At 50.8% G+C, this 122,262-nt stretch overlaps 3 protein-coding genes across 8 annotated transcripts; 2 read left to right on the top strand and 1 right to left on the bottom strand.

The window, feature by feature from the left end:
• The first annotated feature begins 2,715 nt into the window (after nucleotides 1-2,715).
• LOC117099186 (ficolin-2-like) lies at nucleotides 2,716-10,431 on the top strand. The gene is given in 9 exon segments (XM_033238611.1): nucleotides 2,716-3,097; nucleotides 3,100-3,189; nucleotides 4,878-4,991; nucleotides 5,694-5,747; nucleotides 6,923-6,955; nucleotides 7,459-7,586; nucleotides 8,003-8,132; nucleotides 9,010-9,144; nucleotides 9,712-10,431. Coding segments are annotated over 9 exon segments (1,011 nt in total). The 5' UTR covers nucleotides 2,716-3,018; the 3' UTR covers nucleotides 9,960-10,431.
• Nucleotides 10,432-20,737: 10,306 nt separating this feature from the next.
• On the bottom strand, nucleotides 20,738-59,025 carry FCN1 (ficolin 1). 5 transcript variants are annotated; one of them, XM_033238612.1, is made up of 13 exons: nucleotides 58,796-59,025; nucleotides 57,375-57,488; nucleotides 55,779-55,832; nucleotides 55,411-55,446; nucleotides 54,597-54,629; nucleotides 54,042-54,169; nucleotides 53,490-53,619; nucleotides 52,153-52,287; nucleotides 50,837-51,054; nucleotides 45,946-45,952; nucleotides 25,641-25,652; nucleotides 24,825-24,829; nucleotides 20,738-20,769 (listed from the first exon to the last, which is right to left on the bottom strand). In XM_033238612.1, the coding sequence occupies exons 1-13, from the start codon at nucleotides 58,896-58,898 to the stop codon at nucleotides 20,755-20,757; spliced, it is 990 nt and encodes a 329-aa protein (XP_033094503.1). In that variant the 5' UTR covers nucleotides 58,899-59,025; the 3' UTR covers nucleotides 20,738-20,754. The 5 variants fall into 5 exon arrangements, with proteins under 5 accessions (XP_033094503.1, XP_033094506.1, XP_033094507.1 ...); XM_033238615.1 differs by having other exon boundaries at nucleotides 50,837-51,009; XM_033238616.1 differs by lacking the exon at nucleotides 57,375-57,488 and having other exon boundaries at nucleotides 58,796-58,988.
• FCN2 (ficolin 2) lies at nucleotides 23,437-32,532 on the top strand. 2 transcript variants are annotated; one of them, XM_033238617.1, is made up of 8 exons: nucleotides 23,445-23,626; nucleotides 25,186-25,299; nucleotides 25,985-26,038; nucleotides 27,697-27,729; nucleotides 28,196-28,323; nucleotides 28,740-28,869; nucleotides 29,404-29,538; nucleotides 30,141-32,532. In XM_033238617.1, the coding sequence occupies exons 1-8, from the start codon at nucleotides 23,527-23,529 to the stop codon at nucleotides 30,386-30,388; spliced, it is 942 nt and encodes a 313-aa protein (XP_033094508.1). In that variant the 5' UTR covers nucleotides 23,445-23,526; the 3' UTR covers nucleotides 30,389-32,532. The 2 variants fall into 2 exon arrangements, with proteins under 2 accessions (XP_033094509.1, XP_033094508.1); XM_033238618.1 differs by lacking the exon at nucleotides 25,985-26,038 and having other exon boundaries at nucleotides 23,437-23,626.
• Nucleotides 59,026-122,262: the final 63,237 nt, after the last annotated feature.

Here is a 122,262-nt window from a genome sequence, read left to right as displayed (position 1 = left end):
AAAACATGCTTGACCAGCTCAAGGCAATATAGGTAAGACAGAACAAAAGTAGGATATAAAATAAATAGCAAGATGGTAGCCCTAACAGAACCATATCGATAATTACATAAAATGTAAATCAACTAAACACTCAGGAGGCACAGGTTGTTAGGATGGATTTTTTTTTTTTTTTAAAGAAGGATCCAGTGATACGCTGTTTACAAGAAGACACTTGGAGGGACAAACAGGATGAAAGCAAATGAATAGAGAAACATACACCACACAAACAGTGACCTTGAAACACACCCTCCAGATAACCTCAGTTCGTTTTCCTGCGTGCTTGGCAACCCTTGTTTCCTGTTCCCAGTCACACAACCAGGCTGTGTTCCCTAGTGTTCCTTGCAGTCACCCAGCGGTGGTGCAGGTCGGGCCAAGGGACAATGAGTGGAAGGGAGGAGCATCATCACCATTAGGCACCAGGAAGCCACCAGAAGCCCCTGCCACAGACTCCCCCATGCTCTCTTCCAGTTCCAAGTGGCTGGAATGGAGACCACCCTCAGGACAGGAGCCACATATGGAAGGGGGAAGAGCCACATGCTGGAAGAAGCTGGGGACCTGGAATGACTGTGGAAGGAGAAGTGTCTGGCCAGGGGCACTCACCCTGTACTTTTATGACAGCAACAAATAAATGTGTGTGTGTGCGTGCGTGTGTGTGTGTGTGTGTGTGTGTGAGTGTGTATGTGCATGTGTGTGTAGCCACTGAGATAGCTGTTTCATTTGGCTTTACTTTAATAATACTCTCTACTCATATTTACTTTGCAGCCCACATTGCTTTCTTGAGATATATGATCTGATATTATAATGATGCCTTCGTTTGATTGTTTGTCTAGTTGGTTATTTTCTGTTTGCCCTCAATAGAACAGGTGTCTAGAGCACAAGGACTGGTCTTTCTGTTCCTTATTGCACCACAGGGCATAAAACAGTACCTGGCACATAGTAGGTGTTTATTAATCACAAGCCCTTTTTCTCTCATACTTATGAGACCACAACAGTTGGAAGCCAAATCCTTGTGTGCTGACGCAAGGAATGATGCTATGGAGCACCCATAGGGAGGCCGAGGGTGGGGCAGGAGCATCTGTGGACCCATAGGGAGCGCCGTGGACCCCGTTTTCTCATCCTTAGCAAAAATGCCCTCAGAGGCCCAGCAGCCGACCTGTGCCCGGTCCTGGTGATGTGGCTGGTTCCTTCCATGGTATTTTATTGCTTACTTTTATTTCTCGCACAGAGATTACTCTGTGGATTACTTCGTTTTTTAAAAAGTTCGAGTCAAATGTAATTTGTTCAATGTATTGAAATCCCAATTTCAAAAGTCCAGGGCTTCCTTGAGACTCCAAATTTGGCGGATAAACCTGGTTCTACCCGTAACAGGCAAATGTTAATAACGTCCTTGATGAGGCCTGTGAATGATTCTTGGTCCATCACCGACTTCGTTCATTTAATAGTGTTGAACATTTTGATTGCACTTCCAAAATTAATATGTTTAAATTTATGTCTTAGTACTTCAGCTTTCTACCTTTAGCAAAGCCTTCTGAGTATAAACTAGTTCTTCAAAATCTAATAATTTAAACATATGACTGTGATGAACTTAGGGGAGGTCTCTTAAATGTTCCAAAACTGTACACACTAACTCGTTCAATTCCTCGATTTCACATTTTCAATGGGATTATCAAGGTGTCACTGACATAGGCCAAATTCTCCACTACTCAAAATACCAAATTGGCATAGATTGCTTTATGCTAAAATATTCATACTATGAAATTCAATGTCTCGATCCTGTCTAGACTTTAGAAGAAACACACACCTACCCAGGAGACCGTCTCCACTCAGGGAGCCCAGGTGACTAACGGCCAGGGAATCTGGGCAGCCTGCCGTGGGCTTTTAGCTCCCTGTTCTGAGGGGCTCACCGTTTCTGTGTGAGTCTTGCCCACGGCACTTTGGTGAGAAGGGAAGGTGCCAGGAGGGAGGCCACATCTCTGGGTTCCGTTTTCACACACCCCTGGGAGCCTGCCCTTCCCAGCCACGTTCTGCTCACACTGGGTCTGGCACGGTCAGAGTCGAGGTCTTTGAGTGGCTTTGTGTTTTCAGGCCCATATGATGCCAGGGACATGGAGCTGGTCTGCCATGGAGGAACCTCACAGGGCTTTTTCCACTTGGGGTCATGATTCTAACCCTTTTGGCACCTGCACAGGGACCTTTGGTGGTGCAACTGGGGCCACAGCCTGCCGCCTCTCCCTAATGGGACTGAACCCGAGGCCAGCGTTTGCTTCAGGATTTTGCTCTCCGTTAAGAGGTGCGGATAACCTCACTTTGAAGCTGGGGCCAATTCACCAATTCCCCTGTTCAGGGGGCAGGTGTCCAATGGCCCCTGCGAGCAATTTCATGCCACCCTTCCCCACCCCTGCCCCCGCTCCCAGCTGAAGCTGCTTGTGTGTCATTCACAGTCCTGCATCTTTGCAGCACTGGCTTGGACGGGAGCCTGATCCAGTGCCAGCGTGCCACCCCTTGGCAAGGCTCCTGGTCTGCTCATACCACTTTTCTCCAGCCAGTGTCCTTTAGGGTTGGAACCAACTCCCTGCACACTGGCCCAGGGAGGTCCCTGGTAATCGTTCTGCTTCCCTCTCCCTCCCCTGGGAACCACCTCAGACCGCAGTGGATGTTACTCAATTTCTGTGGACTCACAGCAGCTTCTCGGCCAGTGATCTCCTCGAGGGCTGGATTCCACAAGCCCTTCTGTCCTGCTGTGGGCCTCAGGCGGTGTTCCTGCTAAGCTTTCCCTAAAGACACAAACAGGCAGGCCCTTTCCACACCGGCCTCAGGGAGCCTTCTGCTGGGCAGAGCGTCCCTGCCAGGGGAAGCCAGGCTCGTTTAGTGGGAAGCCTGTGGGGCCTGTGGAAGACAGCCGCCCTGAGGCTGTCTCCACCGCCAGTTGGTGCCACCAAGCCGTCAGGAGGGAGTGGCCTTCCCCACTGTCGTTGGGAAATGGAGACAGAGGTGACAGTGGGTGGTTGCAGCCCTATAAGAACCACGGAGTTCCTTCAGTGGCAAAGACCAGAGCTCCAGGGCTGAGCCAAGCTGCCGTGGCAATGGGACCTGCTCTCCTCGCCCTCTCCTTCCTGTGGACCATGGCCTTGACTGAGAACACCTGTCCACGTGAGTCAGTCCCCCGGGGGGTTAGCACCTTAGAGGGATCACACTCCGGGAAGCTGACAGCGGCCACCTGCTGACCACTCACAGCACGCCAAGCCCGCTACTATGCCCTTTGTGAAGGTTCCTGCCTTATTTTCTCAACAGCTTGTTTTAAGCCTCACACTTTAAAGAGGAGACAGAGGCTCAAAGAAACAGATGCAGCCTAACACGGGGGTTAGGAACAGAGCCCTGGGGCCAAATGGGCCAGGTCTCAAATTCAGAGCATGCAGCAGGGGAGGCTCCCCGGGGCGAACCCTCCTCCACTGAAGGGCCGTCCTGAGAGTCCCACAAGCTGTGTGAGGAGGCGGTGGGCATACAGGGCGCTGGTGGGGGGTGGGCCTAGTTAGAGTCTATGCCACGATCATGTCACACTGGAAGACCACCCAGCTGGACGTGGCCAGCAAAGTCAAGCCCCAGCTCTGCGGGGAATTTGGCCTGAGATGTGCCCGGCACTGGGGACAGGTGGTCCCCACTGTGTCCCTGATGTAGTCTAGTGAGGCTGATGTGACCCCAGGGCTCCAGACCTCCTTCCCTGAGCTCCTGGGGGCACTCAGGTATTCCCAGCAGCTCCACCTGTAGCTCTGCCTTCTGGGGGAGGTTCTGGGTCCCCCTGCATCGTGGCCATGCTGGAGTACATTGCTCTGAACTCAGAACCCGGGATGACTTCCAAAAACCCTGGTGGGCCCCATGGCCTGAGCCTGCTCGTGGTGGACCAGGGGACCAGGGCAATGATGGGTCCCGTGGAGAAAGGCCCCGAGTGGGGCTAGGAAGAAAATGCACACCACAGAGGCCCTTCACTGGTTATGTTATGAGTGAGCTAACTTTTTCCCCCAAACATGTCTCATTTTCTAGATTATCCAACATTACTAAGTATTCTTTTTTAACAAGAAAAATTAAGCAAATAAAAAATGTGATCTACACTTGCTCTGACCAGTGAGCCAGGGGTGAGGACAGATTAAAAAAAAAAATCCACCAAGCAGTGGCAGCTGCCGTGTCTCCGGTGAGAGCGCTGCTCCGTTCCCCAGTCTCTAAGAGTGCCCTTAGCAGGGCGTATTGATTTCATAATCAACAAAATGAAAAATATTTTTTCAAAGAAGTAGACAACCTTGGTTTGGCTCCAGCTGTGCCACACCTGGCTCTGTGTCCTTGGACCCCACACTGCCCCTCTCCAGAGGACCTAGAAGGCCCCTTCCAGCCCAGTAATTCCACAACCACATTCCCAAGGTCTGGGAGGGAAAATGCTTTGTCAGCCTCAATTCCCCAAGTTTCTTAGAAACATTGATTGTCATTGGTTATTGCAAGTGCCCACTGTTTATTAAGCTCTTTCTAAATGCCACGAATTACACTAAGAGATTAAAATGCACATTCTCTAGTCCAGCCCTGGCCACAACCTCGTTATTATCCCCACGTGGCAGCCCAGGGCACAGAGCCCAGAGGAGTTAAGTGACTTGCCCCAGGACACACAGCACTGAGACGATGAGGCTCCCCTATGTCGGGGTGGCCTCCAACGCCAGGACTCTGCCCCCCATCACGTCTTCACCTCACCAGTACCCGAGGGGTGAGGACAGACCAAGGCCCCAGCAGAGCAGAAAACCTTACCTCCCAGCCACTGTTGGGCCAGGCACTGAGTGGGCGCCTGTGTTTCTCTGCAGAGGTGAAGGTGGTGGGCCTGGAGGGCTCTGACAAGCTCACCATTCTCCGAGGCTGCCCGGGGCTGCCCGGGGCCCCAGGGCCAAAGGGAGAGGCAGGCGCCGATGGAAAGAGAGGTAGGTGCGGGCCGGGTGGGGAGGCCAGGCACGGTCAGCAGAGCGGGGCACTGGCTCTTGCTCTTTTTGAAGCTAGATGCTGAGTTGGGCATCACCCCCACCGTGGTTCATAGATTGAGAGCTTGGGTCTGGCCCCTGTTAGAGCCAGGGACAGAGCTGACTCCCAGGGCCCATTGGGCATTCTGAAAAGGCCTTAGTGGGGTGCTCATCCTTTAATGACCTAATGAGTGCCCAGTGGGTGTTTTGGCAGAAAACTTGGTTTCAGTCCTGACCTACCATCTGCTCTGTGGCCCCCTGCAGGACTCTGATTCCCAGTCCCTTTTCTCACCTGGGCTGTGGGACTAAACGTCTCCCAGGGACCAGCTTCAGAGGAGGAACCTGCAGCTAAGGGAAGTGAGGAAACGTTTTCAGGTTCTCATGCCTGGAAGGGGAAGAGCCAGGACTTCACCTACGTTCTCTGGGAAGGGCTCCACATTTCCAGGTCCTGGCCCCTGAGTGGACAGGAGAGCCTCGTGAGGCCTGAGTCCTGGGTCTAGAACCTTCTGGTGCAAGGCAGGCAAGCTCAGGTGGGGCCACAGTCACATCGCAGCACAAACAGGATCCTGGTCATGACAGGAAGAATCATAGCCGCCAGCTCCAGGGTGGGTCCTTCGGATCCTGGGCCGGGAGCTCCGTTTAAGGTGGTGTCTTTGGAATTTGCAGGCGAACGTGGCCCCCCTGGACCTCCTGGGAAGGCAGGACCACCTGGGTCCAAGGGTAAGGAGATGAGAGTGAGGAGGGGCTGCGAGGCCCTTCCAGACTCAGCTGTAGAGGAGCGTGGATGAGACCTCTGGGGCTGCCACACTGTCCTCACCAGAGCCAACGCCTGTCCAGGAAGGACTCCCAGGGCTCAGTCCAGGGCAGAGGTCTCAGTGTGGGGGAGGGGTCTCAGTGTGGGGGAGGGGTCTCAGTCTGGGGGAGGGGTCTCAGTCTGGGGGCGGAGTCTCAGTCTGGGGGAGGTTCTCAGTGCCAAAGCATCCACCTGTGGGTGGGTCTGAGATCAAGCCTTCCCCCTCTAAGGTCAGCATCAGCTGGGGTGGGTGGGACAGGGTTGTCTGCTCACCTCTGCCAGCCCCTCTCATTCCATCTCACCTGTCATCTCACTAGGCAGGAGGCCCTGTGCTGCTGCCTCGTGTCTCCTGCCCCCTGCAGGTGTTGTCATTGGGGGTACTGTTTCAAAACCTAGGTTGGCCAGAGTGGGCAGGGAATATTAACGACAAGCTCTGATCAGAGAGAATGTGTAAACATACACTAGATACATTTAAATAGAAATCTATGCATCCGACGCAGATAGACATATTATGTATTGATCTGTTATGTGTGTATAATATATAAAATAGAACGCATTTTCTGAGGCACATGTTTACAGATTATTTAGAAAAACCAGAGCGACGTGTTGCAGGGAAAAAAGCAGCCCCGCATTCACCCCTCCGTTCACCCCCGAGCTGCTCTGCGCTGTCCTGGGTGCGCTGTGAGAGGAATATTTTCTCTCACTCACCTGGAGGCTCCGTCATACTTTGCCTCTAAATGTAAATACATGCCTATCTGCCCAGACCCCACCTCACCTCATCCTTCGTGCCGCATCTACAAACACAGGCCACTCTGGAGCCTCTGGGGGCTCAGGGGAGCCCTGAAGCACCAAGATCCTCTAGCTTAGACGTGTGGCAGGAGGAAGGGGTCAATGAATGCAGGCACAGTGACTCTGCTGCCTCCAGGGACAAGAAGGGCTAGTCACCCCAGATGGCCATGGGCACTGGCAGGTTTTCTGGAGGGCAGTGGCCACCTGCATGCCAGGAAAGTGAGGCAAGTGCCACCATCTTCTGCTCTGTGCTGGGGACAAGTTATCTGACTTCCAACTCTTTGTGTGTGTGTCTGTCTGTCCCCATCTCCAGGAGACGCTTGGGAATCTGATCAATGTAACACAGGTGGGTGGCAGGCCCCAGGATCCTCCAGCTCCACCTGTCCTACGGAACCCAGCCCAACCCACCCCGACTTGCACCCACCAGGAGCCGGGCAGCGTCGGGATGTTGTGCAGTCCCAGCCCGAGGCCTCTGCCCTTTCTTCCCTCTCTGCACTGGCCAGATTCATAGGATGGTGGTGTCTGGTTCCCTGGCAGATGCCCCTGTAAGGAGCAGGGCATGGCTTTCCTAGTTGTGTGCCACAAAGAAAATTGGAATGTACCCGAAAGGCCACATTCCCGGGAGGTGAAGATGGGGGAAGCAATAGGAGGTGGGAGGGTCAGGCCGACTGGGTGTAGCCATCACAGCTGCATGATGCTGGGGACCATGTCCCTGTCCAGGCCTGGGAGTCCTGCTCTGTCCACACAGAAGCCTGTGGCCCCACTCCTCCCTCCCGGGCCTCCCTCCCACTGCCCCTGCCCTGCCCAGGGGCTCCCGTCCTGCAGCCACTCCCTGGGTTCTCTTCCCAGGCCCACACACCTGTAAGGACCTGCTAGACCGTGGGCCTTCCCTGAGCGGCTGGCACACCATCTACCTGCCTGACTGCCGGCCCCTGACTGTGCTCTGTGACATGGACATGGACGGAGGGGGCTGGACCGTGAGTGTGGGGCTGAGGGACCCTGGGCAGAGGCGGTCAGCCTGGGAGACCCAGAGTCCAGACTGCACACCTGGCCGGAGAACACACTCTGGAATTCTCTATTCCCCTGGTCGAGGACAGAGATGATGGGGGAGGTGACCCGTGGGTAAACGTCCAGGCCGTGGGGGAGGCTGGGAGGGGCCAGGTGCTCTCCTGCTGTGTGGCTTGCGGCTTGTTGCCTCCCCTCTCTGAGCCCCCATTTCTTCCTTCATCCCGTGGGGTCTGTGAGGAGACCAGGTGGGCGTGCTGGGGACCCCAGTCTGTAATGCTCTGCCAACTACAAACGCTGCTCCTCTGGAGGGCGGGTCCCCCATGCTGTGGGATGTCTGCCTGCCCCCCTGGCTCCTGTCCCCTCCTGTCCCCTGGCTCCTCCACAGGTTTTCCAGCGGAGGGTGGATGGCTCCGTGGACTTCTACCGGGACTGGGCCGCGTACAAGCAGGGCTTTGGCAGTCGCCTTGGAGAGTTCTGGCTGGGGAACGACAACATCCACGCCCTGACTGCCCAGGGTAACGCCGCTGCTGGGGCTCAGGGGTCAGGGGGTCTTGAATGGGGTGCCCCTGCCCCTTAGGCCTGGGCTACCTGGAACATAAGCGCCTCTTAGCCCACAGGGGATCGGGCCCTGAGCACACTCAGGGTGGCACTGGGACCTCCGAGGGCTGCGTCCCCTGCCGCAGGCTGTGGCAGCATCAGGACCGGAGAGGGTTAGAGTTCTGGGCTGAAGGCCTCTTCAGGTCTTGGCCCTACTGGCATCTTAGACCCTGAGCATGCAGAGAAAGAGAGAGACCATCGGGGCCTGGCCCAACCCCTAGCCCTAACTTCACTCACCACTGTCTCCCCTTCCTAAAGCTGCTGTCTCAGGGGCAGAAGGAGGTTCCTCTCTGGGCCCCCTCTCATTCCTCCGGCCAGGCCACAGCCCTCAGCAGCAGTGAGGACAGCATCTTCATCCTCCTGCCACCAGCTCCAGCGTATCAGCTGGTCCCTGATCCTGGGGAAACTGGAAAACGGTCCCTTCCTCCCCAGGAGCCCATTCCGAGCTCCTAAGCCACCTCCTCATGTTTGCTGTGACCTTTCCACGTAAAGGAAGGAATGCAGTACTTTCCCACAGTGAGGATCGGTGACCTCACAGCCCATTCCAGGGAAATGCACGGTTCCTTGATGAAGTGAAGTAATAGTTGTAGGAGGGGGGAAACTCCAGGTTCAGCAGGTGGACCTGAGGGAGTAGGTCCTCCCAATCCCTCCTACCACAGAGGACTTTCTGCATAAACTCGAGGAAGCTTTCCGTGGATTCCAAGTTCAGACATCTGAAAACGCTCCAATTCCCACCTCCGGTTCCTGGAGGCAGAAGGGCCATTGAGCTGGGAGCTTAAAACCTTTCTCCCACAGGAACCAGTGAGCTCCGTGTAGACCTGGTGGATTTTGAGGGCAATCGCCAATTTGCTAAGTACAGATCATTCAAGGTGGCCAATGAGGCAGAGAAGTACAAGCTGGTCCTGGGGACCTTTGTGGAGGGCAGCGCGGGTGAGTGTCTGTGGGGGCTGAGTGGCCTGGGCCTCTGAGGGGGGTTGGGGAAGGGGAGACAGCGTGCTCAGCATCTGGCTGTGCCTCTGCTGTGTGACGTTGGGGGGTGACTTAACCTGTCCTACCCACAAACCCTCAATCTGTTCATCCATCAATTCACCCAGTTTATTGTACTTGTGAAAATTAGGATCCACATGTCACAAAAAGTACAATACATAGTGGCTATGATTATTTGCTACCATTATTGATGAAAAATGGGGAAGATGATAAGTCTATTTCTACAGAGACTGAATCCCTACACTCTGCCGGAAGTCACTCTTCCCCTCTGCTGCCCCACCCAGAGCCAGGCGGTCTCCAAGTGTAGGAATGCCTGTTAGCTGGCTGAGCAGACCAGGCAAGGAGAGGCCAAAGCTGCTGTCCCAGCAGAGTGCATGTTCACTGGGTGGTGCCCCTTGGAGTTGTGCAGTGCACAACGTGGGCTCCTGGCCATGGCAGCTCTGCACTGGACCTAGGATCCAGGCTCCCTGGCACTTCGTGGAAAATGCCCTATTTTTCCCCTCTGAGCAGGCGATTCTCTGACATACCACAATAACCACCCCTTCTCCACCAAAGACCGAGACAACGACCAAGATGCTAAAAACTGTGCTGTGCGCTATCAGGGAGCCTGGTGGTATGCCACCTGTCACCTGTCAAACCTGAATGGTGGCTACCTCGGGGGGGCCCATGACAGCTTTGCAAATGGCATCAACTGGAATTCGGGGAAAGGGTACAACTACAGCTACAAGGTGTCGGAGATGAAGGTGCGGCCCACCTAGCCCGGCAGTGAGGTTAGAGGGTCTCTCCATGCACCCTGGCTGGAGGAGCACATCCCTCAGTCCTCACCAAGAGGGCAACGTGGGGATCGTGGCCCCTATCCTCATGGAAAGAGGGAGTTCCCACCAGTCCCTTGTAGGCATGGCCCGCAGAGCTTTGCGCCCAGTGCCGGCGTCCAGCCGCCTGCCTCACGTCTGCAAGGTTAGGCGAAGCCCTAGCGTGCCTCCCTCACCGCAGCTGTCAGTGCTTGCTTGCCTTACAGGCGATCATGGAATGCCATGGCTATTTGCCCTGCCCTGACCACTGGCCATGCCACTGTGCTGCTCATCTGTCCTTGCTTCCCTGTGACTTGGCCCTGTGGGTGGATCAGATGCTCTAGGGCTGAGGGGGTTTCCCACTGGCTAAGACAAAGCAGGGCCACCATGCCTGTTTGTGATTAAAGTGTTATCGGCACAGCCATTCCCATGGCTTCCATATTGTCTCTGGTTGGTTTCTATCATCTCTGGCAGTTTCCAAACGCCAGGCAGAATAGAGTAGTTGGGACAGAGGCCATATGACTCACAACTCCTGAATTGTGTGTTAAACAGTCCCTTACAGAGAATGTTCGCTGACCCCTGCACTCACAGCCACCTGACCCCGGCTGCCTGGCCCCTGCTCTGCCCACTTGGCACCCCTGCTGGGGCTTCCTGCCACCTGCTTCCTGGGGTCCCCTGTTGTACCAAAGGTGATTGTGTGCGCATGAATCCCTCATCAAGAATGAAGCAAAGATTTGAAGGAGGCAAGTGGGTGGGACGGATCTGAGCCCACGGGAGAGGGAAAGGTCCTCCTCCCACAAGCATTTCCTCTTGGAAGTAGCCAGAAGGCTGAGCTCACAAAACTGTGGGTTGCATAAGGCCTGACAACACCTGTTTTCCTCCTAGTCAGCCAAGCAGGCCCTCTCCTGGGACCAGCTGCCCTACGCCCAGACCCAGCAGAGGATGGAGGGTTCTCCGCAGCCTCAGTCTGTCTCTCCTGGAGAGGGCTCAGACCCCTGCAGGCTCCCGTGAAGGGGTGGCCTGCCCCTCCACACTTGTGGGTGTTTCTCGTTAGGTGGAGACGAAAGACTTGAGAAAAGGAATAAAACACAGAGACAAAGTGTAGAGAAGGAAAAGCGGGACCCAGGGGACCGGCGCTCAACTTACAGAGGACCCACGCCGGCCCTGGTCTCTGAGTTCCCTTAGTATTTATTGACAATTATCTTTACCATCAAAAAGATAAGGGAGTGACTGGACAATAGGACTATGGTAGGGAGGAAATCAGCAGTAAGACATATGAACAAAAATCCCTGTGACATGAATAAGTTTAAAGGAAAATGCTGTGCCTTGAGATGCATATGCGAACATCTCCATAAACCTTTTAGCAGTATTGCTCCAGCAAGCCCCACCTTATTCCTAAAGGTGGTTTTCTCCTTGCTTAGTAAACAGAATGCACAATTGGTGTTACCCGGAGATGTTCCATTGCCCAGGGAGGGGCAGGAGACAAATGTTTTTCTCTTTCTTGAGATTTAAGAGAATGTTGATGACCTTTAACCATAAGCAGCCTTTAGGCACTTGTTTAACAAGGCACATTCTGCACCGCCCAAAATCCTTTTAACCTAAGTCACCTTTGCACATGTCTCTTGCAAGGACAAAGTTGAAGGTAAGGTCACAGATTAACAGCATCTCAAATACAGAACTAAATGGAGTTTTTTATGTCTACTTCCTTCTATATAGACATGGTAACCAACTGATCTCTCGTTCTTTTCCCCACACTCCCGTCCCCACCTCTGGAACTCAGAGCCGTCTCTGGGCCTCTGGCTTTGCTTTTGCTTCTGTTAGTCTCTCCGAGGCTTCCTTCTGCCTTTTCTCTGCTCCACTCAACTCGCCAGGTGGAAATGCTGGCAGGCCCAGTGCGGCTGCTGTACAGATGACTATTGTCAACCTGTGACCTACAGGGACCCATAAGCCTCTAGCAGAGGCCTCGAGGGGCTGAGGCCCGCAGGGGAGGGTATGCGGAGCATGGAGGAGCCTTGGCTCCTGCTCTCGGGTGCTCCTGGTGCAGGTGAGGGCTATGTGATCACGAAACAGGCCCCTCAGATGGACACCGCACTGTTCCTGAGCTCCCGCTATCTGTAAGCACCCATAGACTCCATAAGGGGGACAGACAGCTGCAGGAGGTGGGGGACCCATAAATTCCTATTGTTAGGGGCCTTCACATGGGGTGGGTTTGCCCCAGGCCTGGGAGGATGAATCGGATCTGACTCTGGTGATCCTTCTGCCTACTCTTAGACTCCCCTGCGGACAGCCCCTGGACTAGGTAGGGTTCCTCTGCCCAAGGGACATCCTGGCCTGAAGGAGTTAATGTGAAGGTGGCTGGTGGCACCTGGCAAACCCCCTGCCGTGGGACACCGGATGCTGGCTTCCCCGAGTTCTGCTGGCCGCAGCTCCGTGTGGGAGACAGCAGCCCCCAGCACATTGCCCCCGCTGAGGCAGCAGGTCTCGCAGCCCCACGGCTCTGACTCCACTGCCTGGAGCCTTGTCCACCCGGCCCTAGTGTGGGTGCAGGGGTCCGTGGGCTCACTGGGAGGGCTGAGTATAGACCTGGGAATGGCAAGGGCCAGGGGGTGCCCAGAAATTCCCAGTCCCAGCCTTCACCCCTGGGGGCCCTGACGCCTGCCACTCCCTGCACCTCCACCACCTGGCCTCTGAGTTCAGCTGCGCCCCTGGGGGGGCCAAGTCCATGTTACCTCCGTGGAGGGAGGCCGTGCCTGAGTGGCAGCAATGAGTGCTCTCGGGGGTGCCCTGGGTGCCTCCTGTACTGAGCCCCAAGCAGCCACTGTGAGCAAGGGGGACCCCACCCTGAGCACAGAGCCCGGCCCCGCGGGGGGGACAGCCAACCCACTGCTGACCGCACAGCTGCTGCACTGTGATAAAGGAAGGGGGACTCAGAGAGTATCGTGTGAGCCCCCAGACTCTGAGTCGTCACAGATGCTCCAAGGGGAGGGGAGATGACGCTGAGCCCCAGAGGAGGGAGAGGTATCAGGACGAAGGTGGGGTGGGAGGGAGGTGGGAGGGAAGCTGGCAGAAGGCAGCTTGTGCGCTTGGAGCCTCCTCCCTTAAGTGGATCAGAATCCTCACTGCACAGGTCTCCTCCAGCACCAGAACTGGGCTCAGTGTGCCCTCTCTCCATTCCCTACCCAAAGGCGCTGCCCTCTGACCCCGGAGCCAGGCGACCCTGTTCCCACTGCGGCCGACATGGTTTTTAGTTTCCTTGCCCAAAGTGTGTTTTCTTTCCTAATATGCCTTGTACTTTTTATTTATTTATCTGAGCACTACGAGAGACCCTGATTGGGCAGGCCTGGGTTTGATTACGGTTACCACTCTTCTATCATCTACTCGGAACGTGTGATCCGAATCAGGCAGGGCAATATTCCTTGTCCAGCCCAGTGTTCAGCGCTGAGGACTGGTGGAATGGCTTGTCTCTGCTGTGGATTCCCACAGCTTGGCCACTGAGTGTGGTTTTCATGGCTTGTGGTTTCTGGGATCACTGACCGCATCCTGGTCTGGGGGCCACTGTCTGGGCCATTCCTGTGTCCTCCTGCTCGGCAGTTTGATGGGGGGCACATGCCTGGCATCTCGAGGGTCCCACTCGCCAGGTCACCTTGTCATCCTGACCAAGAAAAGGGTGGGAAGTAGAGAGGAGTGGGGCTGGGCTGTGCTGCCGCTGCATGCTCACTCCCCTGTGACCGCACGCTGAGCCCACACCCTGTTCTTCGCCTTTCTCTGGCTCTGGGGCCCCAGACCCTCTGGGACCAGGGAGCTGTGCAGAGTGGGCACTGGGCTCCCTGCCCGGCCCCTCCTGAGCTCCTGCTGGAACCCAGTGCCAAGAGGGAGGATGTGGGTCTGTGGGGAGGTGGAGGACTGTGATGGGCAGGAGTCCTGGCTGCCCCTCACCCGAGAGGAAGGGCCCCCAAGAGCCATCAGAAAGCTTATGCTCTGGGTCCCGTAGGATTTTCTTTCCTAAGAGCCTACAGGGGTGTACTTGACATTGAATAAGCTACATGGCTTTCAAGTGTACAACTTGAGTAGCTTGACAGAGAATGCACCCGTGAAACCAGCACCACAGTAGAGACAAGGAACAGATCTGTCACCGCCAGAAGCTTCCTCATTGCAATCCCACCCCCATCTGGCCCCCCTCGTTGTGTCCCCAGGCAATGTCTGCGCTTGTCTCTGTCACTACAGCTTATTTTCCTAATACTTTTTATGAGTGAAAATCATATCCTATCCACTCTCTGCTGCCTGTCTTCCTCTCCTCGGCAGACCTATTTTAAGGGTCATGATGTTGTACTGTGCACAGCGGTTCGTTTCCTTTCACTGCAGAGTCATACTTTGTGTGTGGATGGACCACAGCTGTGTATCCGTTCAGCACAGTCATACTCCGTGTGTGGATGGACCACAGCTGTGTATCCGTTCAGCACAGTCATACTCCGTGTGTGGATGGACCACAGCTGTGTATCCATTCAGCACAGTCATACTCCGTGTGTGGATGGACCGCAGCTGTGTATCCGTTCAGCACAGTCATACTCCGTGTGTGGATGGACCGCAGCTGTGTATCCGTTCAGCACAGTCATACTCCGTGTGTGGATGGACCGCAGCTGTGTATCCGTTCAGCACAGTCATACTCCGTGTGTGGATGGACCGCAGCTGTGTATCCGTTCAGCACAGTCATACTCCGTGTGTGGATGGACCGCAGCTGTGTATCCGTTCCGGTGTTGATGGACATTTAGGTCGCTTCCAAATGGGGCCATGACAAACCAGGCTGCTATGAACCTCTGTGCACAGGTCTTTGTGTAGATATATGGTTTCATTTCTCCTGGGTTAATATCCAGGCTTGGAAATTGTTTGATTGTACGGTAGGTATATTAGTCCATTCTCACACTGCTCATAAAGACATACCCAAGACAGGGTAATTTATAAAGGAAAGAGGTTTAATGGACTCACAGTTCCCCATGGCTGGGGAGACCTCACAATCATGGCAGAAGGCAAAGGGGGAACAAAGTCACGTCTTGCCTGGCAGCAGGCAAGAGAGAGCATGTGCAGGGAAACTCCCCTTTATAAAACCATCAGATCTCGTGAGACTTGTTCACCATCACGAGAACAGCACAAGAAAGACCCGCCCTCGTGATTCAATGACCTCCCACCATGTCCTTCCCACATGGGAATTATGGGAGCTACAATTTGAGATTTGGGTGGGGACACAGCTAAACCATATCAGCAGGTATGTTTTTAGCTTTTTGTGAAATTGCAAAGCAGTTTTCCTGCCCTGCTGCGTCCAGCCATGCAAGAGAGGCTGGTCTTCCACATCCTTGTCAGCACTGGGTATCATCAGTCCTTTCTGGTTGCGCCATTTTCACAGGGGTGTGGTGACGTCTCATCATGTTTTGTTTCCATTTTCCTTATGACTAATGATGTCAAGCATCTTTTCATAGGCTTATTTGCTATATATCCATACATTTCTTCAGTGAAGCATCCTTTCACATCGTGTGCCTGTTTTCCTAATTCGAGGGTTAGTTTTGTTTTTACTGAGTTTGAAGAGTTCTCTCTGTGTTCTGAGTACTATCCCTTTATCAACTGTATGTGATCCATGAGAGTCTATTGCTGCTGTAAGATAATTACCACAAGTTTAGAGGCTTACAGTCACACGAAATTATTATTCTACGGTTGTGGAAGTTAGAAGCCTAAAATCAAGTTGTCGATAGGGCTGGGTTCCTTCTGGAGGCTTCTGGGGAGAATCTGCTTCATTGACTTTTCCAGCTTTTAGAGACTGCTGCATGATAACTCATGGCCCCTCCCTTCATCTGCAGAGTGTGACTCCAACCTTGGCTTCTGTCCTCATTGCCTCCTTTTCCTCCCCGACCCTAACTCTACTGTTCCTCATTTAGAAGGACCTTTGGGATTACATCAGGCCCACTCAGAGAAGCCAGGATCATCTCCCCGGGTCATGACCCTTCATCTCATCTGCATTTTGCCATGTATAGTCGATGGGCTTTGGGGCCATTCTTCAGCCTGCAACATACGATTTGCAAATATATTCTCTGAGTCTGTGGCTAGGAAGAGTCAATGATGTTAAGCTGCCTATTCTCCTGAAATTGATCTGCAGATGCAATGCAGTCTAAATGAAAATCCCAGCAGCTCTGTTTTTGTACAAATCGAAGTTGATTCTTCAATTTGTACAAAAGTAGGGCTGCTGGGATTTTCATTTGAACTATGGCTTTCTTTTTATTCCCTTAACACAGCCTTTCACATGGCAGAACTTTTTTTTTTTGAGATAGGGTCTTGCTCTGTCACCCAGGCTGGAGTGCTGTGGCTCAATCTTGGTTCACTGTAACCTCCACCTCCCAGGTTCAAGTGATGCCCATGCCTCCGCTTCCCAAGTAGCTGGCATTACAGGTGTATGCCACCACACTCAGTTAATTTTTTGTATTTTAAGTAGAGATGGGGTTTCACCATGTTGGCCAGGCTGGTCTCAAACTCTTCGCCTCAAGTGATCTGCCCACTTCGACCTCCCAAAGTCCTGGGAGTACAGTCAGGAGCCACTGTGCCCAGCCCAAACAACAGAATATTTTAATTTTGATATAATCCATTAATCAATATTTTGCTTTTGGAGATTATGCTTTTTAGTATCCTTTCCAAGAAATCATTGTCTAATTCCAATGTTTTCTTCTGGAAGTTTTGTCTTTTCTATTTCCCACTGAGGGCTGTGATCTATTTCAAATTCATTTTTCTACATAGTGTGAGGTAGGGATCAATGTTCTTTTTGTTATATATTCAATTAGTCCAGCACCACTTATTGAAAAGTCTAGCTTTTCTCCACTACATTTCCTTTGTGCTTTTATCAAATATCAATTTCCACATCCATGTAGGTCTATTTCTAAAATCTCTATTCTGTTTCATTGTTCTATTTGTCTGCCTTTACATCCAAACAACCATTTTCTTGATAGTGTTGCTTTATAATAATTCTTAAAATTAGGTAGTATTGACCCCTCAAAAAAATTTTTTTAAAGATGTTTTGGTATTCTACATCCTGTGTTTTTCCATATAAATTTTACAATCAACTTCAGTTTGCATTTAAAAAGCTGCTGGAATTTTTATTTGGCCTGTGTTGCATCTGCAGATCAATATGGGGAGATTAGGCAGCTAAACATTATTGAATCTTCCTATCCATGAACTAGGTATAATCTCTCATTTACTTATATCTTTAATTTTTTCCAACAATATCTTGTAGTTTTCTGAATGGGTCTTACACATATTTCGTTGGATTTATCCGTAAGTATTTTATATTTTCAATGCTATGGTAAATGGTGTTTTAATTAATTTCTGATTATTCATTGGTGATTTGAAAAAAACAATGGATTTTGTATGTTGAAGTTATATACTACAACCTTGCTAAACTCACTTTGTACTTCTACTAGAGTTTTCACAGATTTGATCAGATTTTCTACAGAATCATGTCATGTGTTAAATAGAAAAAGACAGTTTACTTCTTCCTTTCCTAACATTCATGACTTTTTTTTCTTGCCAGTGACACTGACCTCTAGTACTTTGCTGAGGACCTCAACACCTTGCTGAGTAGAAATGGTGGGAGTGGACGCCTTCTCTTGCTCCTGGTTGTTCTAATTGCATTCATTCAGTCTTATACCATTCAACATGATGTGAACTATGAGTTTTTTTGTGGATGCCCTTGAGCAAGCTTCCTTCCATGGTAGACAGTCCCCAGGGCATCCCCCAGGATCCTTGCATCTCATTGCTTACAGCCATGTCTGGTCCCCACCAGCCCCCACCCTCCTTGAGTGTAGAGAGAATCTGTGATTTGCTTCTAACCAACAGAGTATGGCAAAGAGGAAGCTGTGCATGTGATTATGTGCACGTGATTACTGCATAAGATAGTATCTCCCATCTTGTTGGTCTTACTGGAGTCTCTCACTCCCTTGTTGGTTTTGAGAGAGGAAGTGACCATTTGGGGAACCCCATGGGACAGGAATTGTGGGTAGTCTTTAGGAATAAAGGGCATCTTCCAACCAAAAACCAGCAAGAAAATGGATCCCTCAATTCCTATTAATACAATGACAAGGGTTTGCAGTCTGCCCCTAAACTGAACGAGCTTAAAAACACACCACTCCCCAGTTGAACCACAGATAAGACTATAGCCCTGTCTCATACCTTGATTGTTGCTTTTGAGACCTTAGCAGAGGACCCCACTAAACTGTACATGGACTCCTGACCCACAAAAACTATGAGATAATAAACAGGTGTTCTTTTAAGCTGCTAAGATGTGGTAATTCTTTACACAATGATAGAAAACGAATACTTTCTATTCTTTATTTTTGGAGAGCCTTTTTTCATCTAGAATTGATGAAAATGTTCAAATCTTTTTCTGTTTCTTTTGAGATTGTCATATATCATTTTTAATATGGTAAAATAGAGAATTACATTGATTTTCAAGTGGTAAACAGACATCCTATTCCTGGGTGAAACCTCACTTGCTCATGATACATTATTTTCATAGACAGGTTCAGTTTGCTAAAATTTTGCTTACAATTGTGGTATCTATGTTCATGAGGGCTATCAGTCTATAGTTACTTTTTTCTTGCAATGATTTCTATCTACTTTTGCTATTGGAGAAATGCTGGCCTCATAGAATGAGTGATGAAGTAGTTGCAACTTTCTGATTTTCAGAAAGAATGTGGGAAGGATTGTTATTATCTCTTCCTTAAATATTTGGTAGATTTCATCAGTGATGCTGTCTGGGCCTGGAGATTTTTTTGCTGGGCTCTCTATTCTGCAGACTCTCTATTTCTTCATGGACTCTCTTGTTTGTTCCATTGGTCTGTATGTCTACCTTCACATCAGTACCACATTATCCTGATAAACTTCTTTATAATAAAAATAAAGGCTTAACTACAATTTCAGTTTATTTTATATGTATAGTTTTGTTTTGTTTTGTTTTATTGTGAGATAGAGTTTTGCTCTTGTCACTTGGGCTGGAGTGCAATGGCACGATCTTGGCTCACCACAACCTCCACCTCCTGGGTTCAAGCGATTCTCCTGCCTCAGCCTCCTGAATAGCTGAGATTACAGGTGCCCACCACCACACAAGCTAATTTTTGTATTTTTAGTAGAGACAGGGTTTCGTCACGTTGGCCAGGCTGGTCTCAAACTCCTGACTTCAGGTGATCTACCCGCCTCAACCTCCCAAAGTGCTGGGATTACAGGCGTGAGCCACCACCCCAGTTGTTCGACTTATGTATTTCTTGAGTGACTTTGGTGGTTCAAAGAAATTGTCCATTTCATTTCTGCTGTTGAATATATTGGTGCTAAAGTGTTTTAATATCCCCTTATATTCCTAATAATTGTAGAAGATGTAGTGAGGTCATTGATCTCTTCCTAATAGTGATATTTTGCATTCTCTCTCTTTTTTCTCTTTTCTTCAGTCTGACTAAAGGTTTATAAATTTTATTTACCTTCTCAAAGAATTGGCTTCAGGTTGTATTGATTTTCTGCTCTTTTTCATTATTATTCATTCTCTTCTTTCTACTTCAGATTTAATTTGCTGTTTTTCTAGTCTTGAGAGGCAAGCAGAGGCTGTTGACCTGAGGCCTTTCTTCCTTTTTAGTGGGCATTTTACACTGTAATTTGCTTCCCAAGGAGTGCTTTAGGAACACCATGCAAACTGTATTTTACTGCCTTTTTGTTTTTATTCAATTCAAAAATTCTTTCTAATTTCTCCTTTGGCCTCTTCTGTTTCCTGTATCTTATTTAGAAGAATGTTATTTAGTATCCAAATATTTGGGAGGATTTTCTAGACACACTTCTTTTTTTGATTTCTAATTAATTCCATTGTTGTCAGAGAACATACTTTGCATGGCTTGAATCTGTAGAAAGTTGTTATTTCAGTGGCCACGTTAGAATTTGTAGTACATCTCTTTCCATTATCACAGTTGACCTTCTGGAAGCATGAAGCCACTGCTGTCTGCTACAAGAGTCTCATGGCCCCATTCTCCATTTCTCTCTCCTCCTGGCCTTTGTGAGAAGGTAGTCACGTTAAGAGACCTCACAGACGGAATCCATGCCTGCCTGGTCTGTCTCCTGTGCACAGCATCACCTGTCCTAGAACAGCTGGCAACCTGAGGGTGGAGACCTGAGCTCAGGCACAGAGGTAGCTTGTGTGGGAGGGAAACTTCTGGAAGGGGGATGTGATGGTTACTACTGAGTGTCAACTTGATTGGATTGAAAGATGCGAAGTACTGATCCTGGGTGTTTCTGAGAGGATGCTGCCAAAGGAGATGAACATTTGAGTTCCGTGGGCTGGGGAAGGCAGACCCACCCTGAGTCTGGTGGGCACCATCTCATCAGCTGCCAGTAATAAAAAGCAGGCAGGGCTGGGCGCGGTGGCTCAAGCCTGTAATCCCAGCACTTTGGGAGGCCGAGACGGGCGGATCACAAGGTCAGGAGATCGAGACCATCCTGGCTAACACGGTGAAACCCCGTCTCTACTAAAAAAATACAAAAAACTAGCCGGGCGAGGTGGCGAGCGCCTATAGTCCCAGCTACTCGGGAGGCTGAGGCAGGAGAATGGCGTGAACCCGAAAGGCGGAGCTCGCAGTGAGCTGAGATCCGGCCACTGCACTCCAGCCCGGGCGACAGAGCGAGACTCCGTCTCAAAAAAAAAAAAAAAAAAAGCAGGCAGAAAAACATGAAAAAGTGAGATGGGCCTAGCCTCTCAGCCTACATCTTTCTTCCGTGCTGGATGCTTCCTGCCCTCGAACATCAGACTCCGAGTTCTTCAGTTTTGAGACTCAGATTGGCTTTCCTTGCTCCTCAGCTTGCAGACAGCCTATTGTGATCCTGTGATTTAATACTTAGTAAACTCCCCTTTATATATATCTGTCCTATTAGTTCCATTCCTCTAAAAGAACCCTGATTAATACAGGGGGGTAGAAAAGGCCCTGGGGTGGGACCTGAGGAGCTGGGGCTGGATGCTGGCTCAGCCATGGACTGGCCATGTCCCTTGTAGGACCTTCTGCCTTTCCTCTGGGCCTCAGCCTCCTCACCCGTAACGAGTGACGTGACCCCTGGAAGCACCCCCCACCAACGTTTATACTGGTGCCTGTGAGGGCTTTGGTTTTTGTGTGTTATCATTTGTGGGCAATTTTGAGTTCACCACAGACTTTTCAGATCTTCCTTTGTTTCCTAAAACGAATTCAAATTTAATTATTTCCATTTATTAAAAATCATACTCTAGGGCTGGGCACGGTGGCTCACATCCGTAATCCCAACACTAGGGAGGCCGAGGTGGGTGGATCACCTGAGGTCGGGAGTTCAAGACCAGCCTGACCAACATGAAGAAACCCCGTCTCTATTAAAAATACAAAAAGTAGCCAGGCATGGTGGTGCATGCCTGTAATCCCAGCTACTTAGGAGGCTGAAGCAGGAGAATTGCTTGAACCTGGGAGGTGGAGGTTGTGGTGAGCCGAGATCAAATCATTGCACTCCAGCCTGAGCAACAAAAGCGAAACTCCATCTCAAAAAAAAAATAAAAATAAAAATAAAAAATTGCACTTTAAAAGCTGCATTCTGCCTTCATTTTTAAAGTGTGACTTATAAATCTTATTATTCTATCTTTTTAATAACCACGTATAAGGAACCTGTGAATAATTCTTGGTCCATTCCCTAACTTAGCTAACTAAACACCTTCAAACATTGTTACTGCATTTATACATTTAATATACCCACATTCATCCTTTAGTACCTTGTCTAACTTTAAAAAATCCTTCTGAATATGAACTGTTAGAAATGTAATCGTTTAAATTCACCATGTGATAAACTCAGAGTTCCAATAAACTGATTCAATAGTTTATATGAATTCAGTAAGGTTTCTGCATAAATGCATTCTGCCAAATCAATTACTCAAGTGGCCATTTTCTGTTGAAGTTACCCTGCACCTACTCCAATAGGCCAAATTCTCTTGATTATTACAAGTACTTTAAACAGCATATTTTTTAGATTTTTGAACACTAAAATATTAATATAATGTCTTTGAGCTTTTAAAGTCTTCTAGGCTTAATTATAAGTCATCCAGGCTTGAAAGATGCTTCTATTAAGAGTGACAAATAGCATGCAGTAAAGGAACTTGCCTAAGGACCTGAAATTTTGGCTGCTGGGGTTTCACTGGGCAGCTCCAGGGACCTGGCTCCTCTGCAGGTGACTTCAGGAGTTTGAGGAAGACGCTTCCAAGCCATCTTCCTTGGTTCTATATCTGCACCGCCATGGAGCCTGCGTCTTCCCCAGGTTCATCCCTGGACCTCATCTGCAGCTGACATAGCCTTAAGTCTTGAGAGGTCTGCCCTAAACACCATGGAACCCGAGGGGGATTCTTAACTAGTCATAATCTTAGGACTACACATCTCCATGGGCATTGAAGGAATATCCGACGGGATTTTGTTTCTTGTGTGACTTTGCTGGGCTGGGGTCACAGTTAAAAATCCTTCTACTGATCTTGCTAAGGAAGGAGGCACCCCGCATCCCGATGGCAGCAGGTAGCGGGTGGTAGTGGGAGGTGCAGTGCCAGTTCTGTCTCTGGGGGCTTTAAGTATACGGCCTCTGGGGCCCCACCTGCTACTGTCTCTAACCTGGTTCAGTCCCAGGTGAGAGTGCACCTTCCGGCCAGCTCTTCTCCAAAAGGCGAATACAACCACTGAAGTCCACAGCCATCCTACAGGTGGGATGCCTGGCCTCAGAGCTCAGGCGGTTTCCTGGGCCCTAGGAGTGAAATTCGCCTCCTCTCATCCTCCCTACAGGCTAAGCCCCTGCGTTCACCCTCAAGGTCTCCCCCTCAGATGTGCACCTGGGTCATAGTCCCCCAGGCTCCCCAGCCTTCTGTCCTTTTCCTCCTGTGTGTGTGCCACTGTGCTGTACATACTGCCCCAGGAAACGCTGAACACACGCGCATTTTCCTCTCCTTTTCACCCTGGCAGCCTGCCTGGACCTCATAGTGGCAGTTTCCAAGCCTCCTGAGGAACGTCCCAAGTCTGCTCATGGCGTGGTGAGGGTTACTATGTAAGGCCCACACCGGTGGCCCATGACCAGCTCTGGCCACGGGGACTCTAGGTATTCGGATAACAGAGAGACCTCTTTGAAGCAGAACGTCTTTAGCAAACCCTTCCTTGTTTCCCGTTCTCAGCTCATGGTGTCATCTGCTCACCGCCGAACAAAGGTGGGAGGATGGGCCTGGGCTTTACGCAAGGCCACAAGCAAGTCAGCCTGTTCCCCGGAAGGAGACCGTCCCCCTGCAGGGATGAGAGCCATGGTATCCCCAAGGGGCGGGGGGGAAGGGAGCAGCCCTGGAGATGATCTCGCACCTCCTGCTGACGTCACCAAGCCCACGGAGAGGAAACGGCTGTCACTCGGAAGATGAGAAATTGGAGTCTGAGGGAGGCTGGCTCCTCCAGCCCTATAAGAGCGCAGGGGCCTCTTGAAGCAAAGACCAGAAGAGATGGAGCTGGACAGAGCTGTGAGGGTCCTGGGACCTGCCACCCTGCTGCTCACTTTCCTGGGCTTGGCCTGGGCTGTCCAGGCGGCAGACACCTGTCCAGGTAAGGGCACTCCAGGGCTTCTTCTCGGAAACTTCTCGTCCCTGAAAGCTGGCAGCTTCGTGATTGGTGGCTTCCTGGCTTCCAGGCCTTGCACCAGGCCATGTGGTGCATCGTCTAGCAAAACAGCAGCTCTGCACACCTCATCTTATGTGAACAAATGCAGAGGCCCTGAATGGATGCGGCATGTCAGAGACGGGGCTTCTTCTGCTTGCCCTCCCATAATGGAAACCGAGGCAGGTTTCCAACCTCCCTGGGCCACATGTCCCCCTCTAAGCGTAAAAAGCGCAGTCATGGTGTTGTGTGGGGAGGTGGGGCTTGTGGTGCCAGCTGGACAGACACCAGTCAGATATTCTGCCATGATCACCATCACAGAGAGACAGGGTGTTAGGCGGGGATGAGCAACCAGCACTGTGGGATCTTTCCGTCCAGCACCTGCTGGGCTCTGGAGATGACATTTCCCATGGTGTCCCTGATGTGGCACGATAAGGGTGACATTGTCCCCATGAGTTCTGGACCTCCTTCGGAGCTCCCAAGAGGACACTTGGGTGCCAAACCATGGGCTTCAATGCATGGTAGGGCAGGTTGAAAATGCAGGTTCTGGAGTCAGGTCCTGATTACATCCACCTGAGGCTGGGATGGAGGGTCAGAAATTGTGATGCTCCCGATGCTTGCAGAGACCTGTGTCGGGATTTCTGGAATGCATGTGAGACACAGAGATCTGGGGTGTGCTGTGGCTGGCATCACATTCAAGAAGCCATCGGTGGAGTGAAGTGTGACACAGGCCAGCAACAGCAGAGATTCGCTTGGAAACTCCTAGTGGCTGGTTGTGGAGTGGTGGGGTTAGGGTGGCGTTATTTTCTTTCTTAAACACTTCTAGAGTTTCTAAATGATCAAATAATAGCACGTGTTATTTTCGTAACACACTAACTTGAATTTGAGTTATCTAATTAAAAACAACAAAGCTGCATTCCAGTTCTAGTTTTGCACCAACTTGTTATGTGTCCTTGAAGGACACCTCCCTGTGTGGAGGAACGAGGTGGACCCACAGGAGCCCATTCATTCTCAGATCTGTTCCAAAATCAGGCGTGGGAGTCGCGATGGTAGCCCTCTCTCCCTGTCCTTCTCACCGGATATTGATTACAGAACAGACGAGATTAGGATGCTATCCTAAATGGTAGGAGCTGAAATGAACCTGCACCCCTAGGTAGGTAAGAAAACAGAGACTCAGAGGGGTTAAGGGACTTGTTTCAGGACACACAGTACTGAGGAAGTAAGGTTTGCCTTCGGGCAGGGTAGCCTCCAAGGCCAGGGTTCTGCCCCAAATCACCTTCCTGCCTGACCAGTGCCCGAGAGGTGAGGACAGACCAAGTGGCTACCAGGGCAGGAAAACCTCCCTTCCAGGTGACCCTCCAGCTGAGGGAGGTGGCTGTGGCTATAGCCATCTGCCCAGTCCTGATGTCACCAAGGTGGCAGGCGCCTTTCCATTGAGTGGTGTGTCTGTGGCTCAGTGGAGTCTTCAGGCCCATGTGACACTAAGTGGCCACCTGTGTTTTTTGCAGAGGTGAAGGTGGTGGGCCTGGAGGGCTCTGACAAGCTCACCATTCTCCGAGGCTGCCCGGGGCTGCCCGGGGCCCCTGGGCCCAAGGGAGAGGCAGGCACCAATGGAAAGAGAGGTAGGTGCGGGCCGGATCAGGAGGCCAGGCATGGCAGCGGGCACTGGCTCTTGCTCTTTTTGAAATTAGATGCTGAGTTGGGTAACACCTCCCCACCTCGTGGTTCCTGGATCGAGAGCCTGGGTCGGGTCCTTGCTACAGCCAAGAGCAGAGCTGACTCCTAGGGCCCAACAGGGTTCTGAAATGGAGGAAGTGTCTTTCTTAACTATTTCATGAGTTCACATTTGGACACGCTTTTGTAGCTCTGTCTCCTAGTCCTTGATCCAATTCCAGCTTTGCTCGGCCACCAGCACGACTTCTAAGTTCTATTTCCTTCCGCCTTCCCACCTCAACATGGAGGCCACGACACTCTTCTCCACCTGTCTCAGATGAGGAAACTGGGGCTCAAAGAGTCCAGGGATTTCCCTCTGTTCTCACACTTGGAAGGAAAAGAGCCAGGATTCCACCCATGGTTTCCGGATTTCCAGCTCCCGGCCCCTGAGTGAACAGGAGAGCCCTGTGAGGCCTGGGTCCTGGGTCTAGAACCTTCTGGTGCAGGATGGGCAAGCCCGGGTGGGGCCACAGTCACATCGTAGCACGAGCAGGGTCATGGTCATGATTGTAAATGACAGCCACCAGCTCCAGGGTGGGCCTTTGAGCCTGGGCCGAGGAGTTTTGCTCAAGGCAGTGTCTTTGGAAATTGCAGGAGAACGCGGCCTCCCTGGACCTCCTGGGAAGGCAGGACCACCTGGGTCCAAGGGTAAGGAGGGGACAAGAGTGAGGAGGGACTTTGAGGCCCTTCCAGACCCAGCTGCAGAGGAATGTGGGCAGGTCTTCTGGGGCTGCCACGCTGTCCTCCGGCGGGAGCCCACGCCTGCCCAGGCAGCGCTCCTGGGGCTCAATCCAGAGCAGGGGTCTCAGTGTGACAGCTGGTTCTCGATGTGTGTGTGTGGGGGTCTCAGTTTGGGGGAGTGGGGTCCTCAGTGTGGGATCTGGTTCTTGATGTGTGTGTTGGGGGGTCTCATTTTGGGGGAGTGGGGTCCTCAGTGTGGGAGCTAGTTCTCAATGTATGTGGGGGGTCTCAGTTTGGGGGAGTGGGGTCCTCAGTGTGAGAGCTGGTTCTCGATGTGTGTGTGGGGGGGTCTCAGTTTGGGAGAGTGGGGTCCTCAGTGTGAGAGCTGGTTCTTGATGTGTGTGTTGGGGGATCTCAGTTTGGGGGAGTGGGGTCCTCAGTGTGGGAGCTGGTTCTCAATGTATGTGGGGGGGGTCTCAGTTTGGGGGAGTGGGGTCCTCAGTGTGGGAGGTGGGTTCTCAGTGTCAGAAGAGGGGTTCTTGGTGGTGTAGGGAGAGGTTCTTGGGGTGTGTGTTGGGGGAGGGGTTCCCAGTGGGCAGGTTGTGGGGAGGTGTTATCAGCATGGAGGGAGGAGCTGTCAGTATGGGCGAGAGATTCTGGGATGGGGGAGAGGTTCTGATTATTGGGGGAGGGACTTATAGTGTGGGGAGGGGTTCTTAGTAGGGGCTGTCTGTACGGGGGAAGAGGTTCTCAAGTAGGGGAAGGTTTTCAATGCAGGAGCATCTGCCCTGAGGGTGGGTCTGAGGCCAAATCCTGTTCCTCTAAGGTGGAAATGGTTTTGGGAGGGCAGGGTGGGAGTGTCTGCTCACTCCTCTAAGCCCCACTCAGTCCTGGCCTCTGTCCCCTGAGCACGAGGCCCTATCTTGTCCCCTCCTCCTGACTCTGCTCGAAAACCAGGATCAGCCCCAGATGGCTTGGAGAACCATGCTAACAAGCTCCAAATACAGAATTACTAGAAATTCTCTGCTTTAAAACAAAGAATTTTCTGATATATTTTCTTGAGGAATATTTTGAAGAATCAGAGAAATATGCAGTCGGAAATTGAAGCTCCCTTTACTCACTCACCTTTACCCACACACCTACTCAGAATAAGACCACCCTACACTCACCAAACCCCAGGCTCAGTCATGGGTTGTGTCTAAACGTAAAATATGCAGGGTTGGTGCCCAGACCCCAAACAACCTTACCCCCATCATTATTACCGTGTCCACCAAGATGGGCTGTTTGCAGGCCTTGGGTTCTCAGGAGAACCCTGAAGATCCAGGCTTCCCCTATTTGGCATGTGGAGGCCTTAGCAGTCTCTGGGACGGTGGCCTCTCCTTCCCCAGGGACCTCTGAAAGGGGTGCATGTGGTGGAGGGGCCAGTGTAGGCAACCCTCGAGGGAAAGAAAAATTTGGTCAACAGAAGCAGAGTCAGGGACTCCTTGACGGGACCCATACCATCTCCTCCTGGGGAGGCCCAGAAAATGGTCTCCACTTTCTACGCAGTGTCCATGGACCAGTGGGGGTTGAAGGGCTCTGATTTCCAAACTGTGACACGTGTGTCCTCTTTCATCCATGAACAGGAGCACCTGGGGAGCCCCAGCCATGCCTGACAGGTGACTGGCCATCCCCACTTTCCCCCACGGCTTGTGGCTGTTCTTGTCTGGACGTTCAGGGTCATACGACGCCATGGCCGGAATGAAATGACAAACAGGAACAAAAGAAAATGGTTGCTTGCCCGTTTCCTTGTCCTCTCAGTATTCAAGGAAGTGACAAATATTGTCCAGACAACGTACATACATTCTATGGCAATTTCCTCCTATCTTCTAATCTACCCCAGAAGGCTGGGTGCCCAGGAGCCGAAGGTGGGGGCGACCCCGGGAGGTGGGAGGGTCAGGCCGACTGGGTGTGGCCATCACAGCTGCGTGGCCCTGGGGGCCGTGTCCCTGTCTAGGCCTCAGAGTCCTGCTCTGTTCATATAGACGCCTAGGGCCCTGTTCCTCCCTCCTGGGCCTCCCTCCCACTGCCGCTGCCCTGCCCAAGGCCCCTGTCCTGCAGCCACTCCCTGGGTTCCCTTCCCAGGCCCACGCAACTGCAAGGACCTACTAGACCGAGGGCACTTCCTGAGCGGCTGGCACACCATCTACCTGCCTGACTGCCGGCCCCTGACTGTGCTCTGTGACATGGACACGGACGGAGGGGGCTGGACCGTGAGTGTGGGGCTGAGGGACCCTGGGCAGAGGTGGTCATCCTGGGAGACCCAGAGTCCAGGCTGCACACCTGGCTGGAGAACACACTCTGGAATTCTCTATTCCCCTGGTCGGGGACAGAGATGATGGGGGAGGTGACCCATTGGTAAAAGTCCAGGCCGTGGAGGAGGCTGGGAGGGGCCAGGTGCTCTCCTGCTGTGTGGCTTGCGGCTTGTTGCCTCCCCTCTCTGAGCCCCCATTTCTTCCTTCATCCCGTGGGGTCTGTGAGGAGACCAGGTGGGTGTGCTGGGGACCCCAGTCTGCGACGCTCTGCCAACTACAAACGCTGCTCCTCTGGAGGGCGGGTCCCCCGTGCTGTGGGACGTCTGCCTGCCCCCCTGGCTCCTGTCCCCTCCTGTCCCCTGGCTCCTCCATAGGTTTTCCAGCGGAGGATGGACGGCTCCGTGGACTTCTACCGGGACTGGGCCGCGTACAAGCAGGGCTTTGGCAGTCGGCTGGGGGAGTTCTGGCTGGGGAACGACAACATCCACGCCCTGACTGTCCAGGGTAACGCCGCTGCTGGGGCTCGGGGGTCAGGGGGTCCTCAGTGGGGGTGCCCCTGCCCCTTAGGTCTGGGCTACCTGGAACATAAGCGCCTCTTAGCCCACAGGGGATCGGGCCCTGAGCACACTCAGGGTGGCACTGGGACCTCCGAGGGCTGCGTCCCCTGCCGCAGGCTCTCGCAACATCAGGACAGAGAGGGTTAGAGCTCTGGGCTGAAGGCCTCTTCAGGTCTTGGCCCCACTGGCATCTCAGATCCTGAGAGTGGGAAGGAAGGACACAGCGGCCCCATAGTGGAGGTTGGGCCCAACCCCAGCTCAGCCTCTAATCCGCTAGGATTTGGGAGTCAAGAGTCTCGCCCTGTTGCTCAGCTCACCCTGCCGGGTCAGAGCTACACAGGCCCTGGGGAAGCCGCGGTGCTCTCCGCCCTCTGCCTCCGTGGAGTCCAGAGCTCCTTCCAGGCTCTGCCCCAGATCCCCAGCTCCTATGTCTAAAGGTAGAGGGCCCTTCTGCTGGGACCCTGAAACCTTCCTCCAACAGGAACCAGCGAGCTCCGTGTAGACCTGGTGGACTTTGAGGACAACCACCAGTTTGCTAAGTACAGATCGTTCAAGGTGGCCGACGAGGAGGAGAAGTACAATCTGGTCCTGGGGGCCTTTGTGGAGGGCAGTGCGGGTGAGTGTCTGCTTGGGGTTGTGCGGCCTGGGCTTCTGAGGGGGTTTTGGGAAGTGGAGAGAGCGTGCTCAGTGTCCTGGCAGCCTTATGGAAGAGGCCTCACCTCTCTGAGCCGATTTGTCCATCTGTACATGCAGACACTAATGTCTGTGCTCTGCGTAGCATGGGGGTCACGGGACACATCAGTGCATGACTGCAGAAACCCCAGCAAGGACATCCGGTAGGAAGGAAATCTCTGCAGAGCAGGGACCTATACACACTGACAGCAGCTGATATCTCTGTGGGGCGTGGCTGGAAGGGGTCTGCCATGGTGGAATCTGGAGTAGAGAATGATGATCCTGACCCCTGCCTCCTGTTCTTCTGTGAAATAAAATAGTACACATTCGGTGGCAGGGCTAGACCTAAAGACAAATTGCCAAGACCACTGCCAACAGCAGGGTAGTATTCACTGGAGTCATGGATTGCACTTCTTGGATTGTGCAGTGCACAACCTGCTTAACCATACATGGAGGACACACCAGGCCAGACCTCAGGTATAAAGACTTATACTGCCTATAATGATGTTACTGCCTGTAATGATGCTCACATTTCCTCCTGCACAGGTGATTCCCTGACATCCCACAACAACCACTCCTTCTCCACCAAAGACCAGGACAATGACCTTAACACCGGAAATTGTGCTGTGATATACCAGGGAGCTTGGTGGTACAGAACCTGCCATGTGTCAAACCTGAATGGTCGCTACCTCAGGGGCGCTCATGACAGCTTTGCAAATGGCATCAACTGGAAGTCGGGAAAAGGATACAATTACAGCTACAAGGTGTCAGAGATGAAGGTGCGACCTGCCTAACCCAGGCTGGCCTCAGGGTCAGGACACCTCCACACATAGTTGGTCGGGGGTAGGGTTGGGAGCTTGGCCCTAGGGTTTGTAAAAGAAACACATGTCGTGATTCTAAATTGCGTTTGTCTTGCTGTGCAGAAGAGGTTCAAATCTTGCTCTGTTTCCACAATCAGCCCTTCCAGATTTGTGACATTAACTCACCTCAAACCTCTGTCTTTCCTTGGCAACGAGTAAGAATGTGTTTCTGACCATGCCAGCAGCAACCTTCCTTAAGAACAAATACAAGACTTTGACGCTGTGATGGGCTCAGAGTGCAGCCGTGCTCGGGTCCCTGGGCAGGCTAAATGCCTTCCTGGGGCTCGACCATCTGGGCTTCTCTGTGAGCTGGATGGTGGGGAAGTGAGAAGGGGCATTGGAGAGGAAGTTTTTCCTGCACTCAGAGATGCTGTTGCCTGTCCAAGGCCCCCAGCCTCCCAGTTGCAGCTCTGCCCACTCACCCCCGTCACCCAGGTTTCCTGCTGCCTGCTCTGTTGGGTATTGGTGGGACCTGCTCACTACTTCCTCACAAGCCAAAGCAAGAGTGGCTGTGTGCCTGTGACTCCCTCTTCAAAACGGAGACAGCGGTTACATAAGGCAGGTGCGAGGGACCCAAGCACTCCTGAGGGGGTTAGAACCCTCCTTTTGGCCATGAGTGTCCAGCCCAAAGCTGCCCTGCAGCTGAGCCCAGTGCAGTTAGAATCAGAAAGCCAAGGCTCCTTCCACCCGCAAGCCGCCTGTAAGACAGCAAAGTGTATTAGCACAGGAGCTTGTGTCTGCTGAGGACGGCACCTGGCCTCTCCTCTCGCCACCTCCTGGTCCTCCTGAGGACCCATCCCCTGTCCCCAGTCCCCGGCCAGCTCAGCCTGATGAGGCTTTCGGAGGCTCCGCACCCCAGCATCTGCCAGTGCTGACCCTTGTACAGCTGTTTGGGTCCCTGATCCCTCTCATAACAGCCCTGCCCTTGTCCTCTACCCTCTACTCAGAGAGGATCCAGAAGGGTCCAAGGAGGCCATGATCCCTGAGCTTTTTAATGTGGGCCCCCTCCTTCCCCTACAAGGGTCCCTCCTGGGTCTTAGCTGGTCTAAGCTCCATGCAAGTCATGGGGAGGGCTGAGTGTCTGGGACTTCTGGGGGGATGTGCACCATTTCCTCTGAGTTCCTGGAGGGTGCTCACCATGAAGATCAGGGCTCACCCTCCGTGAGCCATCCCCACCTTCCCTCCTCACTCTGGGTTCAAGGCCTGGGATGAGCCAGGACAGGGGGAAGCAGGGAGAGCCCTGGGCATGGTCCTTCCTTCCTGGGCCCGCAGGAGGGGGCCACACCACCCACCCAGGGGGCTGACCCATCCTCAGGACAGAAACTAGCAAGTTGTCAAACCTGAGGGTTTATAACTAAATGATGGGGTGCTGCCCCAGGAAATTACACCCAGACATCTCTTTTCTCATAGACCTGGGTCCCTAGCTTTTAGACAGGATGACACATCATTGACAGGTACTGACTTTACATGCATTGCAGCCTCACACTTCAGCCATTCACTGCCAGGCAGTCTTCTAGGGCAGCAAAGAGCTCAGCCACACACCGCAGGCCACAGTCAGGATGAGATCTCCCCTCAGAGCAGGGGACTCCCCTCAGCGCCATCCACCCCCCATTCTGGGCATTTCAATCTCCAATAGGAGACTGAAATGAGGAAAACATGCACCTCACTCAACTGTAAAGGGAGGAACTGGGAATTGCTCTCAAATCTTGACCCTCGAGTTCTAGAAACGGGGTCCTCTCTGGAATCTATGATGGCCTTATTCTGAAAGGCAAAAATAAAGCTATGAAATAAAGAAATATGTTTAGCCTGACAAGCCAGAGATTTTTTAAAAGACTGTTTTTAAAATTTTCTTAATTGAGAGATGAGCTAAAAAGTAACTTTTTCTAAATATTTAAGGTAGCTTTGCTATGCTTTATAAATACTCTCAAACTTTGGGGTTTTGTTGGGATAAGAAAAAGTACTTGTAAAATTGCAGTCAGTATGTCAGGGGGCTTGTTTGGTTAACACAGCACAGAGAGGTCATGGAGGCGTGTGTAATTAACCTAATGTAACATAAACGTATTTGCATGACACGTGCATCACATGTGTATATGTGTGTATGTGTGCACCTGCGGGGCCTCTGGGAGGTGTAACTGAGGCGGGCATTGGAAGGGCTCTGTAGGACCAGTTGGCACTGGGCGGGCATCTGGAGCCGCAGGTGCCTGCTTCTCCCATCTCCCGAGAGACCTGGCTCCTGCAAGCCACCAGTGCTACCTCGGGGTGTCTGGCTCCCTCCAGAGCAGGGGGCTGAGCCAGGTTGGGGCCTGAGCCAAGGTCAAGAGTGTCCCCAGAGCTGGGCTGTCCCTGTCCCTCTGCTGGGGACCGCCGCCTCCCTTCCTGATTTTCAGAGGTCTCAGGCCTCTGCTGTCGGGAGGGCTGGAAGAAGGGACAGCACCTGGCAGCGGGCCTGTGCCCACTAGACCCTAGATTCTTAACTATAACTGTGGTTTCTGTGGTCAGGCTGGGGGTGACACAGGTGTTCAAGCCAGATTCCATCTTGAATAGGGGCTGAGTGAAATGAGGCTGAGACCTGCTGGGCTGCAGTCCTAGGAGGTTAGGCATTTTTAGTCACAGGAGGCTGGCAGGGTGGGTATCACAAGATACAGGTCATAAAGACCCTGTTGATAAAACAGGATGCGGGAAAGACAACAGCCAAATCCTACCAAAACCAAGATGGTGACAAAAGTGACCTTTGGTCGTCCCCACTGCTCACCATATGCTAATTATAACACCACGGCAACTTCCGGAACTTACCATGTATAGTCTAAAAAAGGGAGGGACCCTCTGTTCCCTGCCCCTTTCTTGGAAAACTCATGAAAGATCCACCCCTTGTTTAGTATGTAATCAAGAAATAACTATAAAAATAGCCAGTTGGCAGTCCTCAGCGCTTCTCTGCCTACGGAGCAGCCACTCTTTTTGTTTCTTCACTTCTCTAATAAACTTGCTTTTACTTTATGAACTTGCCCCAAATTATTTCTTGTGGGAGGTCCAGGAACCCTTTCTTGGGGTCTGGATGAGGATGCTTGTTTTCCCCAAAGCTGTGAAGCCTGGCTTTGTCTGGAGTAGCTGACATTGAAACCGCCACTGTAAATTATGACTGAGACGATGAAAGAGATCTGACTTAACCAACTCCATCTTACTTCTAACCTCCAAGCTATCCTTGTTCATTCCTAGGCATAGGCTGAACTAACTTTGTGAAGAACTTAGTTTATAGTTTAAAACAAAGATGGTAATAGCCCTTTCTCAAAACCTCCTTCTTGCCTGGGGACTCGACTGCTTTTGTAGGACTAACAAATTAGCCACAAGATTAGAAATTATGGTTTAGGCGTCATGCAGCTGGAGGCTACAAGATTCTGACCCTCCTTAAACTGCTTCTAAAGTCAGTGCTTGAGGTATTTTGCAGACCCTGCAGTTGATGGATCAGCTGGCATCACCCAGATTGATAAACTGGCTCATCTGATCTTGTGGCCCCACCCAGGATCTGACTCAGTGCAAGAAGAGAGTGGGGACTCCCTATGATTTCATCTCTGACCAGTTGGAACCCCCAGCTCATTGGCTTCCCCCTAACCCTGACCAATCAGCACTCCTGGCTCATTGGCTTCCCCCCAACCATGACTAATCATCACTCCTGGCTCATTGGCTTTCTCCCCACCTAGCAAGTAGTCCTTAAAAACTCTGATCCCTGAATGCTCGGGGAGACTGATTTGGTAATAATGAAACTCTAGTCCAGTATCCTGCACGGCCGCTCTGCGTGAATTACTCTTTCTCTATTCCAATTCCCCTGCCTTGATAAATTGGCTCTGTCTGGGCAGCAGGCAAGGCGAACCCATTGGGTGGTTGCAACATCAGGAAGGCCCCATCCTTAGGATGAGAAAGGAACCCGCCCTGCAGGGCTGGAACCCCATGGGCTGGAACCCTAGGAAGGTGAAGTGGTGTACCCAGAAATCTCCTCTGCAGGAGAGAGGGCCATTTAACAAATCCAGGCCCAGGGCAGTCCTCCACCTCCGAGGACTCTCTCCATGAAAGTGTGATGCTCTCTGGGAATGGGAGCACACCCTGACCCTTCCCTGGGATCCTCATTCTCCATGCTGCCCCTGCTACACTTGCTCCAGACCTCACTGTCACTTACCTTCGCCTCTCCAGAATCTGTGGTTTCTGGTTTTATCTTCCCTGTGCTTTGCCTCCCGAGCAGCAGTGGGTGCTCTGTGGAACTTAGGACCTTTCCATCCTGCACCCAGAGGCACTCAGCCCTCGGGCAAGGGATTTGCTGCAGCCTGACCCCCACCTTGCTTCCTGTCCAGTCTTCGGGAGGAATCGACCGAGTCTGGGGCTCTGTGAGGCCTCCTGGCCTTGGTGCTGGTGGCTCTGCCTGGTGCCCTTTGGTCCCTGGTTCTGTTCAGCTGCTAGTACATGTTTATGGAGACATTGGCCACATGGTATTATGAGTGGTTTGTGCTCCCAGGCAGGGTCTCAGAGTAGAACTTGCCTCATTCAAAAGCAAAGTCTCTTCATTTCAGCTGGTGAAGTGCAGCGGCATTTCGCCTTCACAGACTTGGGCTGTGTGGCCTTGATCAGTGACCTGACCTCTCTGAATCTTCCTTCTGGCGTGACATGGGATGACAGGGTGGATTTGAAGGACCCAGGGAGTAAGAAGAATGGGCTCCCACCCGGGATTTGCAATGTGCACAGCATCACCCACCTGGCCCAGCTGCCAGTCCTCCTCCTACGGGACTACCTGCCCAGCTGACAGCCCTTGCCCGTGAGCCCTAGCCACCAGGATGGTCGGTTGTCCTAAGAGGAATCTCAGTGACCCCAGTCAGATGCAACAGGTGAAAAATCCCCAAAACCCTAGATGCCCTATCCTCAAGGTCAAGGAAGACACAGAGTTCAGGACACCTGCCCGACTGACCTTCATCTTCTCTTTTCTTCACCAGAATGACACTAATCACTTAGTGAAGAAAGACTAAGCCAAGCCCTTCTCCCACTATCCCCATGGAACATCTGCTGGGTGCCCAGCCCTGTCTGGAGTACAGGGCAGTGAATTCCTGCTCGGAAGGAGGCTGTCCTCTCACCAGGAGCATGAGGCCTTTTCCAATAGCATCAGACAAACGGCCTAAATGGAAAACTCATAGCAGTGGCTCCAGTGAGTCCCGTCTGTTTCTTTCTTCCAGGCTCAGCCTGAAGTTCTCCTGAATCCTTAGAGGAGCCAGAACTTCCCAGTTACTTTCTCACTGCCTGTCTGACCTGAGAGACAGAGAGTTAGGAGGCAGGACGTGACTCTGGAGGCAGGGACTTGGACACTGGATCAGACTGAGGACTAGCTAAAACAGGGACGAGGGGAAAGCAGCTTTCCACAAGACACACCCACCAGCGTGCCACGTCAGTTTACCGTTGCCACAGCAACACCCAGAAGTTACCACCCCTTTCCATGGCAATGACTTGATGACCCGGAAGTTACCATCCTTTTCCTAGAAACTTCTGTATCAACCACCCTTAATTTGCATATAGGTAAAAGTGGGTATAAGTGTGTCTGCAGAACTGTCTCTGAGCTGCTGCTCTGAGCACACTGCCTACAGGGAGCCCTGCTCTGCAAGGAGAGTACCTCGGTTAATATGCTGTACATGGCCACTTCAATAGAAGTTGCTGTTTGATGCCACCAGCTTACCCTTGAATTCTTTCCTGGGCTAAGCCCCAATTTGGGGCTCACTTGCCCTGCATCAGATGGAGGTCCAAATTTAAGTGCAAATACAGACAGTTCACATTCCAATCCATACACAAATGGCAAACCCATGGGGAAGATGGCTGCATCACTACTGTACGTGCTCCCATCACTCCAGGAGAATTTCTCATTATTGTTGCTCATAAAAGGCATTTTATAAGCCTTTTGTGGTATTGAGACAGAGATGATGTTATATGTTCACCAAACCTGTTTTTCTCCCTCCTGAGGGTACAAGTCTGCTTTTCTAAACCTCTCTTGCAGTTAAATGAGACTAGATGATGGAGATTTAGTCAATGGGATGTTCACAGAGATTATGCAGACCCCTTTCTAAATTGGCCCCCCAAATCTTCAGTCCCACGTCCTGGTGGGGAACCCCAAAACCCTCTGTAAACCTGCCTTGCACCATATGGGCCCTGTATTGCAGCACAAGGGGAAATGATGGCACTGTGATCCTGAGGGGTTCTCTGTTATAGCAGCTATTGGTACTTATACTGACTCATGCAGAGATTGGTACTGGAAGTGCAACACCTAAAATCCAAGGCACTGGCCTAGCAGCCACATGGGTGGAGGGCTGCGGAGTTTTGTTTGATGAACATGTTGCCTTCAATAACTTGGGAGGCAGTTCCTTGAAACATCTCTTCTAGCTGCACAGGAGCAGCTTGAAAAACAGAATTTTCAGTGTGTGTTTATTTTTATTGACTGACTGACTAGGTGTTACAAGAGAAAGAAGAGCTTAGAAAAGAACTTAGCAAGCAGGAATAAAATGGATTAAAGAGTCTAGGAACTGGAAATCTCTCAGAGTTGGAAAATGCCTGAACGTTGTTAGACTCCAAACAGTAAGAGATGAGATTTTAAAAGCACTAGGGTAAGAAGGATCAATGGAATATGTTGTTTTGAACAGAGTGACTCAGAATTGTAGTAAAGATCCTTCCTGCTCAAGCCTGAAAACTTCAAGGAATACTTCCTTAAGATGAGAGATACAGGGAGGCATGGGGATAAATTAGCAAAGAAGTGCATCAAATCTGAGTCAAATATGAACCAAATTTCTATCTCAGAAAAGAAGATGCCCAGAAGAAATCTGGGGTTTTGAATCACTGCAGGAGTGATTCTTGTCACCATGTCCTGCCCTGGACTATGACCTGAGCAACAAACAAACTTGCATTGTATTTCAGCCCTGAGATATTAAGATTGCCTGTTAAAATAGCTGCTGTTTTTTATCTTTACAAAGAGGTGGCCCAGGCGAGGAGAGGAGAAACCTGCATTCTCCTTCTGGTTCGAAAACTTACTCTGGGCTTTGTGCCAAGTTGGCCTCCTACTGATTTCTTTAGCTGCTCTTGAGCTACTCAGTTTGGTTTTCATTGTCACTGTGGCTCATCAGCCTGAGGCCATATGGGTAGGGGGCGGCCAATTATCTGATTCCTGCAGCTTTACAGGAGGCTGGAAGCTCACACGCCCACCCCACGATGTGGCAGAAGTCCCAGTCGGGAAGCCGACAGAGCCAATGACAATCTGGAAATGTCCATCTGTCCCAAGGTAGAAAATGGGCCCTCCCAGAGCCCTGTGCTTTCCATGATGGGATGAGTGCTCTACAATTTAATTGGGGTTGAAACATAAATCATCAAATCTGAGAACTGGAAATTAAGGGGCAGCTGCTCTGGGTGATCTTGCCACCCAGAACTCGACTCAGTGTCGAGAAACTCACTACAAGAAACTCACTGCTGTCATGAGCAGCCACCAGATCGGTGTGGCCTGGGATGGTGGTGACTGACATCGGAAGGTCTTCCTCTTGTCAAATGTAGCTCTGCTTCTCCATAAAAGCTAATCTTTGGAGTGGGCCAAGCGACCTGTATGGTGGGAAGTCCACGATTGTTTACCCCATACCATCAGGAAGGGCCTCTACTGGGCTGATGGCCAAGACATGAGAGTCAAGGACAGAACGCACACCCAAAACCAAAAACAAAACCCGGAGTGGCCATTATGTATCCGGCATGCTTGGTTCTGATGAATATTTTTCTTGACTGATACCTACCTGGCTTCCTAGCTCCTGGTTCTCCAGGCTGTGCGAGCCTGGATTCTAATTGAAACCCATTTGCGTTAATTTATGTATCTCTTTTCCCTTCCAGGATTGCTGTCTTCTTTAATATGAGTTTGCTCTGATGAGCCAGAAGGTCTCCGGGTTTTGTTTACTTGCACGAAAATCATCAAGCCTTCTACTTGACTCTCTGAAACTAGCACACTAGTGGTTCCTCAACCTGACTGTCCATCGGAGCCACCTGGGGATGCTCTGGAAAGTACAGATTCAGGGGCCCCATCCCAGACTTTTAGAACCAAAATCTCAGTGGGTGTTGCCTAGAGCCATCCCTCTTCTCTGCTGATGAGCTGTGGTAGGAAGCCACACAACAGCACATCAAATGGAGATGACAAGTCAGCCTGCCTCCCACTCCGTCTCCAGCCTTTTGTGGGCCACGTGTCCCCAGGCCCCACACCCATCCCTCAGAATAAAGGCGAGAGTGATCCAAATCAACAGCAAGGTCAATTTTTTTAAAAACACAGATCAAATTAATGACGGTGAATATTTACCTGCCTTAAATAGATTGTTTTATGGGGATATGGTATTACGACTTGAGTCTGTTTCATAAGTTTCCCTTACGACACAATATGAGCTTAAAGAAAAGTTTGTACCCTTTGAATCAGTAAGCTCACCAGAGAACTTACTCTTGGGGAGAAAATGCAACATAAGGGAAAAAAGGATGTACATAAATGTGTAAATTACTGGCTAGGATATCAGTATTCAACAATAAGAGGAAACGCTGGATAGATTCTAAGTGTTCAACAATAAGAGGATGTCCTTTTCCTCCAGTGAGTATTAAGTGGCCATTTTAAAAAATGCTCAATGTGCAAGCTCTAGTGACCTGGAAACCTAAGTGTAAAATTAGAACATAGAAATGGAAGTGCAGACTTCTACTTCCAGTAATAATGGGTTAGAAAACAAGGCCAAACTTCCTTTTGAAATCGAAAAAGCTGGACAAAGTTCAGAGATACTCTTCTAAAGCACTAAAGATAATCAGAATAATGAGGAATGACCAGAATAAGATTCAGCAGAAACAGAAACCCAGAGTGGAGCATCTGTATCTTTGCCTGGGGTCATTCACCAATCAAAGAGAAGCTTTCAAGTCTGTGCAGGAGTTTTGTCAACTTAGCAGGCTGAAGGGGACCAGCGTACATGTTTAGAGCCTGCCAAGGATGGAGTTTCAGGTTAAGGAACTTGCACTTTAGCCTGACAACTATGTACGTGTGCATCCCAGAGGTAAGGATCACCTGCAAGTAAACCAGCTCTTCCCCAAAATTGCAAACTGGTTTTAAGTCATATGGGTGCATAGACCATCTCTGGCAATGGAACTGGATATTAACTTCCAGAACATGCCTGGAGAAGCAAATGAAACCTGTGTTGGAGGAAGACAAAGTATTGCTAGGTTTCAAGTGATCTACATCAACACTTAAAAAAGTTCACAATGTCTATGGCAGTCAAAGTGGCTGTGTTAGTATTCTACTCCTGCACAGCAAATTACCACAAACGGCACCCATTTATTAACTCACAGTTCTGTGTGTCAGGGGTCTGAGTGGGCTCAGCAAGCAAGGTCCTCTGGTTAGAGTCTCACAAAGCTGAAGTCAAGGTGTAAGCCAAGCTTATGCTCAGCTGGAGAATTTGGTGGGGGAAGCAGCTTCCAGAATCATTCAGGTTGTTGTCAGAATCCAGTTCTGTGTGGTTTCAGGAGTAAGGTTCCTATTTTCTTGCTGGCTGTCAGCTGGGAGCTGCTGTCAACTATTGGAGGCCACTCTCAGGTTCTTTCTAGATGAACCTCCATCTTCGAAGCCCACAAAATTGTGTCAAATCATCCTCATGCTGAAAATCTCTCTGACTCCTCTCTTGCTACCTGCCAGAGAAAACTCTCTGCATTTAAAGGCTGTCATGATTAGATTAGGCCCACCCTGGTAATCCCATTTTTAATTAACTCAATGTCAACTAATTAGCCATCTTAATAACATCTCAAAATCACTTTTGCAATGTAACATAACATGATCACTGGCATGACAGCCTGTATTTATAGCACTGGGAATTACAACAGAAAATCTTTGGGGTTGAGTTGCATTTTTGAATGATGCTTCCCACAATGGAGTGAGCTCACTGCAGCACATCAGACACTGGACAAAACGCAAATACCTGATGATTTGAAAAGTAACAAAGACAGATTGGAGAGAGAACACAACATTTGTGTAAATAACCCATACAGGGAAAGCAAAACAAAAGTTGCAGTCTAAGCTAAATTAGGTGCATTGCCTGCTGAAACAACAGCAAAGTCAACATTTTCCCAGAATATTTTTAAAGAATCTCATAATATTCAACATGTCCTGGGCACATCCAAAGTTGCACAAGGAATGTAAAGAACCAGGAAAATGTAAGCAACTCTGAAGGGAAAAGGCAGTCAACATTCACCAATCCTGATATGACCAAGTGCTAGAAGTATTAAAGACTTTAAGACAGCTATTACAATCATGCTTTAAGGAGTAAGGACAAACACTCTTGAAATGAATGGAAAGCTAGACAGTCTCATCAAAGAACTAGAAGCTACAAAATCAATCAAATGAAAGTTTTAGAACTGAAAAATGTAACAATAGAAATAACATTTCCCCAGAGAGAATCAGTACAAGAATAGAGATAACAGAGGAGCCAGGGAACTTGAAGACAAGTCAATAAAAGTCTTCCATTTTGAACAATGGAGAGAAAACCCATTGGGAAAAATAGAGGCTTCTGGTTTTGGTAATATAGAGTTGACATACTTTTACCCTATTCCACTCAATAAATATAACAGATATCCCTGACCTGAAGAAGCTAATAACCTCAAAATAGCAATAGTCACAGATGGAAAAAAAAAAAAAAAAAAAAAGAAAGGCTGGTAAAAAAAAAAAAAAAACTGCTCTCTGTATCCAATGGCTCAAGAAGAAGGCAGCCCAGCAAGACAGAAAACTTTAGACAATAATTGCTCTATTCCAGTCAAACGCTGGAGGTGACCCGTCTCCTCCCCTACAAGCAAAGGCTACGTAGACAGCCTAGATTTCCACATTCATCGAACTGTAATGAGGCATCCCAGCACCCTCTAGTGCTGAATGGGTTGGTATCAGAGAAGGCACTTTCATCTCCTCTGTGCACAAGCAGTAACAAGTCCCCTCTACCCCTGCAGTGTCAGTGGCGTCTACATGGGGAAACTAGACTTCCACCCCAACAAAGCAGTTATGAGTTGCTCATCTCCTTCTCCACTAGCTGGTATCAGAGAGTCCTAGTGGAGATTCAGGACTTTCACCATCTCGCAGTAGCAATGAGTCCACCCCTCCCTTTATGATGCCAGTAGAGACCTCATGGAGAATAGTAAGGAGGCACAAAACTCTCCTATTCACAGAGGTACCAGGACAGGTCTCCTGAGCAGCTGGATCTTCTACTCCCACCCAGCAGTAATGAGGAGTCCCGACATTTCAATAATTACAAGTAAATGGCCTAAATATACCAATTAAAAGAGAAAGATTGTCAGAGTGTATTTAAAAGCCTGGCTAAGCATACTCAGTCTAAAATAAACTTATTTCAAATATAATGATATAAGCATATTGAAAGTAAAAGCATGGGAAAATGTATGTTATGCAAACATTAATCAAAAGAAAGCAGGAGAGGCTCTGTTACTATCAGATAAAAGCGACTTCAGGCAAAGAAAATTGCCAGAGACAGAATATAATAATAAAGGGTCAACCTACTAAAAAGACACAGCAACTCTAAATGTATGCACAACAAACAACAGAGCTACACATTATGTGCTATACAAATAAGGTAACAAGGATCTGAACAACTGCATGTTTCTTACAAGAAACCACTGGGAGCCAGATGCAGTGGCTCATGCCTATAATCCTAGCAATTTGGGAGGCAGGGCAGGTGGATCACCTGAGGTCAGGAGTTCAAGACCAGCCTGGCCAACATGGTGAAACCTCATCTCTACTAAAAATACAAAAAAATAGTTGGGTGTGATAGTGGGTGCCTATAATCCCAGCTACTTGGGTGGCTGAGGCAGGAGAATCACTTGAACCTGGGAGGCAGAGGTTGCAGTGAGCTGAGACTGTGGTATTGCACTCTGGTCTGGGCAACAAGAACAAAGCTCCTACTAAAAAAAAAAAAAGAAAAGAAGAAGAAGAAGAAGAAGGAGAAGGAGAAGGGGAAGAAGATGAGGAAGAAGAAGAAGAGGAAGAAGAAGAAGAAGAAGAGGAGGAGGAGGAGGAGGAGGAGGAGGAAGAGGAGGAGGAAGAGGAGAAAAAGAAGAAGAAGAAGAAACCGCTGGAGCCAGCTGACACTGAAATAACTTTTTTTTTTTTTTTTTCCAGACAGGGTTTCACTCTGCTGTCTCACCCTTATTCTGCTGAATAAAGGGTGCTATTACATGTTGCAGTAGTGTGACCAGGGCTTGCTGCAGCCTTGACCTCCCAGGCTCAAGTGGTCCTCTCCCCTCAGCTTCCCAAGTAGCTGGGAATACAAGCCTTCACCACCACACCTGGCTATTATTATTATTATTATTATTATTATTTGTAGAGATGGGCTCTGACTATGTTGCCAAGGCTAGTCTCAAACTCGTGGACTGAAGCAATCCTCCCACCTTGGCCTCCAAAAGTGCTGGGATTACAGGAATGAGACACTGTGGCCAGGCTGGAATAACATGTTTAAAGCATGGGAAGAAAATAACTGTAAACCCAGAATGTTATATTCAGTGAAAATATTCTTCAGATATAAACTTGGAATAAAGACATTCTTTCTTTATCATTAGTATCCTTTATGTTCTAGGGTACATGTGCACAACATGCAGGTTTGTTACCTATGTACACATGTGCCATGTGGGTGTGCTGCAGCCATTGACTCGTCATTTACATTAGGCATATCTCTTAATGCTATCCCTCCCTGCTCCCCCCACCCCACGACAGACCCAGGAGTGTGATGATCCCCTTACTGTGTCCAAGTATTCTCATTGTTCACTTCCCACCTATGAGTGAGAACACGCGGTGTTTGGTTTTCTGTCCTTGTGATAGTTTGCTCAGAATGACGGTTTCCAGCTTCATCCATGCCCCTACAAAGGACATGAACTCATCCTTTTTTATGGCTGCATAGTATTCTGTGTTCTATATGTGCCACATTTTCTTAATCCAGTCTATCATTGATGGACATTTGGGTTGGTTCCAAGTCCTTGCCATTGTGAATAGTGCCCCTATAAACATACGTGTGCATGTGGAATTAAGACATTCTGAAGGAAAGGAACGCTATGCAAACTGATCATCAATGGAGCTGCTTTAAGCGAAATGCTAAAGAAAGTTCTTAGGTTGGAAGGAGACTGAAAACAGGAAAGCACAGAACTTCAGAAATGAAAGAGAGCAACAGAAATGATAAATAATTGAATAAAAAATCACACTATTTTTTGCCTGTTAAGTTTTTTTTTTTTAATGTGTATTACTGTTGACAGCAAAAGTTAAAAGACTGATGAATTTTCAAGGTAGGTAGATCTAATACATTTAATAATTGCAACATATGGAGGTAGTATAATACAACCTATATCATTGCAAGGTTGCTGTGTTTTCCTCTAAGTAGTACAATTTCAACTCTCAGTATACTGAGAAAAGTTAAGTATACATAGTCATGCCCACAGCAACCTCTAAAATAATTACACAAAGAGATATAGTGAAATGTTGGTCAATTAAAACATAATACTAAAAAAAAAATTCAAGGACAGCACACCTAGCAAGATAGTAGGTTTCAGGTAAGCCTCATACATGATTACATTATGTGTAAATGGTATAAACACGAAATTAAAGACATTAATTTTCAGATTGGATTTTTTAAAAACCCCAATTATATGCTGTTTATGAGAAACCCAACCTCAACTAAAAAATATAGAGTTGTTAAAAGTAAAGTGGGGGAAAAAAAAGTATGTAAAATCCAAGCAAAAGAAAACTGGAGAGGTTGTATGAATAACAGACAAAGTAAAACTCAGAGCAAAGACTTTCATCAAGAATAAAGGATGCTATTACATGTTGATAAATGGGACCGTTCAACAAGGACACAATACAATTCCAGAAGTGCATTCGCCTAAAAAATGCAACTTAAAAAATCAGCAAAAAGCTGCTAGAACTGAAACGAGAAACAGATTTATAGTTTATAAATATATTATAGTTAGAAAGCTTATGCTTCTCTGTTAGTAATCAACAGAATGACTAAACAGAAAAATCAGCAAGACGATAAAAGTGGTGAACCACACTATCAATCAGTTTATTAATCTATTTTACTTATACAGACATTTCGACATGTCAATATAGACAACAGCATAAAACACATTCTTTTCAAGTTCAAATTGAACTTTCACCAACATAGACCATCGTCTGGGCCATAAAATAAACATTGGCAAATGTAAAATAATCAAAATCATATTAAGTATGTTTTCTGACCCTGACAGAGGTAAGCCAGAAATCAGTAACAGAATGATGTCTAGAAAAATCCCAAATAATTTGCAAGTAAAGGAACACAATTTTAAATAAACCATGGGCCAAAGGAGAGGTCATGGAGGAAACTCTTAGAACTGAACTAAAATAGGTGAATTTTACTGTATTTAAATTACACCTCAAAAAATCTGACTTAAAAAAAAATCCTTTCTGCTTTCCTGTATACTCTGTCTCGCATTCAATCAAAACCCTCCAAGTGTGGAATAAAGACATTAGCCAAAAAGCTAAGATTAAAAAGAAAGAAAGAAACAAACAAACAAAAACAGAAGATAAGATCCACAGGCCACTGAGGTGTTTAAAATGTCTTTAAAAACGACTCTGACTGGTATGTTGAAGAAAACGGAAGATGGTGAAAAAAATAGGTGAGAAAATGGAGAAGTGGAGCCAAGCATTGGAGTCTACGCTGGCAATTCTATAACTGAAATTAATAACTCAGTCAATGGTCTTCTACTTATAAGCAAATTAGATACAGTGAAAAGCATTATTAGTGAACTGGAATACAGGTCAGGAGAAAATATCCAGACTGAATGTGAAAAGGAAAAAAGAATACAAATCCAGAAACTAGCAGAAGAGACAGATGGGACATGAGCAAACATTGACCATTGGTGTAACTGAAATATTTGAAAGAGAAGAGGGAGTAATGGCAATATTTAAGAGATAATGGCTCGCATTTTTCAAAACTCATGAAAGACATCAAGTCACAGATTCTATGAACCCCACGCAAGACAAATTCAGAGAAAGTCTCATCCTGGCGCCTTGTAGTAAAACTATAAAGGCAAAGAAAAAAAGATCTCATAAATATATGTTTTGAAAAAAGTCATATTACCTTCAGAGGAGCAACAAGACTTTCAGCTAGCTTTTCAGCTGAAATAACTAAATCTGAAAATCCTGGACATCTGTATTTACAGTGCTGAAAGAAACTAATTGGCAATATAGAAGTCTACACCCCATCTAAATACTATTTAAAATGAGGCAAAATAAAGATGTTTTCAGATAACAAAAGTGGACAGAATTCATCCTCAGCAGACTTTCATCAAAAGATATATGAGGCCAGGCACGGTGTCTCACATCTGTAATCCTAGCACTTTGGGAGGCTGCGGCAGGTGGATCACTTGAGGTCAGGAGTTCAAGATCAGCCTGGCTAACATGGTGAAACCCCATCTCTGCCAAAAAATGCAAAAATTAGCCCAGCATCGTGATGCATGCCTGTAGCTCCAGCTACATCGGAAGCTGAGGCAGGAGAATTGCTTGAGCCCAGGAAGCAGAGGTTGCAATGAGCTGAGATCATGCCACTGCACTCCAGTCTGGGGGACAGAGTGAGACCCTGTTTCAAAAAATAAAAATAAAGATGATCTCAGACCAAAAAAGAAAAAATAGAAGAAGGAATAAAGGGCAACATAAAGTGTAAAAATGTGGTAAAGATGTATACTGACTGCACAAAACAATACTGATAGCCATTTCTTGCAGGGCTTTAAATAAATGTATCATGGAATGGGTGGCAACAGTAGCATAAAAAGCAGAAGGGAGTTAATGTAGTTAATGTTTCAAAATCTTCATTGGTAAAGTGATAGAAGGAACAATTTATAGTACACCGTAAAAAAATCAAGGCTATATATTGCATTCGCGAGCATGAACACCAAAAGAGTACGAAAAGAATGAACAAGTTATAAGCTGATAGAGGAGGTGAGAGGATAATAAAAATATTCAATAAAGATGAGAGAAGATGAGGAAGGAGAGGAAAAGAACAGAAACAACATTGTGTGGACGTCCACGAATGCCCAAATGTTGCTGGATGGGGCCACGCCTACACTCCTACTTGAGCGTTCCCATGGCCGGGAAGAACAGCACTGGCCCAAGAGGAGGAGGGCTTGATGTCTTTTCACACATTCAGTTTCATCCCTCAAATCACAAAGGCTCTTTCAGTTCTGCTGATGTGAGTTGGGGAGGAACTGGTGATGGGAAAAGACTCTTCATCTCTTCATAAGCTTGCTTTGCTTCTTTTTTTTTTTTTTTTGAGATGGAATCTTGCTCTGTCGCCCAGGCTGGAGTGCAGTGGCACGATCTTGGCTCACTCTGCCTCCCGGGTTCACGCCATTCTCCTGCCTCAGCCTCTCGAGTAGCTGGGACTATAGGCGTCCCCCCACCACGCCCGACTAATTTTTTTTTGTATTTTAAGTAGAGACGGGGTTTCACCGTGTTAGCCAGGATGGTCTCGATCTCCTGACCTTGTGATCCGCCCGTCTTGGCCTTCCAAAGTGCTGGGATTACAGGCTTGAGCCACTGCACCTGGCCGCTTCTTTTTCTTTTTCTTTTTTTTGAGACGGAATCTTGCTCTGTTGCCCAGGCTGGAGTGCAGTGGCATGATCTCAGCTCACTGCAACCTCCACCTCCCAGGTTCAAGCGATTTCTGGTGAATTTTTGTATTTTTAGTAGAGACAAGGTTTCACCATGTTGGCCAGGCTGGTCTTGAACTCCTGACCTCAAGCGATCCACCCGCTTCAGCCTCCTAAAGTGCTAGGATTACAGGCGTGAACCACAGCACCCAGCCTGCTTTGCTTCTTAAAATTAATGTTCAGTTTCTGAAAGCTACAAATTCGAAAACTCAATTCATCCTGAATATTTTAAGTTTGGCTTACAGTTCTTGTTTTTCTATTTACAAGACCTCCAAATCTTAAAGGTCACCTTTTTAGAGCTTTTGGATACCATAAATTTAGTTCTTGCAATAAAAAGATAAAAAGTGGAATACGCTCGAATTTCTCCTTCAGTGTTTCAGTTCTCTAATGAGAAAAACCTCCTTAGCACTAATTAATCTTAAGAAATTTAATAATTTAGCTTAGAAATGCAGTGCCCCCAGTCTCTTAAGTATTCCAATACTGTGTATAAATGCACTAAGATTTCCATGTAACATTACAAGATGATTTTGATTAGTTAGTTCCACATTTTATATTGGATTTGTGAGGTTCTTCATAATAGGCCAAATTATTTAAACATAAGACTGTGAAAAATCAAACCTGTCCAGACTCCTTAATGCAAAAGGCATATTCTGGCCAGGCACAGTGTCTCACGCCTGTAATCTCAGCACTTTGAGAGGCAGAGGCGGGTGGATCACTTGAGGTCAGGAGTTCAAGACCAGCCTGGCCGACATGGTGAAACTCCTTCTCTACTAAAAATACAAAAAGCTTTGCTGGGCATGGTGGTGTGCGCCTGTGATCCCAGCTACTTGGGAGGCTGAGATCATGCCACTACACTCCAGTCTGGGTGACAGAGTAAAACTCTGTCTCAAAAAAAAACAAACAAAAAGGCATATTTGTAGGGCTATTTTATATTTACATTTATATTAATCATATTTATATTTTATATTTATATTTATATTAATCATTTCTAGACTTAACGCTAAGTCTTCCTAGGTTGTAAAAATGCTTACCTACTGAGGGACGAAAGTACTATCCCAATAGTGGATTTTGTGATGGACTAGAGATTGTGGCAGGGGCGTGGTAGGGTCTGGTCGGCCCCCAGTGGGCTACAAGGACCTCTCCTTACAGGTATTGAGTCAGGAACACTGGACATCAGGGAAGGATGTGCCTATAGCTCAAGTTCCTGGATCTAAGCATGTATTGTTTCTTTATAAGTAGTTTTTAAATTGTGGAACGTAACATGTATCTAAAAGTGCATAAAGCAAAATTATAGCTTAATTATTTCTATCACTAGTTAACAAACATCCTTACAGTCACCACCCAGGTCAAGAAACAGAACATTGCCAGGATCCCAAAGGCTTGTCCCTGTCCCTTCCCAGTCACCATGCGGTCCCACCCTCAAATACAATCACTTTCTTATTTTTCCCGTATACGTTTACCACCTAAGTATGCATCCAAAATACCATCGGCTACTTTTACTTTTGAAAAGCTTTATCTACAATGGAATCCACAGCACATACCCTCTTGAAACAGCTCCTTTTGCTGCCATGTTTGTGAGACTCATGCTTCCCGTGTGTAGGTGTCACTGTGTCATTGTCGTGGCTGTCTGGCGTTCTACCCAATGGCTACCTTGCATGTTTTAACATCCATTCTCTTCCTGATGGGTATGTGGGCTGATTCCAGTTTGGTGCTATGGTGAGTATTTGGCTGTAAAGATTTCTGGCCATGCCACCTGGGACACATGATAGCCACATCCAGGCCCTGAGGCGGAATTGGCAGGTTACAGGACTGTGTGTTTGCTGCTCCAACTGTTGATGCCAAGCCACTTTCCAGGCTGGCTCCATCAATTTGCATTGCTACTAGCAGTGTATGCAAATCCCCCTCCCACAGTCACCTCTGACACTGGTGCTGTCTTTCTAACTTCTGTGGCTCAGATGAGGGGGATGCAGCGACTCCTTTGGGTGCTAATTTGTATTTCTCTGGTAAGTGAAAAGTGGAGCACCTTTTGATAAATACCTTGCTCCTCTGCATGTCATCTTCTGTGAAGTGTCTCTTCATGTCTCATACCTTTTTTTTTAACTGAGCTGCTCTAATTCTTTTATTATTTGCAGGAATCCTTTCAGATAGAAACCTGTGATATATTTATTTTTGTATAGGGCCTGGTAGGTAGAATAATTCCCCGCCCCCACCACTGCTCAGCCAAAGATGTCCTGCCCTAATACACACAAACTCAGAGCCTGCAAATGCCTTCCATGGCAAAAGAGACTTTGCTGATATGGTTGGGGATAGAGACCTGGACATGGGAGAGGATCCCAGATTATCCAGGTAGGCCTACTCTAATCCCATGAGTCTCAGGAGCGGAGAGACTGTCTCGCGGGGCTTGGGGGGAGAGGTGACAACGGACGAAGGGTCAGAGACATGTGGTGCCGCTGGCTTTGGGGTTGGGGGAGGGAGTCCCAGCCAATGAATGCCAGTGACCCTTGGGGCTGGAAAAGGCAAGGAAGCAGGTTCTCCCCTAGAACCCTGGAAGGACCTGCCACTGCTGAGTCCTTCTTGCTGGCCTAGTAAGGCCCTGGGACTCCAGACCTACTGAGCCAGGAGGTGACAAGTTCCTGTTGTTTCAAGCCACTCCATTTGTGGTGACTGGTTGTGGCAATAGTGGAAAGCTAAAGATGTGTGTGCCACCCAGCGATTCTGCCCCTCTGGCCTTCCTTTGGTTCTCTTAGTGTCCTTTGGTAAGTGGGAGCTCTTGATTGGAATGGGGTCACACTTGTCACGTTCCCTTTGATGCCTCTTAGGTCATGGTTGAGAAATCTCCCGGGCCTGGGAGCTAGAGAAGCCCTTCTCCATCATCTCCTGGCAGCCTTGTGCAGTATTTCCCTCTGAGGTCCACGGCCCCCCTAGCTGAGGTCTGTGTGTGGGAGGAAGGCCTCTTCGGAATCTTCTCTGTGCAGGTGGCTGACCAGGTGCTGTCTTCCTGGGGGCGAGTGCTAAGTGTTTATCTCTTCTCAGCAGCCAGCCGGTCCAAAGCATGAACTCTGCTGTGGTGAGAAGCAGAAAAGTTCCTACTAAACTTTCCCCCTTTTTAATAAGTGTTTTCTGGACCCCAAAGTGACTTTTCTCAAGGAGTGTGAAGTGCTGTGAACGAGGCTTGGGGGGACGGGGGAGGCCTGGGGATGGAGGTGAGGATCGCCCTGTGTCAATTACTGGAGGTGGAAAATCCTTGCAAAAGTCCTCAACCTCCCTGAACATCGGTAATGCCATCTGCTAAATGAGGATCCGGATTCTTCCTGACTTAGCAAATTCCAGGGAAACACCTGCTGTGCAACAGATGCAGGAAAGTGATCAAAACCACTGGTGTTCAAGAAACACATACGGAAACTGCAAAAACTTGTCTGTCCCAAAGCAAACATATTTAGAAGCATAATTCTCCCTCTGGTGAGGTTGTGGGCATGTGGCAGGTTGACCGGGCTAGGGGCAAAGGGGCAGCTGTGGGTGTCGTGGGAGTGCGTCTGGCTGGGGAAACAGGGTAACTTCCACGCCGCAGCGCTTGTGGGTGTGGCCTCCCCACCAGCAGGTGCGTGTGGAGGGATCCTGGCCCGGCTAGGCGGGCCGCACCTTCATCTCCGACACCTTGTAGCTATAGTTGTACCCCTTTGCCGAACTCCAGTTGATGCCGTTGGCATAGCTCTCATGGGGTCCTCTGAGGTAGAGGCCATTCAGGTTTGAAGCATGACAGTCGGCGTACCACCAGGCTCCCTGGAACTTCACAGCACAATTCGAAGAACTCACATCGTTGTCTTGATCTTTGGTGGAGAAGAAGTGGCTGTTGTGGGTCCCTAGAGCATTACCTGCTCACAGAAAATGTGAGGTTTGCAGCTGCTAGAAAAAGCCCTGCCACCGTGAGACCCTCCCCACATCCTGCCCCTGAGCAGAGCCAGCCTCACTTTAGAGATGCATGAGCCGAGGTACAGGTGCGCAAACGACCCACCCAGGCCTTGGAGGAAGGGGAAGCAGGAGGCAACCTCTGGCAACCTGGTCTGGAAATTCCTCTCCACAACCTGAGGCCCCTGCTCCAGCAACCACCTGTTTCCTCCAGGGCCCCCCTAAACTGTCCGGCCTTGTGCCCTCTCCTGGAATGGCCTCCCTCCTCCAGCCTGCACCGCTCCTTCCGGTCTCTCTCCACATCCCCTGGGGCCCTGGTGGCCCTTGGTAGGTGCAGGACAGCCCTCATCTGGGGACTCTTCCTCTGTCTCAAGCCCTGAGCCCGAAGCTGTTCCCTGGCTCCTACAGCTGAGAAGTGTCACCCCCTGAACCTCGGTTTTACCACCTGCAAAATCGGGGTGACATTCCCTGCCCTGCTGCCTTCCTTGGAGGTCACGCGTGAGATCGCGCCTGAGAAAGGACTGCACAGACTCCAAGGCTGTCATTTCCAAGGCTCCCCTGGGACTGCCTTGCTCCATGGAACAGTTAGTTACACAGGCTTCCTGCTGTAGCAATTCTCAGCGCCTTTCATGAACGAATGTGCACTGGGAATTCCCCAAGCAGACGCCCTGTAGGAAATGCCTCCCCAGATCATGCAGCCAGAGACTCCCTTTGGTAGAGAATGTCCCACAAGGCTGGTGTTCCATGGAGCACAGTTTGGGAAACAGCTCCAAGGCACGCATGAGAAAAGGACATTGTCTTCCAGGTTTCAGCAGGGGACGCCGGTGGGTCATCTCCGCCCTGCCCAGACGGCTCACTGTGCGGCAGACAGAGCCTTAGGGATGCCAGCCGCTATGTCCTGTGAGCCCCACGCTGTATAGAGACACAAGTGCTAGTGTCTGCTTGACAGATGGAGAAACGGGATTCAGAGAGGGGAGGGCCCAAGGTCACCAGGGGAGACACAGCCAGGTTCTCTCTGCTTCCCAAACCCCCCTCAGGCCACCCGGCCCCAAGCAGACACTCACCCGCACTGCCCTCGACAAAGCCTCCCAGTACTAGCTTGTACTTCTCCGCCTCGCCGGCCACCTTGAATGATCTGTACTTAGCAAACTGGCGATTGCCCTCAAAGTCCACCAGGTCTACACGGAGCTCGCTGCTTCCTGTTGGAAAAAGATGTTAAGGTCCCAGCCTTCAAGATCTTTCTGTCACCAGGCATGAGAGCTGGGGATGGGTAATTTTTTTTTTTTTTGAGACAGAGTTCCACTCTTGTTGCCTAGGCTGGAGTGCAATGACACGACATCAGCTCGCTGCAACCTCTGCCTCCCGGGTTCAAGCGATTATCCTGCCTCAGCCTCCCTAGTAGCTGGGATTACAGGCATGTGCCACCACGCCCAGCTACTTTTTTTTTGTATTTTTAGTAGAGATGGAGTTTCACCATGTTGGTCAGGATGGTCTTGATCTCTTGACCTCATGATCCACCCGCCTTAGCCTCCCAAAATGCTGGGATTACAGGTGTGAGCCACCATGCCCGGCTGGGGATGGATACATTCTTAAGGGATGGCTGAACGTGGCATCCAGGAAAAAAAATCAACCAGGAGTGTTGGAAAATCCCTTGTTGCTCTCAGGCCCTCAGAGATGGCTTTCTGTTTCTAAACACCTTTCCCAGTATTTTGGAGACCTGAACATGCCCCACTGGAGTTCACTGGGTGGAAGGGAGCATTCTTTCATTTTGAAAGTGTACCTTCTCTTTCTAAGGGTTGGTGAGCCACTGATGCAGGAGTGGGCAAAGCTATAATTGTAGCTTCTCTTGCAGGAATTTAAGGCACCTGAGTGGATACCTTCAATCATGCCATGGGGCAGTGGGCAGGGATAATGGACCAGCGATGATACAGACTGCCTCAGAGCCAGCTGCAAAACTCATTCCCTGCCGTGGAGGGTTGGGGCAAGGCCCTCTCACTCGGGTGGGTGCGGCTGCAGGGGGCCTGCTGAGGCGTGGGCTGGAGGAGGCAAGCATGGGCTCTCCATGGGACTAAGATGCAAGCTTCAGAGACACATCAACAGCTGGAGATGAAGGCCACCCCAAGCCCCAGTGGACCCTCTCCTGCTTTCCACTCTCAGGATCTAAGATGCCAGTGGGGCCAAGACCTGAAGAGGCCTTCAGTCCAGAGCTTTATTTCCCTTCCCGATGCTGCCAGAGCCTGCGGCAGGGGACACAGCCCTTAGAGGTCCCAGTGCCACCCTGAGTGTGCTCAGGGCCCACTCCCCTGTGGACTAAGAGGCGCTTATGTTCCTGGTGGCCCAGGCCTAAGGGGCAGGGGCACCTCAGGGCCCCCCGACCCCTGAGCCCCAGCAGTGGCCCTACCCTGGGCGGTCAGTGCGTGGATGTTGTCGTTCCCCAGCCAGAACTCCCCCAGCTGATTGCCAAAGCCCTGCTTGTACGCGGCCCAGTCCCGGTAGAAGTCTACAGAGCCATCCATCCTCCGCTGGAAAACCTGTGGAGAAGCCAGGGGACAGGAGCCAGGCGGGGCAGGCCAACGTCCCATAGCATGGAGGACCCGCCCTCCAGAGGGGCAGCATTTGTAGTTGGCAGAGCATCATGGGCCGGTGCCACAAGCATGCCCAGCTGATCTCCTCGCAGACCCCATGGAATGAAAGAGGAAATGGGGGCTCAGAGAAGAGAGGCAACGAACCCCAAGCCACACAACAGGAGAGCACCAGGCCCCTCCCAGCACCCCCCGCCTCGCCGCCATGGCTTGGACTTTTACCCACGGGTCATCTCCCCCATTGTCTTTGATTGTCCCCGTCCAGGAGAATAGAGAATTCCAGAGTGTGTTCTCCGGCTAGGTGTGCAGCCTGGCCTCCAGGTCTCCCAGGTTGACTGCCTCTGCCCAAGGCCCTTTAGTCCCCCACTCACGGTCCAGCCCCCTCCGTCCGTGTCCATGTCACAGAGCACAGCCAGTGGCCGGCAGTTAGTCAGGTAGATGGTGTACCGGCCGCTCAGGAAGTGCCCTCGGTCTAGTAGGTCCTTGCAGGTGCGTGGACCTGGGAAGGGAACCCAGGGAATGGCTGCAGGACGGGGCCCCTGGGCAGGGCAGGGGCAGTGGGAGGGAGACCTGGCAGGGAGGAGCAGGGCCACAGGCTTCTGTGCGGGCAGAGCAGGACTCCGAAGCCTAGACAGGGACATGGCTCCCCGGGCCGTGGCATTGTGATGGCCACGCCCAGTCTGCCTGACCTTCCCACCTCCCAGTGTCTCCCCCGGGCACCCGGCCTTTTGGGGTAGATTACAATAGTGGAGCCCAGGTTGTCATGGAAGGGATTCAGGCGATGGCTACCCATTACTCGAGTGATTGAGGGGGGGATGATAGTTGCAGACAGGGTCCTTCCTTAGAGTCTGTGGCGTGAACGCATGCAACTGGCCCTAGGGGTTGGGGCAAGGCTTGGGTACTGAGGTCAGGGTGTGATCAGTCACCTGTCGCACAAGACTGAGGCTGCCCAGTGTCTCCTGTGTAGAGAGAGGAGAGACACTCGTCATAAGCTTGAAATCAGAGCATCAGAGCCCTCGTCCCAGTCAGCCCCAGTGGCTCCCTGAGCACAGAATAGAGAATGGGCAAAGGCAGCTCCTCTGATGTCTCCAGGACACATGGCACAGGCCTAGGGAAGGGTGGCCAGACTCTGCTTCCCCAGAGGCATCAGCCACATGGTTGTCCGTAGGCCCCTGCTGTGCAGCTGGAGCTCTGTGGGCTGTGGCAGGCGCTGTGGGTCCTGCTGGACTAACTGGACCCCTAGTGGGGCCTTCACCACTGATAACAGCAGAATAACTCTTCAAGCCTGGCAGGGTCACTCCAAGCCTGCCCTGCCTCCGCCCTGGCCTCTGTTTCTTGGGACACAGATATCGGCGGACCCTCAGCCCCTGGCTCTGGTTCTCATTTGTGTTTGTAGGCAGAGTGTGGGACTGTGTCTTAGAGTGTTGCCCATTTGGCTTTTTTAAACTTTTACAATTTTTGAATAAATAAGCATAAGACAGAAATTGAAATATTAAAGTGTCACACTTCATCTACACACTGATGTGGTCCTGCTGGCCACTGGGTGTGACTGCTATAGACACCGGGGTTTGAGCCCTCGTGGATTCTGACAGCAAAGCCCGCCAGGTTCCTTCCACCCCTCCCTGCCCACAGCCCAGATTGACAGGGACGTGAGAGGCGGGTGGGTGGACTGATGCCTCCGACACCCCTCCCCTGGACAAAGGCTGCAGAGACTCCTGCCTGGGTCCACGGGTGACTCACCTTTCTCTCCACGCATCCCCTTCTCTCCTCGGTCTCCTGGAGGAAGATGCAGGAGAATGAGCTTTTGGCCTTGGACGTGTGGGCCACGGAGAGGCTGGCCCCAGGGCGGGCTCCTGGCCTGGGGCACTGCATCTCCCCAGCCCTGCAGGCTCACTGAGGCATCACAACGCTCAGGTCTCAATGTTGGCGAGGGGCCCCGAGGCCTGGAATATGACAGGGCCCCTGTCTGCCTTCCTCTGTCTTTCTCTGTTGCTGTCTCCCCACCCTGTCTCTTTGTGTCTGTATCTCTGTCTCTCCCTCCCTCATTTCATAATAGACAACTCCAAGGTCCCTGCTCAAGGCCTCCTCGCTCTCTGCCCCCTGGTTACCTTTGGGTCCCACTGGTCCCGCCTTTCCAGGGGCTCCAGGGAGACCGCGTTCTCCTGAAAATTCCAAAGACATATCATTGAGAAAAATGCAACCTAAACAATTCTCCCTGGAAATCTTTGCCCCAAGTGATAAATTCCTGACCCTCCCCAACTCTGCCTTGAACCCATTCTGGTTCCAGGATCCCTCAGAATTGCGAGCCATGGACTTAGCTGGGGGGTGACCGCAGATGGAGGTGAGGGAGTGATGGAGGGGCCTGCACCCCACCTTGGGCTCAAGGAAAGGTGCTCCTGGCTCCTGTTTGGGCCTTGGGAGCATCTTGGGTTTCACCCTTTGTTGACCATAAGCCTGGGCCCAAGTCACCATCACAGAGCTCTACTGTCTAGCAAGGGACCATGTTCTGGAGCAAGGAATGCGTCCTCCGAGAGCCTCGTCCTACTACGTCCCCACACAGAGAGGGTGAGCCCCACGTGCGGCCGCTGCTGCCAGGGAGGATCCGGTTCCACCATGCGCCTGAACTCCTGGGGTGCCACACAGCCCTCCACGCGGTTCCGACCAGAAAGGGGACCCTCCCGTTCCCCGATGCCAGCCGAGAGGCAGCCTCCAGTCCATTTGCTGATCCTGATGGCTGGGGAGAGTGTGTGGAGACTGGTTCTTGCTTTAGGGTATATTAGCCAGCCACGCCCACTGGTAGAAGCATGGTTGAAGGGAAGTCCGAGCCAGACTTGATTCTTCTCCTGCCAGGGAATGACTTTCTCCACAGTGATCCCTCAACAGGGGACAGAGACCCCAGTCTCAGGTCCAGCCTGTGGCGTGGGCACAGAGGACCTGGCCCTGGACACCCACATGGAAGCCTGGACACGTCAGCGAAAGTCCAAGTCATGGAGACATTTGAGCTTGTCCCATCTACATTGGGACATCCCCGCCAAGTGCTCCGCAGGCATCACCTTGAATGCCTCCAGGCACGGGGAGCTCACCCTTTAAGGCAGCGTCCTTTCCGAGCTTTTATGCACATCTGCCTTACGCCGTGCTTAGGGGTACCCCAAACCACCCAAGGCAGGTGCCTGCTGTTGGTTCTCCCACGCGCCCTGCAGACCTGCATGCAGAGCTCAGGGCTCAGGATTCGGGCACCCTCTGTGCCTGAAGTAGACTGGTCCAGGTCCCATCCCCACTCCTTACTGGTTTGTCAAGTATGAAAGTCTCTGACCTCTCTGAGCCTCAGTTTTCCCATCTGAGGCAGGTGCAGAAGAAAGCGGTCACCTCAATTTTCAGGTGAGAAGGTGGAGGGACATAGAGCGTAGAAGTCGTGCCAGTGGCCAAGCAAAGCTGGAATTGGATTAAGGACTAGGAGACAGAGCTACAGAAGCGTGTCCAAATGTGAGTTCATGAAATAGTTAGGAAAGACACTGCCTCCATTTCAGAACCCTATTGGGCCCTGGGAGTCAGCTCTGTTCCTGGCTCTAACAGGGGCCCAAGCTCTCAATCTATGAACCACGGTGGGGGTGTTACCCAACTCAGCATCTAGCTTCAAAAAGAGCAAAAGCCAGTGCCCCGCTCCGCTGACCGTGCCTGGCCTCCCCCCGCCGGCCTGCACCTACCACTCTTTCCATCGGTGCCTGCCTCTCCCTTTGGCCCTGGGGCTCCGGGCAGCCCCGGGCAGCCTCGGAGAATGGTGAGCTTGTCAGAGCCCTCCAGGCCCACCACCTTCACCTCTGCAAAGAAACACAGGTGCCCACTCAGTGCCTGGCTCAACAGTGGCTGGGAGGTGAGGTTTTCAGCTCTGTTGGGGCCTTGGTCTGTCCTCACCCCTCGGGCACTGGTGAGGCGGAGACGTGATGGGGGGCAGAGTCCTGGCGTTGGAGGCCACCCTGACATAGGGGAGCCTCATCGTCTCAGTGCTGTGTGTCCTGGGGGAAGTCACTTAACTCCTCTGGGCTCTGTGCCCTGGGCTGCCACGTGGCGATAATAACAAGGTTGTGGCCAGGGCTGGATTAGAGAATGTGCATTTTAATCTCTTAGTGTAATTTGTGGCATTTAGAAAGAGCTTAATAAACAGTGGGCTCTTGCAATAACCAATGACAATTAATATTTCTAAGAAACTTGGGGAACTGAGGCTGACAAAGCATTTTCCCTCCCAGACCTTGGGAATGTGGTTGTGGAATTACTGGGCTGGAAGGGGCCTTCTAGGTCCTCTGGAGAAGGACAGTGTGGGGTCCAAGGACACAGAGCCAGGTGTGGCACAGCTGGAGCCAAACCAAGGTTGTGTACTTCTTGAAAAAAATTTTTCATTTTGTTCATTACAAAATCTACATGCCCTGCTAAGGGCCCTCTTAGAGACTGTGGAACAGAGCAGCGCTCTCACTAGAGACACGGCAGCTGCCATCTTTCGGGTGTTTCCTCTCTGTGTTTCCTGTCCTCCTTCCACTAGAGCAGACTGTAATTTACTATTTATGTTTCCTCCATAAATATGTTATCAGCCAGGGAGGCCGGGCCGTCCTTAGGAGCAGTCTCTCGCTGAGCATCACAGAACCACCTGCTCCTGAATCAAGGAGGGAAACACCTCATCGCTGTCCAAACCCTTGCCCCTATCAACTGATTCTGACTCTTTTAGGGGAGAGCCAGAAATCTGCCTTTTTAACAAACCCCCCAGGTCAGTGTGGCAGCCACCATATTAGAGGGCCTTAGAGGGCCTCTCCAGTAAGCCCGTAAGAAGATAAAGTCAACAGTATTTTCTTCCTTCTCAGTGACAGATTCCAGACCCATCTGTGAAGCTCCATGGGGCAAATCCTGGGCTTTTGAGGCAGACAGACCTGAAGTGACATCCCTCCCCTATCCCTCCATGACCCTGGGTGATGCCTCGGCTGCCCTGAGCCTCCATGTCCTTGCCTGAGGATAGAACAGATCTGCTGGGCACCTTTGCAGGAAGATGTGCATAAAAGGTTTTGCCTGGGACACCCGGGTGTCAATGAATGGGGTTGTTACCAGCCTTTCGGGACCAGAAAACCTGGGTCCTTCTCACCTGGACAGGTGTCAGCAGCCTGGGCAGGCAGGTCCTTGATATGCAGGAACAAGACTAGTAGGACAGTGAGTCCTCGGGCCATGGTGGCTCCACTCAGCTCCATGCTCTCTGGCCTTTGACTCCGAAGAGTCTCCCAGCTCTAATGGGGCAGAGGAAGCCAGCTCTCGCCTTGTGCCACAGTTTCTCAACTCCCTGGGGGGCACCTACTTCCTATGGGCTGCTTCATTGCACCAACAGGAGGTATGAGGTCATCTCAAAGGGTGTTTCCTTCCACTAGGCTCCAGCAAGATGCCCACCCCATTGGGCTCTCTTCCCCAGCAAAGACACGCTGCTCCCAGTCCAGAGAGCTCCCAATACCCCTCTGCTGGAAAGGGTCGACTTTGTTTGTGGCTTAAGGAGAACACACCCCCACACCCCCTTTCCATTCCCCAGCTGTCCCCAAGCAATAACTGGAGAACTTGACCTTATCCTTGGGGGATAAGGAAGGCTTTGCTGAAGACGTATCCTTGCCTCATCTATTCCCAGAAAATTCAAGGTGTGTCAGGCGTCAGGCGATTAACGTGGATGGGGAGGAGAAAAATGTTGAGCACCTGTTATGTCCCAAATACTATCTCCATCATATCATCTTACGCCAGCCCCATTGGGTGGAGTAAATTATTTGAAAGTTACAGCTGGAGAAATTGAAGTCACTCCACTAGTAAGAGCCAGGCATTGGACTCAAGTCTGTCTAACGTCTTGTGGATCACCGGGTTCGCTCATTTCACCTGAAGGTGGGGATGCCTCCTGTCCCCTCAAATCCTTGAGGGCGTGTTCCTACTCCACATCTCGTGCTGTGAATCATGCTTAGCCAGGACGCGTTGTGGGCACTTTGTGTGGGATTTTTAGGAGGTGTAGAAATGGTCACTAAGGAGAGTCAGATGGTAGCAGAACCGAGGAGCAGGGAGAGGTGCTGTTTTGTGGTTTGCAACTTCTCTGGGCCAGTGTGTGTAAACTGGGTTTCCAAACTCACTGGCTCCCCACATGGGAGAGAAGTGGAGGGGGGCCCAGGGGTGGGGGGCCCAGGAGACACAGAACCTTGTGTCCAGGCTCTGTGGGCACCACAACAACTCTAGACTCTGTGTGTTTGTGTGTGTTGGCTCCAGCATGTTGAGAGACAGGGGTGGGGGGCTTCATTGCCTCGGACACCGCTTAATGTCCCTGAGCTACTGGTCCAGACGGGAGAGGTCTGGGTGTCAGTGGTGCGACCTCCTCTTTTGGAGAGGATCCAATTCAGGAGTGACATTCACCTGGGATTGGGTCAGAACAGGGAGAGAGCCAGCGGGTCTGTGCCCCTCAATTCCATTTGCCAGCTGCCCCCCGGGTGTGACGGGACCTCCTCTTCCTTGCATCGTCCATAGGTTTATTTCAGGTAAGAAGTCAACAACACACTCGGATATCAAGTTAATGTTCCCAAAAGTATGTGAGCCCAAGAGTATGAAAGAATGCAAGATTCTGGCAAGTTAAAATATCTTAACATCGGATCAGTAAAAGTCATTTGACTCCTGGCAATGGCAGTTTAGGTATTTGGTACCATCTTATTAAGAACAAACAGACAAAACCTTGAAAAAGAGATTTGCTTGAAGGCACAGTCAAACTAGCTATGTAGTAAAGGATCACTTTGCCAAGGTCTTGGGAGCCACAGAAATCTTAGAGAAGTGAAACTAGTTGTGGGGACCTCTTTTCGCACAGGGATTTGCCAATCTCCAAAAGAGAAGTGAGAAGCTGGGCAGTTATGTCACCATCTTGCAGAGCTTAAGGTCAAAGACTGGGGCTAGGGCCTGCCAAAGGTATGGGTTTGGGGTTGGCTTTCAGAAGGGTTGCACCCTAGCAACAGGATGAGTGAGCAATAACCAACCTTCACATGGGCTGAAAACTGGTTTTGAGACATCTAGGTGTCCCCAGGAAAGGAATCTCAACTCCTGGAATTATTGCTTGTGCCCCCAGGCTCCTAGCTAAAGGAAATAAAAATCTTCTGTGAAGGAGAATGGTATCATCCCAGGTCATTGTTTCTGCAAGGTGTTTTATTTTTTTCAAATGGAATGTTAGAACACCATCAACGATAACCAGGCTCATGGGAATAAAAGACAACAGGTATCAGGACCAACAGAAACAACAGAATATAGAAAGGGGTCTTTGGAAGCTGTGGTTGCTGAAGCTATGACATAATTAACAGGGAAAATGGAAAACCATCCTCAGAGACTGAGAACAAATAAGGATGCTTGTCGTCACCACTCTGGTCAACAGTGTATTGCATGTCACTGTCCAGTGCAGTAGGAAAGAAAACGAAACCATAAAAAGATTGGAAAGGCAGATGCAAGGTTGTTATTTTCAGAAGATACGATGGAGGATGTAGAAAATTCAAGAGATTCTAAAGATAAACAAGCAGAATAAAAAGTTTAGCAAAAATCAATTGTGCTTCTAAAAACTAGCCTCAAAGAATTTTAAAATGAAATTTAAAAAATTTGTGTCAGCAATGCCAAAGTCAAATAACTGTGAATAAATCTAACAACATCCATGCTGGTCTTCTGTGTACAAAACTATCAAATAGGAACTGAAAGACCTAAAAGAAGATTAAAATAATTAGAAGGATATTCTATGTGTGTGGATTAGAACACCAAATATAGGAAAAGTATTCATTTTCCCTTAATTTATCTAGATATCCACTGTATTATCAATTAAACTACCATTTTCTGTGACAATTGACCGGGTGAATTTAAAATTTATATAAAGGGCCGAGTGCAGTGGCTCACACATGAAATCCCATTGCTTTTGGAGGCCGAGACAGATGGATTACTTGAGGTCAGGAGTTCAAGACCAGCCTGGCCAACATGGTGAAACCCTGTCTCTACTAAAAATACAAAAATTAGTCAGGCATGGTATTGAGCACCTGTAATCCCAGCTACTTAGGAAGCTGAGACAGGAGAATTGCTTGAACTCAGGAGGTGAAGTTTGCAGTGAGCCAAGATCGAGCCACTATACTCTAGCCTGGGTGACACAGTGAGATTCCTTCTCAAAAAAACAAAACAAAACAAATTTTGCAGAGGATGGTGGTTCATGCCTGTAATCCCAGCACTTTGGGAGGCCGAGGTGAGCAGATCGCCTGAGGTCAGGAGTTCGAGACCAGTCTGACCAATATGATGAAACCCAACTCTACTAATCCCAGCTACTCAGGAGGCTGAGACAGGAGAATCGCTTGAATCCGGGAAGTAGAGATTGCAGTAAGCCAAGTCATGAGTATTTCCTCCTTATTTTATCAGGAATATGTCTGTGTATGCATACCCTTGCACTAAGAAAATATCTTCACTTTATTTCTTCTTTTTCCTTCTACCATGTGACATAAGATGTATTGACTTCATATCAATATTTAAGTGTTGTTAACTTCATGTAATACCATTTAGGTTAAGGATTAGTGTGCTTCCAGTTGTATGAAGGACAGCTATATTATGTTAGGCGTAATTATGACTTTATTATTGTCTTTATTTGAAAATTACATGTGATCTCAGGAGATGTGTATGGGTTCAAGTCGACAAGGGGTGGGCCTGTGATGATTAATACTGAATGTCAACTTGATTAGATTGAAGGATGCAAAGTACTGTTCCTAGTGTGTCTGTGATGATGTTGGTAGAGGAGAGTAACATTTGAGTCAGTGGACAGGGAGAGGCAGATCCACCCTCAATCTGGATGGGCCCCATCTAGTCAGCTGCCAGCACGGCTAGAAAAAAGCAGGCAGAAGAAGATGGAAGAACTAGACTTTCTGAGTCTTCCAACCTTCATCTTTCTCATGTGCTGGATGCTTCCTGCCCTCAAACATCAGACTCCAAGTTCTTCAGCTTTTGGACTCTTGGACTTACACAGTGGTTTGCCTGGGGCTCTCAGGCCTTCAGCCACAGACTGAAGGCTGCACTGTCAGCTTCCCTCCTTTTGAGGTTTTGGGACTCGGACTGGCTTCCTGGTTCCTCAACTTGCAGATGGCCTATGACGGGACTTCACCTTGCGATCGCGCGAGTCGATTCTCCTATTCAATTCTCCTTCATATATACATCTATCCTATTAGTTCTGTCCCTCTAGGGAACCCCGACTAATACAGGGTCTTTAGGGAGATTCCTGCAATGAGCAATTAAGTCCTTTGCAAGTTTCATCTTCCTGAGCAAGAGTCTCCAGGAACACTAAAGTTCTGCTAATGCAGACTTGGAGGTAGATGTCCAAGCTGTGGCCCCAATAGGCAAGTAACATCGCCGAAAGCCCAGTGGAGAGCCGTGGAGTCAGGAACTGACTCAGAGTGACACCTAGAGCCAGGTTCTCCTTGAAATGTACACCCTTGCTGGTGGAGCTTTCCAGGACCCGCCGGCCTCAGTGGGCACCTGAGAGCAGCAGGTGTGCCCCCCGCACCCACACAGAGGCCTGGCTCCTCCAGGCCCCAGAGCTGCTGCAGGGCAGTTGGCTCCCTCCAGAGTGGGAGTTGGAACCAGTGTCAAGGCCAGGCATGTCCCCTGGGCTGGGCGGTCCCCGTCCCTCTGATGGGACCCGCCCCCTCATTTTCCACGTATCATGTCTGGTGGGTGGTGGGAAGATGGACAGCTCGCCTGGCTGGACCTGGTGGAGCCCCCCACACACTACTCTTCAGGGTCCTGTGAAGAACCAGACGGCACTTCTTCTTGGCTGTGAGGACAGACTGTACCTGCAGCCCTGCCGCTGGGGAGAGGTTCTCTACCGAGTCAAACCAGAGCCCAGACCCCAGGAAAGGGACCAAGGGCTGCCTGCTCCACCTCTGTTTGGTTATTTCCTATTGGCGGGAAGAGGAATCCAGGACTTCCCTTGAGCAATGCCAGATGCGTCCACACCCACGGGCTTCCTCTCCTCAACCTCAGGACACGCGGCCCTGCTTCCTCCTTGTGGCTAACTAGCCCCACTTCCGTCCCTGCTTCCTCCTTGTGGCTGACTAGCCCTACTCCTGCCCTAGGTTTCAAGGTGGCTCACTTCTTCATTCTCTCCTCCAGAGAGGCACACTCTGTCACCATGTGCCAGCTCCAGGACAGGAGTTTTCGGAAGACCCATGGAATCCTTCCATCCCCAACCCCTGGGTAGGGACCCAGCAGCTCACAGAGTTGACCCAGCCTGACCCCCACTACCTCTTCCTCACCAATATCCCATCTTGCGCAGTCCTCAGGACAGCCCAGGCCACCCTTGCCTCCTGGCTCAGGCACCAGGCCCCAACCTGGGAGCATGAGGTTTACTGAGCGCCTGTTATCCCCCTGAGTGGGAGGCCATCCGGTAGCCCCACACCTGCATGAGGAGCAGGGACTGTGGGCCCACACAGACCTGGGCTCTCCCCACCCGGGATGCAGGACCTCAGACGAGCTCCCTACAGGCCATGCCAATAAGGGCAGTTGAGAGCTGCGGCCCCTTCTACTGAGAGGGAGAGACAGCCCTGCTGACAGCTGGGATAGTCATGCCGACAGCAGGGAGTAGTGGTGCTGAGTTTGGGGCACAGTCATGCTGAGTTGGGGGAGAGTTGTACTGCACAGAGCAGTCTTCCCCCTCCCCTCTCCTCATGTCCCCATGTCCAAGCACTGGTTTCTCGTGGCCTCCTTCCCCTTTGCTCCATCTCCCAGACAAAGTCCAAGCACTGGTTTCTCTTGGCCTTCCTCCCCTTTGCTCCATCTCCCAGAGAGATGGCCATAGTCCTCCCGAGGGTTCTTCCAGCAAAGGGAGCCACCTGGTTGGAATGCCAGTCCTCCTCAGGTCTCCAGGGAAGAGTGGGTAGATTTGCTTTCCCCACCTCCTGCTAGGTGTGCTTGGGGGAAACGCTGCTGCAGAGAGCAGGATGCGAGGATGGTGTGGGGCTCTGTAAACACCAGCGGACACAAGAGAAGCCGAAAATCCAACCTCAAAAGGCCTGGGGCTAGAGCAGGCACCATCATCCACCAGTGCCACGTCCCCACAGACTCCTTTCTCTCCCTCTGCCTTTATCCCGCAACTCCTTCTTTCCCTGCCTCTCCTCCATGCCTAAGCACCACTTTCATGCGTTGAGTGCACAGCTTTTTATTTTAACCATGTTCTTGCAAAATGAATCTGTGTGTGTGTATTTTTAACTTAGGTAAATGGCATCTGTGGCACCTGGCTCTGAACATTACTTCCTCCACCGAGCTTGCGTCGTGCACGTGTGACTTTTACCGTCACGCATCCTGGTGCATCTGCGTTCAGCCCGATGCTTTCCACAGCCATGCCACGCTCCCCAGGCTGCACCTACTGGGTGATCCAGGTGGCCTCTAAGCTCACCTCCACTCCCAGCGCCAATGCTGCAGTGCCACCCCCGCACCCCCTCCACCGCCTCCCCCTGCCCTGCACCTCCACCGGAACCTGTGCCAGAGTCCTCCTGGCTCACGCCAAGGTGAGGACTTCCGAGCAGTAAAACTGGACTGTTTAGAAAGCCTGGTGGGGACCGTGCTGGTTTCTTTTCTTTTCTTTTTTTTTTTTTTTTGAGACTGATTCTCACTCTGTCGCCCAGGCTGGAGTGCAGTGGCGCCATCTCGGCTCATTGCAAGCTCCGCCTCCGGGTTCACGCTGTTCTCCTGCCTCAGCCTCCCGAGTAGCTGGGACTACAGGTGCCCACCAGCACGCCCTGCTAAATTTTTTGTATTTTTTAGTAAAGACGGGGTTTCACTGTGTTAGCCAGGATGGTCTTGAACTCCTGACCTCGTGATCCACCTGCCTCGGCCTCCCAAAGTGCTGGGATTACAGGCATGAGCCACCGCACCTGACCCGGTGCTGGTTTCTACATTTTCCCACCAACTCTTTGCACGCTCCTGCTGCCTAAGTGTGCTCGGGATTTGGAATATCCTGCTGGTACTCATCAGCTTCACAGTGGACAACGTTAACTGTCGACCAAGTAAACTGCTCCTTCCTAGCTTTCTCTGCGGGGACTGCTGCCTTTTACTGTTCATGCCTTCGCTCTAGAGGTCGACCTTTGTGTGCTTCAGACCTTGCAAACCTCTTCTTCCATTCTATCAGCTCTCCATGGACTTTGCCCCTATAGTTTTTTGAGCTAACAATTTTGGCTTCTAAAGTTTTCTTAGTCGGGTGTGACGGCTCATGCCTGTAATCCCAGACCAGGTGTGTGCGTGTGATCCATGGGGCTCTGCAGCAGAGAAGACAGACCAGGTGTGTGCCTGTGTGTGTGTGTGTGTGTGTGTGTGTGCATGCCCATGCGTGCTGCCCTCTTGGAGCCTCAGTTTCCCTATGTGTAGCAAGTTTGAACCAGAATCCCAGCACTTCAGGAAGCCGAGGCAGGAGGATCGCTGGAGCCCAAGACTTCAAGACCACACGGCGAGACCCTATCTCTACAAAAAAGTAAATTAGCCAGGTGTGTTGGTACACACCAGTAGCCCTAGCGACTCAGAAGGCTGAGGTGGGGGGATCCCTAAGCCCAGGAGTTTGAGGCTGCAGTGAGCTGTGATTATACCACTGCATTCCAGCCTGGATGACAGGGTGAGACCCTGTCTAAATACATTTTCTTTAAGAAGTCTTTTGTAGCCCTTAAGCTCTAAAAATACTCTCCAGTCTTTTAGTTTACCGACTTTCTTCTTCTATCTTTACAATCTGGCCCTTTAATCCATGGAGTCCTCCTGTGTCTGTGACCCACAGGTGCAGAAATGCATTGCTGACCTCCCTCTGCTAAGCAAACGTCCCCATTGGATTTGCAGTATTGCCTCTGGGATTTAAGTTCCCATGTGGGGTCAATGTTGGCCGTGTCTCTGGGCTCTGGGTTCTAGGCCATTGCTCTTCTTGCCAGTGGCACGTGGCATTTATTTCTGTGTCTTTGCAGGGCATCTTCCTATCTCACAGGACGAGTTTATGCCCTTTTGCCCTTCTTTTCTGATGCTGAGCTAGCCATCTGAGGACCTTAACTCCTCCATCATGGCTGATTTTCCCAAACACTGTTGATTGTGACTGCATTGAATCTGTGGGTTCGTCTGGAGATACTTGGCATTGTCCTGACATTAGGCTGCTGCTTCTGAGAGTGTGGAGAACGCAGAGCCCTGCCTGTCTTCAGATGGTCTTCCATGTCTTGTATCAGAGTGGACAGTTTTGGTTGATTCCTAGATACTTAATGAATTCTACTCCCGTGGCGAATGGCATCTTTTTCAAAATTGTATTTTCTAATTGGCATTGCTGGGGAAAGGAATGGTTTGCACTTCTGTAGACCCAATATGTCTCGTAGAAATAGGCCATGTGTCTGTCGATCCTACTGGCTTTTTTCTAGGTAGATCATTTGATTAGGAAGAAGTCAATGACTCACTAAAAATGAACTCTGGAAAAACTAGTTCTCCGTTGTCTAGAGTGGTAAGAACTCATTATTTACACACGTGCACAAACGCATGCATGCGTGCACACACACCTCCCCAACACACCTGGTCTGTCTTCTCCCCTGCAGAGCCTCATGGGTCCTGCTTGGTGTCATGTCTCGTGCTCCATCCACAGCACACCAGGGCAACAGGCAGCAGAGCTCAAGCCTGCTTGAACAAACAGGCCAGGTATTCATAGAGTTCTGGTAGCAAAGGAGCAAATTCTCTGCCATTTCTTTCCTCCAGCCTCAGAAGTGTCTTCTTCCTCTTCCTGGAGTGACTGAGGGGATGGCTACCAAGTTTGAAAGGCAAAACACAACCCAGCAGACCCAGTCTCCGGCCCCTGGTAGCCTCACTGGAGGACACCTGATGGCGGGCCTCTCTGGAGGACGGGTGCCTCCTGCAGGATAAACTCCCTGACTCCAGGTAGTCTAGGCTGCAGTGCCCAGCGGCAGCCCAGGCCGGGGAAAGGGTGGGCAAGAAGCCAGGGCTCCATCCCAGCTTTGAGCAAGCTCTGCAACAGGATGGACTCCCCTTCTCGGAGCCTCGGTTTCCCCATGTGTAACCCACTGAGACCAGATGACCTTTCAGAGCCTTCTCTGCTGACGCTGAAGCTCCTCTCCACCCTCTACTCCACCCCCAGCCCCCTGCTGGCTCCATCTTCCAGTTCCAGGAGTCACTGTCGCTGTCAGCTGGTGACCCTGCCACTACTCAGATCTCATGGGCAGGCAAGGGTCCCCTGGCTCTTGTGTCAGGATTTGTGTCAGGATCTCCTTTGTGGTAAGAGATCCTGACATCTTTAGAGAATGGGTTTAGGAATAGACACACTTGCCCTCAGGTGGTCTGACCCAGGGCTCAAGGCAAAGCAGACCAATAACATGCTTAGGAGGTGGGAATGTGAGATGGGGCAGCGGTGGTGGAAACAGGCTGGCAGCTCCCCCGACTGCCCCCAGCAGCAACCTTGGGGATACACCCAAGAGAAATGAAACAGGCCTCCACCCAAACCCTCACCCAAGCATGTTCACAGTAGCACACTTCACAATCAGCAAAAGGTGGAGGCGACCCGGGTACCCTCGACAGAAAGGGATGAACATAGTGTAGTCTCCCCACACAGGGGACAGTCCTTCCCTTTTCCTCTGTCCCTGCGCCATCACCTCCTCCCTGCCCAGACCCCTGGGCTGGCAGCAGCATTGCCCTTTATAAAACCCCCTACCAGCTATAAAAGGGGAGATGCTTATCAGCCCTTATGAGGGAGCAGAGGGCAGGAGTGAGCCGCAGAATGCACAGAGCGTGGGTCCAGGCAACGACAGGGTCAGCCTTCCTAACATGCCCCACATGAGAAGCCAGACCACACGGCCCAGGATTCCACTGATGGGAGATCGCCACAGTGGACCGATCCACAGACAGAGAGGAGATTCCTTGTGGCCAGGGGATGGGAAGAAGGGTGGCAGGGGGGTGACAGCCAAAGGGTCCAGGGTTTCTTTTAAGGTGATGAAAATGTCCTAAAACTAGAATATGATGATGGCTGCACGATTGTGTGACTATACAGCAAACCCTGGACCTGTGCCCTTTAAATGGGTGGATTCCGCCAGGCGCAGCGGCTCACGCCTGTCATCCCGGCACTTTGGGAGGCCGAGGTGGGCGGATCACTTCAGGCCAGGAGTTTGAGACCAGTTTGGCCAACATGGTGAAACCCCATTTCTACTAAAAATACAAAAATTAGCCGGGCGTGTTGGCACATGCCTGTAATCTTAGCTACTGGGGAGTCTGAGGCAGGAGAATCGCTTGAACCCAAGGGGTGGAGGTGGCTGTGAGCTGAGATTGCACCACTTGCACTCCAGCCTGGGCAACAGGGCGAGACTCTGTCTTAAAAAAATAAATGAATAAAATAAAATAAATGGGTGAATTCTGTGGTATGTGGTTTACATTTCAACAAAGCCTTTACATTTTGCAAAGAGTGCCGGGATGAAGGTACTGAGTAGGCCTCCCCCAGCACCCAGGCCCAGGGGTTCTTAAATGGCGAGGTGGAGGAGCCTGACTCTGAATACTTTAAAGGAGGGATTTTCTCTATCCCAGGATTGCAGGGTGGGACAGGCCCCGCTCTGCTACACAACATGGTCTTTTCTTCCTCTCCCCTCTTCCTTCCTTCTTTTCTCCTTCCCCTTTCCTCTGACCCAGCACTGTCACCTCCTCCCTGCCCAGACCCCTGGGCAGGCAGCAACACTGCCCTTTAGAAAGCCCCCTACCAGCTACGAAAGGTGAGGTGCTCATCAACCCTTACAGGGAAGCAGAGGGCGAGAGTGAGGACTTGGGGCGGCACCAGCCAGAGGGACAAACACATTCGTGCTTGGAACTATTTGGAGGTCAGCCCGGGCCACGAGGCAGAGATACCTGGGGCTCCAGCAGGAGGTATCCCTCACCCTGAGGCCCACTTTAATTTCCCAGAGATAATAACACCGGCGCCGAGTATCTGCCAGGCACCTGAAGATGGATGACCAGTGTTTGCAGGGTAATAGTTTGTGTCAGAGTAAATTGGAATTTATACCCCAGGAGGCAGATAATCCCCTTTAGAACTCTCCAGCCTCCCTAGGACTGGAGGGGCTTTCACAGGCTGCTTGCTGAAGACATAAACAAAGACAGCTCCACGGAAGCACCCTGCTGGCCCGAGTCCTATTTTTAATATCTTAATTGAGTCTCCAAGCCCTAGAACACGGTGGCGCAACCAAATCTTCAGCCTCCACCTCCGGCTCTGTGTAGGAGAGAGGTCATTATCACCTTCTGCGAAGCCAGGGAAAACAAACTGGGAAGTAGCGTCGGTTTGGGGGAAAGGGCAATTGCTGGTATTTTGGTGGTGGTTGTTTTTGTTGTTTAGCTTTGTGTATATTTTTAAAGCTTATGAAAAGATGAGAAAAATCCAGGTGCACGTTCTCACCTAAGTTAAACCAGTGGTTCTCAAAATCCCAAATTATTTTACTGCTTTTTGTTCCCCGGAACCAGCTCACAATCTGCTTTGTGCTTGATTTAAAGGCACTGACAAGCTGCTGCCCACTCCCCAGCACAGCGGCGAGACTGGATTGGGACTGTCATATATAATGCATGGAGTCGGGGCCGGGAGCCGTGTTGGATGCCTGTGTGATCTGCTTTGGAGCGCTGTTCCCAGAGCCATTGTGCAAACATATTTACTCTGCATAAAAGAATGGGATGAAGCTGCAAAGGACATTCATTCATCGAAGTGGATTTAATTTTTAAACTCGCATTAGGACAGGATTAACCTTGCTGAAGGGTATGGCGATGTGGGTGGAATGTATAAAACTAATCTAGGATCCACGTTGGTACGGGAGGAGCTCTGGGTGGAATTAAATATTTATTGCACATAAATACCTTCTCCTCCACCTCCCTCACCCCTGCACAGTCACCTCTGTGTAGCGGGTTCTCTGCTACAGTAGAGGCCAGAGCACGTGACCGCAACTTCTTCCATCCTCCCAGCACCCTGATCTGGTCATGGCAGTGGCAAGAGACACCGGGGGGTGGGCACATGGGTTTGCAGGCTCACACACACACATGCACGCACCACACATGTACACACTCTGTCCCTGCCTGGGTTCTTTCTCTCCTTCTCCAGAGGAGCACTCTCTCAGAGGCAGAGAGAGCCCAGTCAGCCATGGTCACCACTAAGTCACCTCCGTCATACTCTGAGTTAGGGGGGCAAGTGAACCTCCCATCCCCAATGAAGAATCCTAGGGAAGAATCTGATTGGCTAGTCACCTGCCAGTCATCACAACTGACGGAAATGGGGGGTGGAGCTGCTGGGCGAAGACAATGACCAGGATGCAGGCAGGCTGACCATCCCATCGTTTCGCCTGGAACTGTCCCAGTATTAGCAATGACAGTCTCATGTCCCCAGGGCAAACCAGGGTGGCTGGTCACTGAAGTTCAAGTCTCTCTAGAAATTTCCACATCTAATTAGCAAGTTGGGTAAGTGGGCTATCACCTGTTTCTCAATCGCTTTATTTGTGTGATTTGCCCAGAAATTGCTTCAATAAGAGATGTTCAAAAAGGAACAACAAAAAAGAAGTGAAACAATGTCGGAGGGTAGCTTGCGGTTTCTTCAGCAAAATGCAGATCCCTCCATTATCTTGTGGTTTAAACCAAAGCTGCCTTTTGGAAACTCCCGCTGATTCTCCAGCCTCATGGAGGGTGGCAGGTTCCTCTTTTAAGTGTTGCAGGCTAGGAGTTGCGTGGTTCATGTTGGGGTCATACACACTCTGTATTTGCTACCACAGCCCCCCACCGCTAGAAGCCTCCCAAGAGGAAATCAGTGGCGTGGTCATGCACAGCTCCTGTGCTCCTGATGGAGACTGTCATGGATCCAGGGCCATCTAGACATCTAGGTATTTTCAGCTTTCTTCCCTTAGGATGAGAGGACCAAGGCCTGAGCAGCCCCGAATCGCTCCCATGGTGGCCCAGACAGGCACGGAGGAGAGTGATTGGTCCCTGAGAATGTGGATGCCTGGAGCGGTGCATGGGGCTGTTTCTGCCTCGTTCTGAGCCTGCACTGGGGCCTCGGGTCCCTGCAGAACTGGTGGCCCACAGCTGGTAGCACTGTCCAGGTGCAGATTTCAATCATTTTCCATGCAAAGGATGTGCACTTGACCTAACAATAGTGGCCGACCTTCAGTAAGAGCCACCTGGGATGGTGCAGGTCACCCGACTGCCTTTCTTCACCTGTGTCCCATCCGTGGAGAGGAGGAGGGGCTTCACTGTACATTTTACATTTGGGGAAACTGAGGCAACCTGGAGACGGTCGCAGAGCTAACCACTAGCGGGAGAGCATCGGGCACATGAGGACCTGCAGCTTTGCAGGAGGAAGCCCGAGCATCCTCACAGGCACTCTCCGCTGGAGGTTTATCTTTGAAATCAGCCCTGCCTCCTCCAATCAGCTCTGTCTGGTTTAGTTCAGCTAATGGGATGCGTCAGCTTCCCCAATTAAAACACTTTACACTCTCACGTAAGGACCGATAAGCTTAACCTTTAGGGACAGGTTTGGTTTTGGTTTTGCCTCTTCCTGTCACAGGCTTCAGCTGCCGCATGGATGAGGAAGTCAGGGAGGTAACTGATCAGACCAGCGGACCTTCTCCCTGCTCCTGGCTGGCTAGCTGGGACCTTTCCCCCTCTGCCTCTCCAAACCTGAGGCTGGAAGGGGCCCATAAGGTGTGTTTGGGAATCTGGGAGGTTGCCAAGCCCCATCTACCAAGGTGGTTGGTTCTGTCCCTAAGTTGGAGCTCAGGACTGGCTTCAGCCAAGGCAGTGCCCAGAGCCTTTGAGAGACCCCAGGTTGGGGTCCGTGGGGTGGGCCTGGCTCTTTAGGGAAGACTGCTGTCAGGGAGCATGGGCAGCCGCACGCTCTCCTCCTGGTGTTGACAGTGACGGATGTGGTCAGGGCAGGACCCAGACAGGGAAGAGCTGAGGTTCCTGGCGGGTCAGTTTGGCTCTTCCCTGCTCTGTTCTGTGGCTGCAGATACAAACCTGGGGCCCAGCAGGGACAGGTGTCCCCACCTGTCAAAGGCCTACGGGCCCAGAGAGGGGGACGCTGCTCCTCCCGGCCCTGGTGTTGGAAGCACAGGATGACTGGCCTTCGTCAAGAGGCAGAGGAGGGCGGGATGCCTGCTCGGCACGGGGATGCTCAACTTCCAAGCAGGTCTTGCTGCTCTCCTGCCCTGCAGGTGACAAAGCTGAGGCTCTGTTGGGAGTGGCAGTCTGCCCGTCATCCCTGGCTGTGGGTCACCATGGAGCCTGGCTGTGGGACCTGGAATTGGACCTGGGTTATGCAGCTGGCCCGTGCAGGTGCTGGCCTTGTCTCTCTGGGCCTCCAAATCCTGAGCTACACATGAGGACGAGGCCAGCTCTGCACTGAGAACAAAGCCGATGGCAGAGGCCATGTGCCGCAGGCCTGGACTCATCCACCTCACTATGCAGGCAGGTCCCAGCCCCCAGAAGCTCCTGGAACTTGGAACTCTGTGCAGAAGCCCTCAGCAGAGCAGCCCAATTCTGCCTCTCCCAGCTGCCCCAAGAGCCTGCTACCTCATTTGCAGGGGCAGGGAAGACCATGACGCCCCCCACCCCACATCCAGGCTCCCCCACAATCCACAGACCTGTCCATTTCACCTCTGTCCACGTCCCTTTCCCCTGCTGCCACTGCCCAGGCCCAACCACCCCCACCCCTCTGCTGCTGCAGCCTGGAAGGTCGCTGCACGCCTCTCTATTCCGGGCAGTCCTGCACCACTGGGCCCAGCTGTGAGATGGAGCATAAGGGGCATGTGGCACCCCTAAGCACAGACCCTCCTGGGCTGTCCTGTTACAGAGAGAGGCAGATCGCCCTCCTCACAGCCTCCAGGCCCTCTGGGTCCAGCCGCGTTCCCTGACCGACTCATGCTGTGAGTGCCAGGCATGGCCCTCGCCTGGGCACTCACCCTGCCACCCCCAGGCCTCCCAGGGCCAGAGTCTCTGCCCTGGGCACTTGTATTTGCCTGATGACTCCACTCATCCTTCCGTCTTGTCTGCCCCGGACAGTCATAACCCTCCTGTCTCCCCACTGGCAGGACACGCTGCACCTTCTGAATCCCACCGTGGCCCTGGGACCACTTCACTTGTCTCTCAGCACACTGAGGCCAGGCACTCAGGGATCACATCTCTTTCCTGAGCAATGTACCTGCAGCCACTACTGAATGAATGATGAATGGACCAGTGAATGAACACAGGCAGGCCTCAGGAGGTCCTTCCAGCCCTAAAACTGACTTGGGGACTTGATGAATGCCAGTGGGTGATTTTCTGGCTCCGAAGGCAGATGGGGGGAGTGGAGGACTCAGCCCTGCGTGCGTGCAGTGACCCAGCACTAGGAGAGGTGGGTGGCTGTGGCGGGGTGGCCGCCTGCGAGATGCTCCCCGGGGCTTGCTGGGGAGAGAGATGAGTAAACATCAGTCAGAGTTTTGTGACAAAGCCTCTGCCAAGGGAAGCCCACGGTATCTCAGAGACGAGACAAGGGCATCCACCACAGGAGGGTGGGCATAAACAGGGTGGGCAGGTGTGGGCTTTGTCATTTGTCATGGCCAGCTCTGGAGACAGGCCCAGAGCCCTGGAAAGGGGAGCTCCCATCAGCCCACAAAGGGCTGGGCCGGCTGTCCAAGGCAGACATCCGGGGTCCTTCTGTTTGAACCGATGGGTGGACACTCAGTTGCTCCCCGGGCTGGTCCAGGTTCCATCCCAGTCATGGCTGTCTATGCAGAACATGGCACCCAGGCCCCCAGACTAGCAGATAATCCTTCAAGAGGGTCCAGAAACGGTGTGCTGAGCACAATTCTCCATGAGACAGAGGCCTCTGGACATGGGCCTGAGGGGCCCACATTGAAATAGGACTCTCTAATCATAGCTGGGCACCAATTGGGCACCGGCTTCCATGGCTGAGGCCTGCTGGCTTCTCTCTGTCAGTGAACCGTGCTCCCGTCAGCCTCTGCGTGACATCCCTCAAGCCCGCAGCCACCTCTTGCTCTGCATCCGGGAGCAGGAGTGTCCGGGGTGGAGGCTCTGCCTCCCCATGGGCTGTGGGGCTGTCTGTGCCAGGAGGAAGGACCCCTACCCGTGCCCGCTGTGTGCCTGCTCAGGGGTTGAGGCAGCTGTGCAGCTTACGAAGAGGATGGCACCCCCGTCCCAGGCTGCCAGGGCGCTCTGTGACCTCCTGTCCTTGGGCTCCTCTGCTCGTCCCCTCCCGTTCCTCCTAAGCCGTCCTCCTGCCCTCACCTTCTTTCCTGGAAAGCCTTGCATCCACTCATCAGAGCTTCACTGAGCACCCAGCCCGGGCCTCATGTGCCCCAGAAACACAGCCTTGAACACGACAGCGGGTTCCCTCTCAGGAGGTTCCCCACCTCCCCCTGGGTGGGGGAGAAGGAGACCAGCATTGGCACGCACTGTGTCAGGTGGAGATCAATTTGAAGAAAAGCAAAATGGGGTGGTGGTGGGCAGGGGACCGCAGGGGGTGCTATCTCAGAGCTTCCTGAGGGCCGGCTGCGCAGAAGCCCATTGCCATCGCTTGTAGCTCATCCGTCCTTGTGGCAGCCCTGTGCCAGTTCTGCAGACCAAAGAACAAGGTTCAGAGAGGGTGAGCAGCTGGCAGGAGAACACACAGCAGCTAGTAGCAGGAGCAGAGCCCCGTCTTCCCTCTATCTGAGCCCTTTCCTTCTCCTTAGCTTTGCCCACCAAAGCGCTTCCCATCTCCTTGCCTAGAGACAGTCAACTGTGATGCTGTGTTCAGGATGACCCTGGCCAGGTGGAATAATCGCACGCCTAGGAAAAATGATAGAAAATAAACATTCCAAGATATTAGCAAGCCGGTGTGGCTTTCTCCACTGCTTTACATTATTTTCTTCTTACTTTCCAAATTTTATGCAGTGAGAATTTATTACTTTCATTACCAGGAGCAAAAAATAGAAACAAACAAAAAAACCCTCTCTGATCTTTCAGACTAGTTCAAATGTCTTCTTTTCTAGAACTGGGATGACCAGGACATTTGGGTGTGAAAGGCTTGAAACAAGCCTTAACAGATACTAAAGAATGCCAGACAAGCAGAATGAGGATGACCCCAAGCAAGGTGGACCCTGCTCCAGCTGCAGGGAACAGCGAGGCTGCAGGTCAGTGTTGAGTGGCCCTTTACAAAGGACCATGACCCAGGCTGGGGGCAGTGGCTCACAGCTGTCATCCCAGCACTTCGGGAGGCTGGATAACTTGAGGTCAGGAGTTCGAGACCAGCCTGGCCAACACGGTGAAACCCTGTCTCTACTAAAAATTAGCTGGACATGGTGGTGCACATTTGTAATCCCAGCTACTTGGGAGGCTGAGGCAGGAGAATAGCTTAAACCCAGGAGGCGGAGGTTGTGGTGAGCTGAGATTGCACCACTGCACTCCAGCCTCGGCAAGAGTGAAACTCAGTCTCAAATAATAAAAACAAACAAACAAAAGAAAAACGCATACACACACCCACAAAAAAACCAAAGGGCCGTGACCCACATGGACCTGGGACAAGGCTTTGGCTAAGCAAGCCCGGGTGTCCAGTAACTATGGCCCCAGGAAGGGTCAGCAAGGCAAGTTACGTATCCCTAAGACTCTCCAATGACCGAGTCTTGAGACAGAAGCAGACAGTAGGCTCAGCTCTCTGGAGGGTCCTAGCCAGGACAACACAGGTCCACCTCCAGGCAAGGTCATGCTCCCTTCCCGCTCTGCCCCTTGGAGCAAGCTGTCGGAGGGGCCAAGGACTCCTCTCAGTAGGCTTGGGAGGAAACAGGACCGAGTTCTATTTTTTAAATCACAAAATTAGAGCCATTTCTGTCTCTTCCTGGTCTGTCCCCTCTGAACCTGGGAGGCCCCTCTCCAGCAGAGGCTGCTTTTGTTCTCATTCTATACAAACACTCCCTAGCCTTTCTGCTGCTGCAAAGAGAGCTTTGATTCTTTGCCGAGAATCTGTACCGCGGGCTCCAAACGGGAGCGTTTCTCCGGAGAGGAGCGGGAGGAGAATCGTTTTGTCGACGGCAGGTAATTAAGTCGGCATGCAGAGAGGGAGCATGCGTTATGCGATGATTAATCCCCAAGATGGCAAGGACATTTTTCATCTTCAAATCTCTCCTCGGTCGTTCATGAATCATCTCAGCTCCTGGGAGAGAAGGGCTGGTGCTCGCTGTAAGAGCAAGGGAAACTGAGTCGGCTGTGTCCACCGCCCCCGCCACGCAGTGCAGAGTGGAAGCAGCCTTGGGAGAGCGTGCTCTGGGAGACCATGGGGTTTCTCCCGAGGCACCTCATCCATGTGGCTTCCTACCTCCCCAGTCTCATCTGGGCAGGAATTCAGGAATCGATAAAAATGTTATTTTAAATAAAAAGAAAGCCACCCTGCTCTGCTTGGCACAGGCTGCCGTTGACCGCCTTCTGCACCTGCTTTTGTTCTGTTTTTCTCAGGTACCTGCCCATTTCCAGCTCCCAGCCTCCCTCAGAACACAGACTGTCTTGCCATTTTCTTAGCGAGCAGTTTGCAGCAAAGTGCTATTTTGCTCTCAAATGCCTTCCTTTCCAATTGGGACAAACGGCTATGAATACGACGCACCCTGTTTTGCATTCAAATTGTTGTGAAAGTTTTGCGGCTGTAAATAACATGCTCTTGGTGCTCAAGACAGAATTATTATTACTTTTTTCTCAGTTCTTGGAACCAGTGATAAATTAAACATTTATTTTGCCCCCGCCCCTTGCAGCTGGCAGGCAACGTGGAGCTGATTGCTCTGCCTGTGTCCTGACTGATGTGCCCTGAGGCCGGGAGAGGAACAAGACGACAGTGACTTGCCAGGGTGAAGGCACATGGGTGGGGAGCAGGTGTAAATGGGGGAGGGGGCATGTGCAGGGGGGTTTTTCTGAGACAGGGCTTCTCTTCCGTGTTTTCTCTGGACAATCTTCCAATGATGAACAGAGTTTACCCTCAACGGTCAGAGGCTGACATTTGACATAGAGGGAAACTGAGGCACAGCGGAGGTCTCCAGAGGGATTCTGTGCCCACACACTGTTCTCTTTCCACAGTCTGCTCTGGGTCAGCTCCTGGGAAGTGGTATTTTTCCTTCGGGACGGGCACTGGGCATGTGGATGCGGGAGAGCCTGGCCCCTGGGCCCTGCCAAGTGGAAACGGAGGGTGCCGTGCCTCTTGGACTAAAAGGGTGAGCCTGGTAGGTGCACTGGCCTGACTGACATTCCTGCTGCAAGGTCCTGAGCACGTCCTTGGAGCCTCGGTTTCCTCACCTGCAAATGATCTTGAAGATGTTCAAATGCCTTCTTCCTTCCTGAGGTCCTGAAAACAGCCAAGGGAGGTCCGGGCGGGGAGGATTACGTGAGACACATGGGATCCACCGTGACTCAGGTCACAGGGTCCGCCGGGCACCCCACCCAGACTGCCCCCCACCGACAGCTGCCATGCACAGGTGGGTGGTGGAGGCTCCAGCCCCGCTCAAGCCTGCAGGCACACTTTCTCATCGACGGACCCTAACACATGCTTGTCTGTGGGCAGGGCTGGCAGGGGATTCACGCCCACCTGCCCTGCAGCACCCCGCCGTTCTGCCTCCACCCTGTCTGCCTCGCTCAAGTGCACGATGGCCAGGTGGATGGACGACCCTCCCAACCTCACCTCCCAGGTTTCCCGGAGGGAATCCAGCCCCTACTGGATCTTACTAGACCTGGGTTCTCAGATGACCCTTCCACACGAGGAAAGACAGTTCGGGGCTGGTGGGAGCATCACAGCTTCCTGGGGCCCTGCAGGAGACAGAAGAAGCCAGGGTGCTCATCACACAGGCCTCCAGCTTGCTCCAGGGGCTGGACCTGGGGACCAGCCTGGGGGATGGGTTCTTCCCTCTCCCTCTCCCCATCTCCCAGCCCGCCAGCCCCTCCCAGGTGGAGGTGGGAGTAAGATGCCCCCCATGGAGAGCCTTTTTTCTGTAGCTGTGCATGGGTGGGAGTGGCGGAGACAGGGCTTTGTCTAGTAAGAGGAATCCATCTAGTTTGCTAAACCGCTTTCCCCTCTGGAGTCTTGCGGCTCCTCTCCAGGGAGCTTGGCCCGGCCAGGCCTGCAAGCCGCGCCTCCTCCCAGCCCCACCCTGCCTTTTGTCTCTTGTCTCTGATATCTGCGTTCCTTCTGCCTGTGCTTTGCTTCTTTCTGCTGCTCGCTGGCTAATAGGATTGAGCGGGAAGGCGCCAGGAGAGCCGGCAGCCTGGCCTGGGGGGGTCTCTCACTCTTCCTCTGCCAGGAGCCTTATTGAGTGCAGGGTGTTTGACTTCAGAAACACATCCCCGCGGCTTTCCTTTCCGCCTTCGCTCTGGGACTGATTTGTTTACTTATTTCAGAGTCTTGCGATCCCTCTTTCTGGAGAGGTTTGCTGGATCACAGGTCCCCATTGCCCCGGGCCTAGTGTGTGCGGAATGTGGGTATGAGAGATACTAACATGGGCAAAGTCGGCTCATCTCATCCAACTTCACCACCTTGTGCATTGCAGCCCCACAGTGCAATGTAAAGATGGGGAAACTGAGGCCCAAAGACTCAAGAGAAATGAAATGAGCAGAGGTTGACGCTGAATTGGACCCGGATCCTCCGGGCCCCACAGCTGAGCTTGCCCCAAGGCTGCGTGCTGCCCCGAGAGTTCCTCGAATGGAGAAGTGCTCCCTGCCCCTCCCTGCACCATGCCTGGCTTGGACACAGGGCACCCCTGCTCATGCTTGAAATTCCAAGCTTAGCCATCCTCCTCTGTCCGGCATCGCCCTCGCACCTCCTCCTGAGGGACACAGAAACCCTGTGTATGGGTGTCCTCACTGCAGGTCTCCCTACCTGGCAGGCGGGGAATGTTTGGGAGCAGGTGGTGGGCAAGGGGGAGAAACAGTAGGCAGGGATTTCATGAGGAAGAAAACCAGTAAACAGGTCAACAAAACCTCACCTGTGTCAGCTTGCACACCTTTTGTCACCAGAAAGCCTGACCTTCACCTTGCACTTGTAAGATCTGATCCTAGTCCTCAAAGAGCATGGAGATCCTCTTTATCCAAATGGGAATACTAGGTATGGAGTTCGAGAGGATTGACCGAGACTGCCTGGCTGGTTGAAGGTGGGTAAAGTCCTGGGTTCCTAATTTCTGCCAGGAGACTCTTGCTCCATTCTCTTCCCAGGGCAGAGCCACACTTGGTCCTGGGGAAAGTCACCTGGAGAGGAGAGGGAAGACAGCAGAGGGTGGAGGGCAGAAGACAGAGGGCAGAGGGCAGAGGGCAGGGTGGAGGGTGGGGAAGCCCTCCGTCACCTCTGCCCACGCAGCCTACCCCATCCCCAGTTCACAAGACAGTTAACTTGGTTCTTGCCCTGAGCCAGGCCCTGGCCGGGAGCCTGGGGCCACAGGTGCCCTCAAATGCACATGGGACTCAGGTTCACGAGCAGTGGCCTCATGGCAGGAGGGTGGTCACCGTGGGCTGGGAAGGCTATGTGGCTCCTCTGGCAGCCCCCCCTGCGAAAGCCAAGGTCGAAGAGTGAGTCGAGTGTGTGCCGGCCTGTCTGACCCTCTCCCTCTCCGCTCAGGGCCCGGAGCCCCCCAAACAGGCAGCCGTGACTCTGATGAAGCCACCCGTGCTGGGGGCGTGGGGTGGGGTTGGGGGCACCAGTGGAAGCCTACTTCTTGGTGGTCCCAAATGTCACAGTCTGCGACCCATGAAGGATGGCTGGGCCACTCCTTGGGACAGGGTTACACCAGACACACACACACAGACACATTCACACCAAAAACACAGGCACATTCACCCCAGACACACACACATTCACACCAGACACACAGACCATTCACATCACACACACACAGACACATTCACACCAGACACACACACAGACATATGCACACCAGACACACACACACATTCACACCAGATACACACACACACAGACCATTCACTTCAGACAGACACAGACACATTCACACCAGACACACAGACCATTCACACCACACACACACAGATGCATTCACACCAGACACACACAGACACATTCACACCAGACACACAAACAGACACATTCACACCAGATACACAAACAGACACATTCACACCAGACACACAAACAGACACATTCACACCAGATACACACACACAGACCATTCACTTCAGACAGACACAGACACATTCACACCAGACACACACAGAGATACATTCACACCAGATACACACACACACAGGCAAAGACACATTCACACCAGACACACACACATAGGCACACCCCTGCACACAGCCACTGTACTCATGCATACCTGGGCACACCTGCTTGCACGCTCACACTCGCTCAACCCCACACTCCCCTGCTTCCTCGCCCACTTTCTCTCCTGGTCCTGTAGCGCTTGTTCCCCCTAGGTCACTGGGGGGCCATGAAGAGCCAGCCAGGCCTGCCGCCATCCCCACCCCACAGAGTGATGCCACGTGCCCAGAGCAGTGGGCGTGGGAGGCAGAGCCTGGAGCTCCCAAAGCTGGCTGCCCACGGCCTCGCCTCCAGCCATGAGGGTGCGGAATTCTCCCCCAGCCAGCAGAGGCTCCGGCCATCTGTCTCCAAGGATGCTGGGGGCGGACAGGCTGTGCTGCTCTGGGGCTGCTCCACCTGACGGACAGCAGTGTCGACCACCCACGTTTGCTCCACAGACTTCCACACCCCTCCCCACCCAGCAGCCCGGGGAAGGCAGGCTGGAGGTCCCTGCATGACAGGTGAGGAGAGAGGAAGGGAGCCCGGCACTCTGAACACCGCCCCAGCCCGGCTGCACGTCAGGACCCCACACTGGCCTCTTACATTCAGAAGCCGAGCCCCAGCCAAAACCCAGCCATCAAAGTCTCTGGGGGCAGCACCAGCAGGGCAGAGGGCACTGGTTCCCTTAGAATGTGCTAGAAGGTTCATCCTCAGGCGTCTTTGTCCCCACACTGCCCGGCGCCGCCTGCCTGCTCACTTGCAGGTGACCCTAGTTTCTCAGCGGCTTGGCAGCCTCGCGGGCTTTTGTAACACTGACATCACGTGTGTGAGATCATTGGCTTGGAAGATTCAGCTCAGAATTGGACAGAAGGGCCCTGCCCTGCCAGGGACAGCTGCAGGTCCTTGTCACCTGCAGCTGCGTGAGAAACTAAGGTTCAAACCGATCTTCCTGACCTGAAAAGCAGGTCCTGCTCCATTACCCCTTTGGCTGGGCTCTCCATCAGCGGGGTCAGGGCAGCCGGGTCAGTTACTCTCGTTTCCAGAGGAGGAGAGAGGCAGCACGAAGGCCATGGACAGCAAGCCTCGGGGCCACAGCACAGCCTCAGGTCGTTGCTAATACCCCTGTGCCTCCCACAGCCCTTCCCAGGAAAGCCACGACAGCGCTCACCCCACTCCCAGGGTGCTCACCTGGGACCTCCTCACCTCTGCACCTGCCCTGGATGTCCCCAGCCCTGACCCTGGCCTGGCAGTGCTGGCGGACAGGTTGCAACCAGTCCAGCTCCCCAGGGGTGAGGGGGCCCAGCACCGGTCACCCACAGGCATCCCTGGGTCTGTTTTGTGGAGCAGCGCCCAGAGTTCCCTTCATGTCCTTTAAATCTACATGAACCTGACCGGCACACTCACTCCAAGGCCAAGTGTTCTGTAAACACTCAACACCGTGCTGTTAACCAAGGTTATGTTAAGAAGCAACTACGTGGCCAGGAAATAGATTTTGTAGAGTTAGGTGCTGTTAGGTTACAGACGGGTTTTCGTCTGCGGCTCCTGGCTTATAACACCCATAGCACTTGTTCCCATTTACGTTAGAATGTTGGGGATGTTGGGCCTCATGGGCAGCCTCTGACTTCTCCTGCCCTCCTTTCGCCTGCCCCAAGGCGGCACCCTAAACTTCTCCCGCCTTTCGGATTGTGGGTCTTCTTTTTTTTTTTTTTTTTGAGACAGAGTCTCGCTCTGTCACCCAGGCTGGAGTGCAGTGGCCGGATCTCAGCTCACTGCAGGCTCCGCCTCCCGGGTTTACGCCATTCTCCTGCCTCAGCCTCCAGAGTAGCTGGGACTACAGGCGCCCGCCACCTCACCCGGCTAGTTTTTTTGTATTTTTAGTAGAGACGGGGTTTCACGGTGTTAGCCAGGATGGTCTCAATCTCCTGACCTCGTGATCCACCCGTCTCGGCCTCCCAAAGTGCTGGGATTACAGGCTTGAGCCACCGCGCCCGGCTCTTTTTTTTTTTTTTGAGATGGAGTCTCGCTCTGTCGCCCAGGCTGGAGTGCAGTGGCCGGATCTCAGCTCACTACAAGCTCCACCTCCCGGTTTTACGTCATTCTCCTGCCTCAGCCTCCTGAGTAGCTGGGACTACAGGCGCCCGCCACCTCGCCCGGCTAGTTTTTGTATTTTTAGTAGAGACGGGGTTTCACCGTGTTAGCCAGGATGGTCTCGATCTCCTGACCTCGTGATCCACCCGTCTCGGCCTCCCACAGTGCTGGGATTACAGGCTTGAGCCACCGCGCCCGGCCCGGATTGTGGGTCTTAAGACCCTCTCGTGAGAGGGTCCCATCCTACGCCATGGGGGAAGGAATGCTGACATTATGAAGCTTCCATAAAATCCCAAGAGGACTCGGTTCAGTGAGGTTCCTGGAGGGTGGTGCCCCCAGGAAGGATGTGGGAGCTCTGAGTCCCTTCCTCCCGCCTCAGCCTATGCGTCTCTTCATCTGTGTCCTTTGCAATAGTCTTTTTCATTAATCCGTAAAGGTAAGTGTTTGCCTGAGCTCTGCGAGCTGCCCCAGCAAACTAATAGAATCGGAAAGAGTGGGTCATGGGAATGCCAACTTGAAACCGACCGGGGCCGGTCAGAAGTTCCAGGGGCCCAGACTTGTGGCTGGTGTGTGTAGGGGGCAGCCTTGGGGGTCACAGAAGTCTTGTCCTGTGTTGATGACTGTTGAAGTATGAGAGTAGAGGAGAAACACAGTTCAGGCGAGAGGTTTCCCTGCATAAGTTACGAACCACATGACCTGGCACAACTTTCCCGACCTGTGCCCCTTCCTCGCCTACTGGGGGGTAGTGAGATCAATGTCGCAGCCTGAGCAAGAGCCCAGAAGGTGGCTGGGTGCGTGGGCAAACCTCGAGAAATGTGAGCTCATATGTGAGGCATACGACATGCCAGTGTGCCATGTCCATGGTGCCATGCACCAGTGCAGCCTTGAGTGCAGTGACTCTCTGAGATTTCTGATTATAAAGGCCCTGCACGCTCAGTAAAGAGTCTGGAGAAATGCAGAAAATTTAAAGAACATGAAGAACTGCCCAGAAATAACAACTATGAACGTTTCAGAGGCCCCTCGTCCTTTTCCTGTGTACACTATGGCACAGCTACACCGTCCTCTGCCTGGGGTCCCAGAACATGAGAGCATCCACTGCCACCCTGACTCATGCCTGTCCTCAGCTGGGCTCCTGTGCCCACCACAACCCCACTCCCTGATGACAGCCAGCCAGTCTGCCAGGATATTCCTCCTCGGCTCAGGACGGCCCCACTGCCGAGTCCCCAGCATGCATTGACTTGGGTGCTCCCTATGCTGAGTCGACCACTAGGCTCATCATGCTGATGCAGAATAAGAAGCCCCAGAGTGGGGCTGGGCCCGCCTGGCTTCTTCTCTTCACCCAGGAAAGACTTCAAGGGCGAGCCCGTGGTGGGGTGGAAGAAACAGCTTTATTGACGAGGCAGTGTTGCAGCTCTGTGACGGCCCCTGCAGAGCGGGCTACCCCACAGGCAGTGCGCGGAGAGGAGCAGCTCAGGGCAGTTCTGCAGTCATGTCTATATCTACTTTTAATAACATGCAGATTAAGGGGTGGTTTATGCAGAAATTTCTAGATCCTGGGGTTATTGCCCTGGAAAGAGGAGGGAATACCCAGGTGTTGCCATGGCAACAGTCAGCTCACACTGGCAGGCGTGTCTTATGGAAAGGTGCTTCTACCCCATCCCTGTTTTATCTACCCCATCCCTGTTTTAGTTGGTCCTCAATTTGGTCCAGCGTCTGAGCCCCGCCCCTGGAGTGGAGTGCCACCTCTCCACTGCAATGTGAGTGGGGACAGATTCCCTGGGGCACCCAGTTGAAGGTCATGTCCTGCCGGAAGAGCTAAGACCACACCCGTCTGTCTGATTTCTGAAGCTGGGCTCTCATCCCTTGGATCTCTGGCTCCCTTCTTGTCCCAGAGGCCGAGGGGTGGGGGGGCTAAATATTTCGTGACCTTTAGACCACACTTGTAGAAGGGTGTGCAGGCCGGGGGACTGAGGCCAGTAAAGGTCACACTTGTAGAGGGGTGTGCAGGCGGGAGGGACTGAGGCCAGGTTCCGGCTCTGACTGGGGCCCTTTCCAGGCCCTGAAGTTTCTCCAGAGTCAACTCCATGGCCCACTGGCAGCTGAGTCACACAGAGTGATTGCTGGTCATGTCCTTGATTGAGAACAATGAACTCAGAGCATCCTCCGCTCATAAATAGCAGGAAGCAAAGGCCATTACAAGAGCATATGGTACCTCTAGGCCATTTCTGCCTCTGGCCCCGTCACTGCCACAGTGGCTGAAACTCGTCTTCTGTCCTGACAGGTTTCCCTAGAAACCCATCGATTTATAGTGTCTGTAGCTGGCCTTTTGGAGACCTCAGACCAAACTGTGTTAGAACACAACAGCAACAACAAAACTCCTGTTTCTCCAAATGGCCCTGGAAGATGCACTGACTGTGCCCTCAAGACCCTGTGTGTGGGGCATCCGCCTCCCTGGGCACATGGAGTTGGCTGGTGGCCAGGGTGTAAGGGTGCATACTGGGCAAGGATGGGCTGAGGCAGGTGGCAAGGTCCGCATCACCCCCACCCATCTATGGTCCCTGGTCACAAAGGATAGACCCATCCATCCACCTTTCTGAAACTGTTGCCAATGCACCTTGAATTCGGGAATGCTCTCCTCTCTCTTCTTTTTCCTGTCGCCAGACTCAGGGTGGAGATAGTGGCTGACGTTTTTCCCCAAGGGCGAGGACAAGGAATGACCAAAAGATCGTCATCCCAGGGGCTTTGGGAATGTGAGCCCTGCTGCATTTCCTCCAGCAGAAGACTTTCTTTCCTTCAGTTTCCACCAGCTTTCAGGGAGGACACAGGTCCCTTTTGCTAACTGATCTCTGTCTCACGCTCTGCAAACCCATCCTGCAGGCTGCAGGCACAGCCCCACTTGGGAGTCCATCCTCCTTTCACTCCTTCTCCATGACTTCCCAAAACTCTGGCTGGGTGTGTGCTCCAGGGAACTTTCTAGGGTGGTGGCACTATGCCACAATTTGGGGTTTTAGAGTGGTAGTTACATGGGTGTCTACAATTGTTAACATTTACTAAATTAAGATCTGTGCATCATATTGTATTAAATTGTATCTCAAATAGAAAAGGACAAGAGTGCACCTTGTGTAGGGCAAACCCGTGTCGCACACCCCAGCCCTGCCGGCGCTCTGGGGCTGGCCTCCGCTCATGCCTTGCAAGGCCTCGCCTGCAGATGCAGCTTGTTTGCTCAGCACGCTCACGCGTGTATGCCACGGGTCAGTTGAGATCTGGACCAGGGGTAGGTACAGAATCGTTCTCGGTCATTGCGGTTGTTTTAACAGCTTTGTTGAGCTATCATCCACATTACTATCACATTTACCCATTTAAAATACACAGCTCAATGCTTTTTGGTAACTCTCTCCACAGAGCTGTGCAACCATCAGCGCAGTCTAATGTGAGAACATGTTCATTGTCCCTTCCCAAAGAAGGCTTGTATTTATTAGCAGTCATTCCCCAATCCAACACCTCCCCTAGGTCTTACCTGACCCCAGGCCAGCACCAATCTCCTTTCTGTCTCTACGGATTTGCTGATCCTGGGCATTTTGTACAAATGGAATTAGACAACAGATGCTCTTAGTGACTGGCTTCTCCATTTAGCAGAATGTGTTCAAGACTCATCCATATTGAAGCACACAATTGTACTTCCTCCTTTTTTGTTGCTGCATAATACTCCATGGTTGCTGAATACTATTCCATAGTATTACTTGTCAGTTGGTAGACATTGGGGGTGTTTCCACTTTTTGCCTGTTAAGATCTAAGGCTGCTATGAAATTCATGTACAAGCTTTTATGTGAACATGTTTCCAGTTTTTATGGGCGTATACCTTGGGGTACAATTGCTGGGTCATATGGTAACTCAGTAATTAATCTTTTGATGAACTGACAGGCTGTTTTCAAATCAATGGCATGATTTTACATCCCACCAGCAGCATATGAAAGTTCCAATTTCTCTACATCCTTGTCAACACTCGTTATTATCTGTCTTCATGACTATAGCCACGCTAATGGATGTGAAGTGGTATCTCACTGTGATTTTGATTTGCATTTCCCTGATGGCTAATGCAGCTGAACATCTTTTCATGTGCTTATTGGTCAGTTGTGTATCTTCTTTGGAGAAATGTCTATCCAAGTCTTTTGCCCCTTTTTTAAAAATTGAGTTCTCTGTCTTATAATTATTGCACAGTGAGTTCTTTTCTTTCTTTCTTTCTTTCTTTTTTTTTTTTTTATGAGATAGAGTCTCGCTCTGTCACCAGGCTGGAGTATAGTGGCTTGATCTTGGCTCACTGCAAACTCCACCTCCTGGGTTTCAGCGATTCTCCTGCCTCAGCCTACCAAGTAGCTGGGACTACAGGTGCACACCAACATGCCCAGCTAATTTTTGTATTTTTAGTAGAGATGGAATTTCACCATGTTGGCCAGAATGGTCTCGATCTCGTCAAGACCAGGATCAGGTGATCCTCCCGCCTCGGCCTCCCAAAGTGCTGGGAATACAGGCGTGAGCCACTGCGCCCAGCTGTGAGTTCTTTATTCTAGATACAAGTGTCTCATCAGAGAGATGATTTATAATGATTTTCTCCCATTTTGTCAGTTGTCTTTTTAATTTATTGTGTCTTAAAGCACAAAAGCTTTTAATTTTAGTGGAGTCCACTTCATCTGTCTTTTCTTTTTTTCCTTGAGCTTTTGATTTCATGTCTAAGAAGCTGTTGAGTAACACAAGGTCACAAAGATTTATGTGTTTTTTCCTAAGAGCTTTTATAGTTTTAGCTCTTACATTTAAATCTTTGATCCATGTTTTGTTTGTTTGTTTGTTTTGAGACAGTCTTGCTCTGTCACCCAGGCTGGAGTGCAGTGCTGTGATCTTGGTTCACTGCAACCTTCGCCTCCCGGGTTTAAGCGATTCTCCTGCCTCAGACTCCTGAGTAGCTGGGACTACAGGCACATGCCAGTATGCCCAGATAATTTTTGAATTTTTAGTAGAGACAGGGTTTCGCCATGTTGGCCAGGCTGATCTTGAACTCCTGACCTTAGGTGATCTGCCCCCCTTGGCCTCCCAAAGTGCTGGGATTACAGGCATAATCCCATTGAGCCTGGTGTAAACAAGCCACTGAGCCTGGCCTAATCTTTGATTCATTTGAATTAGTTTTTATATATGGATAATTTTTGAATATGCATGTGGATATTCTGTTATTCCAACACCATTTGTTGAAAAGGCTATTTTTCCCTGTTGAATGGTCTTGGCACCCTTATCAAAAATCAATAGGCCATAGATGTGAGGACTCTCAGTTCTATTCCATTGATCCATATGTCTATCCTTATGCCCATAAACACTATCTTTATTGTTGCCTTGTAGTCAGTTTTGAAATCAGGAAGTCTGAGTCCTTCAACTTTGTTCTATTCAAGAACATTTTGGTTGCTCTGGATCTCTTGAGTTTCTGTATGAATTTTATGATCAATTTCTTTATTTCTACCAAAAAAAGTCAGGCAGAATTTTAATAGGGATTACATCAAATCTGTAGGCAAACGTGGGGGCATACCACCATGTTAACAACAGCAAGTCATCGCCTTCAAGATTGTGGGATAGATCCCACACTGTGTTTCTGTAGGTGTTTATCTAGGTCTTTCAACATTTCTGTTAACAACCTTTTGTAGCTTTCAGTGTGTAAGTCTTGGGCTTCTTTTGTTATATTTATCTCTAGGTATTTTGTTCTTTTTAATGCAATTATAAGTGAACATTTCTTTAAATTTAATTTTTGGCTTTTTCGTCACAAGTGTGTAGAAATAAAGTTGATTTTTGTATATTAATCTTGTATCCTGCCACATTGTCGAACTTGTTTATTTGTTCTAAGAGTATTTTTCATGGATTTCTTAGGAAGATCATTTCATTTGCAAATTGAGATTGTTTTTCCTTTCGTATCTGGATATCTTTTGTTTCTTTTTCCTGACTAAATTTTGCTAGAACCCTATTGTTGAATAGAAGTGGGGAGAAGGGACATCCTTGTCATGTTTCTGATGAGAGGTAGAAAGCTTTTTCAGTCCTTCTGAATTAAGTATGAAGTTAGCGGTGGGCGTGATGAGCACTCTGAGTATTTTTAGACAGTGCCAAAGCAAAGCCCTCCTGTGCTCTCAGCAGACCCCTGAATGGCCGTGAACCGCAGCGTCCTTTGCTTTCTCTTGTTCCTTCATGCTTGCCCTCCACCCTCCTCTGTGCTAACTCCTCCGGACTGCAAATAAAACCCACCAGCTGCTTCCTATGCTACTCTCAATGCATCAGCTAAAGTTGGAATCTCAGCACCAAACCCAAGCCCTTTGTGCCTAAGGCCCCATGGCACAATAATCTCCAACACAGTCGTTAGGGTGAGACCTTGAGGAATGAACAAGCACTATGCAAATGCCCAAAAATGTATTCAGATGTCACCTACTTTTGTACTTGTAGCTGTTACAAATCCTTTAGAAGTGTGCCATTGAGTGGATGGCTGGATGGATGAAGATAGGGGATGCTTTCTGATTTAACAATCATCAAGTGTCAGGAGAGAGAAACACAGTCTGAGAGTAGCGCTGACTCTGGCAGAGATTTTATAACAATTCATGCAAAGTTTATTTACTCAATAAATATTTATTGAGCTCCTATTACACACTTGGCACTGGGGAAAAAGAATGAAGAAGACAGAAGTCCTGCCCTCTGGCACCTGAGCCTGGCGGGTTCAGGGAGATGCATCTGGTAGCCCTGCCAGGGCCTGAGCATGAGAAGGCCAGACCGTCTGTCCTAGTCATCTGAGCCAGAACTGGCAAACTTCTCCCCAGCTGAGTGAGTGTGTCCAGAAGACTTGCATCACCAGGGACCCCACCATGCAGTCATGGCTTAGAGTGCCCTGGAGTCTGAGCTCAGGTCCCACATTTCAGAGCAGAGGGAAGGCAGCTGGCAGAGTAAGGAATTAAGGAGAATCCACGCTCACTTTCATCTCCCTCTATGTGACCCTGGGCCTGGGGCTGGAGTGGCAGGTGCTATAGCCGAACAATAGCGGTTCCAAACCCCAGTTTCTGTCACTGTGGGAGCCACCATGTCAGAGGAAGGTGATGATTAATGCACAAATATGTAGTTTCTCCATCAGTCTGATCTGTAACTGGTCTCTAGATTCATAATACCCTATCCAGGACAGGGTTTTCAGATGGAGCATCAATAATGCAGGTGCACACACACGAATTATGAATGAGGTTTATCCTGGAGCAGTGATAAGTGAGATTTTCTTGGAAGGCTTCCTATGCTACTCTCAGTGCATCAGCTAAAGTTGGAATCTCAGCACCAAACCAAGCCCTTTGTGCCTAAGGCCCCATGGCACAATAATCTCCAACATAGTCGTTAGGGTAAGACCTTGAGGAATGAACAAGCACTATGCAAATGCCCAAAAATGTATTCAGATGTCACCTACTTTTGTACTTGTAGCTGTTACAAATCCTTTAGAAGTGTGCCATTGAGTGGATGGCTGGATGGATGAAGATAGGGGATGCTTTCTGATTTAACAATCATCAAGTGTCAGGAGAGAGAAACACAGTCTGAGAGTAGCGCTGACTCTGGCAGAGATTTTATAACAATTCATGCAAAGTTTATTTACTCAATAAATATTTATTGAGCTCCTATTACACACTTGGCACTGGGGAAAAAGAATGAAGAAGACAGAAGTCCTGCCCTCTGGCACCTGAGCCTGGCGGGTTCAGGGAGATGCATCTGGTAGCCCTGCCAGGGCCTGAGCATGAGAAGGCCAGACCGTCTGTCCTAGTCATCTGAGCCAGAACTTGGCAAACTTCTCCCCAGCTGAGTGAGTGTGTCCAGAAGACTTGCATCACCAGGGACCCCACCATGCAGTCATGGCTTAGAGTGCCCTGGAGTCTGAGCTCAGGTCCCACATTTCAGAGCAGAGGGAAGGCAGCTGGCAGAGTAAGGAATTAAGGAGAATCCACGCTCACTTTCATCTCCCTCTATGTGACCCTGGGCCTGGGGCTGGAGTGGCAGGTGCTATAGCCGAACAATAGCGGTTCCAAACCCCAGTTTCTGTCACTGTGGGAGCCACCATGTCAGAGGAAGGTGATGATTAATGCACAAATATGTAGTTTCTCCATCAGTCTGATCTGTAACTGGTCTCTAGATTCATAATACCCTATCCAGGACAGGGTTTTCAGATGGAGCATCAATAATGCAGGTGCACACACACGAATTATGAATGAGGTTTATCCTGGAGCAGTGATAAGTGAGATTTTCTTGGAAGGCTTCCTATGCTACTCTCAGTGCATCAGCTAAAGTTGGAATCTCAGCACCAAACCCAAGCCCTTTGTGCCTAAGCCCCATGGCACAATAATCTCCAACATAGTCGTTAGGGTAAGACCTTGAGGAATGAACAAGCACTATGCAAATGCCCAAAAATGTATTCAGATGTCACCTGGCTGCTGTGGGCCCTGCAGTGACTCCTATCTACGCTCAGGAGGGCTCCAGGAGCCTCTAGCTCTGCACCCCCTCCTCCGATGCAGTCCACATTGCAGAGTGGCAGGCTCTGCTGTCCCTCTGGCTCAGCTGGTCCCAGCATGGCCAGCCAGCCCAGGGCCACCAAGTGCTTCTGTGCCACAGTAGCATGTCTCCTCCCCTTGGCCTTTGCTGTGGAAGGAGCTCCCTGGAGAAGATTGTGGCCTGGGCCAGGGACGTCTGTGCCATCACAGCTTGGCATGGCCATGCCATCTGTGTGAAGAGGCAGTAAAAGGGCAGCCTAGACTGGCAAGAGAGGGGCTGCCCACTTTAGGGCCATCACACCTACAGGAGACATGTCCTCCAGCACGTGGTCTTCATGCTGCCCCGACTCGGACTTCGTTTTAAATTGTACCACACTGGGAAGTCCTTCACCACGGTGGGGCTCACCCTCACCACTGGTCCATGGCAAGGTGGCATAATACTTCCTGAACTCCTTTTCCGCTCCAACTTCAGAGAATGAATAAGAAAGAGTCTAGAAGGTGCAGCTGGAGGTGCCATTTTTCCTGGCATGGTGTGAACATTTTAAATGGGGCTGCAGTAAACTCTCCATCTGTGTGTGTCTCTAGCTGTGTGTCTATCTGTTCATGTGTGTTGTGGGTATGTGTGTGTCTCTGGGTTTCTATGTATGTATGTTCATGTGTATTCATGTGTGTGTGCGTTTTTGTATATTTGGGTGCATACGTGTGTGTCTATGTGTGTGTATGTGTGTGTCTACGTCTCTGTATGTGTCTGTGTCTGTTTCTGTGTGTGTGTCTGTGTTTGTATCTGTGTCCGTGTCTCTTTGTGTGTGCGTATCTCTCTGTAAGTGTCTGTGTATATCTGTGTGTGTCTATATGTATATCTCTGTGTGTATTTTGGTGTGTGTCTGTGTGCATTTGTGTCCATGTGCGTTCCTGTGTGTGTCTGCATGTGTATCTCTGTTTCTATTTGTGTGTATTTCCGTGTGTGTCTCTGTGTGCATTTGTGTGTATTTCTGTGTGTGTCTGTGTGCGTGTATGTACGCATTTGTGTCTGTGTGTGTCTGTGAGTGCAAGTATGTCTGTGTGCATTTGTGTCTGTGTGTATTTCTGTGTGTCTGTGTGCATTTGTATCTATATTTCTGTGTGTGTGTCTGTGTGCATGTGTGTCTGTGTGCATTTGTGTCTGTGTGTATTTCTGTGTGTGTCTGTGTGTTTGTGCATGTGCACACGTGGGTGCTCCAGCCACCTAGCCCAGCCCTAGGGGCACAGAACCCTCTGGGCACAGGAGCCTGGTCTCTGCTTCTGAAAGGGCACAGCCGATGTCTATGAGTTTCGTGGGTGTCCCTGTGTGATCCCCTCACTGGAAAGTCTGGTTGGCTACAGACATTGCTGCTATCCTCCTGGCAACGGCTGCAAACCACAAAGAGCTTCTTTCTTATCCTCTGGGAGCAGGGGAACAGGGCTTCACTATACGGGGATTAGGTTTGTATTAGGCTTTGATCAGAGAGGCAGAACCACCGGGAAATGTGACTGAGGGATTTATTGTAGGATTTGCCCATGTTTGATAGCAGTCAAAGAAGGCTTTTGCTTTTGTGCCTGTTGTGGCAGCCTAGAGTCAGAAGAGCGGGTGGTGGGGCAGGAGAGCTGCACGTCAGGTTGGACAGCAGGAGCGCCCTGGAAACTGCCAGGTCGTATGTCCCCTGCAAAGCAGTCTCCCTGCTGCATTCCCCGGCTTTAGTTCTGGGATCCCACAGGAGAAGCTGGGGCCCTTCATCATGTACTAAATGTCACACCTGTCCTGGGAGTTAAAGAACTCATGGAAGAATATGGCAGGAACAGGGCTGCTGTGGGTCCTCTACTGCACACTGGCAAGGTGTCTGCCCACAGGTGACAGTGGGCAGGGCTGCAACAGCTCCAACCTTCTGCCCACTGCTTCCTGCCTTCCCAATTCTGCACCATGCCTCTTGGGGCCAAATTGACCAGGGGCTATATAGGAAAGGGCATTCTGGGCAGTACAGTTCTCCTTGGATGGGCTGACGCAACAGAAACCCACCACGGTCGGCCCCTTGTCAACCTGGCACTGTATATGACTCACTTAGACACACTTAGTACCTGAATAAAGACAACAGCAAAATCCCTGCTTATGCCTAGTGTGGGGCACGATACTTTGAACAACTGAAGACACACTCTGCCCAGAAGAGGATACAAAACCCCTTCCTCCACCTCTGGGTGACGTCTCTTCCTCCTACAGCTAAGTCACACACCCTTTCTGATATCCTGTGGCCTAAACACCAAGTATATTTATTATCTGTTGCTGTATAACGAGTCACCCCAAAGCCCAGAGGCCTACAACAGTGAATGTGCACGATCTCACCCCTTCTGTGGACAGGAGTCTGGGTATGGCTAAACTGGCTGCCTGTGGCTCACAGTTCCTCACCAGGCCTCAGCGAAGCTTCCAGCCAAGGCTGTGATCTCATCCGAAGGTGGACTGGGACGGGATCATCTTCCAGGCTCACGTGCATGGCTGTTGATTTGCATCAGCAGCTTCCTCCCATGTAGGCCACTCTCTGGGGCTACTCGTGGTGTGGCAGCCTGCTTCCTTCAGAAAAAGCTGCAAAAGAGAGCAAGAGACTGCATGCAAGATGGAAGTCATGGTCTTTTTGTGACTTAACCTCTAATATTGGAAGTGATAACCCTTTGCTTTTGTCATATTCTGTCCATTCTTTGGATTGAGGCACTAAGTCCAGCCCACACTCCAGGGGAGGGGATTACATAGGGCCACAGATACAAAGAGAAGGGTTTCATGGGCCCACCTTAGAGGCTGCCCAGCCTGCTGAGACAGAAGGTCACTACTATCAGTGCAACATATGTTGGATGCAGGGAAATGGAAGAGGGAGGAGAAGTGTGGTTCATATCTACTGATAGATCCATAGCTAAATAAGGAATAAGAACTCGTTACTATTACACCTTGTGTCTCTACCTGGTCATGTGGCCATAGCTGTCCTATAATCACCCTACCTCATGACCATCTATAGTTCCTGCGCCCTCAGCAAGGCCCTCAGAGGGTCATGGTTCCTTGTTTGGTGAGGTGACCTGAATCATCATTCCCAAAGTATCTGAACATCTGAAACCTGCTACCATTTTGGGTCATTGTTGACCATTTCAATGTGGTTCATGATCATCCTGGAGAGAAGGCAGGTCCCTCGGGGCCCAGGTAGTGGGACTTCAGGAGCCTGTGTGCTGCCCTGGGGCCTCTGGGTAGAGTGCAACCTGGCCTCAGGTGCCCTGGGGAGTCTTGGAGTTGGGTCAGTAGAGGGTCTGAGTCATAGCCACATTGTCCTCGGCCCCTCCTCCCAAGACCATCTCTGGAAGGTTTTCCCCTGTTAGGTGTCAGGTGGGACATCCCTGAGGAAGACCTGGCTCCCGGTGGGGGTGCCCCACACCACCTTGGCTGCAGTGGCTGCCAGTCCTGGCCACAGCTCTGACCCCTATGAGGCACCAGCAGCCTCTTTGGCATCCACAGAGGTGGCAGGAAGCTGTCTGTCCATCCACTCATTAAGCAAATGCGCACTGGAGCTGACTTCTCAAGCTGACTGTGAGCAAAAGCCACGTGGGGCCCTGCCATGGTGGGGCTGCCACCCCAGGGGCCAGGACAGCCCACCCTTGAACACACACCATGTGGGTCCATTTCAGATTGCAACCAAGGCCCTGGACAAAACAAAGCGAGGTGGCTCCAGAGCATCACTGCTAGGGGGAGCCTCCTTCGATAGGTGCAGCAAGGTGTTCTCCATGGACCCTTGGATGGGCCTGAAGCCAGAGGACCTAGGAATAAGCAAGCCCCGGACACCACCTCCAGGCAGGGGGAGGACTGTGTGAAGGCTGGAGGTGCAGGACACTGTGCTCAGCTGGATGGGCTGAGGGAGGAGACCCATTCAGATGCTGGGGCCTGCTGGGTCGAGAGCCGATCAGCTCCTCTTCCTCTCAGCCAGGCCAACCCTTGAGGGTCTCAGACTTTGCTGTTCACCACTCCCCTACACACAGAGAGCCTGTGAAAGTCACTTCTCTAGATCCCCAGGGACGTACATCCCCCAGCGCTAGCTTGGGTGGGGCCTGAGTACCAGTTGGGTGGCCAGAGGTGGGCGAATTGGAGGCAGACGGCAAAGCCATTCCCACCCCAGGGCCACCGGTGGGCACAGCTGGGCACAGCCCACCACCTGCCAGACCTTTCAGAGGGAATGTATCTCCCACCAAGCCAGGTCCCAGCTGGGATCTCCCAGCTGAAGAGGTTTCCTTGGACAGAAGCAAGGAGCAAATTGGAAGGAAGAAGCCCTGACCCTCCAGGAGGCTCCATTCTGCCTGTGGCCCTGAAAAAGAGAGCAAGAAGGAGCAACTCTAACTTCTTCACAGCGACTTTGAGAACTGGAAGACAGAGGCCGCTCCCTGGCTGGAAACAAGAAGCCAATGGAAACCAACACCTTCCCGTCCAGCCTCATCTCCCTGCTCTTCAGAATGTGCAGGGAGACATGTCACGAAGGCCCGTGCAGCTGTAAGGATTAGTATTCCAACCCGGGCGGCAGGGTTTTAATTAGTCATTAGGCCCTTTCTGCAGAGCCATGCTGAACAGGCAAGGGCAGGGTGACCTTTCTCCGCCCGGCACCTCGGCAGCCTGTCTGTTTTGCAGGTGCACTTGGGGCTCTGTCAAAACTGCTAAGGGGAGAGGACCGAGGCTGGGCCGGGAAGGAGGCCTTAGCCTCTCTGTTCCTGGGCATGGCCCCCACCATGGGGGCACTGCAGGCTTTTGCTCCCATCTGGCTCTAGCTCACAGCTTGTACCCCTCATCCACAAGGGAGGCTGACAGTTGCTCATGCAATGGCTGTCCTAGCGAGCCCACGGGCAACGCCGAGAACAAACCACCCAGCACTTCCCTGATGTGTGTGACGGGAGAGGGGAGGGAGCCGGCCTCTTGCAGCCAGTCCCCGCCGGATTCCAGGAAGGCAAGTGAACCCCTGAGGAAGGTCAGCCCTCAGCCAGGCATCTGGGACCCCCACTGCCGAGCTGCCCCTTCTTGGCTAAATGTCACCACATACCATAAAATCACAGAGAACCTTCCAGTGGGGTCAGCAGGCTCCAATGTCCGAGGGCACAGCACTCCTTTCTGCCACTGCTCCCAATTCTCTGCCCCAGTCTGGCCCCTTGGCTCCTGCCCCACCCACAGTGCCCCCAGGCCTCCCTCCTGTGGGCTATTCGGCTCCTGGCCTCCCACCTTCTCTCCACCTTGGCACTCATCCATGGCCACAAGCTTGCACCCGGGTCGTGCACTGAGTGTCAACTCAGGTGCAAGGCTTTCCTTCCCAGTTTCGCTGCAAATACTGCAGGCGGGTCTTGTGGTCCTCTGGCTCAGCACACCACAGGGACCCCACTAGCTCTGATCCATTGTATGGGGGTCCTATAGCCATGGGCTGGGCACTTCATAGGAAATGGACGTCTGTGACCTCCAACAAGTAACAGACACACCCTCAGTGGGGAGGTGACAGAATTGCGGGAAGTCGTCACCACGATCACAGCCCGGAGCCACTGTGGAGACCTTGGTGCATGTGCCCCATTCGTCTTGTCACCAGTGCAGGTGCCCTGTGCCTCCGCCTCTCAGGAGCAGCCGTCCAGCTACAGTCTGGGTGACTGCACATCTGGCTCACTGCAGCTCCCTGTATGACAGCAAGGACAGTGTAACAGGTTTCATGCCTGCTTGTCTGTGCTGTTAGTTCCTGATGTCAAACCCTTCCCGGGAGGATGATGATCGGGCGGGCTCTCAGGCTAGCAGCAGCAAAGTAGGAAGTCCTCCCACCTGGCTGCCTCCAGCCTGTAGACTTCATAATAAATGGGAGGCTGGCTTTCCCAGCCAAAGCTGTAAACTTTAATTGGCCTTTTTAAAGACCACAAAAGCAAATACATGCCCTTAAAGAAACTCTTTGGTAACTTGCTCAGAACATAAAGTGACTATTAGCATGTGCTGATTTGAAATACCAAGAAGAAAATATCCCCCACATCAACATACGCTTGTGGAAGGCATGTCCTGTTTTGCATAGTTCTCACGGTTCCCCACCCTAACACTAGGGCTCGCCTGTCCTACAGGGCAGCATGCTTGAAATCAGAAGACCACATTTGGCCTGGCTCAACATGCCCCTTAACATTGTTCTTTTTTGTTTTCTTTGAGACAGGGCCTGTCGTCCAGGCTGGAGTGCAGTGGCGTAATCTTGGCTCACTGCAACCTCCATCTCCCAGCAACCTCCATCTCCTGGCAACCTCCACCTCCAGGGTTCAAGCCATTCTTGTGTCTCAGCCTCCCAAGTAGCTGGGATTACAGGCATGCACCACCACACCTGGCTAATTTTTGTATTTTTAGTAGAAAGAAGGTTTCACCATGTTGGCCAGGCTGCTCTCGAACCCCTGACCTCAAGTGATCCGCCCACCTCGGCCTCCCAAAGTGCTGGGATTACAATCATGAGCCACGGCGCCCGACCACTCCTTAACATGGTTGAACCTTCCTTTCCTCCTCTGAGTAATTGGTAAGATCTCTTCCATCCGCCTCATGGGCTGACTGCAGGAACAACCCGGGCAGGGATGATCATGACGGGGCTGCTGGCTGGCTGTGGGGCTGGGTACTGTGCTGGTCACTTTACGCATCTGAGATGGAAATGGTCTCAGCCACACGCACAGAGAGGGAACCCAAGGCAGAGAGGTTAAGTAACTTACCCTTGGGCATGCAGACAATGGTTGAACCCAGACTCAGCCCCAGCGTCTTTAACTCCAGCTGTGACCGCAGCGGCTCTAGCACGCGAGGCCCCGGGAGCCAGACACGGCTCACAGCGCGGGTTGCTCACGTGTTCTTTGGAGGCACATGCACGCGGCCTTCCCACACACGGAGACTGCAGTTGCTTTTGCGCCTTTTTTTCTCTTTAACTCATCCTAGGGCATGACTTCTCTCCGAGCCGCCTGAAATAAAATGAATAACTTTTTATGTGAAGCTCTTCGTGCTGAAGAGAACTGGTTCCAAATGGGGAATAATTGGCCTTCCAGGGCTCTGTACTGGCAACGAAGTGAAATATGCTGACGTTTCAGAGGTGTGGAAATAAAAGGACTAAAAATGGGATTCGGAGCAGCTAATGAGGGCAAATCCGCAGGGTTTGAGAGACAAAATGGGGATCGTAGGTGGGAGCTGGCACCGCGGCCAGGGGCAGCCCACGCAGCAGTGAGCGAGGCCGAGGTCACAGGCGGGTGTCCGGGCCCTCGTCACAGGAACTCGCTGGAACCCTCAGAGGCCCCTGGCCTCTGCTGGCTTTGAGGCCTCAGACCTCCCTAGTGTAGCCACAAGCTACCGAGCCCCCATACTAGTCTGCTCGGCGGCTGTATGAAGCATGTTATGTTTGATGAAGGATTAAACGCCAGAAATGTATTGTCCCTGGTTCTGGAGGCTGGAAGTCTGAGATCAAGGGGCTGGCAGGGCTGGTTCCTTCTGAGGCCTCTCTCCCTGGCCTGTGGGTGCTGTCTTCTCTCTCTGTGGGTGTCCATGTCTTTACCATCCCTTCTCCTAAGGACATCAGCCCTATTGGATTAAGATCCACCCTAATGGCCCCATTTTAAGTTAGTTACCTCTGTGAAAAGCCTACCTCCAAATACGATCACAGACTCCAAGCTGCTGGGATGAGAACTTCAACATGTGAATCTGGGGCGAGGGGCAGCTTGGTTCAGCTCCTAACATGCATGTCAGCCACGCGTTCACTCACGCATCCTTCTTTTGATTCGTTCACATGGTGCATGTCTCCGGTGCCTACCGTGTGCTAAGCTAGGCTAAGACAGAAGCTGCTTGCCAGGAGCCCAGTGCCCAGAGGAGGAGGAGGGACGGAGCAACAGGGCAGCAGGACAGGGTGTGGCTGTGCCCCAACTGGAGAGGAGTTAGCCCTGGCCCCATGTGCAGTGCAGCCCCAGGGCACTCACTGTTCCGAGACTGCAGAGTAGCTCCTTGGATATTCATGTCTTCAGAACTGAGCGCTGAGATGACCCAGTTGGCCCATATCAGGCAGTTTCCAGTCCAGGAAAGGAGGGGGTGACATCAAGACCTGAACTCTGGGGAGCGCATTTTGGGGTCCACGCTCTTGCTTTGTTTGTGGAACGCCTGCAGGAGCTGGAGGCCAGGCCACAGAGCCCTTGGGAGGAGAAACGGCCAAGTGTGGAGGGCAGTCTGATGGTGGGTGTCCACGCTGAAGATACATGTGCCCTTTGATCCAGCCCCCAGTTCCCTTGGAGAATGTCTCAGATCCCTAGACAGGAGCACAAAGATCTGGTGACCTTACTGCTGTAAGAGACAGCTCCAAATCTTGGCGGTTTCACCCAACAAAGAAACCCACAGAGAGATGAAGGGATCCAGGTCCTGCCTGCCCAGTGGCACCACCCTTCTCTGGTTCAGCAGACAGAGAGGAAGAGAGCGTGAGGACCACACGTGAGGTGTTTTATGGCTGACCAGAAGCAGAACACAGCACTTCCTCTCATGTGCCATTGACCAGACTCCAGTACACACAGGACTGCCGGGGAAATGTGTGCACCAGGGGAAGAGAGCATGGTTGGAACACTAGCCATCTCTCATGCAACATTTATCTAAATTCTAAAATAATTGAGTGTTGAATACAACTGGAATGCCCTGTAGGTGAGGGGTTAAAGACATTTAATGGTGGCACTAGGCATTTGTCCATTATTAACTTAAGAAACATTTATTAGGGCATGGTGTTATTTGAAATATAATGCCTAAAATATCAAAACTCATGACATATCCACATTTCCAGATGCAAGACCTTCTCCTTGACATGTTTAAATGAAAAGATCAAGATTCAACGTGGGTTATATACTGCCATCCAATTTATAAAAATTAAATATTTACATCTGCAGGCATGAGCCAGCATAGAGAAATATGGAAAGATTTTCTCAGAGACTCTGAGATACGGCTACCATTTCTTTGGTAATTCTCACTTCGAGAGGTGGAGTTCAACTCATTTCCCCTTGAACGTGGTGGGCTGGACCTGGTGTCCGGATGGGTTACAGTGTGGCCTCAGAGTTGGTCAAGCCTGGCGTTGCAGCCTCTTCCTGCTTTCTCTCGATGGTCACTGGCTCTTGCGGAAGCTAGTTGTTACATTGCACAGACCCAGGAACAGCCCTGTTGGAGCCTCTTCCTGCTTTCTCTCGTGGGTCACTGGCTCTTGGGGAAGCCAGTTGTCACATTGCAGAGACCCAGGAACAGCCCTACTGAGAGGGCCACATGGTGTGGACTGAAGTCCTCTGCCCATGGCCAAGTGTACCACCTTGGAAGCAGCTCCTGCCACCCCAGTTGAGCCTTCTGATAAACACAGCCCTGGCCAACAACTTGATTGCAACTTCATGAGAGACCCTGGGCCATAAGCACCTCAATTCCTGACCCACAGACTCTGAGATAGGAGATGTTTCTTGTTGAAATCTCTATGTTTTGGGTTAATTTGCTGCACGGTAGCAGATAGCAAACACACCATCTTTGTGAGGTGATGGGTGGTGACGCTGGCCAGCCACAGCCTTCCCGCATCCTTGCCCTCTGCGTCCACTCAGAGCAGAATCTGAGAAACCCCTGGATCTGGTGCTACCAGGCCTGCCTCCCTGTCCTGCCCAGCCCTTCAGTCATCCCTTTGCAAGGACACGCACCTCAGTGAGTCATTGTAACTGTTGCCTCTCCGAGGCCCAAACCCATGGCGACAGGTGTCTCCAGCATGGGGCACGACAGAGCCCTCAGCAAATTCTTGGCAAATGAGCCAAGAAGGAAGGCCTGCAGGCTTCTCTTTACTGCACAGCCTTCCACGATGAACACGCATGGCTTTTAAAACTGGGGAAATAAAGTTTCTAAAGTAATCGGGCTGATCCAAGGACTCTCACCGATAACGCGAAAGGCTCCACGATGAGCAGGAAGACACATGGTGACCAGTTTCTGATGCCGCCTCTAGGGAGGTAGCTGAGATGCCAGGGTGGAGCCGCCCTTGCCTTTCTCGCCTCCTAACTGTCTGGACGCAGAGTTGTTTGCCTGGAGTCATCAGAAGGGTGGAAACGGGTTTGTTGCTTGGTAAGACCAGGTGCCAATGCACCAGAGGTGAGACAGCAAGCTTAACAGAGCCAGGTGGGCGTGTCCTCCCCTTCACTGGACCTCCTGCCTGCTGACATCAGGGTCTTCCTGAAAAGGCCGCTAGGGCTCTGGTCCTGGTGCGCCTGTGGGACGTGCAGGAGCCTGATAGCCTGAGGCCACTGCCTATTAAAGAACCACTTTTCCAAGCCCCCGTTTCTCCAATGACAAAGAGAACTCACGGGTGAAGCCTGCAGGCCCCGTGCGCCAGGATGGCCAGCACCAGCCAGTCTGTGACCTTGTTCTGGGGGATGGAGAGAGGAGGAGGAGGGGGCTCCCAGCCACCCGGAGCCTGCAGCTCACCCAATGCCTGCACTGCATTTAGCAGCCACGCCCCTGGCGGGGGACAATGACCTTGCCAGGCTTGGTGGGCAGTGGCACCAGAGGTCTGGGCTGGTTGCTACCCTCTGGTGGCCCTGGGCCCTCCTTTCTTGAATGTTTGGGCCAGTTCCCTCCTCTGCTTCAAGGCTGCTGGTGGACTCTGGGTTCGGCAGATGCCACATACAGTTTTGGTCTCGGGAACAGCTTTGCAGCTGGGCTCACTTGACGTGAAAGCAATAAATGGGTCCCCCAGTGCCCCCCAGCCCAGACTGGGCCAAGAGGGGTTGCCCAAGGGGTTTTCAACTCAGGCTGAGAGCAGCCATCCTGAGAAAAGCCTCTAGCTATGCTGCCCAATTACGCAGCCTCCTCGGGGGCGTTAGACCATCCACATCTCTCAACTCAAGTCCCTCAATGGTGACACAGGGACAGGCCCCATGCCCTCTCAGAGCCGCTGCATGGATGAAAGGAGGGAGAATGTCCCATGGCAGCACCTCGGGCAGGATCACTGGGCAGGGGTGCCTTCGCAGGCCACTGTAGACATGCAGTTTCACATTCATGCTTCACAGTGGATCCGCGGGCTTTGTGTGTCCTCAGCTTTAGGAGACACGTCCGGGTGCCCCTCAGCAGGGCCTGCGCCACTTGCAGCCCAAGGGGCGGTCAACCTTCCTGTGTGCCCTCAGCTCGTCCTGGTGGAGAGAATGAGGCTCCCCCAGGCGACTCCCTGTCTGCACTATTACTGCTCCCTTCTCAGACGATGAGAAGGAGCCCTGAGAAAGAATGTCTTCAGTTTAGAGGGAGTGCATCTGTGTCTGCGGTGGGCAGTAGCAGCTGGCAGTGGCCCGGGCGTGGGCGGCTGCTGTCAGCTCAGAGCTGGGAACAGGCAGCCAAGGAGGCCAGGCCCCTCAGGCATCGGCAGCTCCGTCCGCCCGCGTGGACGTGGGGCTCGCTCTCCGAAGCCCCAGAGCGCAGCCTCAGCAGAACCAGCCTGCTCACAGCAGCCTCCCGTCTGATTAATCAGGGTGAGGAAGGGCTGCCTGTAAGCAGACTCATTTTATTCTAATACTGCTTTCTCAAGATTTTAATTTTCCATAGTACTACATTCCAGTCCCCTTTCCTTAAAAAAAAAAAAAAGAGAGAGAGAAGAGACATAATTGGGACAATTCTCTATTGTACACATGCTATCTTATTGAACCTCAAGGTGTACTTCCAAAAGGCAATTGTGTGCTACTTAATGGACAAGCATTCAATGACTATGGGGGTAGAACAGAGTTCAGATTTCAAGATTGCAGCAGGATGTGGGCGGCCTGACTCTTCCCATGGCAGGAGGGACCATCCTCCATCCCAGCTCCGGAACAGCTGCCTGGCCTTGCACAAAGCCCCTGGGGCCCTGTCCTGAAGCTGCTTCCCTGGAATTAATTGCTGCAAATTCCGCCCACCCAATGGCACTGAAATTGGGCTGAGCGCCTTCTCTCTTTCACTTGTCAATTGCAGCAAATCCAACACAGCCTTCATGTAAGGAAAGGAAATGAAGACGACTCCAGGTGGGCTGCGGCCAGTGATGCCTCCAGGGAACCTGAAGGAACTCTGGTCCCTTGGGTGCATTTTAAATGTTGCCAACCTAGGGACATCCAGGGCCTGGCATGTGTCTGGTCAGGATAGTGCAGCATTTCCTGACCTTGTCTAGGAAGGTGGAGGGACCGGAGCATTTCAGGAGCCCCTCTCTATGCCAGGCAGAGGACTGGGTGCCCAATGTCCAGGTCTCAGTGTCTCACTGACATCTCCCAGCATGGTTCAGAGAGGTGCAGTGAGCTGCTCAAGGTCACACAGCCAAGGAGCAGCAGAGGAGAAGTCCATCCGCTGTGTGGGTCTCCCTACCTGAGTTCACTCCACCACATTGCAAGGGGGCCAAGGCAGCTCCAGCTCCAGAAGGCCAGTTGCTTGGTTCCAAAAACAGTTCCTGGGTCTGGCTGCATAGACTTTTTGCATATCCAGGAGCCAGGACAAAGACATTTCCTGAGGACATTTCCTGAGGGCCTCATCTCTGCAAGATCCAAACATCTGCAGGGGCCAGAAAGTTCTGTTGAGGGAAAAGGCTCAGGTCCCAGCTCCTTTGCTGACAGTCTGTGACCTCAGCTTGCCCGGCCAGGCCCTGTTTTTGCATATGGAAGAGGAGATGGGGGACTGCAGCTGGGGTGTGAAATGCGGACCTGGAAATGCCTGGTAAGCCGCAGCGGCTGACAAACACTAAATCCTCATTATTCGGACGGAGCACAGAGAAGCCCCAGCGTCACTCTTCTGAGCATATACGTGGCCGTCTCGCTCTGCAGCTCAGCTCTCGAGAAGGATGGAGAGGAACAAGCCATCCATCACCTCGTGGAGTGGAATCTTGTTAACTTAGGGCCAATGTCACCCCAGGGAGACAAAGCTGCACCAGGGCAGGGGAGGCTGGGAGGGCCAGGCCAGGGCCTTGGGTCTCATGCCCGGGTTTCACAGCTGGAAAAGCCAGACAGAGCCTGAGAGGCAGCCTCTGAAGCTAAAACCTGGGCTGGGAACAGGAAGGCATACGCAAAAGACACCGTGTGGCCTAGGACTCAACTTCAGCGGTGATTCCGAGGGAAGTACATCAGCAGTGAGTGTGGGAGTGGGGAAGGCACAGGTGACACTTGCTGGTCACACTGACTGCCTGGCCCACCCGAAGGCTGCCTCCTCCAGGAAGGCTGCCTGGAGTCCTGCTTCCCAGCTCCTGACCCCAGCTGCCTGCAGAGAAACACCTCAACAGGACCCCAGTTGCGCATCACTTCCCGCAGGCGTTTCAGTGGCCCACGTCCACGGTCCCTGACAGCCCTGATGGGAAATCTCCGTTCTGTCTGCTGTGTCATCCCCATGCACTGGGGAGCCTCCTCCTCTCCCCCTGCATCCTGGGCTCCCCACTGCCAGCCATCTTGAACCCTGCTCCCCTCTCCCATAGGACCCAAACCCCACCTCTGATCTCTACTTTCCAGGACCCCAAGGTTTGTTTCCTGCCTGCTTTTCACGACTCCAACTGAAGGACCTTGCCCTGGAGTGAGGGAGGAGGGCAGCCAGGCTGGTGCCGTGTGGCCTGAGGTGGGGGCTGGTGTTGACTGCCTTCCTCATAGGATGTTTTCCTGCAATCACCCTCAGATCCCAGGGAGGGACTTCTGCCCTCCTTGCTCACAGGCACCTGTGGCTTCTCCTGGGAGGCCAGGTCTCCTTGCCTGGCTGTTCCCTGTTCACTTTCCTCCTCTCCTTTCCTTTCCTCACTTGACTGGGAGCTTGGAGAGGAGTTGAGCTGTGTCTTCTGTGTTTCCGCAGGTTCACTCATTCATAGCATGTGGCTTAGGGCACATGAACTACGAATGCATGCATGAATGAATGCATGAACGAATGAATGCACGAATGAATGTATGAATGAATGAATGCACAAGTGAATGACTGCACAAATGAGTGCATGAATAAATGAGTGAATGAATACATTAATAAATGAATGAATGGATGCACAAATGAATGTATGAATGAATGAATCATAAGTGAATGAATGCACAAATGAGTGCATGAATAAATGAATGAATGCATGAATAAATGAGTGCATGAATGAATGAATACATGAATGAATGCATGAATGTATGTACAAATGAATGAATGTACAGATGAATGAATGCATAAGAATGCACAAATGAGTGCATGAATAAATGATACATGAATGAATGCATGAATAAATGAATGCACAAATGAATGCATGAATAAGTGAATGAATGCACAAAAGAATGTATGAATGAATGCATGAATGAATAGAATGCATAAATGAATGCATGAATAAATGAATGAATGAATGCATGAAAAAATAAATAAATGAATGAATGCATGAATGAATGTATGCACACCTGGATGCCTCCCTCAGACTCTGAAGGTCTGTGGTGCCCATTCACTTCTAGTAGGACCAGATGAGTATCACAGTTCCTGGTAGGGCTATCTAATGTCTTAAGCCTCCATCAATCTGCTTTTAATAATGAAGTGACATTAAACCACACACAGTATCTGTCTTATTAAATTGAAATTAAGTTTCTCATGGAGACATTAAAGTTGACTGAGTTCTTGGCAGCTGTGTGTGGGCCCAAGAGCAGGTGGTTAGGCTGATGCCTGGCACCTCTGCCCCCCAAGTTGACCTTATTTGTAGCCTGGGAACTGCCTGCCCTTCCCCGGTCTCTCGTCACCTCCAGGTGGGAGAGAAGGCTTGGCCAGCTACCATCCTCGTGCAGCGTTCGTATTGATTCAGAGGAGCAAGGGTGGAATCGTTTATCATTCAATTAACGGTGTCAGCAGAGCCATTATTTAAATGGCCAGCCACATGTGTAATCAATCTTTAATGAAACAATAATTGTACTTCCTAGTCCATGAGTGCCCCGCTTTCCCTAAAACCTTCTCAGTATGAATAATAAATAGCAATGGGTCCATGGCAAGGGCCAAGAGTTGGTGGGTTGATCCTTTCCAAGACAGCTGGGATGAGAATACCAATGGCACTGAGGAAAGAGGGACCAGTAACCCACAACGGGGATGAGAGTCCAAGCAGAAGCCCCTCAGCCCCACCCACCCCAGCGTCATCAGAAGGGCCCTGGTTCAGAAGGGGCCTGGCCACGCTGGCAAGGGCAGGGGGCACTTGGGACTGGATATCTGGGGACGTGGGGGTCTAATTCCAGCTGGGTCTCCATCTCCTGTGGGACCTCCGTTGACTCCTCTCCATCTCCGTGCCTCCTTTTCTGCATTGGAAGGGCAGGGGGGGCAAGAATAGGAGAGGCCTCCAAGGGCTGCTTTGGGGCAGATATTTTGAGTATGTGGGCCATGCAGGAAAGAGGAAAGAAGACAGGAACTGGCCCAGTTGCCCGTGTAGGGGAGACATCTTCACTCCCTGGCAGCTTCCCTGCAGCCCAGCAGCCCGAACTCAAAAGTCATCTCCTGCAGTTTTCCACAGTCGAATGTTCTTTCCCCAGGCAAAGGCTCCAGGGGCTGGGGACGGGCAGAGCTTGGGGGCAGAGCCTGGACTGTCCAGAGCCTACTGTATGCTGCCTGGGAGAGAGTGCTGTCCTGGGACAACTTCCTCCCTGGGTCTGTGTGCCAAGTCCTCCTCCTGGTCACATCAGGGGCCTCTGCAAGAAACAGGCACCACTGATGGATTGTCACATTGGTCTTCGGGAACCTTGAATAGCTCAGTCTGCTCATTGCTTCCTGCTGAGATGTAGTGTGGGGAGGAGTGGAAGATGGGACTCAGCAGCAGCACTTTCCACAGAATAGGTAGAGTCCCTGGGCCTGCATCTTGTCCTCTTCAGAGTGGAGAAACCGAGTCACTCCACCCAACCCTGCCGCTCTTCAGCGTCCTCCCCAGAATCTCCCACAGCCCCTAAGAAGGCATCATGCTGATCTGTCCACTCACCTAAGAAGGCACAGGGCGCTGACCTCTCCACCTGCCTAAGCAGGCGCCTCGCGGACCCCTCCATCTGCTTAAGAAGGCGGGGGGCACTGACTTCTCCATTCAGCTATGAGCTCTGGGGGTCATCACTGGATTCACAGTGCCCAGGACATGAAAGGGACACCCTTGCCTATCACAACTGAAATTAAATAGCTAATTGTGAGATTCACTTCATGCTTCTCTCACCTCTGAGGGCAGAGATCCTGTCTGTCTTTATTCACAGCTCCAGGTATATTAACCCTCACAGAAAATGACACATAAATACTTGTTGAATAAACGTTTCTGGTAAAACTTTCTCTTGACAGAAGTAAATTTTTAAAAAGTAACATAACTTTCAGCTAAGAGAGAGTAATGGGAACCAGAATATTCTTTCTGGTGAGACAAGAAAGAAGGAAAGAAGGAAGGAAGGAAGGAAGGAAGGAAGGAAGGAAGGAAGGAAGGAAGGAAAGAAGGAAGGAAGGAAAGAAGGAGAAGGGGAAGGGGAAAGAGGGAGGGGGAAGGGGAAGGAGGAGGGAAGGAGGGAGGGAGGAAGGAAGGAAGGAAGGAAGGAAGGAAGGAAGGAAAGGAAAAATACTTGACAAAATATATCTACCAATGGTTTGGACAAAATATATCAGACAACAAAAGAAACCCACCCTGAAGGGTGTGAAACAAGAGGGAGCCCTGCATGGGTGCTGTGACTGCTCTGCCTTACCTCCTGGAGAAAGTTTTCAGGTAGCAGCACAGGAAGGGGGAACCCATAGGTCTCCCAAAGTAGAGAAAACAGAGCTAGGAGCTCAGGAAGACCACAGAGGGTGGAACCCACAGGGGAGGGCACTGGAGGGGGAGATGGCTGCCCAGAGAACTCTAGAAATCAGCACGTGTGTGTGGAAAAAACCACCTGAGGCCAGGGAAGAATCACCAAAGGAATTACAGGGAAGGGTCCCGGGGCTCATGCAGGATTAGGAATAGTGGCAGTTTCCACCAGCCAGAGTGAAAGCACCCGACATCACCGGCTGTCAACTGCACTCGCAGAGGACTATGGTGGTGTAAGGAGAGTCAGCCCTAGACGAAATTCTGCTCTGTTTTCACTTGAGAAAGCCTAAAAGCAAGACCGAAGAGGACAAATTGTTTACATGTAATTTAACTGTGTTCCAGAATAAACTCAAGGGTATTATGTGTGTGTATGCGTGTGCATATGTGTTTGTGTGTGTGTGTATCCAGCATCCAAAAAGGTAAAATTCAGAATGCCCAGCATCTAGCCAAAACTTATCGGGGTGCAAAAAGCAAAAAAATACAATCCGTACCAAGAAGAAAAATCAGTCACTTGAAAGTGACCCAGAAATGACACACATCATGAAATGAGTAGGTAAGGACCTTAAGTGGTTAGTATAATTTAATTTCATGTGTTCAAGAAGCACAGGAAATAATAACCATATCAGGTAGAGACACAGAAGAACCAAAATTTAAAAGAGAACCAAATCAAAATTCTACACATGGAAACCACAATATGTAAGATGTACACTGTATAGCATTAATGGCGGAATTCACATTGAAGAATAAAGATTAGTGCAATTTAAAACATAGTCATAAAAACTATACAACGTAAAACCCAGAGAAATAAAAACTTAAAAAATATCAGCCTCGGTGAGTCTTGGGACAAGGTCAAACAGCCTAATATACATGTAATTGGAGCCTACCAAGGAGAGAAAAGGAAGGTTAGAAAAAATATTTGAAGAAAGAAAATACGTTTTCTAAATTTGATCAAAACCATGAATCTCAGATCCAAGAATCTCAACGAACTCTAGGCATGAAAAACCTTGAAACAGCAGTACCAAGGCACACATAAATGCCTTAAACGATAAGAGACAAAATCTTAACAGTAGCCAGAGAAAAAAGACATTTTATTACACACAGAAGAACAAACAGTGGCGGCGGACCTTTCATCTGAAAAGATGCTGGCGAGAAGAAAGTACAGGAACATCCTCAAAGTCTGAAAGAAGAGCGAAGTTGTTAAACTGGAATTCTTTACCAGCAAAAATATCTTCAGAAAATGAACACAGAGCATTTCCCAAGATTAACCATATTGTAGGCCATGAAACCAGTACCAATAAACTTAAAAGGATTCAAGTAATATAAAGTATGTCCTCTGACCGTGATGGATTTAAATTAGAAATTGACCACAGAAAGCTATCTGGAAATCTCCAAATATTTGGAAATGAAATAGAACCCTTCCTAATCAACCAAGGATCAAAGAAGAAGCAAAAAAGCAAATTAGAAAGTATTTTGGGCCGGGCGCGGTGGCTCAAGCCTGTAATCCCAGCACTTTGGGAGGCCAAGACGGGCGGATCACGAGGTCAGGAGATCGAGACCATCCTGGCTAACACGGTGAAACCCCGTCTCTACTAAAAAATACAAAAAACTAGCCGGGCGAGGTGGCGGGCGCCTGTAGTCCCAGCTACTCGGGAGACTGAGGCAGGAGAATGGCGTGAACCCAGGAGGCGGAGCTTGCAGTGAGCTGAGATCCAGCCACTGCACTCCAGCCTGGGTGGCAGAGCGAGACTCCATCTCAAAAAAAAAAAAAAAAAAAAAAAAACAAAGTATTTTGAACTGAATAAAAATGAAAATACAACAAATCGAAACCAAGAAAATAGACAACTGAAGAATAATAAATAAATCATTAAAAGTCAAAGTTTCTTTTTAAAGATCAATAAAATCTCTAGGCAGACTGACCAGGAAAAAGATAGAAAAGAAATGAATTAACCCAATTAGGACTGACAGAGGTGACATTTACAAAAATTTCCTCTGATAGTAAAAGGATAATAATAAGATAGTGTAAATAACTTCCTGTCAACAAATTCAACCACGTAAATGCAATGGACATATGGTTTGAAAAATACAAACTACCAAATACCAAAGCCCACTTAAGAATAAATAGAAATCATGAATTTTCCAAATCTGTTAAAGAATTTAATTTGTAGTTAAAGCCCACCCACAAGGAAATGTACAATTTCATATGGCTTCACCACTGACTTCCACCAAATGAGGAAGAAAAATATCAATTTAAAATAATCTCTTCTAAAATCTTGAAAATCTTTCTTTCTTTCTTTCTTTCTTTCTTTCTCTCTCTCTCGATCTCTTTCTTTCTTTCTTTCTTTCCTTCCCTTCCTTCCTTCCCTCCCTCCTTTCCTTCCTTCCTTCCTTCCTCCCTTCCTTCCTTCCTTTCTCTCTCTTTCTGTCTCTCTCTCTCTCCCTCCCCATCCCCTTTCCCTCCCCTTCCCCCCTCCCCCTTTCTCCTCCCCCTCCCCTTCCTTCCCCTTTTTCCCTCCCCTTCCCCTTTCCCTCCCCTTCCTCTTCCCTCCCCTCCCCTCCCCCTCCCCATCCCCCCTCCTCCTCCCCATCCACCCTGCCCCTTCCCCTTTCCCCTTCCCCCTCCCCTTCCTTTCCCTTCCTTCCTTCATCTTTTTTTTTTTGAGACAGGGTTTCACTGTCACCTAGGCTGAATGCAGTAGTACAATCTTGAGAAGAAGGGACTACTCAAGTCTTTCCATGCGGCCAGGATTGCTCTGAAAGCAACATTAGACCAAGAGATTATGAGACAATAAGCCGAAAGACCAACATTCCTTATGATCATCAATGCAAACATTCTTAACAAAATGTTGGCAAATAGAATCTAACAATTGCTAAAAAGAGATAACACCTTATGACCACATGTCTATCTCAGAAATGTAACATTGACCTAACATTTAAACAGTAAGGTAACTTATATTAACAAACCCAAACCAAAAAACATATGATCCTCTCAAGATATGTTGAAAAGGTGTTTCACAAAATCTAATTGCATTCCTGATAAAAACTCTCAGAAAACTAGGAGTAGAAGGGAGCTTGCTTGCATAATAAAAGGTGACTATAAAAAACCCACAGGTGGTACCATATTTAGGTAACTAGGAGTAGAAAGAACTTGCTTGCATAATAAAAGATGTCTATAAAAAACCCACAGGTGGTACCATATCTACTAGACAACCCAATACTCTCCCCTAAGGTAAAAAGCAAATAAGGACACTGGCCCTCCTGACTCCTACTCAGCATTATATTGGGGATTACCCCTTCAATACTTCAAGAAAAGTAAATAAAAGGCACCCTGCATGTAAAGAAGGAAGGAAGTTGTCTGAAATCACAAAGACATGATAATCTACATAGAAAATAGCATGAACTCTCTAAAACAACAACAGCAACAACCCCTAGAACTGATAGTGGGTTTAACAAGGATGCAGGGTACAAGATTAATATACAAAAGTCAATTTTTATATATTAGTAACAAACATTTGGAAATTGAAATTGAAAATGCAAAACTACACTTTAAGAGGCCAAGGCGGGTGGATCACTTGAGACCAGGAGTTGCAGACCAGCCTGGCCAACATGGTGAAACCCTGTCTCTACTAAAATATACAAATTAGCCGGGCATGGTGGCGCATGCTTGTAATCCCAGCTACTCAGGGGGCTGAGGCATGAGAATCACTTGAACCTGGGAGGTGAAAGTTGCAGTGAGCCAAGATTGCACCACTGCACTCCAATCTGGGTGACACAGCGAGACTCTGTCTCAAAAAAAAAAAAAAAGAAAATGCAAAACTATTTACAATAACATCAAAAGACATGAGATACTTAAAGATAAGTTGGACGACAGTTTTCCAAGACCTGTGTGCTGAAACTACAAAATACTGCTGAGAAAAATGTAAAAGAACAAGATATAGTGACAGCCACATTTCGAGATTGGAAGACTCAATATTGTTAAGATGTGAGTTCTTCCCAATTTGAGCTATAGATTCTATACACTGCCAATCAAAATCCCAGCAAGATGCTTTTAGACAATAACAAACTGATTCTAAAATTTATATGGCTTTTGGGGCATTTCAGGGTTTCAGAAAATGAATAAAAAGAAAAGTAAAATTTACATGGAAATTCAAAGTATCCAGAACAGCTAAAGCAACTTCGAAGATGAAGAACAAATAGAGGACTTGTTCAAGTCCGAGGATAAAGCTGCAGTAATCAGAAGGCACCATGTCATGGAAAGGGGAAGAGACACGTGTTGATGGAACAGAGTGGAAAGGTCAGAGGTAGAGCCACATGTATGTAGTTAGTTGATTTTCCCTTCCTTCTCTTTCTTTCTCCTTCTCTCTTTCTTTCTTTCTCTTTCTTTCTCCTTCTCTCTTTCTTTCTTTCTTTCTTTCTTTCTTTCTTTCTTTCTCTCTCTCTTTCTTTCTTTCTTTCTTTCTCTTTCTTTACTTCTTTCTTTCCATCTTTCTCTTTCTTTTTCCTTCCTTCCTTCCTTTCTTCCTTCCCTCCTTCTTTCTTTCCTTCCTTCCTTTGTTTCTCTTTCTCTTTCTTTCTTTCTCTTTCTCTCTCCCTCTCCCACTCCCTCCCCATCCCTTTCCCCCTCCCCATTCCCCACTTTGGTCTCCCCCTTCCCCCTCCCCCTCCCCTTTCCCTCTCTTCCTCCTCCCCTTCTCCCTCCTTCCCTTCCCCCTCCCCCTCCCCCTCCCCTTTCCCTCTCTTCCTCCTCCCCTTCTCCCTCCTTCCCTTCCCCCTCCCCCTCCTTTCCCCTTCCCCCTCCCCTTCCCCTCCCCTTCCCATCCCTTCCCTTCCCTTCCTTCATCTTTTCTTGAGACAGGGTCTCACTGTCACCTAAGCTGAATGTAGTAGTACAATCATAACTCACTGCAGCCTTAAACTCCCAGGCTCAAGTGATCCTCCTACCTCAGCCTCCCCAGTAGTTGAGACTATGGGCATACGCCACCTTGCTCAGCTTATGTTTGATTTTTTGTAGAGATGAGGTCTCACTGTGTTGCCCAGGCTGGTCTCAAACTCCTGGACACAAGTAATCCTCCCATCTTGGTCTCTCAAAGTGCTGGGGTTACAAACATGAGCCACCACATCCAGCCAATTGATTTTCAATGAAGATACAAAGTCCGATGTGTGGAGAAAGGATAGCATTTTCACAAATGGTACTAGAACCATTGCATGTGGATATCCACATGCAAATAAATGAACTTCTGCATAGCCTGCATAAAACATCTAATAACAACAACAAAAAAACAGGAGAAAAATATTTGTGATCTTGGGTTAGACAACAATTTCTTAGTTACAATACTAAAAGCATGAAAGAGAAACATCGGGTAAATTAGACTGCATTAGGAACTTATGTTCTTCAAAAGACATCACTAAGAGAACAAAATTACCACAGACTGCAAGAAAATATTTGCAATCCTGTATTTGAAAAAGAACTTATATCCAGAAAATATAATGAAATCTCAAAGCTTAATAATAAGTCAATGAACAACCCAATTAAGTGGGAAAAAGACTTGAATGGACAGCTCACCAAAGAAGACATATATATATGAGACAAATAAACACATAAAAACGCTCAATATCCGGCCAGGCACGGTGGTTCACACCTGTCATCCCAGCACTTTGGGAGGCTGAGGCAGGAGGATCTCTTGAGCCCAGGAGTTTGAGACTAGCCTGGGCAACATGGCGAAACTCCATCTCTATTAAAAATAGAAAAATTAACCAGGCATGGGGGCTCACGCCTGTAATCCCAGCACTTTGGGAGGCTAAGGCCAGGCAACATGGTGAAACTTGAGCACGGGCAACATGGTGAAACTCTGTCTCTATAAAAAATACAAAAATTCGCCAGGCGTGGTGGTGAGCACCTATGGTCCCAGCTACCTGGGTGGTTGAGGTGGGAAGACCCCTTGAGCCTGAGGCTGCAGTGAGCCATAATTATGCCACTGCACTCCAGCCTAGGTGACAGAGTGAGACTGACTCCAAAAGAAAAAGTGCTCAATATCATTAGTCATTAGGGAAATATAAATTAAAACCACAATGAGACATTGTGTGGGGAAGAAGTGCCAACAGCTCAAAGAAACTATCAGAAATGGGGGCCGTGTGCATCACCATGATCGTGGTGATGGTCATGAGTACACATATGTGTCAAAACTGATCAAAGACTACACTTTAGATGTGTGCTGTTTACTCTATGTCAGTTACACCTCAATAAGGTGGATAAAAAATAATAAACACCGATTACATAGCTCAATTTACTAGGCCTATTTAAATGGCCTATTACGAGGCCTGACCACACCCAGTGTGATGTGGAAGACCCAGGGTTGTAAAATGGGACAAGATTTTGAAAACCATTTGGAAGGTTCCAGATAAACACTCACCCACCATATGACAAGGTCACTTCCCTCGCATGTATTTACGCAAGAGATGAAAGTGTGCATCCGTCCAAAGGCTGACACACGAATGCTCACAGCAGCTTCATCTGTAATAGTCAGAACCTGGGAAAAACCCAGCTGGCATCAATGAGTGAATAAACAAGCATGCCGTGGATACCCGCACTGTGGGGCACTGCCCGTCAACGTGAAGGATGAGCTGTGGATGTCCCAGACAACCATAATGATTGCGCTATTGAAAATGCAAGCTGGGCCACATGCACGGTGTGGTTCACACCTTTGATCCCAGCACTTGTGGTCCCGGCTACTTGGGAGGCTGAGCTGGGAGGATCACTTGAGCCTAAGAGTTTCAGGTTGCAATGAGCTAGGACTGTGTCACTGCACTCCAGCCTGGGTATCAGAGTGAGGGAAGGAAGAAAGAAAGGAAAGAAGGAAGGAAGGAAGAAGGGAGGGAGGGACGGAGGAAGGAAGGAAGGAAGGAAGGAAGGAAAGAAGGAAGGAAGGAAGGAAGAAGGGAGGAGGGAGGGAGAAGGAAGGAAGGAAGGAAGGAAGGAAGGAAGGAAGGAAGGAGCAGACTAATCTATAGTGACTTAAAGTAGGGTTGTTAGTTGCCTGAACGAGAGGGAGGAACCAGGGAGCAGGGAGGGAAGAAGTTCCAAGGACACAAGGAAACTCTCAGGAGTGGGATCTGCATGTCTCACCATGATCGTGGCGATAGTATCAAAAGTACACACGCGTGTCAAAGCTGATCAAATCGTACACTTTCCATATGCACTGTTTATATCAGTTATGCCTCCACAAGACTAATAAAAAACACGCAAAGTTTTTATAGCAGATACGTGCAGCGAGCAATCACTAAAGTCGTTTCCTCTGTGGAAACAGGAAGGGCAGAGAGGAACTTAGAGAAGCCTGGCATGACCAGTCCCCAATTTTCCATTCAAAAATAATCTGTCCAGCCTCCTCCGGGCCCCGATCTGTTTGCCGGGCCACTGGGAATGGCCTCAATCTTTAAAGGACTTCAGGTCGTCCTTGTGCTTTGGAAGATGACCCTCCAAGCCTGTGGGGCAGGAGCTCTTCAGAGCTTCTGAGCCAGGGGTCCCCCTGGCATCTGTTGTTGTCTATGGAACCCTTTTCAGGATGTTTGCAAATGACATATCGCATGGCTTTAAAATTCTTAACAAAATAGTCAGGATTTCGAAATAAACCACTTGCTTTCAAATACTATTATCAGATATTTTCTTCAGGTGTGACACAATGGTCTCATCCCTGGCCAGTCCCTTTACCTGGTCACGTGGCAGGAAGAAGGGCTGCATCGGGTGTGGCCGGTGGACTTAATAACTCCATAATTCCCAAGCCGTGGTGAATATAAAGGATATTTGAAGTTAGCAGCAATGGCTAACTCGAGAGGTGAAGGATCTGTGGTTTTCCCCATGCACAAAGTCACAAGTACTGTGATTGTCTATAAGCATTATCGAGAGAAATGACAGATGATCAGAAATGTATTTTTAAAAACTGCAACGTGTTTCCCATCTAAATTCACAGTCCCCAGGGTAAAACCCCTGTTAGAGGCGCCAGGCTGTAGCCTCCATGCCCAGGCCAGTCCGCCTGGAGATGTGGGGCGGTGTCTGGAAAGCTGCAGGTATCGGCGTCTGGAAATGACCCTGAATCTGAGGGGTGAAGTCAGCCCAGCACAAGGCCTTGCACCTGGGGAGACAGCCAGACAAAACCTTCCAGTGAAGAATAAAAATAGCCCAGCTGTGCGATCCAGGACATTTGCCGACTTCACAGTGAAAGAAATGGGGGAGGCATCTTCTCAGCCTCTGCTGGAGGCGACGCAGCGGGAGCTGGGTGGCCCGGTTGGGGGTGCTGGCACAGAGGAGCTGAGGTTGAGCCTAGAATCTCAGCGACTTAGGAGATCCCAGGAGCCAGCCCTGGGAGAAAGGGGCCCATCCAGGCCGGGGTCTCTCCTGGCACCTTGCTGCCAGCAGAAGTGCCAGCCGACACACTCTTCTGTGCACAGCAACTCAGCAAGGTGTACCCAGCCCTTAAAAACGCTCATCCTCTCAGCCAGCGAGTGCTTCACAGTGACTATCCAAAGCTAGTAACCATGTGTAGGAGAACCAGTTTGCATTGCTCACTTGGGAAAAACAGCAAGAAAGACTGTATTCAAGCTACTGGAGTAGGTGAAGGACTTTAGAACCAAGCTCAGTTCAGACGCAGTGAAGACAGCTGTGGATGCCCAGTCCACGAGCAGAATGAGGGTCCGGGCTGGAAACCACTCACTTGGTTAGACTCCCAGGGCAGGAGTTGCTGCTAAAGGCAGGCCGAGGATTTAGACATCCATGGTCGGGGGCGAGGAATCTGATCAGATGCGAAGGATGGGAGGGTTCTCAGTATAACAGGACTCAGCCAGCCGTGGACACGAAGGCCAAGGTCGAGGCCTAGCTGAGAAGGCGGCTTGGGAGCCTGGCTGGCAGCGGGTCAGGGAGGGAGTCTTTGCCAATCAGTTGCCTGCCCAAAAAGGCTCACCACACTCCATGCTGATCCCTCTGTGGGGGGATGGTTATACAGGAAGAATGATGATTATACAGGGAGGAGGGGCAGTGAGAGGATGATGGTTATACAGGGAGGAGGGACGGCGAGAGGATGATGATGGTTATACAGGGAGGAGGGATGGCGAGAGGGTGAGGGTTATACAGGGAGGAGGGATGCTGAAAGAATGATGGTTATATGGGGAGGATGGGTGGCAAAAGGATGATGATGGTTATATAGGGAGGAGGGGCGGCAAGAGGATGATGATCATTTTACAGGGAGGAGGGGCGGCGAGAGGATGATGAAGTTTATACAGGGAGGAGGGGTGGGAGAGGATGATGGTTATACAGGGAGACAAATTATTTAGATGACAGGCAATTGCTCTAAGATTCCATGGCAGTGGAAGGGTGCCCTCATCTTTATGGCAGAAGAAGGACTCCTGTACTTCAGGGCTGGGTAGGCTGTGGCTGGCAAGCCAGGCTGGCCGGGCCAGGAGCAGGCTCAAGGCAGCCGTCCACAGCCAGCGCCCTTGTGCCCGAAGCTTGGACTGTGCGTCCCCAGAAGCAGCTGAATCCTGCCTTCTTCCTTTCCCAGGGCTGTTGTAGCAAAATACCATGAACAAGGGGGCTTCAACCCACAGGAATTTCTTCCCTCGCTGCCCGGAGGCCGGGAGCCCGACGTCCGGGTCAGTGGGGCATCACCCCAGTCTCCGCTGCCATCCTCCGCGTGTATCTCCAGAACCCCCTTCCCCTCCTACGGCCACCCCCACTCAATACGACCTCATCTCAACCTGACCACCCCTGAAAGACCCTGTTTGCCAATGAGGTCTCATTTGCAGGTATTGGGAGCTAGGGACTTCCCCTTATCTTTCTGGGAGACAGAGTTCAACCCCACAACACCCACCCACTAAATGCCTGTATCACTCCTGGCCCCTGGAAAACAGCCATGAACAAAACACACCTTGCTCGTCCCTAGGCAGTTTATGTTCTAGCGAGGACACACAGTGAGCCCAGAGATGGTCATTTGCTGAGAGGGACAGGCCAGGGTGAAGGTGTGAAGAGTGGGCCGCGTTTTGGAGGTGCGGTGGAGAGAGCCTGACGCTGGAACAGAGCCGCGATGGAGTGGGGAAGGACAGCCACAAGAAGGCCCGAGGGGCAGTTTTTTCCGCATGCACAGGAATAGCAGGCTCAAAGGACTGTGAGCACAGGGGGCGGCGGTGGGAGTGCGTTTCACCCGGAGGAACTCGACCCATAGCTTTATGCAAGTCCAAGCACAGCCTGAGGTCAGTGACCGCCACCTACCGGCAGCTACCCACAGAGCCTGCAGGATCTGACCCGATTATCCGCCACTCCGCCCTTCCTCTCCCTCCCTGAATAAGGTAATGAGCACTCAAGTGGGCTGAATAACGGCTCCAAGTATGTCCACACCCTAAACCCAGAGCCTGTGAACATGTTCCCTGGCATGGCAAAAGGGACTCTGCAAGTGGGATTAGGTGAAGAACCCTGGGATGGGGGCTCATCCTGGATTATCTGGGTGGCCCCATGTGCCACAAGGGTCCTTATGAGACGGAGGCAGGAGGATCCAAGTCAGAGAGGATATGACCACAGAAGCAGAGGTCAGCGCGAGAGTCGAAGATGCCGTTGTCACCTAGTGTATCCAGGAGTGCACGGGGGGTTCCTGTCCAGGCTACGAGGGCTGTGGGGACCACGGGCATGTGCAAGGAGGCTTGAGGCAAGGGGAAGCTTTTTTTTTTTTTTTTTTGAGACGGAGTCTCGCTCTGTCACCCAGGCTGGAGTGCAGTGGCTGGATCTCAGCTCACTGCAAGCTCCGCCTCCCGGGTTTACACCATTCTCCTGCCTCAGCCTCCCGAGTAGCTGGGACTACAGGTGCCCGCCACCTCACCCGTCTAGTTTTTTGTATTTTTTTTTTGTAGAGACGGGGTTTCACCGTGTTAGCCAGGATGGTCTCGATCTCCTGACCTCGTGATCCGCCCGTCTCGGCCTCCCAAAGTGCTGGGATGACAGGCTTGAGCCACCGCGCCCGGCCAAGGGGAAGCTTTTAAAGGCAAACGGAGGCATGCACATAAGTTGTTTTGAAGCAAAAAGAACCCTGGTCACAGAGTCTTATTGTGAGAGTTGACGTCAGTTCATGCCTGGAGATGGAGACAGTGTGTCAGGCAGGGGTTCTTGTGCATCCGGCCAGCTGTCCTTGTGACTCATATAGCAAGCTGCAGTTTGGAAAGTCCTTCGGAAAAGTTCTTGCTACAGGCATATGTAGATAAGAGCCCTTCAGAGAACTTTTATGGTAGTTCTTATCACAGGCAGGTGTGCGGGGAGGGGAGAGCCCTTCTTAGCCTCTTGACTCTTTTTTTGTTAGGATTTGACACAAGTGACTCTATTTTGATTCTGATAACTTTCACATGACGTTGCCAGCTTTGAAGGTAGAGGAAGGGGCTACGAGCCAAGGAATGCAGGAGGCCTCTAGAAGTGGGAAAGGCAGGAACAGGTTCTCCCCTGAAGCCTCCAGGAGGAGCCAGCCCCATCTGCACCTCGGTTTAGACCTCTGACTTCCAGAACTGTAAGAAAATAAATGTGTGCAGTTTGAAGCCCCAAGGGTGTGGCACTCTGTTCCAGCAGCTACAGGAAAGTCATGCAATCAGCACCTGGATGCCAGTTCTGAGGCTGAGGCAGGGGAGCAGACGGAGAGGCCACCTCCATCACAGTCTCACCATGGGGCAGATCCCACGGGGCAGGTCCCACAAGGCTCCTGCTGCTGCTGATACCTGAACTGCAGCAGGGGTGTCCTTCCTTCCCAGACCCTGCCATGGAACAGCCTTGGGAATGGGGAACGAGGGCCAGCCACGGAGCCACAGAGAAGCAGAGGGCAGGGTGAAAAAATTCAGCACGCTTCATGAATGCAAGCCAGGGGCCGACTGGAGCCCCGAGTGGAAGTGGGGGTCTTTCTGGGTTGGGCTTTCCAGAAGCAGAGGCCGTGGTGGAGTTGGGAGCAGGACGTGCAGAAAGTCCAACGCCTGGAAGTGAGGGAGGTGGGACCAGGCAGAATGATGCTCACTGTGCACGACCTGGAAAACCCCCGGCTCACCTGGTGGGGCGCTCTGGGGTACATGATCCTCATTGGAATATCCCATGGAATGGTTGCCCAGGAAGGGTGTGGGCTCAGTGGGGCAGCTCTCGACAGCCCAGGCTGGCCCAGAAGATGCGGATGGCTGAGACTGTGTGCTGACTGCTCCCTGCAGCTGGGCAGTGAGGCCAGGTGTGCAGAGGGTGTCTGGGACCCATCTCCGTGTCGACCACAGCACCCTGGGGATCATTTGAGTCCATCTGTGGCCAAAAACAGACAGACCTCTGGCCATCTGCCATGAGATGGGGCAAGGACATTAAGGCTGGGCTCGGCTGCCACATCTTGCAACTTGCGTCCAGCTTCCAGTGCCCTGGTTTTGAAGGATGTGCCAAATCTTACACAGACCTGCTGAGCCCCCGTCTTCCTCTGCTGCCTCCTTGGGGGTGAGTTCCCATCACTGAGTGCACGAGAAGAGACTGCCCGCTGGGATGTTACAGGTGGAGGAGAAGTCCTGAACCAAGATGGTAGTAAGAACGGCATACACAGGTGTCATGCTGGCTCGGTGAAGCTGAATATTTAACACACTCAATCCAGCAGCACATGCACTAGCACAAGTGCAAACAAGACCTTGATTCATTCCTTTCTTTTGTTTATTTACTCCACAAACATCTTCCTGGGGACTAATAGGTCTGGCATCCCTTCTATCCAGAGTCACACTGTGGACAGACCCTAACGTTAATTCTGGGGAATCTCTTATGCCCTTTGGCATCTGCCAGTCACACTTCTTGGTGTCTGATCCCCACGGCCACCTTCTCACTCCCTTGGCTGGCAGCAAGCAGCAGCCTCCATCACGAACAACAAACTCGGTTTTCTACCGGGTCACTGACCGCAAAGCCCTGGCTTGGAACCACCTGGATTCCAGTTCTCGCTTAGCCACTGCCTTTCTTTGTGACCTTGAAAGTCCTCTACTGCCTGGACTTAGTTTGCATGTTGATAAAATGTTGAAGCTGCCACCAAAGCCTTCTCCTGAGTGCTGTTCTGTACCTATGAGATCCAAGTCTCCTGCCTTGCAAGTCCCCTGGCCTGTGGCTCATTATCCCATGGCCATGGGTGCCCTGAGCCTTCCCTTTGATATTTGCTCCATTTCTGAGACTGTGGTCGGGTCAGAGTCTCAGCAATGCCTCCTTTGATGCTGATGATTGGACCACTGAGGTCTTCCCACGGTGTGGAATTGTTTGCATGGATGGCACCACCATGACTCTCATCCCACATCCATGGCCCTTTTCAATGTGACCTTGCAGCTCCTTCCACTGAAAGTGGAGGCTGTTTCCTGCCCCTTGCATCTGGGCCAGCCTTGAGACTGGCTTTGAGCTGTAGAAGGTGGTGAGGAAGGTGGTGAAAATTGGGATCTCACAGCTTCCCCTCTGGCATCCCATTGCCCTGAGACATCATATAAAGAATCCAGGCCAATCAGAGAAATGCAAATCAAAACCACAATGAGATACCATCTCACACCGGTTAGAATGACGATCATTAAAAAGTCAGGAAACAGCAGGTACTAGAGAGGGTATGGAAAAATAGGAATGCTTTTACACTGTTGGTGGGACTGTAAACTAGTTCAACCATTGTGGAAGACAGTGTGGTGATTCCTCAAGGATCTAGAACTAGAAATACCATTTGACCCAGCCATCCCATTACTGGCTATATACCCTAAGAATTATAAATCATGCTCTATAAAGATACATGCACACGTATGCTTGTTGTGGCACTATTCACAACAGCAAAGACTTTGAACCAACCCAAATATCCATCAGTGATAGACTGGATTAAGAAAATGTGGCACATATACACTGTGGAATACTATGCAGCCATAAAAAAGGATGAGTTCATGTCCTTTGTAG

Source organism: Trachypithecus francoisi, unplaced genomic scaffold, assembly GCF_009764315.1.
Source record: "Trachypithecus francoisi isolate TF-2019V2 unplaced genomic scaffold, Tfra_2.0 Lachesis_group16, whole genome shotgun sequence".
Lineage (NCBI taxonomy): Eukaryota > Metazoa > Chordata > Mammalia > Primates > Cercopithecidae > Trachypithecus > Trachypithecus francoisi.
Note: the sequence above shows the minus strand (reverse complement) of the source record. Positions and strands in the feature narration are given on the sequence as shown.

Excerpts from the sequence above, each read along its gene's own strand:
- FCN2 (XM_033238617.1), top strand. The coding sequence starts at position 23,527 with ATGGAGCTGGACAGAGCTGTGAGGGTCCTGGGACCTGCCACCCTGCTG. Across the intron at positions 25,300-25,984 it reads AGGCACCAATGGAAAGAGAG|GAGAACGCGGCCTCCCTGGA; the intron begins GTAGGTGCGGGC and ends TGGAAATTGCAG. Across the intron at positions 26,039-27,696 it reads AGGACCACCTGGGTCCAAGG|GAGCACCTGGGGAGCCCCAG; the intron begins GTAAGGAGGGGA and ends ATCCATGAACAG.
- FCN1 (XM_033238612.1), bottom strand. The coding sequence starts at position 58,898 with ATGGAGCTGAGTGGAGCCACCATGGCCCGAGGACTCACTGTCCTACTA. Across the intron at positions 55,833-57,374 it reads AGGCACCGATGGAAAGAGTG|GAGAACGCGGTCTCCCTGGA; the intron begins GTAGGTGCAGGC and ends TGGAATTTTCAG. Across the intron at positions 51,055-52,152 it reads CTTTGTCGAGGGCAGTGCGG|GTAATGCTCTAGGGACCCAC; the intron begins GTGAGTGTCTGC and ends TTCTGTGAGCAG.